This window comes from Schistocerca gregaria, chromosome 5, assembly GCF_023897955.1.
Source record: "Schistocerca gregaria isolate iqSchGreg1 chromosome 5, iqSchGreg1.2, whole genome shotgun sequence".
Taxonomy (NCBI): Eukaryota; Metazoa; Arthropoda; class Insecta; order Orthoptera; family Acrididae; genus Schistocerca; species Schistocerca gregaria.
In genome coordinates, this window is record NC_064924.1 from 437,058,105 (window position 1) to 437,202,283 (window position 144,179).

General features: G+C 42.0%; 1 long non-coding RNA gene across 1 annotated transcript; it reads right to left on the bottom strand.

The window, feature by feature from the left end:
- Window positions 1–2,307: 2,307 nt before the first annotated feature.
- Window positions 2,308–68,231, bottom strand: LOC126273125 (uncharacterized). The gene is made up of 3 exons (XR_007549307.1): window positions 68,149–68,231; window positions 2,772–3,031; window positions 2,308–2,630 (listed from the first exon to the last, which is right to left on the bottom strand). It is a non-coding gene; the product is annotated as an uncharacterized LOC126273125 (long non-coding RNA).
- Window positions 68,232–144,179: the final 75,948 nt, after the last annotated feature.

Below are 144,179 nucleotides of genomic sequence, written 5' to 3' on the forward strand. Positions count from 1 at the left end.
ACAGTGGACGTTACATTTCAGATGTGTTACGGCCCGTGGCTCTACCCTTCATTCGATCCCTGCGAAACCCTACATTTCAGCAGGATAATGTACGACCGCATGTTGCAGGTCCTACACGGGCCTTTCTTGATACATAAAATGTTCGACTGCTGCCCTGACCAGCACATTCTCCAGATCTCTCACCAATTGAAAACGTCTGGTCAATGGTTGCCGAGCAACTGGCTCGTCGCAATACGCCGGTCACTACTCTTGATGAACTGTGGTATCGTGTTGGAGCTGCATGGGCGGCTGTACCTGTACACGCCATCCAAGCTGTTTGACTCAATGCCCAGGCGTATCAAGGCCGTTATTACGGCCAGAGGTGGTTGTTCTGGGTACTGATTTCTCATGATCTTACGCACCCAAATTGCGTGAAAATGTAATCACAAGTCAGTTCTAGTATAATATAGTTGTTCAATGAACACCCGTTTATCATACGCATTTCTTCTTGGTATGCAAATAAATTTTGGTATCCAATCACTGTCTTCCATTGCCTTGGGAGCAGCCTTGTACCAACGTCATCGATCTGGTCAGCATGGTCCTGTTAAGGAAGCTTGCAGCAAACCGTTTAGCTGATGTAGTGTTATTACAATGTTTGCAATGCAATTATGTAAGTCTCCGTCGATCATAACGTGGTAGAATGTGGTAGGCTAGGCTTTCTCGTTTGGCATTTGCATCTGTATTCGTAATATGGAACACCTGGCTAGTATTCCTTATTACCTTGATATATCTCGACTGAACATTCCTCGCTCTCTCCAGCGACTAGATACAGGCAATACATTCCTCCATTCCAGCCACAGACAGTTACGCTCTGTCATTCGGAACCACTAGATAAATAGCTTAAAAACGTTTTGCACCATCTCTACAATGTGAAGATCTGTGGGCCTCGATTCAAAGGGTGCTGGGAATGAAAGAATAATTTTTTTCGTGTCATCAGTATTCTGACTGGTTTGATACGCACCCTATGACTTCCTCTCGTGCGTCAACCGCTTTATCTCAGTGTAGTAGTTACGGTCTCGATTATTTGTCCCATAGATTCCAGTCTTACCTGTTTTTTAAGCAAAAACTACTTTTTCTTACTGCACTGTCTTTTATTACTCCCAGATGCCTTCCATCCTTTACCTTAAGACATCTTCAGTGCTGTATAAAATGATACGGAATTGTTTTCAAATATTGTATTTGTAGACGCTAATATAGTTCATCTGTCTTTTTTTACTTAACTAAGTGACTACTAATAGCTCTTCCTTTTTTTGTTTCCATTCATGTTTCCTCTTATTTGGACACATGCTGGAGGCCGCACTATAACTTCACTAAGGAAGCATAAGCAAGTTTTAATGTTCCGAACTTTTCCGATCAAAATTTTCATATTGTTTGATGTTACTGCTGTGGAGCACTATTAGTCTTCTGTCACTACTTGTAGGTATTTGATCGATAACTGTGAAAGCCGTAGTTGCAGTGCGTTCACTATATGTCTCATCCTACATTGTTAGGTTACGTACATGCTGCCAACCTAACAAAGGATATGCTGGAAACTAACGTCTATACATTTCTCTTATGTTAACCCCTCTCTCTCCCTCCCTCTGTCTCTCTCTTTCCCTCTCTCTCTCAAGAAGGCACGCGCGAATGGGAGCGTGTGTGTGTGTGTGTGTGTGTAAGTTGTTATTCAGTGCCAGTGGTAGATTGTTTAGTATCAGTCTAACAGCTGGAGAGTAGTTGAAACTTTTTGTATTCAGCTGATTTTAGTTTTCGTCTAAATGTTTTGTGGAGAAGTTCATGGACAAATAAGTGGAAAGGGGATGGAGGTATTATTATTATTATTATAATCCTCTGTTGGAATGTTAATCTATTACTTTATCTGTTAGTGTACTTCTGTAGAAAGAATGGGAACATCTAGCAGAAAAAAAATTGTCAACTCGAAAACTTGACTCACATGACAATAACTCTAACCACAACCAACAAAAACAGACACACAAGCTATACACAGTATCTGTGAATCGTACAGACACACAAATAAACAGTAAAGAAAAACAGCTATTACAGATAAGATAAAAATATAATGTAAATTTAGAAAGAGACAAAGATTATTGAGAAAATCTAAATATAGAAGCACAAAGTTTATTGACAAAGGAAGATAGGAGAGGAAACAGCAGTATCAACATTGCATTAACTAGTGAAGTAGTATAAAAAGAAATCTGTAATATAACAATCAACATCAAAATACATCAAGAAGACATAGAAAATGTAATAAAAAACTATCATCATCGCAAATATTGACAACGGGAACACAGTAATACTTATAGAAAAAGAACAATACGATTAAAAAACACAGGAATTCATCTTACAAAATAAAATTACAAAATTAAAACCAGACCCAGCAAACAGATTCCAGACAAAAGCGCAAAGCATACTTAAAAATAGAGGTATAACTCTGGATACCATGGATAAAAGAAAGCTGACACAGCTGAATCCGATTGCACCTGTTGTCCAAAACCAACTAAAGATCCACAGACAGAGTCTTCCCATGAAGCTAGTACTGGATTTCACGAAGTCCCTCACGCACAAGCTTGTAGGACACACAATAAAACTGCAGTCTGAAAATTTAAAAGTAGATGAAAATAGAACCATTAAAAACACCACATAGTTAATACAACAAATGAAAAATATACAAATCATGGTCATAGCAACACTCCTCTCATTTGATACAGAAAGCGTGTATTCCAAGTAACCATTACCAGAAACGTTAGACATCGTAGACGTGATGATGATGAAGTCCCATACTCCTTGAAAGAGCATAGGGGACGATGCGGGAAACCCGCACTGATGTACTAGGCAAGGTCCTAGCGGAGGATGAATGATGATCATGAAGACGACACAACACCCAGTCATCTCGAGGCAGGTAAAAATCCTTGACCCCGCCGGGAATCGAACCCTTGCTTCGGAAGTGAGAACGCTACCGCGAGACCACGAACTGCTGACCACGGTAGACAAAAGCCTGAAAACCCATAATCAACTCTGAGATGAACGCATTAATGAAACAGTCACAATAATAAATCTCATAACAGAAAAGAATTATTTCCGATTCAATAATGAACTTTATTTACAAGAAGGTGGATAGATAAATGAGTCTCCAGTTTCAGAGCCCATAGAAAATATCTCCTATAAAGCATATTGAACTGATTATTTTCACAAAAAGAGCAGCAAAAGAATGTAATGTATTATATTCGTTCAAGCGTATGGATAACATCTTCTGCTTAATAGAGGGACCACAAACAAGAATTGAAAAATTACGTACTGACATCAGCAAGGTACGTAAAAATATAAAATTCACAATTGAAGGAGAACACAATATCTAAATTAACTTTCTGGAAATAAGAATAAAAAAACAAAACAATAAGCATATATTTGAAATCTACCATAAACCCACAGCAACTGAGATTATCATTCCCCAATACTCAAACCACCCTTTCTGACAAAACCAAGCAGCATTTTGACATCTTCTCCACAGATTGAACGCACTGTCACTCAACAAAGAAAACTACCAAAAACCTTGGCATAATAAAACAGATAGTCAAAAACGATGGTTCCAATGGTAACACAGCCACAAAGCTACACGACAAAATTAAAAGTAAAATAAGAGCAGAAAACACAGTCAACAACACAACAGAACTAAACGCTATCACAAACACTCAGTACCACAACAACCATAAAGAATAATCAGGAAAATATAAGAGAATACACAACATTCTACACAATGACTTACAAACACAAACTCACAAATTTAAATCACCAACATTTTCAAAAGACAGGGTAAAAACATAGCATACAGAACAGGCAATTGTGCCTAAAAGTACACCTCAAAAACTGATGAAAGACAGAGCCATACGGCAGAAAGCAGGTGTATATCAATAGCAATACAACCTTTGCGATGGGAGGTACATCGGACAAACAGGCAAAACATTTGATGTCAGATATAAAGAACACACGAGTGTCTGGACGTATGGGACCAACCACACCACACTTGCAGAAAACTTTAGAGAACACAATTACAAACCAGAAAAGGAAAGCCTGTTGAACGATCGATTACAGGTGCCAAACAATCATTGTTTGCACTAGTAGATAAAATAATACATTAACACACCAGCAGAGGACTATTATCATGATAATGATAATACCACCTAATCCTTTTCTACTTGCTTGTCCGTGAACCCCTCCACAAAATATTTAAATCATAACTCATATCAGCTGGAGACCAAAACTTCCTGACAACTGTTACATTCATATTCAACATTCTGCTACTCGCACTGAATAACCACCGACACACAAACACTCACACACACACGAGAGAGAGAGATAAGCATGACAGAAATGAATAGACTTTAGTTTTCAGTAACATGTAAGTACACAAACAAAACAGGATGAGATATCTAGTGAACTCACAGTAGCTACATACTGAAATCAAAATTTTCGATCAAATACCTACAAAAAAAGAAATGGCTCTTAGCACTAAGGAGCTTAATTTCTGAGCTCATCAGTCCCCTAGAACTTAGAACTACTTAATCCTAAGTAACCTAAGGACATCACACTCATCCATGCCCGAGGCAGGATTCCAACCCGCGACAGTAGCGGTCGCGTGATTCCAGACTGTAGCGCCTAGAACCGTTTGGCCACCCTGGCCGGCCAAATACCTACAACTAATGTCAGAAGACTAATAGTGCTCCACAGCAATAAGATCAAACGAAAATAGTGATGAGAAAAGCTCTAAACATGAACACCTGCTTCTGTTTTATAATAAAAGTTACAGTACGACCTCCACCGTGTAACCAGATGAGGAGAAACGTAAATGCCAACAAGAAACGCGAACAACTGTAAGGAATCTCACTTACGTAAAAAGACGAGAAAAAGGTGAAACGCGTTTGGGAGTGATAAAAAACACTGAAGCAAAAAAAAGGTGGCTTTTATTTACAATATATGTCGGGACATATTGTATTCCACTCCGTAATTGAAAACGGAAACCACGTGTACCTCACCCCTCATGGTAATGTACATGTGCTTCAGTGAAAAAGACCAATAAAAAGGTGTTAGCATGTGGACGTAATGTGCTGTTCCAGTCTCTTCTCTACCTAATGTCCGTCACCGTTCCCTTTGGATCCCTACGTAATTCGGTGCTCTCCGATGCACACGATCGAACAGCAGTGGAGTGGTACTCTAGCGTCAACTTTAGGTTACAATATCTCCGGATGTAATTAACATTTTACAGTGCAACAAACGGTGCTGATTACGTATTAGTTTATACGTTCAGGTGTGCTAACAAAACTAACGGCGTTCCATTAAAAAAACGTAGGTTTGTGGTAAAAAAACATACTTCCGTGCATTTTTTAATGGTTGGTAGTAACCAATTACACTAGACCGTCTCCTCACGTTCGGTCTGTGGAACCGATTCGTCAGTATTTGATGTGGCTTACGAAATATATCCAGCGGTAATGTTGGGTGACTCACCCTATATAGTCTCTTTTCCCCACAAATTTTGTCTTGTGCGTATCCGCTAAAGTATTTCAGAAATTACTCGCAGATCCTGCGTAGGACCTACGTCCTTTGTGATGTTATCTGTCCTCTTAAATGTCAACATACTGTTTTAACATCACGTCTTAAACGCTTGGATTCTTTTCTTTTCCAAAAGAAATGACTTAGGAAAATGAAAACGAAAAGGGACTACTTTGACACTTAAATAAAATAAAAGGGTGTGTTCGAAATTGCGTATTTGTGAAAGGAAACTCTGTTAGGTGGTAGTACTCAAAACCGTGTTCTTGCAGCCCCTAGGCTGTAGCATTTACATCTACATAACTGCTTTACACTTAAGTGTTTGGTAGAAGTTGCATAGGAACCATTTCCAGACTATTTCTCTATCGTTCCACTCTTGAATACCACGTGTGTGAAACTGAATCTCGCAGCCAGGGAAAACCTCTTTGTTACACTAATTGCCATTCCATCTGGATTATGATATTCATGATAATCTCTCCCATATTTCGTGATAATACATAACGAGGTTCCATAGTTGAAAGTTTTGCGGCATGGTCTGTCGGTCGAACGCTTCAAAACTCCAGAAGAGGAGGGTTAAGCAAAGTACAGGCAGTTTCTTTGGCAGATTTGTTGCACCCCCTAAGTGTCCTGGAAGCAATATCAGTCCTTTTTAAACCATCCTTACAACATTTTTTTTGTGTTGGTTCCAGTGCAAGCTGATCATAACTGAAATGCCTAGGTATTTAGTTGACTCCAGAAGCTTTAAATTTATTTGGTTCATCGTGTAAGGAAAACGTATTGCATTTGTTTACTACTCATATAGAGGACCTTACACTTTCTCTGTTCGGGTTCTTTCACCGATATCCGCACTATTTTACAATCCAGTTCGGTCTTCTGACGACTGTAAAGCACTCCGTCTTCAGGCTACAAGTGGCTCATCGGGACCATCCGACCGCCGTGTCATCCTCAGCTGAGGATGCGGATAGGAGGGGCGTGTGGTCAGCACACCGGTCTCCCGCTCGTTATGATGGTTTTCTTTGACAGGAGCCGCTGCAGTTCGGTCGAGTAGCTCCTCAATTGACAACACGAGGCTGAGTGCACCCCGAAAAATGGCGACAGCGCATGGCGGCCCGGATAGTCACCCATCCAAGTGCCGGCCACGCCTGGCAGCGCTTAACTTTGGTGATCTAACGGTGTATCCACTGCGGCAAGGCCGTGCCGCTGACGACTGTACGAGACAGTAAAAAGAAGAAATAAAGTCGTCTGAAAATGGTGAAAGGAAGTGCAATCTGGCAAAGTAAAAGTTGTTGTAAGAGGAATGAAAGATTGTAGAAGCATGCGTGGTTCTGGGAAAAGTGGACGCATTGAGCAGAAACTTATACAGACCTCTGGAGAAAAGACAAGTACCTTTATGAATATTAAGATCCCAGATGACAAGCTAATAGCAGCAAAGGAGCAAAGACTTAACGGCGAAACGAATACATACAGGATCTTTAATGTTGTCAATCAGCTGGACTTCTTTTGCTTTTAATTTTATATTAGTGAGTACTATGTTGGGCCATCTGTTGCAAATGAAGATGCAAGACGTGTTTCACCTTCGTTTATTAAACAGTCATCAGTGATCTTAAATAAATGTACATTTTCATTCATAGGAAACACTTTCAGTTTACATGTTCTGCCACTATACATGTAAGTACAAATAGTTCTGACTTACACGCCTTTCATATAATATATTATCTTTTATTATTTACTGTGTATGTTGATATTTCTAAGTGTCCTATTACTGAATTGCTGGTGAGTTGGTTAGTTAGTTAGTAATCAGTTAGATGTTCCATAGACCATTTGAAAGCTTCGTTTATTGAAATGATGCAGAACGGAACAGTTTACAGGATATGCATACTTCATCAATGTTAAAGCAGTAAACATATTTTTAGTCCCACTCCTACAATTACACTTTTTATCTTCTTCTTTCCTTTTTAATAGCTACCCGTTTTTAAGCAGAAATACTTTAATGGCACAAAAAGTGCAGTCCATTAGAGATTACTTTAGCTAGATTTAAAGCTGGCTTTGATACCTGTCAGACATTTCATGCTACTGGGAAAATAATAAAAATAAAAAATTTTCTTGCTGCACATGGAAATGCTAAGCCACTGACAGCTGTAATAATGGATAATAGAAGTCATTGTTCCCTCTTGTGTTTCTAGGTATGGACATAACTGTTCTTCTCAAATTGTGTTAGCTTATTTATGACGAATTTCGTATGTATTGTGACGGCTCAGTTAAAACGTCTAGCTCTGTTGAAGAGGTACCTACGTAACTTCTGTGGCTGAAAGCCACATTTATTTTTACTGCCGTCTTTTGTGCAGTGAATACTTTCTTTGTAAGGAATCATTTATTCGAGAAGAATTATACCGTGTGGCATTATTGATTGGAAGCGTGTAAAATATATCAAGAGATTCATTCGTATGTTTCCAGGACACCAGTCATAAGAAGAGCAAAAGTAGGGGAAGTTTATTGTTTGAGAATCTGAACAATAAGCTCCTTCCAATTCAAGTTTTCATCAATATGTACACCCGAAAATTTGCAGCCTTATACACTATTTACTGACGTCTGCTCTTATGCTACATAAATTCTTGGTTTTGTTATACAGAACTGAATACAAATTTTTTTTTTCTAAATTTAGGGAAAGTCTATTTTTGAAACCATAAATACTTTTTTTGGAAATCATCGTTTGCCTTCTCATCAGCTACTTTGTTTGTAATGTCATTTCTTACACCACTATTATCATCTGTCAAAAGAACGAATTCTGCTTGTTGATTGTTAAGTGGAAGATCTTCACCTGAATAAGGAGTAGGAGTGGACACAAAAGTGAATCCTGAGACTATTTTTGTGATTTCCCCACAGTTACTAAATTATCTTCATTCCTGACGTTGTTTGCATTACGCAGCACAATCTTTCACATTCTGTTTTTTTAATATGATTCAAAACAGCTGTTCAAAATCCTACAGTTCCATAAAACTTGACTTTTCGAAGAGAACAACACGAACTACACAATCAGCGCCTCGTAAAAATCACAAGAAACACCAACTTACTGAATTAATGTTTTTTCTGTTTGATGAGTGAATGTATAAATAGCGTTCTCAGTCGAGAAACCCTTCTGGAAAGCCAACTGTGAAATGATAAGTAGATTGTTTCCACTTGAGTGTAAGACTACCCTTGAGTACAATACTTCTTCGAATGTATCGCAAAACAAGATATCAGTAATGAAATTGGATGTTAATTATTTCAATCTGCCTTGTCGCTTTTCTTATGTAAAGGTTTAACAGTTGCATGTTTTAACCTGTCTGGAAAAATTCTCTATGGCAGGGATGCACTGCATATGCCAATAAGGTATTAAATTGGAAAAAAATTTAAGAATTCTCTTTCAGAGTTCATGAAATCGAGATGAGATTTTGTTTTTTAAAATTTTGATAGCTCTGTTTATTCCAGTGACGGATGTTGCTACTTCTGGTTGCTTAAAGGTTTTCGTAACGTCATTTTAGTGTACTTTCTTGTTTCTACAACTAAGCCATTTAACCTTATTTTTTCTGCTACTTTTAGAAAGTGGTTGTTATAAGTGCTAACAACTTATCGATTACCGATCACAGCGTTGTCATTTAGTTTTGGTGTTTTGGTATCTTGTACACTGACTGGCTGTCGTGAGTCCCCTGTAATAATTTCCCATATAGTTCTAAACGAATTATCTGCATTATTCGTTCCTGTCAGTGAGCAAATTTTGTAGTGTCCCCAGTGCGATAGAGCGTATGTGATTTACTGAGTATGTCATCGCCGGCCTACATTCTTTCCAGCGCCTGCCTAGGTGGCGTGGTGGTGGCGCTACAAAGTTCGGTCTCTTACAGTCTCCGCCAGCAGTCATTTACGTGCCTTAGCCCGAGTGACTTTAGACTGATAGTCCGATTGTCGGCGTGGGTTTAATGGTGTGCCGCAGTGAGATCACGATTCTTCAAGGTGCGTAGTGACAATTTCGACTGGAGTTGCCACGAGTATTTCCGATGTGGCGGTCAATTGCTGCAAAACAGTACTTTCAAAGAGTTAATCTGCGGGTATAGATCCGCGTGTGTCCGGCATCATTTAATGATTTAAGTGATACGACTGAGATATGCTGCAACAAAGACAGTTCCGTTCGGCGCAGGATGTATTCGGCTCTTTGTGCAGCGATATGGCGCCATTTACATTCTGCAGCATGGTGGCCGTCAGCGATTGACACAGGTTTCGAATCAGTCTAAGCGTATTGTACAAATTACTAAGCCGCATCCATAAAGGTAGTATCGTATGTGTTCCATGCATCAGCGAGTTAATGGTAGAACTATAGATTAGTGTTTTGGCCCAGCCAGATTGTGCTAGATACAATAATTGCTAGTTTTCTAATGGTTACATCATCAGTTATATTGTCATGATTTCTGTCACAAGTTGTTCTAAGTCATTATAATTACATGTAAAACAGATCTGTACGCCGAACTATAAGCTAGTTTTACTAATATTATTGAATATGCTTTCAACATTTCTGCTACAGAACTAAAAATGGTTTTAGCACATTGATGTTTTAAGCTTTTGTTTTAAAAGCTTATTGTTGGTCAGAAGCTGTTCAAAAAAGATACATTATAATGAAATCGCTTAACATGAAATAACATCACTAAGGGGCTCCACTACATTACTAACACTAGAATTCCCAATCACCAGTAATCGTGCCCACTGCGAACACCCAGACCTTAGTGGCCGAGAGGCATCTTCTGGAGTAGGGGAAACGACTGCAGCTGGCTCAGCAACATTATCAGCCATAGATAACAACTGATAACTGTATGTCAGACAAATCAGAGACTCCTTTCCATCGTTTTCTGTACTGTCTGCTGTTACCTGGAAGGACCTTCCATTCGACCAAGGGTGTTGGGTGAACTCCAATGCGAGCAGCACCCGGACCGATCTAGCAGTGTACCAATTGGAGGACACTTAAAAAGTCTTGGACGTCACTTCACACCCGACGTCTAGACCCCACACTTATTTCCATTTGTACCGGATTCAACAACTCTAAATTTTTTTCCACAAATACAAAGAATTAGTGATTTTTTATTATTATTTTCTTTTTTTTGCAAAGAATGACACTGTTTGCTACTATATGGATGTTCAAGGTCTAATTTCAAGCACTTTGGTGAAACACAACGGTGGTAAATGGGGATTGTTCATCGACTCATCCAAAACAAGTTTGAAAGCAGTATTTTTACAGAACTGAACAAGTATGTATTACTAGCATTTGGACACCCTACGCACCCGAAAAAGATATATGAAACTATGTCGCTACGTCTTGGAAAAATACGCTATCATGAGTAGGTGTTGTGTACCTGTGGAATTCATGAGAATACGAACAGAGTATGCAAGTGAGACAGCAGAGGTAGGAAGCAACAGTGCATAAAAAAACTGGCCACTCAGAAACAGAATGCAGCCAGGAGATAAAAGTGTCCTTCGTATGCCGTTAATTGACCATGATAAATATCTGATGCTGCCCCTTCACATCAAGCTAGGACTCGTGAAGTATTTCGTGAAGGGACTACACGAGTCAGAGGCTTTTCGGTCACTACAACAAGTTTCAAGAGTTCCTTTATGCGAAAGTGAAAGACTGTCTGTCCATAGGTACACAAGTAAGGAAAATAATTCGTGATATCCACTTGCAAGACTTTCTGAATGACACTAAAAGAAACGTACGGATGGCATTCATATCAGTTGCACCAAATTTCCTTGCAGATTATAAACCTGCTGACCAATTAAATATCGTGAAAAAGTGCATCAGTGCATACATCAGTGGGTACAAATATCTGGGAGATAACATATCCTTCAAAATTCATCTCCTCTTCTTCTTCAAAAACCTTGGTTCAGTCAGTGCCGGACGTAGTGACCGTTTTCCACAAGATATCTCACTCATGATGTCAGGGTCGATGGGGTGCCGCAGTATAAGCTAACAACTGCTGCACCTCGTATTTTCAGTGTGTTTGGGTTTTACATATGTTTCATATCCAAAACTAGGTAACACTGTACATAGTATGTTTATCATGTGACTCAGTCTCACTATAATCCTTTCTAATGCCATGTTCATTAGCACTCCATGTAACAATAACTGTTCTAGGGAAATATTAATGGCTGAAGGAGTTCATTAAAAACACTGTTAATACTAAAAATAGTATGCAAATTTTTAATCAACTTGGTCCACTTGTCCTAGAACAAGTGTTGGACATCAAAGTATCTGCCAATTATTAAAATTTGGTTTTGAGCGTGTTTGTTCCACAGCCTGCCTCGTACCGCCGTTGCGCTGCCTTGAACGTTACGTGTCGTGGACGGAGCCTCCCATGTCGAGGGAGGTACAAGGTGACGCGGAACAGCTCCCGGGCAGTTGGACAAAACCAGCTAACGTGCCAACGTCTGGACAGTCAAAAGATCTCTTCATTGCCAAGGTATTACCCAAACCGTAGAATCATTGTTGATGGTACGGACTTCACTTCGTATTACTCAGTCAAAGAACATCGGATCACTGTAGACAAAATATTTACTGGAGATCCCACAGAGCTAGTGCAATCGATAGGATCTGAGGTCGATTTCATCAGCCTCTAAGAGTGAAAAACAATCAGACAACGCAAAAACGATCATCTGGCGTGCCAACATAGTTGTATTTTCGGCCTTGGTCTCTTGAATGATTTGTAAAAGTAAACAAAACAATTTCGGGTTGTAACAAACGCTCCTCGATATACTCGAAAAGAAAAACAATCAGACAACGCAAAAACGATCATCTGGCGTGCCAACATAGTTGTATTTTCGGCCTTGGTCTCTTGAATGATTTGTAAAAGTAAACAGAACAATTTCGGGTTGTAACAAACGCTCCTCGATATACTCGAAAAGACCAATGAGCCATCGCTTAAAGCAACCATCAGTGTAACGTGTAGCCCAGAAGAAATCTATAAAACTTTGTGTTTCTCTTCCCGTAGTCTCATGAACTCAATAGGCCCATAAATCTTATATTATTTTTTAAAAATATCTGAAAATGATCCTCATACGACACTTCAGATACTGACTAACTTTTATCAACGACACTAACAGTTACGCTGAAATACATATCATAAAGCATTATTTTTCTAATCATCTATATCACTTTCGGAATCAAATGGGCGTAACCCCCCCCCGGCTGAGTTTCTACGGACGGAAGACCACACAGCCTTTATCTTGGGAATTCCCGCGCCACCACTGCCCCTAGATCACTACTCAGATTCTAGTGGAGATGGATTTTACAATTCGTCTGGAAACCACGTATATGGTGTTATTCAGGGACTCGGGCTGGTTTCTTCCGTGTCGTAGTGCTACAAGTGATATTCTTGGCTTTGGGCTAGTATTGCGATCACGCTGATATATTATGTATCAGAAAATTTCGTACTGACTAAAAAAAAAAAAATCGGGCTTCTGCTCTGACAACTTAGTCGTCAATGGGATATTACTGGGTGTTTGACTCTGAACTTCGTTCCTTTCGCCTAACCACACTCTTGGGGAAGTAAATTAATTCAAAATTTTAGACTAGCAGCTCATTCAGATAAAATCAATTACGTTTTCGATTCAAAATGTGAACGCAAAATTTAAATCTGTAGCGTGTCTGTATCTTCCGCAATCTCTCATCATTTGAATGTGTGTAACGTTTACGTATGATCGACCTACCACAGAGAACTACCGTTGCCCATATCCCTGTCTCTCTGCGTTATTGCAATCGACTGCCGCTGTTCATATATGCAGACCTCTGTCCATAGTCCTCTCAAGACCACTGTATTGGCGAAGTTTGCTGCGCCCTTCTTCGGAACAAAGAGAAAGTCGCTAATGCTAAATACATTGGTTGAGTTCCGTAGCTCCGCTGTGGGTCTCACTACTTAACGTCTGGAGACTTGCACCCCAGTTACAGGATTTAGCAGAGCATATTGACTTAAGGCATTCTTGGGTGGATTTCCGTCGGGGCTTCTCGTGGATAGCAGCCTCCAGTAACTTTTCTAATGCATTACATGTCATGAGACTTCCTGGCAGATTAAACCGTGTGCCGCACAGGGACTCACACCTAGGACCTTTGCCTTTCGCAGCAAGTGCTCTACTGACTAAGATACCCACGCAAGACTCACAACCCACTCTCATAGCTTTACTGCCGCTAGCGTCCCATCTTCAAACTTCACAGAAATTCTCCCGCGAAACTTGCAGAACTGGCACTTCTTGATCTTGTGGAAACGGATTATCCCAGCCACGGGGATGTTTCCAGAATGACAGGGAATGAGGAACTTCTTAGGTAGCTTTGTCTGCTGAGAATTATTCACGAAAGGAAATGACAATGGATTCTAGTATCGATCCGATACACAGTTTTAGTCTGCCAGGAAATTTCACATCAGCACACAATTTACTGCGGGGTAAAAATATCATTCTCGATTTTTTGTCTTGTTATCATGTTGCTACGAATAGCAGAAGCATGAAAAGGTAGATACCTGTGGTGTTTCGCTTACAGCAGTTATGCATCGAAAATCATGTGCTAGCTACGTCATTTGTATTTTTAAGTGCATTTGTCGTATCGAGGTGAGATCAGAAGGGTGAACCTCCAGCTCACCTACTCGTAGTCGTCAGACACGTCGGTAGTGCGTGTATATTCAATTAATGTTAGCCGTGGCTTACTGAGTACACGACATAGATAATTTTGTACCTATATTATTTGATGTTCCCAATGCAGTCATGCTTTGAACATACAACAATGGAAAGGATGTGCTGTTTGTCGCTACATCTGTGATATCAGACCACTCATTCTGCACATTCCAGTTCGTTCCTATTTACATAATCTCATTGTTTTTCTTTTATTTAAAACTACATTTCTGATATGTGTACATATGTACTTAAGATAAAAGGCAAACACGTTACAGGATGGCGATTTAGCTGTCGAAGAACATAGTCTCAGATGAACGCTTTAGGGAACTATTCGAGTTCAGTTAATTTCCACAACTGGCCTTTCAATTGCTACACCACGAAGATGACGTGCTACAGACGCGAAATTTAACTGACAGGAAGAAGATGCAATGATATGCAAACGATTAGCTTTTCAGAGCATTCACACGAGGTTGGCACCGGTGGCGATATCTACAACTACTGACACGAGGAAAGTTTCCAACCGATTTCTCATGCACAAACAGCAGTTGACCGGCGTTGCCTGGTGAAACGTTGTTGTGATGCCTCGTTAAAGGAGCAGAAATGCCTACCATCACGTTTCCGACTTTGATAAAGGTCGGATTGTAGCCTATCGCCATTCCGGTTTATCCTATCGCGACATTGCTGCTCGCGTTGGTCGAGAGGTAATTACTGTTAGCAGAATATGGAATCGGTGGGTTCGGGTGGGTAATACGGAACGCCGTGCTGGATCCCAACGGCCTCGTATCACTAGCAGTCAAGATGACAGGAATGTTATCCGCATGGTTGTAACGGATCGTGCAGCCACGTCTCGATCCCTGAATCAATAGAGGGGGACGTTTGCAAGACAACAACCATCTGCACGAACAGGTCGACGACGTTTGCAGCAGCATGGACTGTCAGCTCGGAGACCATGGCTGCAGTTACCGTTGACGCTGCATCAGACAGGAGCGCCTGCGATGGTGTACTCACCGACGAACCTGGGTGCACGAATGGCAAAACGTCATTTTTTCGGATAAATCCAGGTTCTGTTTAGAGCATCCTGATGTTCGCATCCGTGTTTGGCGACATCGCGGTGAACGCACATTGGAAGCGTGTATTCGTCATCGCCATACTGGCGTATCACCAGGCGTGATGGTATAGGGTGCCATTGGTTACACGTGTAGGCCACCTCCTGTTCTCAATGACGTCACTTTGATCAATCGACGTTACATTTCCGATGTGTTACGACCCGTGGCTCTACCCTTCATTCGATCCCTGCGAAACCCTTTATTTCAGCAGGACAGTGCACGACCGCATGTTGCAGATCCTGTACGGGCCTTTCTTGATACAGAAAATGTTCGACTGCTGCCCTGGCCAACACATTCACCAGAACTCTCACCAACTGAAAACATCTGGTCAATGGTGGCCGAGCAACTGGCTCGTCACAATACGCCAGTCACTACTCTTGATGAACTGTTGCATCGTGTTGAAGCTGCATGAGCGGCTCTACCTGTACAAGCCATCCAAGCTCTGACACAACGTCCAGACGTATCAAGGCCGTTATTACAGCCAGAGGTGGTTGTTCTGGGTACGGATTTCTGAGGATCTATGCACCCAAATTGCACCCAAATTGTCCAATGAATACCCGTTTATCATCTGCATTTCTTCTTGTTGTAGCAATCGTAATCGCCAGTAGTGTTAATTACATCCCGTTCAAATAAATTATTATATCAGCTCCTTATACAGAAAAAATATTTCTGTCGCTTAGAAATGAAATGAATTGGCTTTTAGGTGTGTGGATATAGTGTTTGTAAGTAGGGAATTTTTTCGCGAGGTGTTCAGTAAGTTTTGTTTTACTCAGGATTCCAGTACACCATACTACATTCTGGCTACAAAAATGTTTCACTTTTTTTCCAACATAATCTCCATTCAATGCAACGATCTTACGCCACGTCAATGGAAGGGCGTCTGTATGCCTGCATGATACAATTTCACTGGTCGACGTCGGAGCCAACGTCTGTCTGCATAAATAATCCCCCCTCCCCCTCCCACTTATCCACGTAATGTGGACCTCCAGTTGAGCAGCGAGGTGTCTAACTGTGATCCGTCGATCGCCGCGAATGAGAGTGTCCTCACGTCCCAACACTGCATGAGTCGCAGCTGTACGCGGACGCCGGCACGCGGGAGATCTGACAGGTCTGCGTCAAATTCAGTCTCCGCAGACATTCAACAAGCGCTTATGAATGTTTACAACGTTCTGGTTTTCCGCCATAGGAAACTCAGTTACTGCTGTCTACTTGGAACGCATCTCCGCTGCAGTCGCCATTTCGAAGGCTACGTATAGGGCCGCCACCTATCGGAAGTTTGTGAAACTATAGAGGCTAAAATGGGAATATTCTGCGATGTCTCCAACATATTCTGCATTTTTTCAACCGAAATTGGCTAAGAAAAATTTTTGTACAATACTTACTGAACACCAGGCATAGATTCAGTCGGAATGATTCTAATACCCTGATGTCAGACATAGCGCAACTAAGTATTGGCTTCATGCTTAAGACATTTAGGTGTTTTCGATTTAAATAGAGTTGCTTATAGAGGACTGGCCATGGTGAAGCAATAGACTAAATGTACAAATACCGACTGCACACGTAGTGTGGGTGCACACATGCAGGTTACACATGGGATATCAGGTAGTAGCAGAGAATTTCATTTATTAAAAGAAATGCTGCCTGATATTTTCAAAGTCAGGTCGTACATAAAACAGTTTCACATATAATAGTACATTGTTCCATCTTACTAGCAAAATTTTTTTGAGGAATAAAACAGGTGTCATAGCAATGAGTTACGAAGAAATTTAAATTAAATGTAGAAAACCGAGTGTTAAAATAATAATTTTTAGTAATTTAGACGAAGAAAATAGAAAGAGAGGAAAGAGATGATCTACAAATTCCAAAACTTCCCTCCAGTCTATGGCACAGGTCAAAGGAAACAAAATCGTGCGCACAAACCTACAACAGAACAGCACACACACAACATGTAGAATTATTTCTAGATGTAGTAACACATAGAGGGCAGTAGGCATGCACTTTAGAGGTAATATAATACTTAGGCAGTAGAAGGAAATAACCACAGAGTCACTAATGATGTATTAATTCAATAATCTAAGAAGGCATAATTTTGTATGCTACTTCAGGTGACTCAGGCTCAGTGTTTCTGCAGTGACCCTGCCACATGGAACAGCAGCAACACCAACCATCATTTACATATTTTCTTTTTCCTTTTTTTCCCTTGTTAACAGTAAAAGAAAATTTGTAGTTGTAGGAAAGTAGTAACAGCTAGGTTTCAAAATAACGTATTATAAGTGTAGAGTCAGTAGACGTTTTAGAGTAATTCTCCTAGTGGAAACAATGACCAACTCTCTACAGTTGCTCACTGACACCATCGAACAAGGTGAGGGACAATGAAGAGCTCGTCGACGCAGTGAAGACCGGCGACTTGGCTCCGCAATGCTGTCGCCCGGCACGCTCGTTAATTTCCACACGTGTCAAGATCGGATCACGGCGCGCACGAGATTTATTCGCCCGCGTTTCGTAATGCCTCCGTCCGCGGCTATGTCGAGGCGAGATAAGCGGTCGCGGGTATGCGTTCCGAATGTCCTCGCGACGCGATGCACGGCGCCGATAGCTCCGCCGCGCGCGACTCCTTTCGCCTGCAGTCATTTAGCGAGCCGCTGCGGCGGGCGGGCGCGTCTGGTCTCGCTATTACTTATTGGAGGGGGCGCAGGTGCGAGTCGATACCGGCCGCTTCAATTAGAGCTGTTAATTAATACAGCGGCTTCCCCGCTCTGCTCGTTACGCAAACAGCCGAGCTGCCCTCCCGCGTCCGTCATGCGAGCCGGGGCGAGCCGAGCGGGCACGCCCCTTGGAAGGTCTCGCTCTCTCCCGTTCCCTCTCTTCTCCTCTCCTCCCCTGTCCTCTCTCTCTGCCCAGATACAATCGCGCCGGCGCGCACGCTCCACCGCCTATTGCCGGTCTCCGATTAATGACTGCTCCGGCCAATTAGACAGGTTTCGCAGGTGGCTGCCCACCCGTGTTATGAATGGAACCGGCTCGGCACGCTCGCGAATGTATGCGTGCGTCTGTTCGACGTGGGTGTCCTCGCTCCATCAGGCACGGTCGGAGCCACAGGGGCGACCGAACACTGACGAACTTCGTGACTAGTTGTGTAAAATCTGCGTATTATACAACCTGGATTCTCTCGTTCACGTATAAAATCAGAGCAGACGACCTAGCGAGTGCGGTTTAAAAGCTGAACTACTTATTGCGCTGTGCTGCAAGGTCGGTACCTTGCACCCGACTCGCGAGTATATCTTTGGTGCTGTAATGTGTCTTTTTATTTTTTTTATTTGGTATGCGTATTCCATAGATCCGTACATGCGAGTGATTCGCCTGAATGTGGAACGTGTCTCTTTGGTTTTCTTAGACAGAGAAGTCCGGGGTAGTTGGTGGAGAGAGTTTTCTGGTGGTAGCCGTTGAACGAGGTCTCTGGCGGTCCGTTTTGGCTTCGAGGCGCTCCGTACTTAATGAAGGACTCTGTTTGGAGCTCTCTGGGCGAGTAAAGAGCAACAGGGTAAACACGTCCAGGAGGACGTTCCTGTACCGAACTCGCGCTGCGACCAGAAGACGTGCGGCCTGTGGCAATTTCTGTTTCACAGGTCACGCGTTCGGTGATTCTACCTTACAGGCACCACTTCTGTATGTACGATATTGCACTGCCTGTGTTATTCAGATGACGATACACTGCGGCGACCATAGCTGTTATGAAACATACTAAATAAATTCGCGACTGCGAATAATGACGACCATCAGCCGTAGAATCGAATGACGGCAATGAAAATTTTTGGCGGACCGGGACTCGAACACGGAATTCCCGCTTATCGCGAGCGGTCGCCTTACAATTTGGTTATCCGTGCACGACTCAACGGTCAGATTCAAACCTCCCTATGAAGCCAACCGGCAACGGCCTTGCCGCAGTGGATACACCGGTTGCCGTGAGATCACCGAAGTTAAGCGCTGTCGGGCGTGCTAGGCACTTGGATGGGTGACCATCCAGGCTGCCATGCGCTGTTGCCATTTTTCGGGGTGCACTCAGCCTCGCGATGACAATTGTGGAGCTACTAGATCGAATAGTTGCTGCTTCGGTCAAGAATACCATCATATCGACCGGGAGACCTGTGTGCTGACCCCACGCCCCTCCTATCCGCATCCTCCCCTGAGGATGACACGGCAGTCGGATGGTTCCGGTAGGCCACTCGTGGCCTGAAGAAGGAATGCTTTTTTTAATAAGTCGTCAACCATATGTCTACGACCTGTACTCGCACGTGTGTAGATCGTATAGTAGAATACATATGGAGGTTTGAATCGGGCCGTTAAGTCGAGCACGGATAGCCATATGGTGCTGTCATATTAGTTCAGCGTGTTCGGTCAGGGAGGTGGTTGGTCCCTGTAACAAAAAACGTCGTGAAAGGATCAATAACGAGCTTCGACGGATGTCATGTGATATCCGCCACGACCAAATACAACGAAAAGAAAGTAAGGCAATCGCTGGCGATAAGTGTGAAATCCGGGTTCGAGACCCGGTCCGGCACAAATATTCACCGTCGTCACTCCATTCTACGGCTGCTGGCAGTCATTATTTGCAATTGCGAATTCATCTAATATACTTCTGCATGTATTCTGCCCGTTATGACTGGTATTTCTATCTTTTACCGTTTGTAAAGTTTACAATAGCGCGCGTGCGAGCGTGCGTGTGCGTGTGTGTGTGTTTATTTTTTCTTAACTAAGGAATCTTAGACCTGTTTATTAGGATTTTTGGATAAAACTCAAACGTGTCTTGAAAAAGCAACCACATTCTGTTACCTGTCTTGTGAGTTTTAATAGTCCAATTTTATGTTATTTCTAATGAAACAGTGTTCTCTTGATAAAAGCACTTTAATGCAGAATGATTATCTGGTGCTCAATTTGCATTTGTAATAATAATAACTTAGTGGCCTAATATATTTAAAAACGTTTTAAACTAACAATGCTCAGTTCCTCACCACGGTCCAGGCATTCCTAAGGTGTTAAGCCTAGCACGCCCAGTGGTACGGTAGTGCACGCTACACTTATTCGATGCAATGGGAAATCAGCAAGAGAAAGAATCTGGATGCATCCAGTTGCCGCAGTAGTGATAAACCACTGGAGTTAGTCATGTCTTATAAATGTCTAGGAGTAATTAAAAAAATTATTAAAAGAGAGTCCCCACCTCATAGTCTTTTATTAAAAATATGACCGGTTTTGGAATCTAGTAGTAGGTAATCCTCAGACAATGCACTGTAAAGACCAAAATTAAAATTGCTGGTTTACGTAGAGAAGTCAGAAAACTTTAAAAAGAATATACCATGTGATCAAAAAGTCAGTATAAATTTGAAATCTGAATAAATCACGGAATAATGTAGATAGAGAGGTACAAATTGACACATATGATTGGAATGACATGGGGTTTTATTAGCACCGAATAAATACAAAAGTACAAAAAATTTCCGACAGATGGCGCTTCATCTGGTCAGAAAAACGATAATTAGCATAACAAAGTAAGACAAAGCAAAGATGATGTTTTTTACAGGAAATGCTCAATAAGTCCACCATCATTCCTCAACAATAGCTGTTGTCGAGGATTAATGTTGTGAACAGCACTGTAAAGCAGTCCGGAGCTATGGTGAGGCATTGGCGTCGGATGTTGTCTTTCAGCATCCCTAGAGATGTCGGTCGATCACGATACACTTACGACTTCAGGTAACCCCAAAGCCAATAATCACCCGGACTGAAGTCTGTGGACCTGGGAGGCCAATCATGACGAGAGCGGCGGCTGAGCACACGATCATCACCAAACGACACGCGCAATAGATCTTTCACGCGTCTAGCAATATGGGGTGGAGCGCCATCCTACATAAACATGGTACGTTTCAGCAGGTGTTTATCAGCGAGGCGGAGGTGATCCGAGTCTCTAGCATATCGGCGTACCTCTCACCCGTCACGGCAGCAATTACGCTGTCCAGCACCATCTGTCGGACATTTTGTGAACTTTTTTTTTACTAATAAAACCCCATGTCTTTCAAAGCATGTGTGTCAATTTTTACCTCTGTCTACATTATTCCGTGGTTTATTAAGTTTTCAAATTTATACTGATTTTTTGATCATCGCCACACACCCGATCGACGACGACGACGCTTGGAAAAGCTGTGCTGACTCCAGACGCAATACTGCTACTGATGGCTGAGCATCCAAGGGTTAAACAGAATGAAAAAGGGAGTGCATGGGATTCACAACGTTCATGTCAGCTAGTGGGAAGCGATTTACAAGTCGTACCTTAATATTTGAACAGCCTGATGGGTAACGATACATCACTTTTAATTTTTGTCTTTACAGTACATTATCTGAGGATGGCCTATTACAAGGACCGAAATCGGTCATATTTTTAGTAAATAACTATATGATCGCTTTTTACTAATTTTTCTTAACTTATAGACCGATGTTAAATCCCAATAATGTTATCTAAAATCTAGGGGTAATGCTGAAACATTATAAGAAATGAAACGCCATAATTAGGAGCGAATGAAATGGAAGGGATAGGTTTGTTAGGAGTCTTGTGGTAAAATATAACTTATCTTAAAATTATTTCAGTGGAAAAAATATTGATAGCATTTGTTTCGTTTGGTGACCGGTTTCGATCCCGTATAGGATCACATCAGACCATATTTACTCTGTGAAACGCGCAAGACACTTTCTTAGAGGGCAAAGGACATATGAACCACATAAGAATAAGATAATATAGAAGTACGGCTGATATACCCTTCGTGATGGCAGGAGAGGGTTGCGTGGAGCAGCCAGCTCTGCGAAGGCGTGAAGAACGATGCTGAATAAGGTCCAGTCGCCAGTAGTTAAATAGCGAAGGCACGGCTTGTCAGCCCCAGCAGCCAACAGTTTTAGCTCCTGATGATAATGGCAGAGACCGCTATCGAAACTTTGTTTTATTCGAAGATACGCGGCTTGTAAAGAGAGAAGATTTTACTGAAGCGAAAGCTCTGTCCGCTGCCATCGGCATAACGTCATTAATAGCCAATAGTTGTGTGTCGTGATTGCATTCCGCGGAATTCATTTGAAAAATATGTAATTATTGGACGTTTGGTCATAAAACAACGGTTAAGGATGTTTTAAATATTATGTAAAAGACTTGCTTTATAAACAGAAACTGAAAGGAAATTGTTGTCCGACGACATTAGTTCATTTAACATCAGTTGCCCTATGCAGGGACTTTACGCTAGATGTGAGTGTAGCATTGATGGTTGATGGTATGATGACTGGTAAGCAAGGAAACTAAATATGTGTTCCACCACAAAGATTTTGTAGATCGCAGATGGAAGGAAGGACACCAACCGGTAACCAGGGGAACTCTGTGAAAATTGATAGATATCGGCAGTCATAGATGTGGTGCAGTTACCTGAAGGTACGAGGGTTGGAACTTTAATAGTGGCATATATTTATTTACAGCTCGTACAAAATAGATACGTGTTTCGACGTTTTACTGACCTTCAAAGTAGTCACCAGCGTTGTGTATAGCCCGTTGCCAGTGATGTGGGAGTCATAGGATACTCTTAGCAGTGCCACTTGTGTTGACAGTTCGAGCGGCGCGGTCTACTGCCCGACGAATTTGTAGTAGTTCTGAAGCACAGGACGTGAAGTGTTTCCTTCAGTTCAGAAATCGAGTTGAGCTCATGAGGGCTTAAGTCAGGGAAGTGCAGTAGGTGGTATAGCTTTTAGCAGCCTCATCAGTCAAACAAATCAATGACAGCTTGCACTGTATGTGCCTGAGCATTGTACTGCGAAATGATGGTCAGGTCCTTCAGAAAGTGTCATCACTTCTGTCTCTAAGCTGGTTGTATGTTGTGTTCCAAAAATGACTTAAAACCTCGTAAGTTCAACTCGATTTCCAAACTGAAGGAAACATTCACGGTATTCGCTTCAGAACTGCTACAAATTTGTCGGGCAATAGACCGCGCCTTTCGAACTGTCAACACAACTGGCAGTGCTATGAGTATCATACGACTTCAACATCGCTGGCAACGGTTTATACACAATGCTGGAGACTACTTTGAAGATCAGTAAAACTTTGGAACACGTATCTGTTTTGTACGAGTTGTAAATAAATAGCTCCCACTACTAATCTTCGAACATTCGTACATTTAGAAATACATGTGCACGCATGAAAAGTTATCTGGGTGTTATGCTGTTATGTAATGTTATCGTATAAAAAGACAAACCATTGTTTACTTGTAAAACACCAGCGAAAACTTTACAATCTTTTGTGCAGATTAGGGAAGGGAACAAATGTTGTGCAAAGGCGAAAAACACTGAAGAGCCAAAGAAACTGGTACACCTGCCTAATATCGTGTAGGGCTCCCACGAGCACACAGAAGTGCCGCAACATGACGTGTGATGGACATGACTGATGTCTAAAGTGGTGCTAGAGGGAATTGACACCGTGAATCCTGCTGGACTGTCCATAAATCTGAAAGAGATGTCATCTGAGCAACACGTTGCAAGGCATCCCAGATATGTTCAATAATGTTCATGTCTAGGTAGTTTGGTGGCCAGCGGAAGTGTTTAAACCCAGAACAGTGTTCCTGCAGCCACTCTGTGGCAATTCTGGACGTGTAGGGAGTCGCACTCTCCTACGGTAATTGAACAAGTCCGTCGGAAAAAGCAATGGATATGAATGCATGCAGGTGATCAGACAGGATGTTTCCGTACGTGTCACTTGTCAGAATCGTAGCTAGACGTATCGGCGGTCCCATATCACTCCAACTCCTCACATCCCTTACCACTACAGAACCTCTGCTGGCATGCAGGGTCCATGGATTCATGAGATTTCTAAATACCCGCATACGTCCATCCGCTGGATACAATTTAAAACCAAACTCATCCGACCAAACAACGTTTCCCAGTCACCAACAATCCAATGTGGGAGATGACGGGCCCAGGCGAGACGTAAAGCTTTGGTCGTGCAGTCATCAAGGGTTCACTACTGGGCTTTCGGCTCCGAACGCCCATATTTATATTTCGTTGAATGGCTCGCACGCTGACAGCTGTTGATGGTCCAACACTGATATCTACAGCAATCTGCGGAAGGCTTGCACTTCTGTCCCGTTGAACGATTCTCTTCAGTCTTCCTTGGTGCCGTTCTTGCAGGATCTTCTTCTGGCAACAGCGGTGTCGGAGGTTTGATGTTTTAGCGGAATCCTGATATTCACGGTACACTCGTGAAATGGTCGCACGGGAAAATCCCCAATTCATCGCTATCTCGGAGATGCTGTATTCCATATCTCCTCAGTTAAATCTTGATACCCAGTATCTGCTCTAACAACTGCGCCAGACACTTGTTGTCTTATATAGGCGCTGCCGACTGTAGCGCCGTATTCTGCCTGTTTACATATCTCTGTATTTGAATACGCATGTCTGTGAAGCGTGTCGGGAAAGTAAGCCTTGTAACCGTACTATGATGTTTTCCTCTCCCGTCCCTTGTCATCCCCTCCCACCCCGGACCCGTCCCGTCCCACGGCACCCAACCCTCCCCTCCTCCTCCGCCATTCGTCTCGCCTCGTTCAGTCTTGTCTATCATGCCTTACCCACGATGTTGGGACTAAGTTATTTCTGTGTGATAGCTTTCTTTTCAACTATAGTGCACCATACAGATACAAGAACGGAAACATCCACAACTTAAGTTTGGAGAAAAACTGTTACTGATTACCCTCAGCAAAACGCAAAGCCAAAACTACACTACTGGTCATTAAAATTCCTACACCATGAAGATGACGTGCTACAGACACTAAATTTAACCGACAAGAAGAATATGCTGTGGTATTCAAATGATTAGCTTTTCAGAGCAATCACACAAGGTTTGCGCCTGTAGCGACACCTACAACGTGCTGATACGAGGAAAGTTTCCAACCGATTTCTCATACAAAAACAGCAGTTGATCGGCGTTGCCTAGTGAAACGTTGTCGTGATACCTCGTGTAAGGAGGAGAAATGCGTACCATCACGTCTCCGACTTTGATACAGGTCGGATTGTAGCTTATAGCGATTGCGGTTTATCGCATCGCGACATTCTGCTAGAGTCGGTCGAGATCCAATGATGGTTAGCAGAATATGGAATCGGTAGGTTCAGGAGGGTAATACGAAACGCCGTGCTGGATCCCAACGGCCTCGTATCACTAGCAGTCTAAATGATAGGCATCTTATCCGCATGGCTGTAACGGATCGTGCAGCCACGTCTCGATCCCTGAGTGAACAGATGGGGACGTTTGCAAGACAACAACCATCTGCACCAACAGTTCGACGATGTTTCCAGCAGCATGGAATATCAGCTCGGAGACCATGGCTGCGGTTACCGCTGACGCCGCATCACAGACAGGAGCGCCTGCGATGGTGTATTCACCTACGAACCTGGGTGCACGAATGGCAAAATGTCTTTTTTCGGATGAAACCAGGTTCTGCTTACAGCATCATGATGGTTACATCCGTGTTTCACGACATCGCGGTGAACGCACATTGGAAGCGTGTATTCGTCATCGACCTACTAGCGTTTCAGCCGGCGTGATGGTATGGGATGCCATTGGTTACACGTCTCGGTCACCTCTTGTTCTCATTGACGGCACGTTGAACAGTGGACGTTACATTTCAGATGTGTTACGACCCGTGGCTCTACCCTTCGTTAGATCCCTGCGAAACCCTACATTTCAACAGGATAATGCACTACCGCAACTTGCAGGTCCTGTACGGGCCTTGCCACAATATGCCAGTCAATACTCTTGATGAACTGTAGTATCGTGTTGAAGCTGCATGAGCGGCTGTACCTGTACAAGTCATCCAAGCTCTGTTTGACTCAATTTCCAGGCGTATCAAGGCCGTTATTACGGCCAGAGGTGGTTGTTGCAGGTACTGATTTCTCAGGATCTATGCACTCAGATTGCGTGAAAATGTAATCACTTGTCAGTTCGTATAATATATTTGTCCAATGAAGACCTATTTATCACCTGAATTTCTTCTTGGTATAGAAATTTTAATTGGGAGTAATGTATTAATCAGCGAGTAAAATACGTTTTCTTTGAGAAGAAAGAAATAATTATCTAATTCGAAAGAAACTGGCCGCGAAAACCGACGTTCAATGCTGCAGTTCCTGTCCGCCATACTGTTTTACCCCGCAGGTAAGTTTCCTGATTCTAGTACTGTTACTAAAATAAGTCCTGCACTTAAAAAAAACTCCCCTTCGACGCTACGTCCAGCATTACAAACCACAGTCCAGTTTTGCTGAGTGAGTCCTTTGGAGTGTTTATTGCTACCGTATGGTGCCGTTGACTTGGGATTAACGCTGGATAGGCAGCCGCCCCGAGCGGAGGACACACAAGGCGAAAGGCGCGCCTGACGAGTAGCGGGGCGCGGTCAGAGAGCGGTGGTTGCAGGCAGCCAGTCCGCCCCTTCCTTTATTACCCATATTCGAAATACGTCGGCGGCCCCTCTGCTCGGAATTGGTCTTCCGCCCTACATCCGAACAAGAAACTCCTGCCTGACGCTTCGTTTATGGACCGAACGACTGCAGGGGAGAAGGGGGAACCGAGAACTTTGAAGTGCGGCAGCCTCTTTCCGACGTCCCCAATAGCGCTAGTTAAGCATTTGCATACAGTTCGTGTTCCCGATCCACAAATCTCTTTGTTTTCTTTCCTGGCCATTATCAGTCCTAACGGTCACATATCCGAGAATTGCACATTAAGATAAAGTGTCCTACCACTGGCTATTAAGTGACCTCCTTTGAGGGACCACACGGAAATGAGGTTATTAGGTAAACTGGGTGAGTTGAGAAGCAGTGGCGTCGCTGGCGTTCTGTTGTAAGGTCCGATGTTCACGTCTCCGTTTGTGCTCTAATAGTAGCTCGGGTACAATGTAAGTGGCCGGCCGCGGTGGTCTAGCGGTTCTAGGCGCTCAGTCCAGAACCGCGCGACTGCTACTGTCGCAGGTTCGAATCCTGCCTCTGGCATGGATGTGTGTGATGTCCTAAGGTTAGTTAGGTTTAAGTAGTTCCAAGTTCTAGAGGACTGATGACCACAGATGTTAAGTCCCATAGTGCTCAGAGCCATTTGAACCATTTGCACAATGTAAGTGGCAGCTTATTTTCTGTTTCGGGCTCTGATAGAGGTCTTTGCAACATCTCACTACCTTCAAGAGAAGGAAGCAACCTATATCGGCTCGCTGATGGCGACAGAGACATCTCAAAATGGACAACGACTGACAGTGTGTCGGCAGCGGCTTTCATCTGTCCTGATTTATTCCAGAAGGAAGTCACGCGACCCTGCAAAAATCACATCCTGGTTCTTAGAAGGGATATTAACTCAACTCCTATGGAATATGAGTCGAATGTCTTACGTTATCCGCAATTTTGATCTTTATCTACATTTTATGCGCTCCTTTAATGAATTTTCTTTCGCCTGAATGTAACTATTCACGATGTATGGAACGTGTAACTGCCGGCCGGGGTGGCCGAGCGGTTCTAGGCACTACAGTCTAGAACCGCGCAACCGGTACGGTCGCAGGTTCGAATCCTGCCTCGGGCATGGATGTGTGTGATGTCCTTAGGTTAGTTAGGTTTAAGTAGTTCTAAGTTCTAGGGGCCTGATGACCACAGAAGTTCAGTCCCATAGTGCTCAGAGCCATTTGAACCATTTTGAACGGTGTAACTAAGTATTTAGCAGTACATTTAAAGTCAAAACTGGGGACTATGTAGTCGATAAACTGAAGAAATTCAGCTAAATTGAAATCAGAATAATGCGTGAAGCACAATGTTTGGAAACTGCTGTTACGAGGTAGACTCGGAAAAAAATCGTCGATACGTTTTTCTTTTTTTTCCTTTTTTTATTTCTCAGTTTCCATCTCTTACACAGGGGTCATTTATTTTAACTAAATCGCAGTTGCTATAGACAAATAGACATCGTTGCAGATTTATGAACTATGCACTTTCCTACTATACCTGTAGGAAGTATTACTAATTCATAATATTGCTATAGTTTGCACTTCATTTATTTAAAATATTTTCAGTTTCGTGCAGCTAGTTCCAACCACCTATTCAAAAACAATTCTGGAGAAAACTATGAAAATTAGACATATTTAACAGACAGCTTCACTCCTTACCTAACGCAATTAGTGCATACTTATGCTTACCAAACTACAACGAATCTTACTGGTATCCCAAAATATTATATCGGTCACCACAGATTAATGAGTTGGTCACCACAGATTAATGAGAAAGCAGTCTTACAATAACTACTATTTCTGTGACAAGTCTTTTTGTATCATTTTTAATTTTCAGTGCATCACCACAAATTTGTTAATGTCTGATCGTGCTCCTGTGTAAACAAATCTCTAAAGAAAGGAATTTGCTTATTCCTTCGGAACTCCTTATTGATTTCATATACAGCTGCGTAAAACGCACCGCTCAGAAAGGACCTTGACCCCTTTTATTATTTTATTTCGTTCAGTCCACTGCTCTAATGCGGCTCGCCATGGCTACCACTCCGGAGGCAACCTTTTCGCCTCGTTATAGAACTTAGACCAAACCTCAATTATTTGTTGGATATATTTCAGTCTATCCTCCCCTACAGAATTTTGGCTGTACAGTTGCCTTTAGCACCACAAGAGGTATTTTCTGATCTGCCCAGTCGCCTTGTCATTTTCGACTTTTTCCACACCCTTCTGCCTTCTCCGATTTTGGTAACCTCCTTATTTATTATCTTATCTATGCACCCAATTTTCAGCACCCTTTTATACCAGCACATCTCAGTCGTTTCATTCTCCTCTTCACTCTACAGTCTGTCACTTGCCTCCATAGAATTCAGTGTTCCAAACATTTACTATCATACATTTCTTCCTAAAATTAATACCAATATTTCATATTAGTAGACCTTTCTCTGACCGAAAATGCTGTCTTTGACTGTGGTTTTTTGCTTTAAATTTTCTCCTTGGTTAGTCGACCATATGTTAGTTTGCTCGTAAGATAGCAGAATTCATTTCCTTTGCCTACTTCGTGGTCCCCAATTTTGATCTTAAGTTTGTCACTATCTCATTCCTAATAATCCTCCTTACTTTCGCAGTCTTTGGTTTACTCTCAGTGCATACTCCGTATTCAGTAGACAGTTCATTCTATTCAGTACGCCCTATAATTCTTTCTTGCTTTCATTGAGGATGGAAATGTCATCAGCAAATTCTTTCACCGTACATTTTAATCCTACTCCTTGACAATAACAATCCACAATTACTTGCCCAACGAAATACTGAATAAAAATAATTAGAGCCTGCGTTTAGTACATTTTTCCCTTATTTGTTTTGAAATAGACGAGAAGAGAAGGAAATTAAGATCCAATCCGGGAATTAATTCAGGCGCATGTATCCACGAATAGTAGAATTTTAGTTTGAATCGTGGTACAAGAAACCAGATACAGTACATAGCAGTCGCTGCCGATGGATGTTTACCACTTCCTGTCGAGAGCCACCTGCTATTCTTTGCGCTCATCCGGTACTGGCTGCGAGTAACGGAGACGTTCGTCGTTGGAGACAGCCTTGGAAGCACGGGGACTACGTGCAATGTAAATGCAACGCCGACCGAGGCCCGCATATTAAGAAGCTTCGTTACGTCTCCAGCGTTTCGTGTTTTACTCAGTCGAAGGTGGAATTTGTCGCCTAGAGGTTTACTAGAAATGCAGACCTAGGCCCACGAAGAAGAGCATCGAGGTGCTTCGGACATATACTAGTGTGACTGGGGATGTACCAGAGACTAAATTGAACAACGCACGAAATAAGTGCAAAACCTTGTAATGGCAGAACAGCGATCGCTTATTCTCCCCCTTTTTGAGCTCTACCGCTAAATTCTAGGTCAAACAGCAGACCTTTTGGGAGTGCAAACTAGACTGCACTACAGCATTCCTCATTTTCTCTGTCTTGTTTGATGTAGGTGTATAGATAATTCCTACAATAGGCAGTGTATACCATGTCTAGGTAGTACCTGTATATTATATAATTCCAAACAGATATTATGTCTCAGCCTAGTGTCCTCACCAGAAACAAGTTGATCTGTGCTCGATGCATAGTAATAATCGAGCGATAACCGACGCGGCTTGTACCAGTAGCAAAATAAATAAGGCTGCGTGACTACTGCTGTGTTAACCAAAGGACGTTACGGGTATCTAATAAATCCATCGCATCACTAACGAGGGGAAAAACTTTATGAAGAATATAACTAACAGAGCATTCGAAGGTTCTAAAATTCTGCGTGGTGGCTGTTGTCGTGTCTCCCTACCACTTTCGCGCAACGACGCTCTGAGCGTGTTTTTTAGGGAAGTGAATAGTTTGAACATGGGTCCTGTTGCTGGTAAGGAGACGTCAAACCACACATGACATGTTTAGTTCAGAAGAGTTCAGTGAGACTAGCAATGATATAACCAAATACTTAATGATTTCAGCGTCAGCTCCACTGCACTCCATGTAAAATAATCTTAATACTAACTAAACTTAGTGGAAGGGGTACAAGGCTTTCCTATTGTTAGTTAGCCGGTAAAATAACGTCGAAAAAGCAGTTAAGTTTACCACTGGAAATTTTAATTTACTCACAAAACATTGTTTTTTAATTGCACTATTGATAAAAGGAAATGTTTTAATACAGGATGTTAAAAACCAACAGCGTTCAACAAAAATGTGAACGAATATTCTCTGAATGGGTTTCCAAGTTCTCCAATGGATCGAAGGATGACCTATGCCATATCACATCTATAATCTAGGTTTAAACTAAGTTTCACAAAAGAGAAAACTATCAAAATGGTCTACAGTGACCCTCAATTATCTTTAATTACTTGTCTAACTTGTCGTAAATTACAGTGGCTGATGTGGCTTGTCAATAATTATATAACAGAAGAATCACGCGTTTCAGATTTTAACTTACGTAGCAAATGTGAATACCATGCGATTTAATTGACGATCGTTATTAGTATTACGTAAAAAGGGGTATGTAACAGATGAGACTTCTGCAGTTCTGAGTGAAGCCTTATGCGCTGTTATGCGGCATCGTGTGCGTTCATTACCTTGTCGGTGTTTGTCAGGGGGCGGCGAGAAGCACAGCTCCGCTCACCTCGCTGCCTCGCAAGCAACTCTCCCCTAACTTTTTGTTACTACAATTTACCGAAGTTAGTTTAAAAAAAAATTATCTGGCTGTGTTTTCATATGACCAATCAGCGTCTCAATGTTAACCTTAAGCTCCGCCTACAAAAATTCTGTCCATCCAATGAGTAACGTTATACTTTACGTGGTGGGGCAATGCTTTTAAAGTTTGCAACGTAACAGAGACGACTAAAAGTCTCACGCTAAAACTTGCAGCTGGTGTGGCCCTTTTAGTGTTATCGTAAGGTCTATACTGTTCTTCTGGAGGGCTCTATCTTTTCACATGGGCTAGGGGTGGTCCTGTCGGTTACTTTTCGTGGTGGGGCAATGTTTTTAACGTTTGCAACGTAACAGAGACGCGAAAAAGTCTCACGCTAAAAATCGCGGCTGGTGTGGCCCTTTTAGTGTTATCGTAAGATTTATACTTTCTTCTGGAGGGCTCTAGCTTTTAATATGGGCTGGGGGGGGGGGGGGGGGGGGTGGTCCTGCCGGTTAGATGGAGACGTGGGTGTCCGTCCCTTATCGTAGGGCCTTCTAGCTTAACACGGTTCTGCTCTCGGCTTCTGTTCTCGTTTCTCCCCTCGGAACTGCGTCTGTCTCATGGTGGGAAGGTATGACATGCATTTAGGCATTCTTGTGTTAGTCTGTGGTATTCCATTTGCTCACTCGTTACTCGTATTACTTTGGTTAATTTAATGTCACGATTTATTCGGAGCTATGTGACATACCACGGATTTGCTTATCATGTCAGGGTTTTCATGGAAGGTGTTGGATGTGCTTGACACCTTACAAGGTTACAGTTCGAAATATGTGAGTGTAAGAACCTTTGTGAGTCAGCAAAACTGTAGCCATGTTATTCAGCTTGATGTTTAAATATTCTCGGTACTCTCGCTGCATCAAAGCTGGATTAATTTTCGTACACTGCTCTCGTTCAGGAAGTCATGGACTTCTGACACTTTTTATTCTTTACCTTTGAGAAATGAGTATGTGATCAGAATGTATTCCTCTGAAGAACAGGCATAAAATATCATTACAGACGTCTTTCACTTACAATAATATTCCGAATCCCGCGGTGTTCAAATGGTTAAAATGGCTCTAAGCACTATGGGACTTAACATGTGAGATCATTAGCCCCTAGACTTAGTACTACTTAAACCTAACTAACCTAAGGACATCAAACGCATCCATGCCCGAGGCTGGATTCGAACCTGCAACCGCAGTAGCTGCGCGGTTCTGGACTGAAAAGGTAAGGCGAATTTATAACCCATTGCTGAAAATATGAACTGTATTCACAGTTGCGAGTATGGTCAACCGTCAGCTTAATCGTGGAATGATGACTGAAATTTTGTGCCGGACCGGGGCTCGAACCAGGATTTCCCGATTATCGCGAGCGGTCACCTTAGGCTATCCGAACACGTTACACAGCCAGACACAAACTTCCATATGTCGTCAATCTTGTATCTACAACCTGCATTCGTGCATCCACTACGTATAGGATGTTCGGAAATTTCCCTTACGAAATTCTAGGACTTGTAGTGGGGAAATCAGAACCTATGTCCAAAAACGTACCGTTATGTGCTACAGTCGTTTGAAAGAATGTATGATAGGTAAGTATGCAAAAGGGTAATTACGATTTGAGAAGGAGGTGCTGACTGATGTCATTTGACGTCTATCCGACCTCTTTGACATGGTTCGAGCCTCGTTCATGTGTCTGTGAGTTTTAGAGCAAAAAGTTTGAGTACACTTTTGCAAGACACACCGACGCGATCCTTTGAATGACAAAGCTCACGGTAATGGAAGAGCTGCCCGTCGCCATTGTCAAATCGTTCTCCGAATTTACTGATTCCATCGCATATCCTTTTCACCATATTTACGCAACGGCTTCGAGAAAGGGCACTTTTAACGTCAGATGACGTGATTATGGTGCTCCAAGAAGACGCCGCACACTAGAATCTTGAGAGGTCGCACTACATTACGTTGAAGAGAAACTGTGAAACGAGTACACGAGCCAATTCTTTGGCTAACAATGATTGCAATTAACATGGGTTTCAATTCAGAATATTGTCTACTCACTTCCCTCTGTAAGTCCGAGAAGTTTGTAGGGGGAATTTTAGAGCATTCTGCATTCGTCAATGTCGCTTGGACATTTGCACCCACAAAACATTACCACACCCAACACACTGTGCCTCGTCTTCCGAATCCTTCTTCTCGCGCACACGCTTTCTCTATCAGTTCAGTTAATTCGTGCCCTGTCGAAAACTTTCTCAAGCATCTAGGCAAACTCTTTCTCTACACGGTAAGTTCGTAGGAAGCCGAAGATTATGCTTTATTTTCTTCTCCTGACAGACGCTTTCTTAAGTTTTCTTAGCATAAGATATGCTACTTCTTTCTTCGAATGTCTACTAGTTAATAATTTTCAACATAACTTCTTAATTTTTTTAAAAAAAGTCATTCATTTTGTATTTCAGATTCACATCTTTCATGGTATGACTAGGAAGTTGGTCATCTTCAGACATATTGGGTTGCGTAAGCAACCTGCCATGACTTTACAATTACAAAAATCTGAAGATGACCACCTTTGATCGAATCAAGTCATATTGTAGAAAGAAATGTGCAACTGAGACGACCAAATAGAGAAACTAATTTTTTTAAATATCAACGTGGTTGCAAAATTCTCTCTCACGTCGACTATGTTAGCAGTAGTGGTTCCTGGATCACTCAATCGCTAGTCAACCAGGTCTTTGATCATTTCGGCTGCCCTTGTTTCTGTACCTTCAACAAGTCCTCTTGGCTCAACCTGATACGAACCCCATACAGTTGCACTAAGACAATACACAAGTCGCAAGTATGTGCTCTCCTTGAATAACGGTAAAAGACAAGACAGTAAAATAAAGTAAGAGTAAATATCAGTGATCTGGCGCCGACGACTCAATCAGGACCGACCGACCGCCATGTTATCCTCTGCCAATAACGTAATGACATGCAGTATGGAATGGCATGTGGTAAGCACACCGCTCTCGGGTTGCTTGGGCTTCTAACCGCTGCTAATCTGTCGAGTTGCTCCTCATCTGCCCTCACGAGGCTCAGTGGACCCTGCACCTGTCCTTTTCCCAAGAAAACATCACCGAAAGTGCCGGGAATCGAACGGCGGCTTCCCATGGCAGTCAGCCGAGCTGATCACTCAGGCACAGAGGTGAATTACTGTATTTCACTATTAAGCAGAAGTCACTTTATCTACGTCATCATCTTCTCGGTATATGATTTGTTGTATCAGCGTATGAAAAGTAACAATATATACGAGTATTTTAATTTTGCACATAATTTATTATACACTAATTTGATGGCTGGATGGCTTATTTTGGTTATACTCGGAGTATACTGTTAGAGTGAAATAAATGATTACCTGGTACACCTATAAGTTGAATATGACAGTATGTCTCAGTTGCATATGTTGTTAAGCAACTGAACTGGATACACCAATCTGGTAGCGTGTACCACCTCCTTTTCGTTTAGACGCTGGGGGTGATACGGTGTGGCATGGCCTCCAGGAAACAGAAGCGCGGTTGGGATCCACCGCAATCCCTGACGTCGTAGTTACCGAACCGCAACACGCTGATTTTTTTTCAGAATTGGATCAAGGAGCACGGAAAGTCGTTCAACAGTTCCCAGAGGTGCTCAAAAGGACTGTGACAAGGTTGACTACATTGACAAACAAACACAATCACTATGTTTGAGTTTTCTTAAACATTTAGGGACTGTTAGATCTTGTTGAACGGCTGTAGGGTGTTTGCGGTAAACAAATGTACTGCAGGTTCCTGTATCAATCGCTGATCAGAAACAATGGTAGACATATCAGGTGCTACAGTTTACCAAGTGTGAAAGCCCCTTACACGAGAATACCTCCACTATCTGCTTCAGTAGTGCCTGGTTGCAATTGGGATGCAGCCCATCATTCGTTCTTCAACAATATCATGCGTATGCGTAGAAGGGTACAGACGTTTACTGCTGCGACTCGTCGGTCTGAGGGATCTTTTCTCATGCTTTGACCATCCAGTGACCATGTTCATGGTGTTCTCTGTACCTTTCAGGTGCGATGTATAGAGATACGATACGATATGACGGCTTCCTTTAACGAGGAGGTGGTCTTTCGTGTAATAAAAGTTGCTGTCATACAGCAGTAGATAGGGAAATGTAAGCTGTGCTTTGACACGGCAATTCTTAAACGAATACAGAAGGAGCTGTGTCAAAAATTATCAGAACCTTGCAGCAGCTAGTAACCTTTTAGGATGCCGTCTGACATTGCTCTACTTGCATCTATTCTTTGAGTATTGCAAAACACTTTAACAAGAATTGTTAGATGGTGCGGTGGTAGCTTTAGGGAGATATCGTAAACAATTGATACACTTTCAGTTAATTAATATTTCCTTAGACTTTAAGGTTGATTTCCTTTATTTTCCACAATAGAACGAGAAAGGAGATACATACCATTCGATACCTCGACATCATTTATTTTCGGATAACACTCCGAATAAAGGAAGAAATAATTTCCTCAAGATGGCGGGCGAACATTATAACGAGCTTCTTCCAAAAGGTGTTTTCCCTGACGCCAAAGGATACAGCAGTCAGGCAAAATTTTAGCTGGTTGAAGGATGATGCACTGCGTCTGTAAAGGCACTGCTGGCTTCGAATCCCTTCTTCTGAGGCCCAGTTTACCACTGTCAGTGAAAAGTAGTACCCTCGCCATGTTACTATCTGACTTCAGCTTATTTAATAGACCAGGAGGGTCTTCCGGATGTTTGCATGCACTGAGATATTCAATGGTCTGCAGAAGGCAGTCTGTCGCTCATGCTACCGTCTAGTCTCAGTATAGGGCCATATAAACTTTGTAGAATATGTTTCGCCACAGATAGTTACGTCCAATTCAATGTATGTTCCGCTCTCACTTGATAGCGAACTTTCGTCCCAATATACTTGATGTGTACACTTCAGTCATTATCTAGATTTAGATAACCACTGACAACCGGAGACAGTACTAAAAAGGCGAATAACGACGCTTGGTTCCAATACTGTGTATTTTGTTGTCACTTTTGCCGTCTATGCGTTATCATTTAAGTTTCTAAGAGTTGGTGTCTAATAGCACGAGGGGTTGTTTGAAACTATCGTTGTTCATCGTTGTTCACTGAGGCTAATCGCTTCGTATCATTTCATTATATGTAATAATGGAGCCACCCCCTCCCCCACTCACAATTCTTACACATAAGATTTGCTGTCGGATGGCCAACTGGGGCAAGCTTTAACATATGTACAGTATACACCAGTCAGTTCCACTTTCTATCTGCTGATAATTTCTGAAACGGTATAACACCGAACAAACATTGTGAAATCGTATTATTAAAGTGTTCCGTGATTTATGTGATTTTTCTTTTATATGCATTTGTGCGGAATTCCGTAACGAGTATGTATAATTACATAACTAATACTGTTAAACATGAAAGCTCTTAAGTATAATCGTTATGTTGAGTCATTCAGAAGGTAAAAATGGTTCAAAAAGCTCTGAGCACTAGGCGACTTAACTTCTGAGCTCATCAATCGCCAAGAACTTAGAACTAATTTAACATAACTAACCTAAGGACATCACACACATCCATGCTCGAGGCAGCGCTTAGAACCGCACGGCTGTTGCAGCTATATATGCACTAAACGTATTGGCGAATTTTTCGTGTGTTCGTTATAGTTCAACGGGTATAATACTGTATGCATATGGACGTGCAGCAGTGGCGCAAAGACCGATTTGAACTATGCTGATCACACACATTTTTATTAAAAAACATGAAATAAGAATACTTTTCTTTTTTTTCTTTTTTGCATTCAGTGCAGTTCATCTAATGGGCAGCGGTCCATCGTTTTCACGCTTCCTATTCACACACCCTTATAGCAGGCTTCATATTTAGAAAGTACAGAGTCCTTTTTAAACACTTCAGGTAGCAAATGAAATTCATGTGATATATCACAAAACCATTATATAATCTGTGTTGGAAATAGATAATAATCAACTGCCCTCAGACTCTACAGATCTTTACAAAGTTTTTTATATACATCGAGCAACCTAAACATGTTTTACGTTTTTGGCCTAAAGTACATATCAAACACATCGAAACAGTCCTCTTGAGAAGTGAGTCCATAATCTTCAAGTGAATCGAGGTGTACCATTCTGGAGTAATAATTTGCTGCAGAGTGTTTAACATGTCTCTGCTAAAATGATTACGTAAATATTTGACTCCTACAGTTAATCTGTGGCGGAAGCAGCACCAGCGATTTCAGGCCACTATTAGACACATCCGCTCTCACAACGCCAATAATACGCTCACTGACTTCACAAAATGGTTCAAATGGTTCTGAGCACTATGGGACTCAACATCTGAGGTCACCAGTCCCCTAGACTTGGAACTACTGAAACCTAAAGACATCACACACATCCATGCCCGAGGCAGGATTCGAACCTGCGACTGTAGCAGCAGCGCGGTTCCGAACTGGAGCGCCTAGAACCGCACGGCCACCGCGGCCGGCACTGACTTCACACAAATTAGCTGTGACAGTGAACCATCTGATCCTAGCATCAAGGAAAATGACGACGTTGCTCATCGTTATTGTAGAGGTAAACTAACAAATGTTCTCGTTTCGCACTTGTATTTCCCTTTACATGCTTGAAATGTTGCAGCTCTGCAAGCAAAAAAACTAATCTGTACAAGTAGATGATGACAGCTCTATCACTCTGTCATGTGAATGAGAGAACTTCAGTAAGTCATTTCGTATCGTTTAGCTGCTCTCCCTGCAGCAAGAAAGCAGTCAACTAAGTATCAGTACTGATGGACATGAAAGCAGCCAGAAAAAAACAGATATAATTATAAACCTTTCGTTCCCTTACAGATGTGGTGAAATCAGTAGCTGATGCGCAAAAGAAAAAAAAACTTATCTTATATCCAAGCAGTCATATGACTCGCTTAAATAACGGGTCGGATTATGTCCATACGCACTGATGGCGATAGCGACCCAAATGGGATCCATAGAATCAGGCGAATTTCGTCGCCGAGACATCAATATGAGTTCACTATAATGCTACTCAAACCACTGTAGCACGGTTCTGGCCCCGAAACATGGACAATTATACTACTGAAAGATGAAATCGACGTCGGGGAAGTTATCAAGCATGAAGAGATGTTGGTGGTTAACAGCGCCAGCGTGTCTTCGATTACTACCACAGGTCCCATGCAAGCGCACGAGAATGTCTCCCATATTGTAATACCGCTCCCACCATACCGCGCCTATGCTGCATGTTTAGAGCTGCCGTTCACCTCGATGACGGCGTTGTGGAGACGACGACCGACATATTGTAGCAAAAATGTAATTCACCCGAAAGCTTACACTTTTCCATTGATCTAGGATCGAGTCCCAATTGTCTCGTCCCCTCTGCAGTCACAATTAGCGACATCGTTGGAACAACATGTGAACACGCAGGAGTTGTCTACTGCGGAGCTCCATGTTCAATAATTACGATGAGCAGTGCGCTCCAAAACACTTGTGCGTGCACCAGTATTGTGCTCTTTCAGAAGAGGTGCCACATATCACCATCTAACCAATTTTACAAAGGAGACAAGCCTAATCACACGTACTGTGAATAGTCGTGAACGTCCAACCGTTTAGCGCGTAGTGGTAGATTCAGTGTCCTTGTCTCTCTCCGTAAATGCTCACGACAATAGTACCCTAAAAATGGAACCATCTTTGCCGTTTTCGAGATACTCATTCACAGGCTCTTCGTAATTATAATTTGCCCTTTGACAAAGTCGCTTATTTCAATGGATTTCCCCATTTGCAGCCGATGTCTTTCATCCGCCATTTCTGATTGCTCCATTTACATACTTTTGTTACCGCTTCACTTGTCCGCAACGCATCCAACCGGCATGCAACTTCACGGTGGGCAGCGGTCATAATGTTTTGGCTTATCTGTACCTAAGTGTATCCACTAATGTAGGGATGTTAATGTATTACTTTCCAGAGACGAGTGGAACTATCTTAGTGGTAAGTCAACCTATTCTGTGAAAGTGCACAGTCACCGTGAATAGAATTGGACAATCATATAGCTGCTACCTCTGATCAATAAAAGTCTATAACGAGAACGAGTGTACATACTTGGAGGAATCTACCTTGAGAAACTTAATATATGCTAGTCTTGCGATCCAGCTGGCAACCACCTGTCTACAGTTTCTGTGAGAAATTATGGATCAGTTTACTGTAGCCGTTGCTACCCTACCCCCTATTTAAAGAAATGGTTCCTCAACTGTATGACACCTGTTCTTATCAGCCGGTGGAACTATACTCATGGAACTGTGCTAAACATTGGCATGAAGTTACGTTCATATTTAAGTACATTTACATCTCCAACAACATGTAAGAGTTTACAAAAATAAAAATAACAGCACAGAAATTGCTTGTGTATTATTATGAATCACTAAAATCCCCAGTACACTAACATAAGCGCATAGTCGTCACCATGATCATGTCAACGATGCTCTGCCTCGTAAAGAACTTGTACTAACAGATGGGTCCTGCAGTGCTATTGAAAACCTGAGCAGAAAGAAGAATGGTTTGTTACTTCCCGATGACATCCTTACTTTAATTGTGGGAGCTCAGGTTTAAGGAAAACTAATCTAATTCTTGCTCTGTTGACTCATTTTGAAGGGATACGATTCAAGCATATACAAAGGATGCTCCACTCAAACCTTCCTGATTTCAAGGACATAGGAGAGAAAAAGTGTTGTGATTGGCAGGAGGGCCAACACCGTGTTACTAGAGGAGGCCGAAAGGCACGCGTTTTAGCTCACGCAGGCTGGCGTGAGGTCTGGCACAGGACAAGGAAACTAGCATATAGAAACAACGGACGTAGCTGGTGGAATACTTAACTTTAATCCATTAATGACGAACGTCGCTGGACGGTACATGATTCACAATATCAATAGTAACTGATAATGGCGCCTTGCTAGGTCGTAGCAAATGACGTAGCTGAAGGCTATGCTAACTATCGTCTCGGCAAAATGAGAGCGTATTTTGTCAGTGAACCATCGCTAGCAAAGTCGGTTGTACAACTGGGGCTAGTGCTAGGAAGTCTCTCTAGATCTGCCGTGTGGCGGCGCTCGGTCTGCAATCACTGATAATGGCTACACTCGGGTCCGACGTATACTACCCGACCGCGGCCGATTTAAAGGTTACCACCTAGCAAGTGTGTTGTCTGGCGGTGGCACCACAAAAAGCACAGTAGATACGATACTGAAGAATGCACCACATTGTAGAGCATCTCAAAGAATTTATTTTCCCGCGTCGGAAGTGAAGTGAAAATGGCGACTCCACAGCAGCGTGCACAAGCAGTAGTGTGGTTTACAGAAACAAAATCACCGATTACCGTGCAAAGAAATTATCCTCGTGTGTATGAATGTGATCCACCTGATGTGAAATCAGTTAAGGAATGGTATAGGAAGTTTCTGGCAACAGGAAGTGTTCTGCAGCATTCTGACGGTGCATGTTACAGAGTAACAGAAGAGACAGTGGAGGACATCAGACAAACGTTTCTCAGAAGCCCACGTAAGTCATTTCGTCAAGTATCTTGGCAACATGATGTACCTCGATCAACATTGCATCGTGTAGTTCACCAGCGTCTTCGTAGGTGTGTTTACAAAGTGAAAATTGTGCAACATCTGACGCCTTACGGCAAACCACGCCGACAACAATTTGCTGCGGATATGCTGCAGCGTATTGATATGGATGCTAGCTTCCTGGAAAGAAGTTTGTTCTCAGTTGAGGTAACCGTTCACCTAAGGAAGGGTTAATAGCCATAATGTTGGGATTTGGGGTTCGCAAAATCCTCGCGATGGCATAGAACATGTTCGTGACAGCCCTAAACTAAATGTCTGGTGCGGGCTAATGCACGACAGGATTGTTGGGCCGTTCTTCTTTGCGGAACAATCAGTGAATGGGTCAGTGTATCTGGACATGTTGGAGCAGTTTGTGTACCCTCAGATTCAGGTCTTGCAAACAAACATCATTTTTCAACAAGGTGGAGCTCCGCCACATTGTGTAAGTAGGCTGTTTAAGTTTTTTTGTTTGTAACACCACCTCTGTATGAAAATCACTGGCTGTGCTGTGTGCAATCTGTGGCTGGTTGGCATTGTTGTAATATTCGCCATTGTAGCGTTGGGCAGTTGGCTGTTAGCGGCGCGTAGCGTTGCGCAGTTGGAGGTGAGCCGCCAGCAGTTGTGGACGTGGGGTGAGAGATGGCAGAGTTTTGAAAATTGTGAGACTGGGTGTCATGAACTGCTATATATATTTTGACTATTACGGTAAATACATTGTTTGTTCTGTATTAAAATCTTTCATTTGCTAACTATGCCTATTAGTAGTTAGTGCCTTCAATAGTTTGAATCTTTTATTTAGCTGGCAGTAGTGGCGCTCGCTTATTGCAGTAGCTTGAGTAACGAAAATTTTTGTGAGGTAAGTGATTTGTGAAACGTATAGGTTAGTGTTAGTCAGGGCCATTTTTTCGTAGGGATTTTTGGAAGTCAGATTGCGTTGCGCTAAAAATATTGTGTGTCAGTTTAAGCACAGTCTTGTATAATTTTTCTAAGGGGATGTTTCAATTGGTCAATGGCTGTTCGCAAGTTCCTGGATAGGAAATTTCCCAACCTTTGGATCGAACGCGAAGGACCCACTGGCTGGCCACCACGTTCGTCCGACATTACGCCGCTTGATTTCTTCATGTGGGTATTCGTGAAGGACAGTATGTATGCGACCAAGTTGGACGATATTCCTACGTTGCGACATTGTATCACTAATGCAATTGCAACAATAACAGAGGAAATATTACAAAGAACTTGGCAAGAAATTGAATACAGGCTCGATATTCTTCGTGCTACAAATGGTTCACATGTAGAGGTGTATTGACGATAAATAAATAAATTCTTCGAGATGCTCTACAATGTGGAGCATTTTTCATTGTATTCTCCACTGTGGTTTTTTTCCCTGGGTCATTGAAAGCAGGGATGTTTGAGTGGGACACCCTGTGTCTTTTAAAAAAAATACCTGCTGTCAAATGAGATATTACGAGGTACTAATGAAATTACATACCAACTGTTCAGAGAAACCCGTGATATCGCACCACCAGAAGAGATTAAATGCAATACTTTGCTTGTATTCAGAGACGTCATTGTGGAGAACCACGATCAGTAACAGAAATTTGTTATTTGCCCGACATTTAAGAGTGAACGTTTCTTACTTAAGCCAGACGTATTCTTGGATTCTTAAGCAATTAGTTTATGAAAATGAATTTACAAACCCATGCGCAGATTGCTGAAATTACACACAGTTTTTCTGGTTATTGACAAAACCAGAAAACTGAATGACGGGCAGTATACATGAATTCCGAGGAGATCATTGTTATTAAGAAATAGTGTCTTTATATGATACGCAGAGGTCATTTACGGACACATGTTGAGCGTTGTAGCCAACAGAAGGATCATGCACAGAAAGAACATTCGTCTGTATGTGACCACAAAAATTGAGTCTACCAACGAAATTCGTAACTGTCATACAGTGGAAATGGAGCTGTTGGAGAAGGTCATGCAAATTACAACTACAAACGTTCGTGAAATAGAAACATTGGAAGACGTTAACGAAATTCTTACTCACCATATTACAGAAACTCAGGCATTTGGTAGTGCCATGTAAGCGATAATTTTGAAGGTTTATGAAACAGGAGAAACATTCGAAGACATAAAACAAAATTCTAGAGTAAATACTAAGGTGAAAAATTATCATGACGAACGTACTCGAACCCTTCTGTAGTAAATATTAAGGTCAACGAGACTGAAAAAACGTTTCAAATGTACAAAGACATGCTATATCAGAAGCAAGAAATCATGAAGTCAGCTAGGTACGCAGCAACATGACGACAAAATGCAACATCCTTGAGGCACAGAGGGCTACTTGACAGAAATTACGCCTGCAAATGTAGGACAGCTGCAATGAGCTCAAACTGTGCACAGTCATAATAAGATACATAAAATATACAGATTCAGCAGGGTAAAACCTAATATGCTATGCAAGCGGCCTATAACTTTAACAGAGCACACTATTCGGGTTGGTGGTAGAGAATTTGAAAGCAAGCACACTTTACTGAAGCTGGTATTTCTGAGAGCAACGAAACCTAACAAATATTTATGGAAAAACACTCCTGGAAATGGAAAAAAGAACACAATGACACCGGTGTGTCAGACCCAGCATACTTGCTCCGGACACTGCGAGAGGGCTGTACAAGCAATGATCACACGCACGGCACAGCGGACACACCAGGAACCGTGGTGTTGGCCGTCGAATGGCGCTAGCTGCGCAGCATTTGTGCACCGCCGCCGTCAGTGTCAGCCAGTTTGCTCCATCGCAGTCTTTAACACTGGTAGCATGCAGCGACAGCGTGGACGTGAACCGTATGTGCAGTTGACAGACTTTGAGCGAGGGCGTATAGTGGGCATGCGGGAGGCCGGGTGGATGTACCGCCGAATTGCTCAACACGTGGGGCGTGAGGTCTCCACAGTACATCGATGTTGTCGCCATTGGTCGGCGGAAGGTGCACGTGCCCGTCGACCTGGGACCGGACCGCAGCGACGCACGGATGCACGCCAAGACCGTAGGATCCTACGCAGTGCCGTAGGGGACCGCACCGCCACTTCCCAGCAAATTAGGGACACTGTTGCTCCTGGGGTATCGGCGAGGACCATTCGCAACCGTCTCCATGAAGCTGGGCTACGGTCCCGCACACCGTTAGGCCGTCTTCCGCTCATGCCCCAACATCGTGCAGCCCGCCTCCAGTGGTGTCGCGACAGGCGTGAATGGAGAGACGAATGGAGACGTTTCGTCTTCAGCGATGAGAGTCGCTTCTGCCTTGGTGCCAATGATGGTCGTATGTGTGTTTGGCGCCGTGCAGGTTAGCGCCACAATCAGGACTGCATACGACCGAGGCACACAGGGCCAACACCCGGCATCAAGGTATGGGGAGCGATCTCCTACACTGGCCGTACACCTCTGGTGATCGTCGAGGGGACACTGAATAGTGCACGGTACATCCAAACCGTCATCGAACCCATCGTTCTACCATTCCTATACCGGCAAGGGAACTTGCTGTTCCAACAGGACAATGCACGTCTGCATGTATCCCGTGCCACCCAACGTGCTCTAGAAGGTGTAAGTCAACTACCCTGGCCAGCAAGATCTCAGGATCTGTCCCCCATTGAGCATGTTTGGGACTGGATGAAGCGTCGTCTCACGCGGTCTGCACGTCCAGCACGAACGCTGGTCCAACTGAGGCGCCAGGTGGAAATGGCATGGCAAGCCGTTCCACAGGACTACATCCAGCATCTCTACGATCGTCTCCATGGGATAATAGCAGCCTGCATTGCTGCGAAAGGTGGATATACACTGTACTAGTGCCGAAGTTGTGCATGCTCTGTTGCCTGTGTCTATGTGCCTGTAGTTCTGTCAGTGTGATCATGTGATGTATCTGACCCCAGGAATGTGTCAATAAAGTTTCCCCTTCCTGGGGCAATGAATTCACGGTGCTCTTATTTCAATTTCCACGAGTGTATGTATAATAGTATGGAGGGATATTAAATTTGACAGGAGTTCTTAAGGAAGTCAATGGAAAACTCAAGAGCCCAACCAGTGTAAAATACTAGAATATTATTCAACCAGCATAAAGTGTATATATATAGCACCAGTGAAGGGATTGACAGCCAGCGGAAGAAGAATACCAGTCTCTGCCTGGATGTATGTATTATGATGACCAAATGAAAAAAAAAATGGAACAGTTATGACTCCTTAAGCATCAGTGAGTGTGTGAAATATTGTTCACTTAAAAGAAAGTATAGATCAATAACTTCAGAGTTATGGGAAAGATTTGTCATCAAAAAAAAAAAAAATATGGAGACAGTTAATAATCTTTTCATAACGTGAGGCCACAGTCATAATATATTTCTTTTAAGTCATTACATCCATTAGACTGTTTTTTTTTATACGCAGTGTTACATTTACACGATCATGATTTCGGCTTAAGTTCCCATTGTCAAGTGTTTTAATGTTATACAGTGCCTAAGATGGCATACTGTCGTATTTAAAATATACTATTAGGCACTGCAAATAAAAAACAGAAACAGTCTAATGGCGGTACTGACTTTAAAGAGATATGTAGACAGTCGTTCATGAATCACATAAGCTAGCATTCAAAACATTCGTGCATAGATGTGTCATAAGAAAAGATTTGCTTGATTTATGGCAGGTGGATCTCGTTGATATGAGACAGTAATTACAGGTGAATAGAGGCTGCCTCTATTCTATATATATATCAAAGGTTCTAGATTTGTATTAAAAATCTGTATGGAATCTGTCAGTTAAAGCAAAGACTGAGTGTGAGGTTGCATATGTTTCCAAGCAGCTGCTGCAGTCAGGATCAAGCCAATCTCCACATAACCCACAAACCAGTCCCAGTGGCCAATTCTCCGATAAATATTTCAACAGAGTAATGGATTAGTATGGAATGCGTCGTTACTCAAGATTGTCACACGTGAAACCAATTATTGCGGTACGTTTAAAGAGAATTAAAATCACGTATGTGGAAGAAATTCGATCTTCATGGGTTATACTGATGGTTAGATAGTCTTCCACAAGTAATCAATCAGTATAAACACACTCATCACAGAATGATAGAGATACGTATTACTGTTAATTTGCTTCTAAATAAAAGTTTGCATATTAAAATACAGATCCATACAAGCAGAAATATAATGTAGGTTATTTGGTACATTTTTCAAAATACAAGATATCATTCGAAAAAACATATCTACCCTAATGGTCAGTGGAGATATTCTCAGTTTCGAAAGGGCAATATACAAAAACAAGAACTACATCTTTATTATGACAATGAAAGTGAAAGAGCCAGGAGTTCCTACACAGAAGAATTACAGAAAAGCTCAGTACTAGATGTATCTCTCGCAGAGTTTGTCTTAAGATGTAGAAGGAATTGGTCTTCGGTGAAATGGCTCAAATTATTCTCAGTTTCGAAAGGGCAATATACAAAAACAAGAACTACATCTTTATTATGACAATGAAAGTGAAAGAGCCAGGAGTTCCTACACAGAAGAATTACAGAAAAGCTCAGTACTAGATGTATCTCTCGCAGAGTTTGTCTTAAGATGTAGAAGGAATTGGTCTTCGGTGAAATGGCTCAAATTTCCTTTACTGCAAGAGTTAGGCGAATACTTGAGATTTGGTGTACAGTACTGGGCAGAAACGTCAAACAGTGTAGTACCGTGCCACTCATCGTAGGAAGAACATTACAGTCAGAGGTAGCGGTGGTATTCTTGGTAAACTGTCAGCTGAATTGTACCTCCTGGGGTATTTCTTCTGTGAACCTGGATATAAGCTGGGAAAGAGTCTGTCTAATGATGGGAAGGTATTAATTTCCTAGACAAAATGTGCAAGGAGCGTGATATAGCGTCCGTTTGGCAAAATGACACACTGCTGATAGAATTTGAGCTGCTAAAGTTAAAGAAACGCGTTGAAGGAGAGAAACTGGTGTAGATCAGCATGTTTCTGCATTCTCATTTCATAAGACAATGTGTTCCACGCTTAAATTTGGTCCTTTAATTGAATTCCATCGCATTACGAACGCAGCTCGTCATACGCTAAAGAAAAAGAAAATAAACTGGAAAAAACAGTACTCAAGCATTTGTGTTCGCAGCTAAAACCATCGTGAAGCAGCAGGATGGTATAAGATGAAGAAGTCGTGTTAAAACTCCATAGTTCTACCAATACTTAAGACATCTACTGGAACAACCTCTTTCCTGATTCCAGAGCTTGGAAGACTTTAGGCACTCAGCTCGCTGGTGGGTGAAGCTGCGGCTATTGCTCGGACGGTGAAGAACGCAAGATATGCAAAATAGCAGCTGAAGGGGGTAAAGAAATACAATAAAAGGTATGGAATCCATCACAATCGGCAGAGGACTGTATTTAGTGCAGTACAGGCAAGGTCTTGGACTATTTATTAAAAAGAACTCCTTGTTATACTTCCAGATAGATCACTAACTAATATAGATCTGCTTGAATTGGCCAAAAAAGTCAACATACCAAGATTTAGTGCTATGTTTCTGCAGGATGCATTGCCAAAGATGATATGGAAATCTATTAAAGAATGTGGGATTGTGAATTAATATGCCTCTGCCACATCTAGAACCTACCGCGGCGCATATGTTAAGAAGAGAATCCAAAAATTGCATTCTATCTTCACTCATGTGGTGATTTACTGGCACCAAAAGCGTTACACCGTTGTTTCGCTGACAACCACATGTTCTACAATTTTTAGCAGTAACCGGAGATCTGTTCATATCTCTGCGGTCTCTTGTGCCTCATGTTCAAGCGACAAACCTGTAAAATCGGGTGGTAGACAAATCATTGAATCAGTCACTATTTAGATGTCACCCTGACTGTGAAAGGACCTTTGACAGTATTAAATGCGGATTACCTTTCACCCATGGATAGAAGCAGTGGTGAATGGTGTATTACACTGATTGGATTGGAAACGTATTGCAGCATACGTAATTCCACCGAGGGTAACAATAAACTACGTTTAGCACCCAGCAAATTCTGGAAATATTTCCAGGCACGTACAATATCGACTATCTGAATACACTTATAAAGCGGTCTGTAAAGGGTTTTGAGCTACAGGCAAACGGTAATTCGTTTAAAGCGGAAATATAAACCACTAAACATGCAATACACTTTAGCTAGCAAGGTTCAATAGGAAAACTATCACGTTTCAGTCGTGTTTTGCAAAAGAATCCCGATAAATGTATGTGTTGGTACAAGCAATGTATATACAGCAAAACAGTACAATTTGCGTCGAGTGTAATATAGCAACGAATTAGAATCTTAATGGCTGACCGATACACACATTTTCGTATGTTTTTCCTACCGTGCGCCCAGTATATGAAATCATTCAAACGCCAACTAGCCCTATATACTTTGCAGTGAGTGCTCAGGCATTAGATTATGTAGAGGTGAATACTGTGAACGAGGATAGAAATTAAGCGACTTTGGATGTGAGAAAATCGTGGTTCATCTCCTCTTGAAGCAAGCAACAGGAAGCGTGTGAGATACATAAGCACATCACCCAGCCATCAACACATCGTTTCATAGCAGCAGGCAACTTGATAACACCGGAGAATTACACGTTCCTTAAACTGATAAGGACTGAAATCCCGCAATGACGTCTCCACTTGATCTAATGATGCCAATTGACTATGATAACCAAATCATTCAGCAGGAACCTATTCCCTATGAACTGTTTGCTTCAGCTACGTTTACTAACAATGATAGCGTACAGACTCTCATTCAGCACCATGTTACATTAACAATTCCAAGCAATAGTGTCCTGTACCTGGAAGGGAGAGTTTTGAAGAAGGGTGGAATTTCTATGCCATCATCACATCTTAAACGAAAAGCATTCACCTACTTTTCATCAGGAAACTCAATGGAGTCGAAGCCGAGTGCCCTAGGTGTGTTGGTACCACATCTCCACATCAGTCAGCCTTGAATGGTTTACTAAATTTAGGATGGTTCATAACAGATGGATCGATCAACAATCGCTTTACTATGTGCATCCCAGTCAAGATGTTTATGGGTTTCTTTGAGGACGTGAAAGTTAATATGTATGCAAAGTAGGAGCTCATACTAATACGAGCAGCAATGGAAACTAATGTATATATGCAAGCAGCAAAGGGTTATCCTGCAGACAACAAAATTCTGCTTGATAACTCAGATGAAAAATGCTGCACATTCATTTTCAGATGCGGTGAGGCTGAAATTTCTTCAACTGATGAATTCGGATGTTAGACTCTCATTAAGTTTATGGTCATGGGAGCTGTGTGAACCAACTTTCTGCTGACATCATGCGAACAGGCTTGGTCCATTAAAACAATTGTGCAGCTTCAACCACGTCACTACATAATTCTGGCACTGCAGACAGGTAGAAGACGAAATGTAGAAAGATATTTAAGTGTATTTAATAGCTACAATGTAATCAGTGCAGGAGTTTTTCTGAAGTCTGAATTTTTTGCATACGATAACAATTTACATCTGTGCTGGAGTAACGACATGCACAATCCATTATAAGAAATGTTTTCAGTGTTTCACTTTTCTTACTATGAGGAAGGTGAATCTCGAAGTACGCTCAGCCCACAACAATTTAAGGATTTGAACCACTTGTCATGATAGATTGCTCTAAACAAAATGAAAGTACTGAGATGGCTCCCATTAAAATTCGAATTAAATTTAAATTATTAGGTAATTTCTCACAAGGCACTTCTGTGTAGGCATTGTTATTGCATGACTTATGTTCGGTTATGTTCGGTTGAATGGCACTGCCCAACAAACCATATAAAGGTGACATATGTGCGTCGCATGTTATATGACGACGAATCCCCAGAATGCAAACATTGCTGCTAAAGTGCAAGTCTTCATTGACGATCGTGGGCACTTCATGTTTAAAGATGTAGCTTTAATCACATTCACAGATTCAGGATGTATTTTAACGAGTTTCCACACAATCTTGGATTCACCCCATCCGTTCTGAGCAATAAAATGTGCCAAGTCTCGGAGGACAGTAGCGTGATTGACTCGATTCCATCATGGCAAAAGCTAGAATTTAACAGGAATGGGCTACAAGCAAATACTGACATCATTCCAGAACTTTGATCACAGAGGCAGCATCGTGTACGTGAAAGATCATGTGAAGAGTGTCAGAGTACATGAAATTTTCAAGAATGCTTCTACCCAGAATTTGGAGTAATTTAACTGTCTGTCATTTCGACGTCCCTAGCAAGTGTATGGTGATGGAGAACAAGAAAAACATAGTTTTATACATACTTCACATAAAGTGCGAATAGTGGTATAATGGTTGAGCAATAAATAACACTTCTGTAAAAAAACCTCTTGTATTTATTTATATAGTCCTAAACTCGTTTCATTACAGGTCTGTTTGTCATGTACGATTAGTGTTTTTCTTTATTTTTTTAATTTTTTTTAACAAACGATGCCATCGCTCTGCTTTGAGAATTAAAAATATAATTTTATAAGGATCTCCATACTTCACGCAAAACAGAGGTAATGAGTAGCTGCTTGCAGACAATATATTCCGTTTCGTGCATTTCTGTGTGCATTATAATCCCTGTTGTTTAATATGCGAAATTCTTCTTCCTTAGAAAATTAACCAGCTTCCTCTACATTGCTCTTAAGTAAAGAGAGAGAGAGAGAGAGAGAGAGCAGCAACGAGCATGTACAAATATGCTCGGACCTGTCGCAACACTTTATGGATAAATAGTGTTACTGGCAGTGTCGCATGAAAGGGGAGAAGAAGTATGCCGTGATTTGAATTTCTTATCGGCACTCACCGCATGGTATAAGTAGTTTTTAAATAGCACTGTGGAGTGTGACCCCAGTCTCATTCTGTTCCTGACTGCCAGACAGTATAGACGCCGAAAATGAGACGATCATGTAGGAACCGTGACGATGGTGGTGGAAAATGCAGTAGGCACCCACACACATTGGCTAACAGTGATGATAGCAAATCTTTATAATTATTTTCTGATGATAGTGTGATGTCACACATCATGAGTGACTTAAGGGAGAATGACGAAAATAAGCAGACATATTTTTTATAGTGAAGGACTATTTGCTTTGTTTTTTATTCATGATTATTACCTGCTCTTTTTGTTTCATAGATGCATTGTTGCCATAGGATCTCAACCCAGTGGTTGATGATGTGATGAGTCCTTGAAAGGTGATTATTCTACAGTAATATTTTTCTTCCTATTTATGAGAAGTCCTTGTCTCTAGCTGTGCCTAATGAAAATATCGGTGTATTAGCACAACCATCAGCCGCTAATGCCTGGGAATCGACCTTATTCGTTTGGTCGCATTCCCCAGCTGATGATGGGATGTGGTAAACGTATTGGAGCAATGAGGACAATGAACATTTTAACCTAAGTTACCAGAAATTATTGTAATTGTCAATGACTGCATTATATTTTCGTTATTCGTGAATCAGTAGATACTTATCAGTGTCGTTACTTTCTTCTGCTGTGCGGAATATTTTGGAAGGTGGTGGTCTCACAAAGACTTCAACTCAAGCCAGCCTCTCTCACTGGCAGCCACAGCATGAACCGCTAAGTTGGCTGCCATCACCCTTTCCACATCCCGGCACCTCTTACTGGCAGCCGCAACCATCGTCATAACCTGGGCCGTCGAATTTTCTACCTCTCTGCAGCCCAGCCCCTCCAATAGGCAGCCACTCACATTTCTACAGACAGTACCATCCACCTGGCGAAGACTTCCTGCCTGTGTAGCAACGCCATTTGTACACAGCATCACTACTCCGATGTGCTTACCATGGTCTGGGCAGCGATCCCACTCTCTGCCTTAAATCACGATCAACACATTACGGACATACTGTGTCAGCTCTAACAGCAGCAACACTCCCACTCCCACTCTTATGGATCACCAAGCAAGTCCTGAAGCCAAATTGGACTACGCAGTGTTCGCTGTCGCATTTGAGGACAAGATCTCACTGGCCAGAATCGATAATTCGAATGTGGATTATGGATATCCTGCAACTTTCGTTAATGCTTGTCAAGCAGTTTTGTAAAGGGAGGTGCCCGGATACATCAACTATCCGCAACATCTCGTCATTAAGTGCAGAGTAATTCTGTACTGCCATCTGATTTACCCCCTAAAGGAGGATGGTAGTGTTGAGGAGAAGAATATCGTCCAAACTGGGGGGAGAGGGCCCAACTGGCATGATGTCCCAAGGTGAATCCATTGCAGTGTATTTTGGAACTTTCTCTGTGAGGCCATTTTTCCTAGGTGCAGGAAAGGGGGTCCGTAAGACACTCAATTGTGTACTCACGTTTTATTTTGAATCGCACATCTCTTACGCACTTACTGGGTGGGGTGGGAGGGGAGGGAGGGATGGGGGCGGAGTCCAATAACATCCCTCTTCTGAAAGATATATTGCTGAATAAGGCTTCTATTCATATCCATAATACTGGTGAGGGGGATGTACATTGTTTTGCATGATCGCTTCTGGCTAGCGATAGAAATTGTCCTAAACATGTGTAACGCGCAGATTTATATTCATCTGATTTTCGTGCACACTATAATTTTTATGACATCGAGATTCTTGTAAAGCTCCAGGATTTCCAAAGTTTTAGATGTGGAACCCCAATTAGTCGATTCATTTATACATCCTGAAGTAGATAATCCAGAAGAAGAAGACGACCGTGAGCACACTGTGAAGAACAATCTCAAGAATATAGTAGTTAGACCGCTCTCATTTTTCATAATTAACCTGTAAACGACCTAAAAATATAGACGTCTTGCTAATCTGCAAAGGCGATGAGCAACACTTCATGTGAGTCAAAAACATGCTCTACCTACTCTCTTCCCAAAGTATAAATATCATTTTGTTCGGCGTTTTTGCCACAGTTGTCTCAAATAGTTCACAAAGAGTGAATATCTAGAAAGACAACTTCATTGACAGTTCGAGCCAGCAACTGGTGCGTGTGGAAATTCCTACCAAGGAAAAAAGTTCTTTAAGTTAAGAACATCCGCTGTCCCTTCACCGTTTAGTCTATTTCGAGTTCCTCTTGGCACCTGTGGCGCCTTGTGAAAGTGATCCCAGTACCTCACATACCACATTTCCAGAATGACAGATGCATCCCGTACTCAAAGAAAATCATGTCCGAAACAATGCTTTGCTTCTTAGATTTGCTTCGGTTCGTGCACACGTCGCTTCAGGAACTTGTTGAAACGCTGTCTCAGGAGAATTTACATTTCATCAGAGACGGATATCCCGATAATCTAATATTTCAGCTTGTGATACGAATACTGGATTCGCTGAAGAGACTCAACGAAACCACATTGCGTTACATAACTGCAATCTCCAGTAAACTAACAGGCACAGCCGTAAGGACTGCGGAGTTTGAAAATAGGGTGAATATTTGGAGTGAATTAGCTATCTTTGATTTAGGCATGTACGGTAGATTATACACGAATACTAGTGTATTTCTCCTTGTGGATATCTCCATGAAATTCTAGAATGTAAGCCTGGGCACATACTTTCCAGAGTCTGGATTCTACTTCGCTGTATCTGGGTTTTCGTGGGATGCAATGTTAAGAAAGACATGTGTCAACGTCAAACTTTTGAGTGATGTGGATGTCTTGTTCTTCTTTGAAAGAGGGATTTGCAGAGAACTTTGCGAATGTGTGCACAGCGAATCTGGGCAAACAACGCAATGAATGAGTGAGCCGTAGCACAGGTTGTGTGCCAGTTTCAGTTATATCTTTACCTGGATGTAAACAAACTCTGCGAGCAAGCCACGCACAGAAGTCTTCCATTTAGTGGGTTCTCATGGATGTTCAAAGCGAAAATCGACAGAGGAAAAAGATCAAAGATGTAGCTACGGATTCATCTACTGGGTGAAAGGCTACAATTTGTATAAAATAATTAGATACAATGACAAAGATTTCAACATGTCTGGATATGCATTGGTTAATCCTTTTAGTATAACACCACAAAACATAATGGTTATCGGTCTGATGAAAGATGAGGCGAATGGTTCGCATATTGTGGTGTTTGTGGAGTTCAGATCTAACATGAATTCATACCGTATAGATGTAGGCGCCATCCAGTGGTGGGCTAATGGTGGGAAAAGTGTGACCCTAAAGGCTCTCAAAACCGTAGGCTACAAGACATGTCTCCTCAAGAGCTCTGGCGCAGCTCCACACGTGGTGTGCCAGGTAAACTTTGTATCACGAGATCATGAAGTACATACTGTGCTGCAACTGAACGTGGGGTTCTCTCATCATGGCTACAAATAGTTCATTTGTGGGGACGGGCTCAGGAGCCACCCATACTCAGACTTGTCACTAAAGTAATGGTGTGTGTGTGTGTAGGTGCATGCCATTTTATTTGTAAATAGTTGGTGTGCGTTTGTCTGTGTGTGTGTGTGTGTGTGTGTGTGTGTGTGTGTGTGTTCTGACTTAAACGAAAGGTGGTAGGTGTATTTCTACATCCGTAAGATAATATTTATTCAAATTACGAGCCATTCACCTAACAGTGACGTTAGTACTGCCACTACGAGAAGGCAACTCAGCTTTACCTGAAATACACGCTGCAACATTCGTGAGCGTTATTTACGTTTCAGGTTGGACAGTGTGAGTAGATGTTTGTCGAGAATGTCTTAAAAGCAAAGAAAATGCTATTATCGACACCTCTCTGAGTCTGGATAGGATCGTGTAATAAGGCTACGAAAAACCGGATATTCCTTCTGCAATAGTGCAGAAAGACTTGGGAGAAATGCAGCCACTGTACATGATTGCTGGCGACAGAGGTCACAAGGACGTGCGGTTTCCGGAAGACAATGTGGCGTTACCGAGAAGGAAGATCATCGTTATCAGAATATAGTTCTGGCACATCAGACTGCATATGCAACAGCAATTTGAGCAGCAGTTAGCACTACGATGACAGAAAGAGCTGTTACAAATTGTTTACTTCAAGGACAGCTCCGAGCCAAATCCCCTGTTGTGTGCTTACCAATGACCACAAACAATCGCGATTTGCGATTTCAGTGGTGTCAAACGAGAGTTACACTGAAGCGCCAAAGGAATTGGTATAGGCATGTGCATTCAGTTACAGAGATACGTAAACAGGCAGAATACGGCGCTGCGGTCGACAACGCCTTTACAAGACAACAATTGTCAGGCACAGTTGTCATGTCGGTTACTACTCTTACAATGGCAGATTATCGAGAATAAGTGTATGAACGTGGTGTTATAGTCAGAGCACGAGCGAGGGGACACAGCATCCCCCAGATAGCGATGAGGTGGGAATTTTCCGGTAAGACCATTTCACGAGTGTACCGTCAAATCAGGAATCCATTAAAACATCAAATCTCCGACATTGCCGTGGCCGAAAAAAAGATCCTGCAAGAACAGGACCAACGACGACTGAAGAGAATCGTTCAACGTAACAGAAGTGCAACCCTTCAGTAAATCTCAGTACTGGTCCGTCATCAAGTGACAGCGTGCGAACCATTCAACGAAATATCATCAATATGGGCTTTCAGAGCAAGGCCCATGAGTGTACCCTTGATGACTGCACGACAAAAGCTTTATGCCTCACCTGGGCCCGGCAACACTGACATTGGACTGTTGATGACTGGTAATATGTTATCTGGTCGAACGACTCTCGTTTAAAATTGTATCGAGTGGATGGATGTGTATGGGTAAGAATCCACGGACCCTTCATATTAGCAAGGGGATGTTCAAGCTGGTGGAGGCTCTGTAATGGTGTGGGGCGTGTGCAGTTGGAGTGATATGGGTTCCCTGATAGTCCTCACACTACACTGACAAGTGACACGTACGTAAGCATCCTGTTTTATCCCGTGCATCCATTCATGTCCATTGTGAATTCCGTCGGACTTGGGCAATTCCAGCAGAACAATGCGACTCCCCACACGTCCAGAACTGCTACGGAGTGCTTCCAGGAACACTCATCTGAGATTAAACACTTCCGCTGGTCATCATGCTCTCAAAATATGAACATAATTGAGCATATCTAGGTTGCTTTGCGAAGTACTGTACACAAGGCATCTCCATCTCCTCGTACTCTTACGGATTTATGGACAGCCCTGCAGGATGCATGGTGTCAGTTACCTCCAGCACTACTTCAGACATGAGTCGAGTCCATGCCACGTCGTGTTGAGCACTTCTGAGTGTCCGTGGGGCTCTTCAGTGTAATTGGAGGGAAGAGTGAATGTCTGCTGTATTGTATGATGAATGCTGCTTCTCCATCTGTGCCAATGATTGCTGTATATTGAGTAGAGAGAGGCCAGTTGAGTGCCTGCAACCGATCTGTCTGCATGCTAAATACACTAGACCTACATCTCTAGCTATGGTCGGGGGTGCGATTTTGCGTGACAACAGGAGCTTTGACTGCAAAATTGTACGTCTATTTCGTAATTCGACCTGTTGTGCTACGATTCATGAACAGCATTCCAGGGGCTGCTTCCAGCAGGATAACACTTACTCATATATCACTTTCGTAACCAACCATGTTCTGCGGAGTGTCGCCTCTAGAGAGTGTTGACATATTGTCTTCACCCGCTTGATCATCAGATCTGTTTTCACTCGAGTACATATTGGACATCATTCGACAATTCCAGCATCAAACAGCATGAGCTGTCCCTGTATTGGCGACCAAGTATAACAGGCGTGGAACTACATGCCACAAACTGACATCCGGCACCTGTACAACGCACGCTTAGATGCTTGCATACAACGTTCTAGCGGTTACACTGCTTATTAATGTACACATTCGCAATGGTTTGCCTTATGGTTACATTAAAATGTGATCTTGCTTACCTAGACAAATAATTATTTTTTGTTATTTCTTGTGCTGTAATTTTTCCATTATATATATAAAAAAGTTTTTCATCAGCTCGGTTCCGAGAGTTCCAGAATGTGTACATAAAATTGGAATAGAGATCGACATAAACATCATTTCTGCCCTTTCTATTGCTCATGAAAACCACGTTGCATAATGTACCACCATAGAGCGAGACCTTCAGAGATGGTGGTCCAGATTGCTGTACACGTGGGTACCTTTAATACCGAGTAGCACGTCCTCTTGCATTGTCGCATGCCTGTATTTGTCGTGGAATACTAACTACAAGTTCATCAAGGCACTGTTGGTCCCTATTGTTCTACTCTTCAACAGCGATTCGGCGTAGATCCCTCTGGGTGGTTGTTGGGTCACGTCGTCCATAAAAAGCCCTTTTCAATATATCCCAGGCTTTTTAGATAGCGTTCATGTCTGGAGAACATGCTGACCACTTTAGTCGAACGATGTATTTATCCTGAAGGAAGTAATTCACAAGATGTGCACGCAATGAAGGCGAATGCCTCGCCAATATGCTGCCGATGTGGTTGCACTACCGGTTGGGGAATGATATTCACGTATCGTACAGCCGTTACGGCGCCTTCCATGACCACCAGCGGTGTACGTCGGACCCATATAATGCCACCGCAAAAGAACAGGGAACCTCCGCCTTGCTGTACACTGAGTCTAAGGCGTTCAGCCTGACAGGGCTGCCTCCAAACTTGTCTCCGACGAGTGTCTCGTTGAAGGCATATGCGACACCCATCGGTAAAGATAATGTGCTGCCAGTCCTGAGCGGTCCATTCGGCAGGTTGTTGGTCCCATCTGTACCGCGCAGCATGGTGTCGTGATTGCAAACATGGACCTCGCCGTGGACGTTGGGAGTGAAGTTGCCCATCCTGTTGGCTACCGCGCACAGTTTGGGTTGTAAGACGACGTCCTGTGGCTGCACAAAAAGCATTATGCAACATGGTGGCGTTGCTGTCAGGTTTCCTCCGTGCCATAACCCGTAGGTAGCGGTCATCCACTGCAGTAGTAGCTCTTGGGCGTCCTGAGCGAGGCATGTCATCGAGAGTTCCTGTCTCTCTGTATCTCCTCCATGTCCGAACAGCATCGCTTTGTTTCATTCCAAGACGCCTTGACACTTCCTTTGTTGAGAGCCCTTCCTGGCATAAAGTAACAATGCGGACGCGATCGAGCCGCGGTATTGACCGTCTTGGCATGGTCTACTGCAAACAACACGAACCATGTACCTCCCTCCTGCCGGCCGGTGTGGCCGTGCGGTTCTAGGCGCTTCAGTCTGGAACCGCGTGACCGCAGGTTCGAATCCTGCTCGGGCATGGATATGATGTCCTTAGGTTAGTTAGGTTTAAGTAGTTCTAAGTTCTAGGGGACTGATGACCACAGATGTTAAGTCTCATAGTGCTCAGAGCCATGTAACCTCCCTCCTGGTGGACTGACTGGAACTGATCGGCCGTCGGCCCTCTCCTTCTAAAAGGTGCTGTTCATGCATGGGCGGGTTTAGTGACAAACCCTGAACAGTCGAACAAGGGACTGTGTCTGTGATACAATATCCACAGTATATATATATATATATATGTGTGTGTGTGTGTGTGTGTGTGTGTGTGCGCTTGTGTGTGTGTGGGGCGGGGGGGGGGGGGGGGGGTGAGGGATTCTTCCTGCATCAATCATCCTTATCGTTTAATCCTTGTTAAATTCTGATCGCGAGCATGTATCCCAAGAGGCTGCAAGACAAACTACCTGCAGGGCTTAACTTCAGAAACAGCTACACTGCTCGAGGAGTATTATACCCAATTCTCTGAAAACCCATTCAGTGAGGAAACCTCCCAAATAGCTAGATTTGTCCTCTCCTCAATCTCCAAGGCAAAGAAAAGACAGTGGGAGAAACTGATGGAAGACTGTGATATGAGTAGAAATAGTCAAGAGGCGTGGAGGCTTCTAAAACGCTTGATTAATGACCCTTCACAGGCAAATATGCATGCGAATGTCCGAGCTGATCAAATTGCACACCAACTCATACAAAATGGGAAACCACTTTATTCAGCCAGGCCTGGTAAGAAGACATGTGAGAGACGACCTGACCAAGAAACCAATACTCTGCTTCAGCCATTTACCCAGAGTGAGGTGGATCTCGCTCTGAGTAAGTGCAAAAATGGGAAAGCCGCAGGCCTCGATGATATAAGAGTTGAGCAGATAAAGAACTTTCGGCCGATAAGAAAAGCATGGCTGAGAGACCTAATGAACAACTGTGTCCAATCCTGCAAGATTCCTAAAATCTGGAGGAAAGCCAAAGTTGTAGCTATCCGTAAGCCAGGCAAGGACCAAAATGATCTCTCCAATGTCATCTGTATAAACTCCTTGAAAGACTCATACTACACCGACTAAAGGAGAAGCTAGAGACAACATACATCCCATAGCAGGCTGGATTTAGACAGAGAAAGAGCTGCACATGTCAAGTGCTGAAACTATCACAGCACATCGAAGATGGTTTTGAAAGGGAAGAGATCACAGGAGCTGTATTTATAGATCTAACAGCAGCTTATGAAACAGTTAATCATAGAAAACTTCTAATGAAGCTGTACAATGCCACTAGAGACTACCAGATAACCTGTTTCATAAGGAATCTCCTTGAAAATAGAAGATTTTTTGTTGAATTCCAGGGCAAGAGGAGCAGATGAAAATCACAGAAAAACGGATTACCCCAGGGAAGTGTGCTTGCTCCAGCTTTGTTTAACATCTAAACAAATGATCAACCACTACCTGAAGGAACACAGAGCTTAATCTATGCAGATGATTGTGCTATCACCGCCCAAACCCGCTGCTTTGAAACTTTTGAAGAGAATCTGTCCAAAGCATTGAGAGAAATGTCAGCTTACTACAGGGAAAACCAGTTGAGACCAAATCCTGGAAAAACACAACTTGCGCTTTCCATCTTAAAAACCGACAGGCCTGGGAAGAAACATCACTAGAACACTGTACGTATCCCAAATACCTAGGGGTCACCCTTGACCGTGCATTAACATACAAGAGGCATTGCCTAAATACCAAGCAAAGAGTGGCAGCCAGGAACAATATCATCAGAAAGCTAACAGGCACAACGTGGGGAGCACACGCCAACACTGTGAGAACCTCTTCCCTTGCGTTGTGTTACTCTGCCGGAGAATACGCAAGCCCAGTGTGGTTCAATTCTTGCCATACCAAAACAGTAGATGTTGCTGTTAATGATACTTGTCGTATCATCACCGGGTGCCTGAAGCCTACTGCTCTGGATAAACTGTACAGCCTCGCGGGAATTGCACCCCCCGACATCCACCTGGAGGTAGCAACAAAAAGCGAGAAGGAAAAATCAGAAACTAGTGCAGCTCACCCCCTATATGGCTATTAGCCAGCAAACCCACGACTTAAATCCAGAAAGAGCTTCCTCAGATCTACCGAGGCTCTAGTTGCGGCACCACAGCAATGCCGAATCGAACTATGGCGTGCAAGGCTTACCAGTACTGTGGGATGGATTACACCAAGCGAAAGACCACCACCCGGCTACACAGAGAGTTGCAGTACATGGAGATCCCTCAACAGACTACGCTCGGGTGTCACGAAATGTAAGAGCAATCTGACCAAATGGGGTTTCCTAGAGGAGCCGCCACCCTGCGAGTGTGGAGCAACGCAGACGACCTTCCACCTGCTCCAGTGTACCCAATGTCCAGCAACATGCACAACAGAAGACCTGCTACATGCAACGCCAAATAAAATAGAGGTCGCTAACTTCTGGGCGGCAAAAGTGTAAATAATTATCTTGTAAATGTATCTACAAACAACATGTAAATATTGGACATTATTTTATATATTGTAAATGCTTGTCACGAATAAATAAAAAAATCGGTATATCAAAATAAACAAACTTATTGTCTTTTTAAATGGGGGGGAATTACTAAATGAAGAAATACAACAGTATTGTGCAAAAATCCTCACAATTTTTTTACTGTCCATTTTTCACATTTACAGTAATTCAACTTTTTCAAGGAACACATTGACACCGGTGTGTCAGACCCACCATACTTGCTCCGGACACTGCGAGAGGGCTCTACAAGCAATGATCACACGCACGGCACAACGGACATACCAGGAACCGCGGTGTTGGCCGTCGAATGGCGCTAGCTGCGCAGCATTTGTGCATCGCCGCCGTCAGTGTCAGCCAGTTTGCCGTGGCATACGGAGCTCCATCGCAGTCTTTAACACTGGTAGCATGCCGCGACGGCGTGGACGTGAACCGTATGTGCAGTTGACGGACTTTGAGCGAGAGCGTATAGTGGGCATGCGGGAGGCCGGGTGGACGTACCGCCGAATTGCTCAACACGTGGGGCGTGAGGTCTCCACAGTACATCGATGTTGTCGCCAGTGGTCGGCGGAAGGTGCACGTGCCCGTCGACCTGGGACCGGACCGCAGCGACGCACAGATGCACGCCAAGACCGTAGGATCGTACGCAGTGCCGTAGGGGACCGCACCGCCACTTCCCAGCAAATTAGGGACACTGTTGCTCCTGGGATATCGGCGAGGACCATTCTCAACCGTCTCCATGAAGCTGGGCTACGGTCCCGCACATCGTTAGGCCGTCTTCCGCTCACGCCCAAACATCGTGGAGCCCGCCTCCAGTGGTGTCGCGACAGGCGTGAATGGAGGGACGAATGGAGACGTGTCGTCTTCAGCGATGAGAGTCGCTTCTGCCTTGGTGCCAATGATGGTCGTATGCGTGTTTGGCACCGTTCAGGTGAGCGCCACAATCAGGATTGCATACGACCGAGGCACACAGGGCCAACACCCGGCTTCATGGTGTGGGGAGCGATCTCCTACACTGGCCGTACACCTCTGGTGATCGTCGAGGGGACACTGAATAGTGCACGGTACATCCAAACCGTCATCGAACCCATCGTTCTACCATTCCTAGACCGGCAACGGAACTTGCTGTTCCAACAGGACAATGCACGTCCGCATGTATCCCGTGCCACCCAACGTGCTCTAGAAGGTGTAAGTCAACTACCCTGGCCAGCAAGATCTCCGGATCTGTCCCCCATTGAGCATGTTTGGGACTGGATGAAGCGCCGTCTCACGCGGTCTGCACGTCCAGCACGAACGTTGGTCCAACTGAGGCGCCAGGTGGAAATGGCATGACAAGCCGTTCCACAGGACTACATCCAGCATCTCTACTATCGTCTCCATGGGAGAATAGCAGCCTGCATTGCTGCTAAAGGTGGATATACACTGTACTAGTGCCGACGTTGTGCATGCTCTGTTGCCTGTGTCTATGTGCCTGTGGTTCTGTCAGTGTGATCATGTGATGTATCTGACCCCAGGAATGTGTCAATAAAGTTTCCCCTTCCTGGGACAATGAATTCACGGTGTTCTTATTTCAATTTCAGTTTCCAGGAGTATATATATATATATATATATATATATATATATATATATATATATATATATATATATATATATATATATATATCATAAAACTTTTTTTTATATAAGGGGTGGATTATACTCGTCAATCATTTTCTCGTATGTACTCGATCATACGACACAAGTAGTCTGATTCTAACCATGCATAGCATAGCATACTTTAGTACGACTTAAATGCACAGTCTTCTCTACAGCAATGGCAACTTGGAAGTCCCTGTCTGGTGCTAGCAGCACTTTCATATGCTTTGACCCACTTTCTATTAAACTGTACATGTTACTGAAGAGCAGTGTCAGAGTTGTGACTGTAATAGTAGTAGTAGTGACAGTAGCAGCAGTAGACTGTGTTTCGATGCCTCCGCGGCTGGCTTGGGTCGATCGAATGCCAGCAGGTCCGGGATCTCAAATACAGACTGCTGCTGCTATTTCTGCTGCTTCTATGGCTGCTGTTGCTGTTGCTTGAACACCAACAGGTCAGGGAGCTCAGCTGCTAGGCTTTATGCCCCTATGGCTGCTGTTGCTGCCATTGGTGGCTGTGTTGTGTCATGCAGATCTGCAACAACAATAATACAATAACGGAAGTAGAGGAGCGTTCTTGAGAACAGCAGCAGTAATAATAATAATAATAATAATAATAATAATAATAGTAATAGTAATTAAGTACTTACTTTCAAATCCAGTCTTTTCATTCTTCTTATTTTTTCGCAGCTGCTGGGTGCGCTTCATCATGATTACTGCTTGAAGTACTAGAAGCAAGTGCCGCTGCCACTGCTCACCCAGTCGACAGTATGAACAATCACTCCACCCCGATTCCTGGGAGCTGAAGAGCCCATTGATCGAATAGCCCAATATTCAAAGCCCAACATTCAAACGCTATTGCACACCAAGCAGTAGACCAGGGCCCAGGTACTGAAGAGAGGGGGGGAAAGGAAGTGAGAGGACGGTAGACAAACGGCGCAGTTAAGTAAGAGCCCAGTTGCCCATTGCTAACGAGGCCAAAGGTCGAGCTGCAAATTATATGGTTATCTGTGCATCACCTCCTACCGTCATTCCACTTCTCTGACCGATCCTCTTGTGCAGTTTGATAAGGGCTGTACAAGGAAGTGGCAGAACAAAGATTGGAGATACTATTTCGGCTCTGTTCTCGTAAGATTCGAATTCCCATTGGTGAGCTCTGAAACCGCCGTCGCACCAATGAAATGGTATATTTTCTGTCTACAACTTGTCACGTAATGAACACATGTATCCTGTGAGTGCTAAAGATTGACTCGCAAAGCTCTCGAAAATGATAAATCTGCATATTGGTAGATTCACAGACTATCATTTCCAGAAATATGTGATAATTGATTGACGAGTAAAAATCGTTATCGCCGAATTCCGGGAGGGGACAAATGTCCTCTGTTTGGCACTTCCCCCTTCACAGGCCCCTAAGCCATTTGTTGCTAGACCTTGGAGATGGAATACCTCGTGCGTTGGGTACCCTCTATCTTGCACTGTTCAAGAGATACCGCTTGCTTTGTCCACCTTCGAATCATGCGACATTGTACTGATATAGTATTTAGTTCGTCGTAGTGACAGTAAATCTCTCTCTCCTTCTCTATAATACACGTACCTCACAATAAATTGGTCATGAGTGTACATTCACTACCCTGTTATATTGTATACTTTTGGTGTGGCTAGATGTCAGTAGCAACAATGTAATACCAAGACACATGACATACTACTCTGTCAACAGTCCATTCCTGCTGAAATTGTTAGATTACCCTCTTCAGCAGAATTATAGATAAAAACAAAAACAAATTCCAGAAGTTTCTGTCCCATATCGGAACAACGGCCTAATTTATGACAGTACTTTAAAAACATTATTACTTTCAATTTCCCAGACGATTTTGTACTGTATAGACTTTTGGTTTTCGAGAAAAATTCAGTTTCGAAGAAAGCTTGAGATCTGCAAGACCAGCTTTAACTATGAAAACCATTCGATAAGCTTTGCAGGGAACAATTTGTTACATTAACTCTTTGATTTCACGTTACGAAGTAGGAAAGTGATGTCTTAATAAGAAGTATGAAAATAGTAGGTGCATAAGTATCAGAGTGAAAGCTTCCAAATCCTGTTTCGATCTCCATCCTTATTACTTCTCATAATGATTTTTTTGTGTGGAAAATATATTCTCCGTGGTTCGGAATCCACGTTATATTCGAATGCACTTTATGCTGTAGGTTCCCCTATAACTGGCTCAATGAATCAGTTTAAACGTCGGAGAGAAAAGTCAGGACGCAGAATTTCCAATAGGACTGTGGTTAGTGAAGTACGGTGGTGTTTTGACCAATCAGCAGGGTGATGACAGTTTTCTATAAAGTTTTCTTTGTAAACTTAATTTGAAAACGTGAAAATTAAGTGGAAAGTTAATACGGTGAATGAGGAGGTTCCATACACAATACACAAAATCAGTCAGCCGCAGGTGGAAACACGGACTAGAAGAAGGAGCAGAACGATATGTGGTAGTACCAGTGTGAGCCTTGATGACTGCCGTATCTTGACGATCACTCAAGGACATTCGGTGATAATATGAAGTGTGTCATGTTACACCCGAGGAAACTGTGCGAGGTCTGTTGAAGGTCACCCCCAGCACCGCCTGTGCATCTCAGGCAAATGTATGTGGTATATCCAAGAACAGTATTTAGCTTGATACCCCGCCCACACTGGCAGGATACTTGTGTGTGTTACACTCACGGTCAGGACGTAACCTGATACATTGCCCTTGCATCATGGCCAATAGCGTGACAGTTAAGTTGGCGGGCGAATGGGGGACACTGTTTCCTTTTCCTCTCTGAGCCAATGAGAATTCACTACAATGGCGGGAAACTCTTTCCCTATTCTTCTCCTTTTGTTTCTGCTTCAAATACATGAGCCTCGTCATTCGAAGTCTGTTCACCATAGTGAGACCAGGTTTGTTATAGACAATAATAAGAAAATATTTTCTGAGTTATTAATAATTTTCTAAATTTTCACTGTATAGCTCATATACACCAGCCTAATTATTTTGTGCGATGTAGTTAAAGGATCTTGTTCTGTTGAAAATATATATTGCACGAAAAAATTAATACACCTGGGAAATCGACGTCGATTTTGGTCTGATGACAGCCTATACTACCAGGGAGATAGCAGATGAACTGATAACGGTTTCAGTACCATCCGCCAATAGATAGAGTAGGGGCACAGCTACGAGAATGCCATCCGTGTCTATACTTCAAGTGGAAATTTTCACAGCCAGAAGGCTTAGTGTGGCGCAAACGTGTGAGGCAAGGAGGCAACCACGCCACACAGACGCACTCCTGCTTCCAAAAGCCAACTGAGCCAGTTTGAAAGGGATCAAATTGTGGTCCTCCGAGTGGCGGGTTGGTCCTTTTCAGACAGCTTGGACGTGCTGCGTCAGTTGTGAACGATGCTGTTATCAGTGATCACGTGAACATTCTCACACCAATAGCGGAGGTTCTGGATGTCCACACAGCACAGACGCCTACCAGGATCGTCGTATTGTAAGGACAGTAGTGGCAAATCGTACAGCAACCACAGCACAGGTAAGGGGGCTTGTGAGCACACATTTCTCAACACGAAGTGTTGCGGACTATGGACACACACATCTCTAGCACACCATAGCACCGATGGCCACGGCTTGTCCGGTTCCGTCAGAGGATCACTTGCAAGATGGAACGGCGAGCCACGGTCTTCACCGATGAAAGGAGTTTTTTTTTTCTGTATGCAAGTGATGGTCGTCTGCGTATACGACGTAGACCCGGTGAGCGCTGTGTCGTAGAGGGAATTTGCCGAAGACTCACTGGCCACACCAAGGCCTTATGGTCAGGGGAGCAATAACCTACAACACTCGTTCCCCTTTGGTGTTTCTGGAGGGACGCTAACCAACACTCTGTACGTGCAGAATGTTTTTAGACCCCTTCCTTCGACGTTCTTGCAACGAAAAGGCGATGCATTGTTCCAACAGGATAATGCTCGCTCACACGCTGCTCGTGAAACTCAACTTTTTCTGCCAGACTTTCAGCAACAATTTCTGTGGTTGAGTCCAGTCGAGCACGTATGGAAAATGATTGGACTAGAAGTGAGTCATGCGCCTCTTCAACTAATAACTGTTACGGAACTGCGCGATCATGTGGAGCAGGCGTGGCATAACGTACCCAGGACAGTATCAGTCATCTGTACGATCGACTGGATAGCAGAGTGAGCGCCTGTATTGCCACTCTTGGAGGCTACACCAAATGTTCAAATGTTCAAATCTGTGTGAAATCTTAACTGCTAAGGTCATCAGTTCCTAAGCTTACACACTACTTAACCTAAATTATCCTAAAGACAAACACACACACACACACCCATGCCCAAGAAAGGACTCGAACCTCCGCCGGGAACAGCTGTGGAGGCTACACCACTTTTACTAGCATGGGTGTCTCAACATGGGTGTCTCAGCATGGATTGATACCTGGTACCTCAGCTTGTACTATTGATCTGTAAATGTTATCATTTCATGTGCTACATATACACTGTTGCAGTAGTAAATCATAAGGAAATATGAAACCTCCAAAAGTGTGTACCAATTTTCTTCAGGCAGTGTAATAACATTAATATAACAAAGTAACTTATGGTTTATCGACAATAATTGTTCCTCAGGTTACGTTCCATTCAGAAAGATGTTGCACTCAGTGACTGTTATATTGACTTGTAAATTATAGATTGCAGCGGTCAGTCCCCCTTTTTTAATTTTATTGTGCAGATCTAGATTTCGGCTAGAAGCTAGCCATTTTCAATGCATTGAATACTAGTATTCAATGAACTGTGTATCAAGCCCGACCAACAGGCATTACACGCACTGAGGGGAAATGATAGTGCACTGACAACGGCTAGCTTCTAACCGAAATCTAGATCTGCACAAAAAAATTTAAAAACGACTGATGGCTGCAATCTATAATTTACAAGTAATTGTTCCTATTTCGTTAACAATTTCTTTCTATATTTATGAACAATACTTTTTTACAGGTTGAGTGTAAAAACTGTGAAGGAAGCCACAGGTTGGAATATATCTCATAAACAATTGAGAATGTTGGGTGTTAGAGCTACCTTGCGATCATGACGATGGCGCAAAAGAGGAAGTGGTGGTGGGCCACGTCAAAACCGTTTCTAATGATGACCAAAAATGTTTGTAGCAGCACGCTCTGCGAGGAAGACAGCGACTGGCTCAGCTAATGTGAGACGGAGCGAACTGACCGGCAAAAGTAAAGCATCGCGATAGTCGTTCAGCTGGCGGCCGGCCTGCAAGGATCGGGGCGAGACGAGGAGCCAATCCCGGCGCTTGCGTCAGCTACCACCGCCACACACAACCTGCAGCCGCGGCGGTGCATACCGGCCGGGCCGGCTGTTAAAGGCGATGCACGGACGCGAGCGCACTTTATGTAAAGCGCGGACCGCATTGTAATAACATATATAGGTAGGGCGGCGCGGCGCGGCGCGGTACGTACCGGCTGGGCACTCAGGTTCAAGGTGAGGACGGCGGAGGGCAGCGCTCGCCACCGGCCAGCGGCCACCGCGCGAGCCGTGAGTTAGTGGCGAGCCGGGCGATTGAAATAGAGCCGCGGCGGCGCGCCGACGACGGATTTTACGCTGCTCGCGGGCCGCGGCCGTCTCGGGCGTAAATCTCAGCGGCGCTGCGCGATCCTCCTCGGCCGGCCGGCTCCCACGCGGAGCGCGCAGCACGAGCGCAGTCGGCCGCGCCTCGCCAGCACTGCTCCGAGGCGAGAGGCGTCGCGAGTAACGGGCTGCCTCGCCCTGCCTGCAGCGTTGAACTACGATAGCAGGCTTAAGCCGTCGGCACACGATACGTGCTTTCCGACGTCAACGATGAGCCTGCCGAGTTAAACGTGCTGCTGAACGCTCAGAAACGATGCGACTTGTACATATGGTTCGTGTGCCTCGACGTGGTATATGCAATCGCAGCGCTCTCCAGCGGCAGTTGTCGGCTATCTGGCTCACAAATCACACTGTTTACGAAAAAATGGTTCAAATAGCTCTGAGCAATATGGGACTTAACATCTGAGGTCATTAGAACTTAGAACTACCTAAACCTAACTAACCTTAGGACATCACACACGTCCACGTCCGAGGCAGGATTCGAATCTGCGATCGTAGCGGTCGTGCGTTCCAGACTGAAGGGCCTAGAACCGCTCGTCCTTTCGAAAAGGACGGGCGTTAACTGCCTACGGTAGCTGAATGAAAACGCATATTTCCTCCTTTGTCCATATGCTTATCATAAGATAGGATAAGGCTTTAGGATAGACTGCAGCGTAACCAAGTTACTGGCCATCCCAGTGCCAGGGGAATGCCCACTGGGATTAGCTCAGTGGGCCAGGCCAACATTCATCAGGTTTATAGAGCACTGGCCCACTTGTAACGGTGCAGGTAGCATAAGTTTCTTCGTAGATTAAGGAGAATAAGGAACCACATAGTGGTAAGAACCTAATTAAGATTACCTGTAATTTAGAACCGAGAGCTGCATTTTTATATATGATAATATGACCCACTAATGTAGTTGGGTAGTGGGTTAATATGTGTAATGTAATGAATTGAATAAAGAATTTAAAAAAATAACAAATATGCATATCATGTTGTTCTGTCTGCAGTGTAGTTGAATAAAAACTTCAATATCCATATACTTGTTATAAGGAAAAAAGGTAAGTGCATATACAGTCAATGAGGGCATCGGCTTATGAAACTTTGATTACAAATAGTGAGCTACGAATATACAATAGTTGTCTACATAACGCAGGAGAGTACATTATTCTTACGTTTTGGTAAAACTCCAACACGGTAGAACAATCTTTACAACACGTGAAATACAAAACTTAAATCAAGAAAAAATATCTTACTGCAACTAGTGCAAGCTGTCTTGGAGAAGAAACCAGTCGAACACTTCTCAGAAAGAGCTCATTTATATTCACGTAACATCAAATATTATAGGGGATACTTACATCAGACCAATAAGGAAGCATAAGAACGCATTAAAAACCGCGAAGATTAGAAAAAAGTATTTGGATCTAGCAACACATTACCTCTTTCCTTACAATTCTTACAATTCTGCTTGTGTACTCTTCACATTATCAAGCTCACAAACGAGCTACCACCGTGCTTTGCATACTACAGTCGGCCGAAAGTTTTAATCGTACATCCGTCATCAACTGAAAATTGTAGCAAATTATACGTAGAACAGCACGTTTTAGATTGATCCTCAATATGCCGTTGCCTTGAATCGCTATACTTTTATGATATGCAAGTTAAATTACTTTTTTAGTCACCAATATGACATTTCCCATTGTTTTATAACAACAAATCGTAAAGTTAACTACTAGAGCCTCGAATTGGTGATGCTTAGGAACGGCATATATATATATTTGGGCTTCAGTTGAAAGCCATTACTGCGTCTCGTGGCTCTTTAAGGAGAGAGATGGCGTCCGTGTGACGTAGGTGGCGTTCTCACATTTCATTGATCTACGCTCAAACGCACCTTCAGAGTAGCTCATATGCTATATAATGCTTTGCACATTCGGAAAGGCCTGGAGCGTGCTTTTCCCACGCTACGACGTCAGAAACTCCTCACACTCAACTCTCACCGTTCCATTGCACAGTCCGGGTTTCGACGATTTTAAGCTGACGGGACGTATACAAATAGTCTTCAACTGACAGCTGAGTAGAAGCCCATATGTATATACGACGTTTCTAAACAACAGAAAATTGACGATTTCTCAAAACCCGTCCTCAATTGTATGACTGGCTTTAATAAATTTACGGGAAATGTCATATTGGTGGAATTATTGTTACTTGCGTATTAGGAAAGAATGCCGTTTTAAGGCAACGGCACGCTGATTATCCACAGACGTTCTGTATTTTTGGTACGTTTGTTACAGTTAAATGTTATGTAATAACATATCTAGAACTAAGGCTTGCAGGACACGTTAAGAAGCAAACTATGGCTACAGAACCTTCGTGTTCGGTATAGCGCAATGACTGTGCCAATGACTTGTCATTTAGTTCGTGGTGTGTTCCTCTTTCGCACCTTAGTGGATCCGCAAGATTTCAACCTTTGCGTCTTCTAATATGTCCCGATACTTTTTTTATTAGCTTCGTGAAAGTATATTCTATAATATTCATTGTTATGTTAATATAAGTGCCATCTTTCTGAGGAGTGAGTTTTTTCCATTGATTTAATCTACAACACAGCTCACACTGCTTTCAGTAAGATATTGTGTATTTTTTTGTAAACAACAGATATACTGTATGAATTAGTCAATCAGTTATATATCACACTTAAGTGTCAGGTGGCTGGTTCGTAAAACAATTTTCACTCTGTCTCTCTACCGTCCTACTGACGACAACTGGCGGGAAAAAGGAACGTATGAATTTTTCTGTGCAAGCTCTGATTTCTCTAATCTTATTACAATGATCATTTAGACAGGTGTCAATAAAATATTTTCGCTTTCGAGGAGGACGATGAAATATCGTGAAAAGTTCTCGCCACAACGAAAAACGCTTTTGTTTTTATTAAAATAACGAAATCACGAAACTTGCACAGGACTTTGTTTTTACTTAAACGGCGATCAGTTTCGGACCTTTGGCCATTATCACGCCATCCACGTAAGCGCTACCACGATTTGTGTGCGCTATCCATATTGTTCGAGTGACTAAGTTCAAGATACCGAGCATGTTGTCACATTCGGGAAGACGACGGTGCAAACCCGCGTCCGGTCATCCTGATTAAGGTTTTCCGCAATTTCCTTAAATCGCTGTATGTGAATGCCGGCATGGTTCTTTTGAAATGGCAGAGCAGATTTCCTTCCCCATCCTTCCCTAACAGTAGCTTTTGCTTCTTCTTTTATGACCGCGTTGTCGACGAGTCGTTAAACATCAATGTTCTCCTCCTCCTTCAAGTGCAAAATACTATTTGCATATGGCAGTCAAGTGCTGGGTGAGCACTGACAGTCGTTACATTCGCACGTAATGATAGCACTTACTCGATGGCCTGACAATGGACTAAGGTCCGAAACTGGTCGCCATTTAAATAAAACTTCTGAGGAACTCTGGCCACTTCGCAGTTTCATTGATTCATAGTAAGTTGCTGCCTATTTCCTTCCAGTATATTGTAAGCAAGCCTTTGTCTTAATGATTGCCATCTCAACTCGGGTATCATATCTGCTACACTCTCTGCCCTCTTTTGTGGTAATATAAAACGAGTTGCCCGTCTCTGAACTTTTTAGATGTCACCCGTCAACCCTATTTTGTAAGCATCCCACACCGCACACCAATACCATAGCAGGGGAAGGACAAGCGTAGTGTAGGCTGTCTCGTTAGTGGATTCCTTGCATCTTCAAAGTATGCTGCCAATAAAACGCCTTTCCCACAACATTGTCTATGTGATCGTCGCTTTTTAATTCGTAACTGCTGTCACTAGGTATTTAGTTGAATCGACAGCCTTTAGACTTGTGTGATTTGTAGTGCGTACGCATGTGGATGATCCCACACTCTTCATTAATTAAGTCAATTGCCACTTTTCGTCTCGTCTAAATCATTTGCAATTGGTTTTTATCATCTTGTTCTTCTTTTTGTCTTGGCGATCTGAAGACCACTTTAATTCTAGTCAGCTTCGTTTCTTCTAGCCTTTATTCTTGCCCAGTATGTTTTCTTTCTCATACTTTGATACTTTCATTGTCGTTCGTTCCACGATTATTTTTCTCTGCAAGTAATTCTGTCCTGGAAACCGGTGACAACACAAATGTTTGATTTGAAGGCCACCTTGCTGTAATCTCAGTTCTTCCAGACCCCTTTCCTGGATCTAGCGTACTTTGGTTTTCTTGTTCACAAGAAACGTTTTATTTGACATATCATCCTCTCTTGGTCCCCTTTATAAGTGAAAATTTTTGGTGAGGGCTCCTGTCACTGTTATTGATATAGGATTAACAGCGAATTTAGTGTTACCAGTCACATATGATTACGTCAATGACGTGTTACAGAGATTTAAACCTCCATCGCAAGGTAGGCTTGTGTGGGTTAACATGACACTTGTCCGTCGCGTTGCGACTTAGGGGTTTGCTGTGCCATTTTTCATCAGAAGACGACAAAAGCGGAACACTACTTTCGTATTTGGCTCATAGTTTCATGGACGTCTTGGAGTGAGAGACTGGTCCATTCTAAGAATGTTTTCGAAGAATATGCTCCTTTTCGTGATGTTGTCTGAGATTCTCTGTATCTGAATATACAGTTCTGGTCTACTCATCATCTGTATTGACTGTCTCCTACTCTTCAAGGTCTCAATATCCTCCTGAAAATAATTCATTGTTCAAGCTCTAGCGTCTTAAATAATGGTGCCATTACGAAGTTCTTCGTGCTGGCTACAATGCTTCAGGGTGTATCTTTGGCATCGATCGAAGGGCTCTTATTTTGTAGATTTTCAAAGATTGTTGCACTCTGAATTCATCTTGATTATTCTATCTCTCGTTACTCGTTTTTTTTAACAGACCTGTTTTCTGTTGATCCTCCTAGGTATTTAGATATTACCGCCTTCTGAATTTTCTCCTCTTCAGCCGTTCGTCTCTGCAGTACAGTGGTGTGATTGTGCGCCTTTCTAACGATTCCGACAATATCAGCGTAACGCCTGCGAATGCCAGGCAGTCTACCCGTGTTGCTTTTCGCATGCAGCCCAGTCATGTTCTATACACTCCTTTCATTTCTCTTCACCATTGCCAGATCAGCTAATGAAAGGCATAGTTAAAAAACCAAGGGGAGGATCCATTTCCCCGTATGACTCTGGTTTCGATCTTGAATGACTGAAAACATACCTCTGAACTTGCCCTTTGATTTCGAGTTCCTTGAGGTCTGTCTACCTAGTTCACCTATTATCTATCCAATATCATGTCCTCCAGAGTTTGAAGCAGGGTCCAATATTTTTACTTTTCTTCATTCGTGGTTTCCTCTTCTTTTTCTTTCCAAAATTTTACCCAATATCGCTTGTTGCGGTGTAGCTGCACCTATTTTTAAAGATTTGCTGGTATTACTCCATTGACTAAGCAATGAGAAGAAGTTGCCATAGTCTGCTGTTTTCCATTGCAGCAGCAAACAAGTGCAAATACAGATATGCTACACAGTACTTCAATTCCACTCTTATAGTGAAGTGCTGAAACAGTGTTCCGGCGTGGGAAAGCGGCGCACGTGCGACCGAGATAGGTGTACGTCTGAATGAGACCACGAGACCACTACTGGCACTATCAGATCTATAAAAAAAACTTAAAGTAAAAGACTTTTAATCCCTAAAATGCAAATTTTCTATCAGGACTGAAGTTCGATAACTAGCGTCTGTTGCCGTTTGCAACCATCTTCAGATCTTTCAAATGTGAAAAGGCGGTCAACAGGCGTTGGAAGGTATGACTAGCTGCAGTCATCCAACAAAATGCAACAGTAAATACCAAAATAATAACAGTACATAGTTGAAAGCATCATCGTGAGCAAGTCATGTTATAGGCCGTAATCTCACAGGGTGAGGATAATACAAGAAAATGTCCAGTAACATGAGTGAAAGTTGGAGCTAAAGCTCATTATTTGCAATATACATTACCACGAGGATTACAAAAAACTGTCAGGTGTTCCTTGCCTGGTTTACACAAGAATGATACTGCGTGGCGCATAAAGTAGTCAACAGTATCAAATGTGTGCATGTTGAAAGACAATACGAAAACGCTTAGCGCCCACCAGCTTGAGAACGCACGTCGAAACGTGTACTTCGCGACTAATAAAGATTATACTACATTTAATTTTCTTACTCATTGCAACTGTGTGTCTCACGTGTTTTTTAAATGCTAATATTACACGAATAACGTAACTGAATTACTTTTTTGGAGTCATTTACATCAATTTACATTCAAATATTATTTCTAATAAAATTCCTTTGTCACCCTTTTTCCCATTTAGACTGCACTCAGCAGATGGAATACAGTAACTTGACGTGGGACTTAGGTCTACTATAAGGGGCGGTCATATGGAAATGAGACAGATGAAGAAAAACTTTCATGCCTGTGTACTTACTTCCGACGAAGAAGTGCACACATTTTTCCATGAAGCTATGACCATCTTGTCTCATAGTGCGACAAAGGTATTAACAATTATGGTCATTAATTTTGAAATAAGCAGTTTACTTACTTTTTTCCCCAGCCTCGTTTTTATTTGACTACTCTTTACATTGTCCTCCTGCGTTTGGAAGAACCTTTCGATACTTCTTATGCACTTTATATGAACAAGAGTGGCAATCATTATGTATATTACTTTTCGAATATCTCTGCATGCTTTTCAGCAGAAAAAGTAGTTTCTGATTTTGACGCAGCTGACAGAGACCAAGAAATTTATTCTCTGTAAAATGAATTATTTGATGCCATGCACCCGTCAGTTACTATAAAAGATCGGGTCCAGGCGCCACTGGACTGCATGGGGATGTAAATCAAATTCTTTCACACATCATTATTCTTTTTGTCGTATTTGGTGTGACTGCTCATAGTCAGTTAAATTCAGTTGTCAGTTGTCTCTTTTATGCTCGTTGTAAACTATTGAATAAAAAGGTAAGTGTTCACCGTCCTGGTAATTTTTTGCAAACTCTTTCCTGTCAGATCGCGTTGCTAAGTGCAATGTTAGGTCTTAACATTGCGTTCAACGGAGTATGTTTCTTAATTTTGTACGTATCCAGACTTACCTTAATAGGTAACCCTTATTTAAAACCTAGCATGAATATTGCTTCATCTGGTGGTTTCTTTTAGAATATGTTCTCTTTCTAAGCAACCGGTCCTCGTTAGCCTTCTCAAAAGCCGCATTTGCATCGCTTCTCAGTGTTCTCTGTTTGTCACCAACAGTATCCATATCTGATAGTCATATTGGTGATCATTCTAGATCATATTGGTGATCATTCTAGATCAGCGTCCTGAGAAGTTACTTTTTCTGTAGTAGATGATTTTTTCATTGTGAGTTTTCGTCTCTAAATGAGAACATGTTTTGCTGTTGCAGTTTTTCCTCTGATTCCCTTGGAGTATCTGACGTATTAAGTTTTTAAGAGACGTTAACAATAAAATTTATTATCTTTTGCACTTAATATCTTTCAACTATTATATCAGATGTTAGTCTCATATTTTATTTGCTTGTTGCTATAATAATGGGATTTCAGTTTTAATGTCATTATTCGAAATTTTAACAGTGTATTATAAAAATGTTTTCTACTGTCATTTATTACTAAAAATGAATATTTACTAGTCAGGACAACATGACTGAGGGTAAAACTGTGTAGTGGAAGCCAACACAAAAACACTACATTTCCTATGTACAGTAATGATGGAGAATAATTTTGACACTATTGTTCGTGTAACTTGTGGCCGGAATAAGAGTAAGGTGGCATAGGGCGACAACACACACATGGAATATATTAAATTAGTTTTTATGTAAGACATTTTGACAAAAACCAGTTACTGAAATGCTGCTTCTGCATTTATTGTATTGCTGTCAGTTATTTGGAATGGTTAAACTGTTTGCCCTCATGCAAGAAGTAACGTTAGGCTTGTACTTGTAAATGGATGCAAATAATACACAAGTAACCTAAGCTTTCTGTTCTAGTTTAAAGTTGCCTTACGTCACTGGTCTTGCCTTTGTCCTGTTCACATAGTGGGTTGCATTTGTGTTATGTACATTGAAAGCTAACTGACATCTTAATTATTCATTTAAACTAAAAAATGAATAACTAATATAGGCGCACCTTATTGCAGTCTATGCGACAGCTAACCCCTCGCTAGCGCAACTGTAAAACCGACTCTTGTTCTTAGAAGACTTTCCAGGTAAGTTCTGTAACGAGGTTTTATCTGAGTATTTGATGAGACCTGATCTTTAATCTGCCCTGACAGCGCTGTTGGATTTAGCATTAGTCTGTTAATGATTACTGACCTAAAATTCTGAGAAACCACTTGATAATGGTATTACCCGTGGCATTGGTGAGTGACATTTATCAGGTGCAATATAATTAAAAGGGGCAAGGAATCATAGCGTGGCCCGTCGCGAACTGAAAGCTTACATAAGGATGTGGTTGTGGGGAAAAGCAAACGAAGATTCAGAGGAACATGCACATAGAAACACGATTTTTTAACAACTTGCTCTTTTTTTATATAAAAGCAGACATACTTTAACCAAGAACGAAATTCAAATTAAGATAAAGGAAACTGATAACTTCACGGGATGCATAGAATTAAGATCCCAAAGAACCTAACTTGTTATTGAATGACAGAGGCTTTAGTATTCAGCATGATAATACCTGTCACTAGACTGTGTGGATATTCTGATTCACATAAACACATAACTAAAACTCATCCACAAAGAGTTACATTCCGTTATCAGTCAGAAAAGCCAGGCAAAGTAAAAGACTTACTTCGGCTAACTGTGACTTTAGAAATATTAAGTCATCCTCCATTAATCTAGTCCCCTGCTATCCTTATAATGAATGGCTTAGGCCAGTAGCATATAGTGATCTCACCAACAGTTTGCAGCAACTCAAAGATAAACAGCAACCGACGAGTTCGTGGCTCAGCAGAATCAAGATTAGACACTAGAGTAAATGGACCATACGACGCCAAGAACAAAGTGAATTCTCGTGGCAAGCGTCTGATTGGTCGCTGCCAAGAAGGGAGTCTCCCACGAGGCATTTCAAACGACTGGCTACTTGACAAACCAAAGAGTTATGCACAACACTGCACCATTGATACCAGCAAATGTATGCGCATGCTTCTTTGGATGAGAGATGACAGCATCATGTTAATTTATTAACGAATGGTTCAAGGCGAAAAGCAGACACAATTTAATTTGTTTTGTTATTTTCACAGACAGAAATAAACCAAGACTTTTATTTATTGTCTTCTATGTGAAGCAGAATACTAATTCTCATTCCAAGCTGTCACAACAAGCAACTGAAATGTAACACCGATGCTACTATTTTATTATCCAACTGGTTCCATTCCTCAAAAAAATGGCCAATATTTTATGCTTATAGAGAGCTTTTCAGATATCATAAAGTCAAAATACTTACAATAGTGTTAAAAATTAGAAGTATCTAATAAAGATAGTCTGTAAACTACGTAACGTTTTTGCTATTGTTCATTGCTCTAAGTTGAAATCACCAAAAACAAGTAATTACTTTATTCCCTACAGCAATATCTGTATTTGCTAATTCCTTAGCTAGAACGTTCAGAAATGGAGTAAGTTCATTCTTTCAGTCTCCAGCTTTACTAGTTCCACCAAAGATCCAATGGTTATAAAAGATACACGGTTTAAATAAAATATGTCCATACAACATTACTGGATATTTGATTTTTTACTCTAGGTTATTTTTAATTCATAAATTGTTATTAGCCTTTCGTGATTTCTTAAGACATCTCTTCCATTTATGCATTAATTTAACTGACATAGTGTGGCACTTCATAAAGTAAATTACTAATTTTATTGATTATGATCTGGGTTACAGATTAGTAGTATTATAGAATCTAAAAACCATTGTTTCAGGTAGTGTATTCATCCAGTAACTACCACTACATTGATGGAACCGTAAAACCCTGATATCTTAACAGCTAACTTTTGCAGAAAGATTCAATGCCACAGCATTTCTGTGATCTGAATAGCCACTGCAGTGTTACATTTCAGCTCACTTTCCTGCGGTTTTTCCCAACAAAAGAACTCTTTTGCAGTCTCCTGATGATGGTGTTAAGAGTAATGCATAATATTTATAATGTTATCTAATGTTTTTATTTACTGGGTTCAAATATGGTAATGGAAAATTTTGAAATGTGCATTTGCAAATTTTTCACCTTGTTCAAATACTACTGAAAAATGATTTTTATGAGTATTCATATGACTAAATGAACAGAAAGTAACTTCCACATGTTGCTGCTATCAAACGTTGGGTGACAATCTTGTTATTGTGAGTAGGTTGTTAGTATTGTTCTGACTTGCATCTCAATATTCACTACCTGTATGTTTGCAATAAATTAAGCATATAGAAGAGATATATGTTTACAGTGGGCTGTTTTCTGCTAAACAACCAGTCCAAAAATTCCAGAAAGAGAGCAGCTAAATATATTATTCAGGTCTTAATAATAGACAGTAGAGACATTTGAGTTGCTTGTTCTTGTTGCATCATAAGAAACTTTATACATTATTCCCACAGTTGTAAATGGAGACACATGTATCTATTTTACAAACTGCTGTTAGTCTTATTTTAAAAAATTTCTTTTGGAAGTGTCACCTGTAGTTACAAGAACACATTTTATTATAGTCTAATTACAATGTGTGCTACATCAAGTAATAAGACTGTAAGTTGATTTAGTATTATTCGCACTGAAGTGGACGTGTCCTACAATATCTTGAATATTGTACACATCATTTAAAAAAATAATAAAAAAAACGAAATGCACATAAAGAGAATAAAGCCATAAATTAATAAATTAATTGAAAGATAATGTCACTATTGAGAAAAACCAGCAGTGACATTTAGCATATTGGGCAGACTCTCCAGTGTTCCATGTATTGCATTGTAATTGCTTTTCTATACAAATTATTAAAAATATGTTTTAATTAAAATAACTAAAATAATGTATTGCAGATTATATTTGATATTTGAAAATTATTATAATTGAAAATTATTACAATATAGCAAATTTATGTATAATTGAATAGATGTTTCATTAGGTTTAAAATAGATTTGTTAGTTAATGGTAAATTTATTGGAGCCTGTGAAACATTTAAGGAAATATAACAGCATATATTTACTTCAACAGGAACACAAATATTGACTATATTTTTCGGAAAATAACATCTTTGTAATTAAAAAGGTAGTAATCATATGTTCTATCATAAGATTTTATTTACAGAAAATACTAAGGATGTGCTTAAGTAAAAGACTGCAAGAACAAAAACCAAAATGAACAATGAACATTTCTCAACAATGATGATTTTAAGTAAATTACTTTGCTCTCTTCAGTACTTGTCATCTATCATACTTATAAATAAGACTTTTAACATGTGTAATATTTTGACAGATTTCCTTCTGAAAGATAGTTTAATCTACATTTGTAACATTTGCAGTAGAGTCCCTACTATAAATTTCAGTAAAAATATATAATCAGCCATATAGAGTAACAAACAGGTATGTACAATAATAAACAATTTGCAATAACACATCTTGTGTACACTTATTATGGATGTAAATTCGTAAGCAGACACATTATTTTAAATATGTCTCTGAGGTACAAAGAATAGTGTTCTGATTTTTGAGGTGGTTACTGTAACAAGGATAATTGTAAACATAAAGTAAGGATTTAACGACAAATGATTTGAAGTTTGGAAGTTTGAAATAATTTACAGAAATTACTATTAGATTGTAGTTGTTGATTTGCTTATCCTGTGCAATCATTAACTGACACTTAATTATTATTGAATATAGGGGAAATTGCTTTCAACATTCAACTGCTACCAAATATGTCTATTCTACAATCAGTTTTGGAACACTGAAGACTTCTCTTTTCAAGTAAGGTGACATAATAGTAAAACATCAAAATTTAGGAGGAAAATGTTTAAAATTCTCGCCTGGCGATTCAGATTTTGATATATTGTGATTTCTCTAAATCGTTCAAGTTGAATGGCAGGAGGGTTCCTATAAGTATACGAGGGAATTGCCAGTTTCCTTCCAGTTTCTTACACAGTCTCTAGCTTGTGTTATATTCCTGAAGACTTCATTGTCTAATATGTGGAATATGCCTTGACAGTTTATGGGTATCACAGCAGGTATCTGGCTATAGACTAATTTTAAGCACATTCTGCTCAGTAAGGTGAAGTTAAATCACTGCAATCTACAGTATGAATCAACGAAAATGTCCTGAAATTGCTGTTTATCAGTTAAGAAAGTTCAAATACTTAAACATATGCAGGATGTGAAGTGACCTATGTTTAACACATGTACATTTGACAGACGTCTGAGGAGCAGAGAAAGTCTGCTAACAAATGGGTTATACTAATCTCAAGGGGAGCTACAGTGACGAGGAAGACTGGAGGTAAACTGAAAGTTCACTGTGTGTGAAGTTCCATTGCGAGTGGGCATTTGAAAACAATATTTCGCTGATGTAACATAAATATATGATGTCGCGATTTATGTCATGGCTGACGCAGATTATTGTTAAATTAATATAGTTTGAATAGTGAACAGAAATACATATTCCACAGACAAAAACAGTATGTCAGTTAAAGCTAATTTAAGAAAACAATAAGTATAATGACATTATGTCACAATAAACCAGTATAAGAATCTCTAAATCGTAACTCCGCTCAAATGTAATAGTTAATTAAGCGTAAAGTTAATGATGACTGTCCTAGAACAATAATATTCAAATAAATTCCAGTAAAATATTAAAAATACTACAAGAAAGCTGGTAAAATTCTATTTCTGACAGTTGTGAAACATTTGCTGCACAAATGAATTTTTAGGGCTTGATGCTCTAGCAGTAAAGTGCGTGCCTATAAACCGAAATGCCACAGCGTCGAACCCTGGTACGACCAAGGATTTTTCAGTGCTGTTTAACCAAGCATTCACCTCTCAAGGACGTGAAGATGCACCAGATACCAAATGTGCTTTGTAATTCCATATGAAACTGTAGGTCCCCCTTTCCTCAGTTGGATAACTGGGGTGAGTAGGGACACCAGAAACAGAAATGGTGTCGAACTGAAAGCCTTGCACGAGACCATCCAGCCATAAGAAATTACCGTTATTATTATTTAATACAGCCTTTTCTACATCTGCTTCTGTATACAAACTCCGCAAGCGACAGTACGGTGGATCTCTGAGGGTACCTCGTAAGACTACTAGTCATCTCCTTTAATATTTCACTCGTGAACAGAGTCATGCTTCCGTACTGTTTTGAATCCCTCGTATCTTATCTTCGTGGTCCTTCCGCGATATGTTATATTGGTGGTGATAGAACCGTTCTACAGTCAGTTTCAAATACCGATTCTCTACGTTTTCTCAGTACTGCTCCACGAAAAAAACGTCCCTTCTCTCCAGGGATTCGCACTTCAATTCCCAAAGCATGTTTTTAATACTTTCGTGCACTTCGAACCTACCAGTAACAAATGTAGCAGCCTGCCTCTGAACTGCTTTGATGTCATCCTATAGTCCGAACAGGTGCAGATACCGAACACTTGAGCAGTACTGAAAAATAGTTGCACTAGCGTTCTACGTGCGGTCTCCATTGCAGATGAACCACACTTTCCTAAAATTCTCTGAGTAAACCGAAGAGGAGAATTTGTCTTCTCTAAGACAATCCTTAATGCTCGGTCCATTCCATATGGCTTTGCAACGTTACGCCCTGCGATTTCATCCGCATTGACTTTCATTTTTTGACATTTTGATTTAGCTGCTATTCATCACAGCAACGAGAAATTTTGCTTAAGTCATTTTGTATCTTCCTACAGTCACCCAATTTCGATCCTCCCTAACCCCACATCATCATCAGCAAACAACTGCCGTTTGCTGTCCATTCTGTCTGACCAGATAATTTATGTCTATAGGAAATAATCGCGGCTGTTACACTTGACAATTTGCAGCAACGTCATGTTGTCATTAGCGAGGGCAGACGCATTAGTGGAAGATATTTTGAGGCCTATGAGGAGGTGATACACACAGTGAAGCACTGCCTCCACGTCTAGGACAAGGATTGGTACCGACGCAGCACACACGCCCTGGTTTCGCACTGGAGGAAGGCCACAGAACGAGATGAAGATTATGCGGAAAAATAGGGTGAGTAGATAAAAGATATAAAACATCATTCTCTCGTGTTTGGATTCTCATTATGTTGTGTAAAGAATTGTTGAAGAAAAAAATTGTGGTGCATTACACGCTCGTAGTTTTACGAACAATACGTACAATGCAAACCTTTTGTTAGTTTTACGACGTCTGACTGAAAGCTGTAAAATGGATACAGTCATACTGATCTTGGTCAGTATATTGTATGCGGTGAACCAGGTAAGATCAGTAATGGAACAGAATCCAGCAGATGTACGCCGTATCAGTAAATCGGAATGGCAAGACGCTCACAGATGGTAATAGTACTCTTGAATGGCCCTCCTCTGAACGCCTTTTTTGTTTTGATGCCCATAAATGGTGTTCCTCTTCATGTTTTGCTTAGTTGGTGAGGATGGTCTTCATGTTTGATTTGTCCTTTATCTTGTGTTTCCTGACCATTGAGTTAGCAGGCCTGGTCATCTGTTACTGGTATTTCGTGTAAGTCTGTGTCCAAGTGCCTGGAAGTGACGGTTTTTGGATTGCTGCGACTTTTCATGAGAACATCCCTGAAGGAAGGGGCGTTACCTACCAGAGCACGGCGGGCATTTACTCTTCCCACGTAGTCTTCGCTCGGCTGTGGTGTGCGAGCGAGAGGGTGAATTTACTTCACACAGCTTGGTGAAAGTTGCCGAAGATTGCCGCACGACTGACAGTATCTCACCTAATGACACAGTCGCCTGCGCGGCTTTTGTAGCCCAGTAGGTATCACGCGGACTCGCATAGGCCACAACGTAGCAGCACGCGCAGACTTGATTTTCTTCCCTACTCTCTCATCACGACATTGTCCGTCCCCCGGTAGCTGAGTGGCCAGCGCAACAAAATGTCAATCCTAATGGCCCGGGTTCGATTACCAGCTGGGTCGGAGATTTTCTCCGCCCAGGGACTGGGTGTTGTGTTGTCCTAGTTATCATCATTTCATCCCCATCGAAGAGCCAGTCGCCGAAGTGGCGTCAGATCGAAAGACTTGCACTCGGCGAACGGTTTCCCCGACGGGAGGCCCCAGTCACACCACATTTTTATCACGATATTTTTGCACTTGGTCTCCTGTTGACCGTTGTCGGAAGCACGCGCTGATTTTCTAGTAAACAAGTACAGTGAGGACTTACGGAAACGAATGGCACCGTGAATGATTTCAAGACAGTTGTGCGTATACTATCTAATGCATCAGTGTGCCTTGTAAAATATCATAATGAAAGTTCGCCAAAAGCCGAGAGAATGCCCTCTCTTTCAGGACCAACAATACTGTGGGCAACTAATACACCTTGAGTTGCACTGTTTCCTTGTTGTTGTGGTTGTGGTCTCCAGTCCTGAGACTGGTTTGATGCAGTTCTCCATGCTATTCTATCCAGTGCAAGCTTCCTCTTCTCCCAGTACGTACTGCAACCTACATCCTGCTAAATCTGCTTAGTGTATTCATCTCTTGGTCTCCCTCTACGATTTTTACCCTCCACGCTGCCCTCCAATACTAAATTTGTGATCCCTTGATGCCTCAGAACATGTCCCACCAACCGATCCCTTCTTCTAGTCTAGTTGTGCCACAAACTCATCTTCTCTCCAATTCTATTCAATACATCATTAGTTTTGTGATCTACCCATCTAATCTTCAGCATTCTTCTGTACCACTCATTTCGAAAGCTTCTATTCTCTTCTTGTCCAAACTATTTTCGTCCATGCTTCACTTCCACACATGGCTACACTCCATACAAATACTCTCAGAAACGACTCCCTCACACTTAAATCTATACTCGATGTTAACAAATTTCTCTTCTTCAGAAACGCTTTCCTTGCCATTACCAGTCTACTTCGACCATCATATTTTGCTCCTTCACTACTTTAAAGTTCTCATTCTCTAATCTAATTCCCTCAGCATCACCCGACGTAATTCGACTACATTCCATTATCCTTGTTTTATATTTGTTGATGTTCATCTTATATCCTCCTTTCAAGACACTGTCCATTCCCTTCAACTGCTCTTCCAAGTACTTTGCTGTTTCCTTAGCCATGTCGAATATGACATGTCTGCTTTGTCGGATTCGCGGATGTTCTCCCGCTGAATCGAAATGCTTTCGTATCGAGCGGACAGCGAGTTACGTGGAACGAGTGCCGATCACTCGGCTTTGCCATGCGTGAGCAGTGCTCTTCCATTGACCTTCCTCTTCTAGAAGAACGAGAATAACTGCTGGCCTTCCATGATCGGTCTCTCCTCATCCGAGCGCCCCCTTCCGCAGCTGGGAGAGAATCTGGATCGGTGGGGGTCCGTGCTGCAGAGATACATGACGGTCAGCGCGACCTGGCCGTGGGTTGCCGGAGGGCCCCGCGGCGCCCCGCGCCTTCAGCCGTCAGCTGGCCCACGCACGCCCGGCCTGGAGGCCGACAATGGACTTCCGGGCGGCGGCTGCCAGCTGCCGCGGCCTCGCCACGCCTCGCACCGCCCGCGTGTGCCACGCATCCCAGATTTGGGCGCCGCACAGTAGAGGGCCAGCTACACTCGCTGCATCTAAAACATAGCTGAATGAGGAGAGGAAGAACTCTGTGGAGCCGAACCACTCTCGAGGGGTCTGCACCCCGCACCTCATGCCAATACCAAGCGCCTCTCATACTGAATGGTTCAAATGGCTCTCAGCACTATGGGACTTAACTTCTAAGGTCATCAGTCCCCTAGAACTTAGAAGTACTTAAACCTAACTAGCCTACGGACATCACACACATTCATGCCCGAGGCAGGATTCGAAGCTGCGACCGTAGGGTCCTGCGGTTCCAGACTGTAACGCCTAAAACCGCACGGCCACCCCGGATGGCCATACTGAATTGACAAACATTTGAGAGGTAAGTATGTTTTTCAATTACATCTACGTCTATACCTTGCAAACCGCTATGAAATACGTGGCATATTTATTAAGGCTACTTTCCATTCTATTCAATTGCTGCATGGGGGAAGAAATGTTGTTTAAAGTGACTTTGTCAATTACAAATGTTTTTCTTAAATGCCTGCGACACTGGAAACAGTAGGTATGCTTATAAATAACTTTTCTGTTACCAGTCACGATTTTCTATGGTTATATTTTACGCGACACGTTTCAGGAAAAGTTTCCCATTTTCAAGTATGTATTTCATTGTACTATTCCATTTTTACGTGGTGTTTCCGATTTGTGACGTTCTTTATTTTGTTGACTTTACTGCAATATACAAAAAAACTCCCTCGCCCCATGAACCATGGACCTTGCCGTTGGTGGGGAGGCTTGCGTGTCTCAGTGATAGAGATAACAATACCGTAGGTGCAACCACAATGGAGGCGTATCTGTTGAGGAGCCAGACAAACGTGTAGTTCCTGAAGAGGGGCAGCAGCCTTTTCAGTAGTTGCGGGGGAAACAGTCTGGATGATAGACTGACCTGGCCTTGTAACATTAACCAAAACGGCCTTGCTGTGCTGGTACTGCGAACTGCTGAAAGCAGGGGAAACTACAGTCGTAATTTTTCCCGAGGGCATGCAGCTTTACTGTATGATTGAATGATGATGGCGTCCTCTTGGGTAAAATATTCCGGAGATAAATAGTCACCCATTCGAATCTCCGGGTGGGGACGACTCAAGGGGACGTCGTTATCAGGAGAAAGAGAACTGGCGTTCCACATATCGGAGCGTGGAATGTCAGATCCCTTAATCGAGCAGGTAGGTGAGAAAATTTAAAAAGGGAAACTGGTAGGTTAAAGTTAGATATAGTGGGAATTGGTGAAGTTCGGTGGCAGGAGTAACAAGACTTCTGGTCAGGTGAATACAGGGCTATAAATACAACATAAAATAGGAGTAATGCAGGAGTAATCCAAGAGTAATGAAAAAAATTAGGAGCACGTATCATCTACTACGAACAGCTTAGTAAACGCATTATCGTAGCCAAGATAGACACGAAACTCACATCCACCACAGTAGTACAAGTTCATATCTCAACTAGCTCCGCAGATGATGAAGGGGTTGAAGAAATGTATGATGAGATAAAAGAAATTATTCAGATAGTGCAGGGAAACGAAAATTTGTTAGTCATGGGGGACTTGAATTCGTTAGTAGGAAAATGGAGAGAATAAAAGTAGTAGGTGAATGAAAGAAGAAGCCGCTTGGTAGTACACAGAGTACATTAAAGCCTACACACAGACCATTAGGGACAGCTACAAACATACGTAATAAAGGACACTCCTTTAACGTTCTCTGTGTACCGGGTGTTGGCTTCAAATGTCTCTGAGCGCTATGGGACTTAACATCTGAGGCCATCAGTCCCCGAGAACTTAGAACTACTCAAACCTAACTAACCTAAGGACATCACACACACCCATGCCCGAAGCACGATTCTAACCTGCGACCGTAGCGGTTGCACGGTTCCAGACTGAAGCGCCTAGAGCCGCTCGGCCACAGTGGCCGGTGTACCGGGTGTTGAACAGGTACACAGGATACATTAAAGCCTCCACACACACAACATCAACATTAGCTATACACATACATAATACAGGACACCAATTTGCAAAAGTAGGACAAAATGTCGAAGTACTCCACTGGCTAAATGAAGGGTATTATTACAGTATTTATTATTAGGGATTTATTAAAGGAACTGAAGACATATACACATTACAGGAAATATGAAGAAAAATTACTAGATGAAAAATTTTAAATTGAAGCTGTGAATTTCTTCAGATGCTTCGACCAATACGCTAAAAATAAGGTAATAACACATAGAAATAAGCACCATTGTAAAATAGATATAAGCAATTTATGTATTGTTACGATAAAAACCTTATGTACAAAAGCAAATCTGTCAAGGACCTACAGAATTATCTCTGTCATTTACATCTGAAACATCTTTATAATTGTTTGTGTATGTAAATTATTCTCGATGTATACTGTGCACTGAAAGTTGTGAGTGACGGTTAACACGTGTGAGACTCTGCACTAACAGTCCATAAGAAAATTGTATGAACAAGTTCATACAATTTCGACACTGGCTAAATATAAAAATGGATAACTGACTAAAAATTGTTGGTATTTTTATATACTGCAGAAAAGTGAACAAAATAAAGCGGAACCTCACACATCAAAAACATTACGTAAAAATAGCACAAAACTAAGAAATACATACTAGAAACTGGGAATAATTTCCTGAAACGATCGTGTACAATATGAACAAAGAAAATCGTGAGTGGCAGCAAAAAAGTTATTCATGAACAAACCGATTGTTTAAACACCTCTGTTCGTGCTATGATTAATTTTGTCCTCGCGATTCCTATTCTAACAAATATATATGGGGTTGTAGTAAATTAATTACTTACAAGCTGTGAAACCAGGCGGTGACCAGGTATTTATTTATAGCTGTGCATCCATACCTGTGCCACTCAGTTTCTAGCCTTGTGCTTGATTTTATGACGCCATACCTCCTGAACTATGTGTGGTACATTGACATAATATTATATCAGCGGCATATGCGGACAATGCCTGAGAAATTTGCTGCGGAAATAGTCAGCATCAAAGAAGTTACAAATTTAAACGCCAAGCATGATACTGTAGTTTTTGATGCATTTCATTGTTAATGACGTGACGTCTCCTGAACTGTGTATCGTACAATGATATAATTTTGAACTTACATTTAGTGGTATATATGCTTGCCGTCTGTAAAATGCGTCGCGAATGCAGTTAGTAGTAAAGAAGTAATAAATTATAACCCCATGTCTCACGCGGTATTTTACTGCATGAAGAGCGAAAAGGAGATAAGTGATAAATATTTTTAAATTTCATCATTTTATACTGGCTGTGAGCGAGAAAATGTTTAGTAGAAGCTTGAAATTTTATATAAAGTTTATTGCAACTCACTAAGTGCTGTAATTCTCAAATAGGCTTCTTTTTGGCACCCACACCCACAGCCACTATTGCCTGACAGTAAGGTATTACGTGTGCCAAGATTGATTGAAATCCGGTCCTGTGGTTTATGAGGAAATGTGTAACATTCACTCCCACACGCACACACTAGCACATACACATACATACACACTCACACACACACACACACACACACACACACACACGCGCGCGCGCGCGCGCGCGCGTGCGCGCGCGCTCGCGCACTCGCTCACACACACAAACATATGCATATATACATACATACATCCACTTCTATAATGTTTGTGATTTCTTTAGTCATCGAGGGATCATCTTAGAGAGATAATGAATCAGTCAATACAATATAATGAAAACAAGTATCTCAAAACTACACATACACACAGATATACATATGCTTGTACGAAGATAGGACAGGTGGTCAACCGTGGCCTCGATAAGGGAGCCCTCCCAACATTTGCCTGAAATGATTTAGGAAAAGCTTGAACAGCACTGAATCACCCTAATAGGAAGTCAGTGTCTTAATAACTGCATTACCTCATTTCCAGATGCCTCACTTAAAGCTAGCTCAATAAAAAAGTGTTTAGTAGACTTTCATAGGACAGTTGGTGTTTATTTTCAAGCATCTGTAAATTCAGGCTTTCGTGTACCTCTGTGACAATCTCTCACTCGTTGAATAATTTCTGCTGGTCTTTTTTTTGTGTACTTTCAGTATCTGCTATTTGGTGCTAGTTCTAAACATGTGAGAAATTTGTGGGATGGGCTGCAGGAATATTTTCTTGATTTATTCAATTCTTGCAGCACCCTAAGATCTAGTCGAAATCTACCTTTCACTTCGCTTACGACACATCCTGTATGACGATTTTATTTCATTTTCCAACGTACTCTTACATTCAAGTATTTGTATGACTTATTCCAATTGTGACTCATTTGTACTCTGCTCCATTTGTGAAATGTAGAGTTTTACGTTTCTGAACATTTAAAGCGAATTGCAAATGTTTCCTTCACTTTAAAGTCTTCCAAGGCTCTGACTCCATTTTTATGCCACTTTTTTCTGACATACTAAGTAACAGATAACTGCATCATCAGCGAAAAGGCAGAGGTTTCTATTAATAGTGTCTCATAAGTCATTAAAATATATAATTAGCAAAAAGTGTCCCAACACTCTTCGTGTGGAACGCCTCAACTAATTTCTATATCTGTCGATGACTCTCCTTCCAGGGTCACGTTGCATACTCTCTACCAAGAAAGAAGAAAATTTAGTTTGATACCCTATGTAATTGTACTCATTTTACCAAGATTTCAAGCCCCCCTTGATGTTCTTCCGTGATTACGATTTAAAAACTGGTTTGTTTTGAAAATCAACCTTATGCAAAACAATTAGTTTATTTTTATGTTGAGCCAGACATGTTTCGACACCTAATAGCCGTCTTCTGTGGGTCAAATTTTTATTTCTTAAAATAACATCGCTAAATGTATTTCATTATTATACATCAGTTTTGTTCTCTTTTTTTTTTTTTAATAGCATGTTATCTGAAAAAACTTTCGTCATTTTGCGTGTCTCTGGTGTCTCGATCAACTGCAGAAAACGAAGAAAAAGAGTGCAAAGCTGGTGTATAATAATGCAGTCGTTTAGCGATGTAATTTTAAGAAACAAAAATTTGACCAACAGAAGTTGCCACATGTGTTGAAACATGTCTGGGTAAAGAAACTAATTGTGTTTATATAAGGCTAATTTTCAAAACAACCCGTGTAATTGTATTTTAGTTATAAAGCGCTGATGAACTACTTAGTTAAATGCATTTCACGAGTCTAGAAATATCAGCCCTTTCTGAATGCTTTTGTCTATGGTTTCAGGATATCGTGTTAGAAAAGAGCGAGTTGTGTTTGAAATGATCGACGCTTCTGGAATCCATGTTGGTTGGTATGGATAAAATCATTTTGTTCGTCATACCTCATTACGTTTGAGTTGACAATGTAGTCTAGGACTGTACAACAGACGGACTAGGAAAATATTGCTTAAAGGCAATCAAAAAGCTTCCGATCGAAGATCGTCCAGTCCAGGATCGGTATGCCAAGAAGGTAAAATCGCTGTCACCGCTGAAACAATCATCTTACAATAAGAGATAAATACTAATAAATCGATATAACTATAAGTTTATCTTCTTCTTTCGTTTCACCCTCTTTGGGGTACGCTGGATCAATCATTTCTTTGTGCGTTGTTCTTTCCTTAGGGCCCAGTATTTCTTCATTCTTTCTGATCTTCTTCTCCTCTCTTCTTCCGAGATGAAGGGTTTGGACTTTTGTGTGGATTTGTCTTGGAACCTTATGTTTTCATCTTTAGTAATTAATTTAGCAGTTCGATCAGAAGTGAATTTTCTGAAATCTTTAATTCCATTAGGTCTTTCTCAGTTCCTTTAAACCAGTTGGGCTTCGTTTTTCGGTTACAGAAGAAGTCAAAGATTTGTTTAGTTAATCTGTTGGAATTCATTCTGAGAAGATGACCATAAAAATTTATTCTCTTTTTTCGCATAGAATCTGAAAGTTTTTCAATTTTCATGCATAGAGTTTCATTTTTGATGTGTATAATCTTATTGTCTTGAAAGTTTGGCCCAATGATTTTTATTAAAATTTTTCTTTCCTTTACCTCAAGTTTCTCTATTTGGCCTTTGAAACTTATGTTAAGTGTTTCTGCTGTATACAGTGCTTGTGGCTTAATCACTGTCTTGTAATGTGTAATTTGGGACCCCCATGAAAGGGATTTTTTGTTGTGTGTATTTTTTGTTAGTTGGGAGGCCAATTCAAGTTTATTGTTTGTGGATTCCATTGCTTTGCTTTCTCCAGCATTCCAACTAATCCATTCTCCGAGATATTTGAATTCTTTTACTATTTCAATCTTCTGTTCTTGAATTTTGAGGTATTTACATGAGTGCTTGATGTTTGTCAATATCTTAGTTTCTTCAATGAAGATGTGAAGACAAATTCTAGCTGCTTGTTTCTTTAGTTCAAGGATTTGCTCCCGTGCTTCGTCCATTGTTTCAGCAAACAGGGCCATATCATCTGCAAAAGCAATGCAATTTATTTAAGGTTCCTCTTTTTGCACCCCAGTCTTATACCACTCTTAATATTTGTGTTCCATTCTCTGACTACTTTCTCAAGCGCACAATTGAACAGCAACGGCGAGAGCCCATCGCCCTGTCGCACTCCCGTTTTTATTTCAAAGGGTTCCGATAGTTCGCCCATAAATTTACCTTTTGAAAATGTATTTGTAAGGGTCGCTTTTATAGTATTAGTTGTTTTCTTGTCCATACCCATTTCTTCCAGGACTGACAACAGAGATTCTCTATCAATCGAATCATGTGCTTTTTTGAAATCAATGAAATTACGTATGTCTTTGCCCTTGATTTTTGGTATGCCATAATGTTTTTGAGGTTTAGTATTTGTTCCGAACATGATCTGCCCTTTCTAAAACCTCTCTGGTATTCCCTGATTTGCGGATCCAATTGCGGCTCTGCCCTGTTCAAGAGGACCTTGGAAATAATCTTGTACGTTATATCCAGCAGTGATATTCCTCTGTAATTGTTGGGGTCTGTCTTCAAACCTTTCTTGTGGATAGGGTGGATGAGAGCTGTTCTCCATTCTGCGGGGATCTCTTCTTCTTTCCAGATTTGATCGAAAACGCACTTTAGGGATGTAACTGCATTTTTGTCAGCCTTTTTCCATAGTTCGGTCACTATTTGATTTTCTCCGTACTCCTTGTTGTTTTTAAGTTCTGAAATGACCTTCTGTAGTTCTTCAGTCTTCGGTGGCTCTGAATCCGGCTTCTCACGTTTGTTTGGGATGGATTCAAATTTTTCAAGGATGGGTTCACAATTCAAGAGTTTCTCAAAGTAGCCCGCTAGTATTTTGCAGTTTTCCATGTTGTTGTGAGCGATGGTCCCATTTACATCTCGAAATTGGAGGGTGGGTGCTTTGTATCTTGATAACCTTTGTTTGAAAGTTCTGTAAAAGCTTCTCGTGTTGTTTTTAGCAAATTCTTCTTCAATTTGGAGGAGAGTTTTGTTTTCATGTGTCTTCTTAATCCTTTGTATATTTTTATCTACCAGTTTTCTAACTGTAATGAAATTCAGTCTACTTTCTTCTGTTTTCTGTGACTGCCAATTTTGCTATGCCTGTTATCTTGTTTCAATGAGGGAATCACATTCCAGCGACAACCAGGCATGTTTTTTGCTTTTTTTGTTAGGTGCTATCCGTTCAGCTGTAGTAATAAGATTTTCCTTGATATCCTCTCAGCTTTGTGTCTGAATGGTTTCTGTTGCTTTTGTGAATTTATCTGATTTTAATATCTTTTCTGTGCTATACTTCCGACCCTTAATTTGTTTCATGCTGCATTTCCTGTTCGGGATGACTTTGAACTTAATTTTAGAAAGGTAGTGGTCTGAATCCAAGTTTGCACCCCTGAGTACTCTTACATTCATGATTTCTCTGCTGGAAATCTTCTTGATTGCCACATGATCAAGTTGAAATTCCCCAAGGCTAGGATTTGGGGATACCCATGTCTTTTTTCTTCGTTGTAGTTTCTTGAAACCTGTGGATTTAAAAATTAAACTGTGTGCTTGGCGAAGTTCTATTAGTCTCACACCATTTCTGTTTGTTCTCTTGTGTGCAGGATAGTTTCCAACTATTTTCTTATATCTTTTTTCTTTACCAATCTGTGCATTAAAATCTCCAAGAAGAATGATGATGTTTTTATCTGGAATTTTCTGAATAATGTCATCTAGATTATTCCAAAAGGCCTCCACTTTTTCTTTGTTTTTCCTGTTATCCGCGTTTATAGGGGCATGTGCATTGATAATTGTGCAGATTTTGTTTGTGCTTGTGAATGTAAGACTTGAGATTCTTTCTGATTGTAAATCAAAGCCAACTATTGAGTTCAAGATTTGTTTGTTGATTATAAAAGCTGTCCCAAGATGTGGTACATTTTTCATTACTCTCGGTCCCACTTTCCCTTTGTATATACTAAAACCTTTGGAATCGAAGGTATCTGTATCCATGTATCGTGTTTCTTGAATGGCTGTTATGAGTACGTTGTGGTTCTTTAGCGTATCTGTTAGATGTTTTAGTTTTCTGGTTTTCAACAATGAGTTTGCATTGAAAGTTGCTAGGTACGTTGATTGCCTATGTTGAAATCTGGATGAGATTCCAAGACACTCCGACTTGTCTTTGTGAAATGTTGCAGATTCCCCAGAATCCGAATGTCTGCTGACGTACTGGCGTACGGTGGATCGTCCACCTAGGGTAAAATAGTTTACATCACACACTTCCATGATTGATGAAAGTTATTTTGGGTGTGGCCCAAAGGCCACAAAATATACAACCAAGACTTTGAGTCCTGGACTTAGTTCTTCCGCTCTCTCCGCCGTTGGGAATCAGAACTTCCTCTTCCGCCTTTGAGACCGTTGACCAGTTTTCACCTAGTAACCCTATGCAGGGGCCCTTACAGGGTGCTACCATCCGGAGCCAGATGGACCCAGGTCTTTTAACGAGGTGTTACTCCTCCCCCTCCTCCTTCCTCATCACTTGCAAAATGAGGCCCCGGACTTGGGACCGGCAGTGGTGGAGTTTATAAGTTTATCATTACAGTAATCTCCGTTTTCTTACATTCGTCGCAAGGCTGCAGCTCCTGTGCTTCGCAGTTGAAATTCTGTATTCAGTAAAGGTTTCTGGCTATGATGGTAGCGATTTGGTGAGCCCAATTATGTACTTTCAGATTCATGAAAGTAAGTAAATGTTTAATGCCAGATCTGCCGGCTTCTTGCACTGAACATGGCGCACCATTCCGCAACGGTGGTCTTCGACAGACGTGCTGCCCCATCAAGTGGATGTCTGCTGGTGTTTGTCCCACGGTGGCCAAGAACAGAACAACAGCACGTTGGTCCTCTCTGGACGCTTTAGGCAGTAACTTCGTATCGGCAATAGCCAATACGAGTATAAGGGTTCTTTGCTTCTTGTAAACAACTTTCCTGGGAGGGCAACCATTGATCAAAGATATTGTGAATATTAATGCAAAACACTCAGCACTCAATAACCATTCAATTTATCATCAATATTATAGTAATTTAAAAAGTCAGGAATGAAGAGGTCTCCAGAATGAAATTTTCACTATGCACCGGAGTGTGCGCTGATTTGAAACTTCCTGGCAGATTGAAACTGTGTGCCGGACCGAGACTCGAACTCGGGATCTTTGCCTTTCGGGGGCAAGTGCTCTACCACTGAGCTACCCAAGCACGACTCACGCCCCGTCCTCACAGCTCTACGTCTGGCAGTACCTCGCAGGAGAGCTTCTCTAAGGTTTCATTCTAGAAACTTCGCTACAGTTTACGGTTCCCCGTTTACTGCACGCGTGTCGGATAGATACGAACGCCACAGTAATCCATTGGCCACAGATTGGTGCTTATACACCCGCAGCGGAGACACACTACGTTACTTGTGCCCCCAAACAGAAACGTTTTGATCGCCCCTTATACGCTGTTTTTGTGGGTTACTTCGGCTCTCTTTTAGACGGTGTTATCGTGCGTCCTCCGACTGCAACAACTGCCCGTTGTTGTTTGTTAAAAGAATCCACGGTTTACTGTGGTTAAAACAACGGGCCTAACTCAGCTTGAAAGTATATAAAGAATCTGTTAGTTACCACTACTGACCCTGGAGAATTGTTCAGTTTTAGCGATTTCCACGATTTGTGAATCAGTCACCAGTCTTTTTCATGCGTAAGGCTCTGTAGACACTAGAGACGTATCTTTTTGATCCTTTCTACTCATCAGTGATGTTTACAGCTCACATCGAAGTTACTGCTGGGTGTGATAAGTGTGGATTTCCAAATTAAGTATTTTTCTGTAAATTACATCTTCTACAATGATCATTGATCATTAAAAATCATTACTGGTTGCAGTGCATATATGTAACCTCCGCTGCAACAAAATCACGGAAAATCAGTCTACCAACAGAAATAACGGAGAAACTGTCATCTCGCGACCAATATTTTCTATTGTGCTTATCTACAAGAACAGTGGGCACTTAACATAATAGTTCAAGGTGCGCTCATATCACACCTTTTTTTTCCATTTGTCTGACAGAGAAGTAGCACCCTTATCCCCAGCCTAATGTACCACTTGAGAGATCTGTGTGTTTCTATTTAAAGTTATAATTAACTGATGTGCGGTGGAGTGAACGTAACTAAAATTTATTCGTCCTGCTGGCCTTCTAATTCGTGGGTAATGCATGGAAAAACTTTAGCCTGTACTATTCAGTTTACACCTCAGATCATATAACTCTACTGATCTGATCTTCCTCGGATATATAGTCTTCACGGTGGATGCTCATTCTAGACATTTCGTAATGCAAAACGTCATACATGGTTTACGACAGGTGATGGTGCCAGTATTTTTCTATAAGTAATAACCGTTACTTGAAGTACAATAACTACACTGAAATTAAACTGAACTGAGCGGCGAAAGAGCGGAATGGCTGTGAGTTAGGACAGGAAAGCTCTATAATGGATTGTAAAAGATTCTAAAAGCACATGAGTACCATGACACAGAATGCGTGTCCTTCAGACTTGTATTAGAAAACATACAGGAGCAACATGATTACGTACAGCCATTGACGACGAAACTTAGTAGAAACTTAGAGATGCTTTCATCTATCAGTGCAATGCGACCGTTTGAAAAAAAAAAAATAGTAACATTACGATTGATATAGCGTGAGTTGAAAATTTTCACTTACGAGGACTGTTCGGAAAGTAAGGACCGACTGGTTGCAAATTGGAAACCATTGTGAAAATCAAAACTATTTTATTTGCAACAGTTAGCTACACATTCCAGCTACTTCCCTACATAGTCGCCGCTCCGGGTTAGACTTTTGCCGTAGCATTGTACCAATTTTTCTGTACCCTCGTCATAGAAGGAAGCCACTTGTGGTTCCTGCCAATTCTCTACGCAGGTCTACAGTTCGTTGTCTGTGCCAGAACGTTGTCATCATAGCCAGCTGTTCATGTGAGCAGAGATGAAACTCAGGCAGAGTCAATTACGGACTCTATTGTGGGTGATGAAACACTTTCGATCGAAAACGCTGCAGGAGCATCTTCAATGCCCCTTCAGAGTGAGGCCAAGAACTGTCTTCTAGAAGTAAAATTATATTACGTGTGCTGCTAAGGTCAGGCACTGTCCAATACATCTGTGCGAAGCTTCATCGGCTTTTCACTATGGTTTCCATTAGCACCCCGTCGGACCTTACTTTTCTAATAGCCCTCCTAAAATATGGTAAAAGCACTAAACACGGAAGTCGAGCCGGCTGGGGTGGCCGAGCGGTTCTAGGCGCTACAGTCTGGAACCGCGCGACCGCTACGGTCGCAGGTTCGAATCCTGCCTCGGGCATGGGTGTGTGTGATACCCTTAGGTTAGTCAGGTTTAAGTAGTTGTAAGTTCTAGGGGACTGATGTCCTCAAAATTTAAGTCCCATACTGCTCAGAGCCATTTGAACCATGGAAATCAAGATAGTCGTTACCTAACAGTTTCCCTTACATAGCAAAGAGATATGAATTCGCTGTTCCTGCAGTATTAGTCATGTACGAATGCAAGGGATTACGGCGATAGATGAAAGCGAAATTTATTCAACCTTCCAGGAGTGTCAAGTGATTAAATAGCAAAAAACTTTGGGACGGGAACTCCTCGTTCAATTTTAAATGGGGACATAACATAACATGATTTTAATGAGATGTATATGTTAGATTTTACGTCGGTGGCATAGCAGTGTATAAAAGAGAATCGAACATAATCGGTAAATGATTCCTCTTGCATACACCTTCGGCATATGTGAGAGGTGTTCAATAAGGAATGCTATTTTTTTTTTTTTTTTTTTTGCCAATTTTGGTTGGAAGAATGCGGAATTCGTTGTGGGACTTCGCGGATTGTCGAGATGTTCCGATATGTGATGGCGCTATAAGCGGACCGCTACCACTAAGTTTCTTTTGGCAGAAAACCATAGCATCGCAGACATTCATATGTGCTTGTAGACGGTCTACGAAGACTTGTCATTTGACGAAAACATGGTGACTCGTTGAAGAGGCTTCTGTCATCTTCGCAACAAGGCCGCTGAACAAGCGGACACTCTCATTCGATGTTATCGACGGATCAAAAACATCACACTGCTCACCTGGACGTCTCTATTGGGAGAACTGACGCACTCGTCCACCAATTGGGGTACTCGAAAGTTTGTGCCCGGAAGGTTCCACGCCGCCTAACAGAAGATCGTAAGGAGCAACGAAGGATCATCTGTGCGGAACTGCTTGCACGGTACGAGGCTGATCGTGACAATTTTTTGTCTAACATCTCACAGGCGATGAAACATGGATTGATCACTTCAAACCGGAAACAAAATGGCAATCCATGCACCACTTCTCCTTCAAATAAAAAGTTCAAAGCCACATCCTTAGCCGGTAAAGTCTTCTGGAACTCTGAGGGGATTATTCTGTTCGATGTCCTCCTTTACGGTGCTGCGATCAACTCTGAAATGTGCTGCGCTATGACACGTTAAGCCGAAGACAGTCGGCTTTCGGACGTGTTCACGTGCGGACGTCTCCGCGCGCCGGACAGCGCACCGCAGTTGTTTACTTCCGCGTCGCTGTATTTTGTGTTTTGTAACGCCCATTACTACTGCACCTCATGGTGCACTGTTACCACCGAGCGACACTTAAAGTAACATTCCAAGCCGAATATGCATGACCACGCGCTTATGAATTTGAACAATTGATTCACGAAGAGCTAAATCTGGACCTCCAGGAAGTAACAGACATCCACTTCTCTATCACTGGCAGTATCGTTTATATTAAGATGACGAAAGAGGAAGCTTGTGCTGAGATAGTTCGACAACATGCACACGGACTCAAGTTCAAGCGTGCTGATGGGCATATTGGAGATGTAGATCACGCTGGTTTCGAGTCTTCGAACTTTTCGGGTCTTCGAGCTCCCCTTCGAAATGCCAAAAGACTTGGTCGTCGATGCTTTCCGACCCTACGGCAATGTTGAGGGGCACATCGGAGAAAAATGGCAGATGTTCACGAGATACCTCATGTTGAACAGAGTCCGCCAAATCAAAATCGAACTCTCCAAACATGTACCATCCTATCTGCTGATAGGCGGCGTGCGAGCCATCGTTATGTATGATGGCCAGCAGCGGACGTTTGGCTGTTGCGGACGAGAGGGCCATGTTCGGTCAGACTGTCTCCGCCGAAGTTCGCTCCAGGTCCCGAGCAGTGACGCAGCTCCCAAAATGACGGTCACTTCTTTACCAGATAGATACGCCACAGCCGTACGCAGCCCCAATGCGTCACTTCAGGAAGCGACTGTTCTCCCTCACCACCCCCCCCCCCCCACCCCCATGCACTCCCCACTGGAAATCTGGAAATGACGGTGCTGTCACGACCTCACCGATACCACCTCATCCGACAGCTACTACTCCACCAACTCTGCACAGCTCGATGACGAGCCCGTCCGCTACGATGTACATCGATGCGAGTGCGGTGACTACCTATGCTTTTCCTTTGACGGGCGCGACCTCGGACATTGAACGTCCACATTCTGATACAAAACAGCACCTCCGAAAGCAACGGTCGGCCCGAAAATGGAAGAAGAGAAGTGAAACACCATCCGACGACACACTCCTTCATGTGGCACCACATGCAGTGGAGCGGATACAAGACAGTGATCTAGCTTCGCTTGCCCTGCCAACAAAACTGGCCGCTCCTGATGTCCCATCTGAGGAACGATCCCACCGGACAACAATGGATTCCACGGAGGATAAGTCCCTGGATCCCCGCTACAGCAGCGTCACCACCTCGCAATTGATGAGTGCGGCAGTAGCTTGACACCTGTTCCAGTCTCCTGGGCTGATGATGTCGACGATGGAGCAGATCGCGATGGTGACCCTCCCGCCAGGCAGTACCCCTTGGAGGTGCCTGAAAGACCCTCCACCAAGTGATTGCGGCTACAGTGACTGTGAAAGATGTTACACGCCGGCCGGACATTTCTGTCGGAACAATTGTGCCAACTACACGTCACAAATCTCCCATGTTTCTGACAACGGTAGTGGAGTCGCCATTCTTCTCCGTTCGTGACTCCCTGCTGAAGATGTAGTGTACTTTCCTAATGCTAGAGGGATGGCTCTCACGCCGTTCGTCGTCAGCATCCTCAATGTATATGAGCCTTTCGTTTCCAGTAGACGTCGTGACCGACACTCCTCCTTAGCTGACGAGGTAACGCCGCTCTTTGAGGGCCCCCTGGACGAAATGGTCCTCGGTGGCGAATTCAGCTCCACACAAGGGCCTGCTGACCAACTTCCACGTCATTCCCCATGTGCAACCCTCTCCGAAATCAGCGACCGACTGACTTCAGCTTCTTGACACATGGGCAAAGGTTCATGGTACCCATGCAGGTTTGACATACTATACGGCGCATTCGTCCAGTCGCCCAGACCGTATTAGCCTCACACGCTCACTTGCAGCCAACACTCGAAATGTTGAAGTATGGCCTCTGGCTTTTTCTGACCACGACGCCTACATCTGCGATGTCGTCCTCGCCCGCTAACAAGTGTGGCACTGCCACGGCCTGTGGCCTGTTTCCCACCCGACTGTCCCTGACTGTCGACGGATCGGTGAGGGTGCGTGGGCCCTCTGTCGTCGACGTCGTCCAGCACACACATCCATCTTATCCTGGTGACTCCTATGCGCGAAACCAGCTGATGGGATAAGGGAAAGACTTGAAAGCCTTGCAAGCGAGCACCATGGGCTTTTGTTATGCGGTGCTTCATGACTGCACTTCAATAGCATTCTGTCCTGTCCATCAGACGATATTGCACCGTGCTAAAGTGTAGATAACTACACTCATGCGAAGACGCTTGGAAGGAATCCTTGTCAGATCCTGTACATGTAACCCTATGCCTCACGAAACGCCATCGACATACCAACTCCTCACAGAAAGCCGACGTCGTCGTCGAGCTCTCATCCACGACCTCACCGATGCAGAAGGATGACGATACACTACGCAGTGCGCCATTGGTCACGCTTTCTGTTCTCATTTCCGCCGACTGTACGCTGCCGTTCCACATCCCCCGACAATAATTGAGGAGGTAGCAGCACTGACTGTCAACACCATGCCAGGGGATGTTGTTCAAGAACCTCAGGAACAAGTCATCTCTGATGAAGTCCTAGATGCACTCAGAGTGGGAGCTTCCAACAAGTTCCTTGGACCTGAAGGCCTCCCCCTCGACTTTTACAAGTGTTTTAGTTATCTTTTGGTACCTAGTTGGACGTCCATGTGTTTTGAACTGATGTCATTCAGGGTTCGATTCCCGGCGGTGTCAGGGATTTTCTCGGCCTCGTGATGACTGGGTGTTGTGTGCTGTCTTTAGGTTAGTTAGGTTTAAGCAGTTCTAAGTTCTAGTGGACTGATGACCATAGAAGTTAAGTCCCATAGTGCTCAGAGCCATTTGAACCATTTTGATTTCATCCAAGACGGCGATCCCAGCCACTTCCTTGACTGGGTCATCGTGCTGGTCCGTAAGCCACATGGACGACGACGGATTTGTGATTACCGGCCCACCACTCTACTCAAAAGTGACATGAAAATTTTTACCCGTTTGTTGGCCTCACGACTGAAGAATGCAGCAAGATACGTCATCTCCTTTGACCAGACTTCACTGGGCGGTGACAACAACATCCATACGGCCCGTGGCCGTTACAGAGACACGACAGCGTTCTCGCGGTCGCAACATTTACCTGGCGCACTAGCATCGCTTGATTTCACTCAGGCATTCGACCGTTTCTACCATACCTTCCTGAAATCTGTCCTCCAACACACGTGCTTTTTGGCTCGTATAGGAACATTGGTAATACGGCTCTTGAGTGGGGCGACTTCCAAAATACTCTGTAATGGTCGCCTCACTGCGCCTCTAGCGATCGAGCGCTGTGTCCGACAGGGTTGCCCACTTTCCACGATGATGTACGCTTTGGCATTAGAGCCCCTACTCAAAGGGCTTTGCCAACGCTTGGTGGGCATGACATTGCATGGGCACCGCTTTCGTTGTACAGCCTATGCTCACAATCTAGTGCACTACCTCTGCAATGAAGACGATGTTCACGCGGCTCTGATGTGGGTGGCGACATATTGTGAGGCATCGAGCACTTCCGTTAACATTTCCAAATCGAAGTTTCTGCTCTTTGGTGAACGTATTCCTGAGAAATATGAGTGTGGCCACCAGCGTCCGCTGTTTGAGCATTGATTTTATGAATGACCTCCGTCGTTCAGCGGCGACCAACAGTAGTCGTCTCCTCCAAACGATCAGGGCTGGCCCATGCGGCACAACTGTTCCCGGTTCCGATTACCCTGGCTGGTCGTATGTTGATGGCGATGGGATCCTTTGTCTTTACAGGAATGTTATTTAAAGTTCGATATTCCTCCCTTACCCTCCTGCGAGAGCGTGGTGGACTGGGGCTTATTCCATGTGCCAGACAGAGTTACAGCACATTTTGTTACCTCGCAACTGAAAATTTGTCGTCGCTGCCCCACGAGCCTGACCAGACTGCTTTTGCACGAATACTTGCCAGTCTGCATGTAAGCCCCAGAAATGTTATGAGACATTCCACGCACCTTTTATCAGTTTCGGCACTTCTTTCTTGAATTAAGTCACACCCTGCACTCCTTATCCCTTCCAGGTATACTCCAGACAAAGGCTGTACATTACAAATGTGTCGAACCACCAATCCCATCGAACACAAGTTTCCCTGGATCATATGGCGCAGTGTGTGGAAGGCGGTGCTTGTTGGTTATCTCGCCCCCCAGCGTTCAGACCACCTGATATACCACCAATGGCAAACAGGTCAACCAGTTTCGTTTGCACCGCATCCGCCTCGCTGACGCATCACTCTGTGTTAACTGTGGTGTGGAGGACACAGGCCCACATCGATTCTCGTGTGGTCCGTGTTGGTTATATCTCCCCCAGCGTTCAGACCACCTGGTATACCACCAAGGGCAAACAGGTCAACCAGTTTCGTTTGCACCGCATCCGCCTCGGTGACACACCCCTCTGTGTTAACTGTGGTGTGATGGACATAGACGCACATCGATTCTCATGTGGTCCGTCGTCTGACGTCTCGCGCAGCGTATCTCGGTTTTCCTCAACATACACCTGCTCAGATCACTTTCCTCACGCTTTTATTCCCGAAAGTGATTCATTACCTCGCAACAAAAACTAACGCTATGTATTGGATACGTTGTCATAGGGTCCACTACCCTTTTGGCCCCGATGAGAAATCCGACGTACCTTGAAGATCGACACTGTGCATTGGTTCGCAACCCCAGATACAAGCAGTTCTTTGGTAATTTTCTACGGAGCGCCTTACATCTGAAATGAGGTTCTGATGCTTTTTTGCTGACATGATGTTCTGAACGCACTACAAACGGAATCTCCATTAAAATTTCGAGAACGCACTTTTGGATGTTCCCCCAATCGGAAGGCGCTAGCGACTCCTGGAATTCTAGTACATAGTCTAAAATAACGGAAAAAATTAATAAATAAAAAGAATAAAAAATAGAAAATAAAAATAAACAAAATAAATAATTAAATCAAAGAAAATATAGTTATACATACAAAAAACGCAATAAACAAAAAATGCAATAAAATAAACAAAAAAGCAAAAGCCGTACACAACTACCTTCATTTTCATCGCTACCGTCTATGTTCTTGCCCCCTACTTTATTCCTTTCTCACAACCTTGCAGTAATAGGTTAGTTGTTTTGGGATAGTCGTAGATAGGTGCCAACGCTTGAAGAGGTGTATTTTATATTTCTTGTTAGGAAACAAGTAGCGGTGGTAAGTAGAGATGTTTTTGTACTTTCCCTTTCCTGTCCAAGGGCGAAAAAATAATAAAAAGGGCGGTTAAGGCAATCGATGTAGAGAAGTGGGAAAAAAAAATCCTCACCCGATAGCTTATGGACATTTAACCGCTTCACTCTGTAGGAAGCTGGGTAAAATTTTACCAGAATCGGTGTTCTTATTTAGTATATTCCACCACTCTCTACGAATCTGTTTGAAATTCACCTCAATGTAATTACACTACTACCCACCACTTTCGATTTTCGTTAAAATATATCTCGTAACGTTTAATAAAACGATTTCTGGCCCAGTATCTCGACAGACGGTAAAAGCTACAAGCCTTGGAAGCAAAGGTAAATGTTCACAGTTTGCAAGATAATACTTGCAGGAAATGCAGCTTCTCGTTCGGTTTATGTGAAGTGTGAGACATCCATATTAGAAGGGAGGGTTTTGTTTTGTTATACGCAGCGATATTGCTCCCCTTGGTTTATGGGAATAGTTGAACTGGGTCCTAACAGTGTCACTGATTTGATTCTTGACTTTTTTGTGTTACTCGTGAGGGTAGAGATTGTTCTTCTGGTTGCCGACTTATTATTATTTAAAAAAACCTGTCACTACTGCACAGCTATTTCATGTACTACATCAGTCATCCCGGAGCGACGAACGCCACCCAGAAGTTATTCATATTCATTGTTAATGGCCCAGTTTCTTTCAAAATCGTTTCAATGTTCTGTTCATGAACGGTAGCTTGGCAATAGTCCACTGCATTTATCGAGTAACGTCATCAAAAAATGTCTACATAACACGAAGATAAAAATGCTACGTGAGTACGAACAATTCTTTAAATTTTTCTAAGGTTCAAAAGGTGGATTGGAAACATAGATAATAAATAGCAATAACAATGAGACTCTGATTAGAATTCTAGATTTGGTGCATGAAACAATTCGAAGAATGGAAAGACACCTGAAAACAATACAAGATGAATTTTCAAAACGGGAAATTACTTCTACACATAGGAAAACAAATCAGTGAACCAGAGAATGCACGAGACTGGAAACCAGAATTATTATTAATGGAAATAAAAGGATGGTCGGCAGGAGACGTAGCCGAAGGTACGTGTGCCTGATGGACCAAGGAAGCCTCTTGTTGGGATCGGTTGTATTTCGAAGCCCTAACAATGATTTTTACATCATGTGTCCATAGACTTGACACGGAACATTAGTCACGACCTACGTGACGAACGTAGCCACAACTCTACAATTCTTTTTTTTTTTTTACTCATTACTATATGAACAACTTGCTATCAGGCAATCAGTGTCTCTCGGATGATATTTCGGGAGACACCCAATCCTAATTGTATTGTATTGTATCTTGCATTAGAGGTGTTTGCCACATTCAGCATATGACAAAGATGTTAACATTTATTTTCGGTTAGATAGTAACCTCCTGTCGTTTCCTAGACGGTACGTGCAAATCTGAGTGATATTTATAACAGTGAGATGTGAATGTGTGAGCTGAGCGTTTCTGTTTTTATGGATTGTTACTTGAATATAATTAAGGGATTGGTTAAAATGGTGTCGTTGGGTACCCTGTTTTTCTCTAATAACGCCAAGATAGCCATGAACTCAATTCGTCATTAATAGTGTTCATTCCATAATCCCATCTTTTTTGCAGAGACATTTGTGATTTAATGCATTACGTTGACGTACTGCCTAATTATCCTTTCTTATTGCTCTTATGAGGCAATGTAGATGTTTTCTGGTCACTAGGTTGCAATTTGGGTACCTTAAATTCGAACTCTTTCGCACTAGCGTGAGCAAGTGAAGCGGCATATCGGCGCGTCACCAGAAAATGCTGCACACTCTCAGTCATTCTTTCTAGGATTCGGGTAGCTTAAAAAATATTATTCACTTTGCGAGATTAACGTCTGCTGTAAATCTGTTGCAGTAATCGTGATGCAAAACGGTAATATAAATAAGCTGACGGCAAATAAGCGGGATGCAGTGCATCAGTCGCCAAATACTTGTATGTTTGCGAACGGTACTGAGCCGTGAAAGTTATGCGGCGAGGGCCGAAGGGGGTCCTAAGTTTATTGCGTATCTCGTTGCGCCAGGGACGGGTGGACGCCCGCGATCAGCACTGCGTGCAACTCGTAATGCAGAGACCGGTTTGCGAATTCATTTTGCTCGCAACCAGGCGTCCGCCCTGTAAATCGTGGCGCAGTTGTACGCCGCCTAGTGAAGCTGTTCGCTTATTTATGGCCGCTAAACGACTTTATTCCTTTGTCAACCACGCGGGACATGCTGTTAGGTGTCCCCGGTGCTTTATGCCCGAAGGCGTTTTGATTTTATCTCCGCAACGGTCTTTAATCCCACTTCTTCGTGTCCCCTCGCATTGCTCTTTTCGTGGCGAGCGGTGCTGTTCGCAGGTCAGCACCAACGTCTCGGTGCTAGGGTGTTGTTATATTACGGCTGGACGCGGCCAGCAGACTCGGAGCTTTATGTCTTGCAGGTGCCATGAAACAGTCGCTGCTGCATCGGCGGTGTAGTAAAAGAAACAGATGCATAGTAACACTCGGCTACCATTTTGTCACACTTGTTGTCAACCTATATTGTACCACAGGTTACAGGGAGTCCCATCAGTTTTAGGTCGAAATTATTCAAGTTTTAGAGGAACCTCAAATCGATACTTCGAAATAAGGAACTGATGTCCAGAAATGAGTATTTAGTCTCTTGTTTACTTAAACAACTCGAAGACACAAAAGCCCTACTGACCCTAGTTTTACACACCGAGGAGCCAAAGAAACTGGTACACCTGCCTAATATCGTGTAGAACCCCGTTGAGCACCAGGAAATGCCGCAACACGACATCGCGCGGAATCGACTAAAGTCTGAAGTTGTGCTAGAGGAAACTGACACCATGAATCCTGCAGGGCTGTCCATAAATTCGTAAGAGTACGAGGGGGTGGAGATCTATTCCGAACAGCACGTTTCAAGGAGCCCCTGATATTCTCAATAACGTTCATGTCTGGGTACTTTGGTGTCCAGCGGAAGTGTTTAAACTCAGAAGAATGTTCCTGGAGCCACTCTGAAGCAATTCTCGACGTTTGTGGTGTCGCATTGCCCTGCTAGAATTGCCCAGTGCACAGTGGATATGAATGGATGCAGGTGATCAGACGTGTCACCCGTCAGAGTCGTATCTAGACGCCTCAAGGGTCCCATATGACACCATCTGCACACGTCCCACGGCATTACAGAGCCTCCACCAGTTTGAACGTCTACGGATTCATGGGGTTGTCTCTATGCCCGTACACCTCCATCCACACGATACAACCTGAAACTAGACTCGTCCGATCAGGCAACCCGTTACCAGTCATCAACAGTCCAATGTCAGTCTTGACGGGCCCAGGCGAAGCATAAAGCTTCGTGTCGTGGAATCATAAAGGGTACACGAGTGTGCCTTTGGCTCCAAAAGCCCATATCGATGATGTTTCATTGAATGGTTCGTATGCTGATACTTGTTGATGGTCTTTCACTGAAATCTGCAGCAATTTGTGGACGGTTTGCACTTACGTCACCTTGAACAGTTCAGTCGTGTTGGTCCCGTTCTTGCAGAATCTTTTTCCGGCCCCAGCGTTGTCCGAAATATGATGTTTTACCAGATTCCTGTAATTCACGGTACATTAGTGAAATAGTCGTACCGGAAAATCCCCACTTCGTCGTTATCTCGGAGACGCTGTGTCCCACCGCTCGCGCGTCGGCAATAGCATAACGTTCAAACTCACTTAAATCTTGGTATCCCGCCACTGTAGCAGCAGTAACCGATCTAACGTCTGCGCTAGATACTTGTCTTATATAGGCGTTCCCGACCGCAGTGCCGTATTCTGCCTGTTTATAGATATCTGTATTTGAAAACGCTTACCTATATCAGTTTCTTTGGCACTTCAGCGTATCACATAATAAGCTAACTCAGATAAAACCATATTTGCTGTAATTGTAGATTTATAAAAGAGTTTTAATGAACATGGATGGACTGTGGTGTTATTGTAGCCTTCAGTCAGAAGAGTGGCTCAAGCAGCTCTTCACGCTACACTATACAGTACAAGCCGTTTCATCTCCGATTAACAACTGCAGTCCTCATTCAATCCAACTTGCTTACTGTACTCAAATCTTTGTCTCCGTCTGCAGTTTCTACCTCTCCTCGAAACGTGACTCCAGCACTAAATTCGACGATACTCTGTCATTTCAGAATGTGGCATATCAACCGATCCCTCTTTTAGTCAAGTTATGTCACAAATTTCTTTTCTTTCCAATTCTGTTCTGCATAACCTCATTAGTTACGCGATCTACCCACGAAATATTCAGCCTCTTTCTGTACCATCACATTTAAAAAGCTTGAATTCTCTTAATGAACTGCCTTTGAGGCGTCTTGTCACGGTCCGCACGGATCTCCCCGTCGGAGGTTCGAGTTCTCCCTCCGGCATAAATGTGTGTCGTCCTTATCGTAAGTTAGATTAAATAGTGTGTATGATTAGGAACCGGTGAACTCAGCAGTTTGGTCCCATAAGACCTTTCCACATATTTCCAAAGTTTTTTCTTAATGAACTGCTTAAGCGTCCACATCTCACTTCCGTATGAGGCTACACTTCAGTTAAAAGGTTTGAGAAAAGACTAACACTTAAATTTATAATCAGTGTTAGCAAATTTCTTTTCTTCAAAAAACCTTTATCTGGCAGTTGCCATTCTGCGTTTTATATCCTCTCTACGTCAGGCATCATTTTACTGCCCAAATACCACAAACCATCTACTCCTTTTAGTTTCTCATTTACTATTGTAATTACTTCGGCATTACCTCATTTAGTTGGATCATTCCATTACCCCCCTTTGCCGATCTAAATGTTCATCTTAAATTCTACTCACAAGACAACGTCTATTCCGTTGAGCTGCACTTCCAGATCTGACACAATTACAACGTAGTCGCAAAAACTAGAACTTTTTACTTCTTCTCCCTGAACGTTAATTCTCTTTCCTAATACGTCCTTCCGTTTCTTCTCAGCTTCCTCAATGTACAGATAGAAAAAAAGCTGATGATAGCCTACAACCCTGTCTCTCTCCCTACTCAGCCACTGCTTCCATTTCATGTCCTTCGGCTCTTCTATCTACCGTCTGGCTTCGGTTCAAGTTGCAATTAACATTTCTTACCCTGTAAAGTACCTCTGCTACCCTTACAAATTTAAAGAGAGCAATCCATTCAACATTGTCGAAAGCTTTGTTCCAAAGCTACAGATACAATAAATGTATGTTTGCCTTTTCCTAATGTCTCTTCTAAGATAAGTCGTAGCCTCAGCACTGCGCCGCATGTTCCAACATTTGTCCTGAACCCAAACTGATCTTCTCCGCGGTCTGCTGCTACCAGTTTTTTCCATTCCTCTGTAAATAATTCGTGTCACTATTTTACATGCATGGCCAATAAACTGGTAGCCGGCTAATATTTACACATGTTTGCTACTGCTTCTTTTTCTTGATGAGTGAGGCTGTTTCCCTGGTCTCATATTTGCACATTAGGTGCAATAATTTAGTCATGACTTGCTCTCCCGAGAATATCAGGACCTCTGAGCGAATGTCGTTCACTTGGGAGACTTTGTTTCGAATTAAGTCCTTCAATGCTCCGTCAGTTTTTTTTATCTCCCACCGTAGCTTCGTCTACTTACTCTCCCCTTTCTATAATGTCACCTTCACCATCATTTTTCTTGCATATCCCCTCTATATATTCCTTCCACCAATCATCCTTCCTTCTTTGCTAAGTACTGGTTTTCCATCGGAGCTTTTAATATCCATACAACTGCTTCTCTTTTCTCTAAAGACCTCTTTAATTTTTCTGTAGGTGGTATCTATGTTTCCTCTAAGGATACATGTTTCTGTATATTTACGTTTATCCTCAAATCACTCTTACTTAGCCATTTTGTACATCCCATGAATCTCATTTTTAGACTTTTCTATTCCGTTTTGATTACTTCATTTGCTGCAATTTTTATATTTTCTCCTCTTAACAGCTGAACTCAATATCCCCTGTGATATTCAAGGATTTCTACTACGCCTTGTCTTGTTAGCTACTTCATCCTCTGTTGCCTTCACAATTTCATCTCTCAAAGTTACTCACTTGTCTTCTACTATATTCCTTTTCCTAGTTTGGGTCATTGGTTGCCCGATGGTCCCTTTGGAGCTGTCAGGAATCTCAGGTTCTTTTAACTTATCCTGATCAAATTTCCTTAATTTTTCTAATTTTGTATGAATTTTTCACTTATTCTACAGTCCGTAACCAATAAATTACGGTCAGAGTCCACTTTTGCCTTTGGAAACGTCTTAATTTAAAAACTAGTTCTGAAATCCCTGTGTTACATTTATATAAATAATATGAAACCTTCCAGTATCACCAGGTCTTACTCACTTACGTACTCCTATCCCAAGATTCTTAAACAGAAAGTTGGCTTGATTAAGTTGTGCTCTATGCAAAATTCTACTAGGCGGCTTCTTCTTGAATTTCTTTTCCGCACTCCACGTTCTCCTACTAGTTTTTCTCCTCTTTCTCTTCCTACTACCAAATTCCAGTCACAATTTACAGTTAAGTTTTCCTGTTCCCTAACTATATGAGAAATTTCTTTCATCTCTAGCGCTATATCCTTTCCGAGGAAAACAACAGAAGACGAATCGATGGCTTTGTACTGAAGGTAGATGGAGAGACAGAGCTAGAGGACAAATGAAAGTCTATGCAACCAGGCATGACTGTGGAAAGATAGATGCCTTCTACAGGAAAATTAGAAAGGCCCTTGGAGATAAGATAAGCACCTGTACAAAATATTAAGAGTAAAGACAGCAAGACAGCTGAGATGAAAAACCATAACTAACCAAAGGAGAGGAAACTGAAGGAAATAAGTAAGGACTCGACCGACAAATAGTTGAAACAAACTTGAGAACAGTATCATAGAAAGAGAAGAAGTAGTAGTTGAAGATGAGGTAGGAGATACGATATAGTGAGAAGAATCTTACAGATCACTAGAAGAGCTAAATACAAAGTAGGCCTCTGAAGTACACGACATTTGTCAGAGATCTTGAGATCCTTGCGAGACCCATGGGTGACAAAAACTGTTCCACTTGGACTGCAAGATGTCTGAGACAAAAGAAAAGCTTCGGGCTTGAAGAAGAATGTAATAAATCCAATTCTAAAGAAAGTAGATGCTGATGGTCCTGAATATTACCTAACTATCAGTTTAACATTTCTAGTTTGCAAAATACTCACACAGGTTATTTACAGAAGAGGGCAAAAACTGTTTAAAGCCTCACTTGTGAAAGATCAGTTTGGATTGCGGAACACGCGAAGTAAATCTGACTGTACTAAATATCTTAGAAAATACATAAAAGAAAAGGCAAACGTCCAATGATAGCCTGTAGATTTGGAGAAAACTTTTGACAGTACTCAATGGTCTGCGATGTGAAATTTTGAAGGCAGCAGAGATAAAATACAGGGAGCAAAAAAGACATCTGCAAACTATACTGAAACCAGGCGGACGAGGTGGGGGATTTGAAAGTGAAACAGTGGTTGAGGAGTGATGTAAGACAGGATTTCAGGCTTTTTCTTATGTTATGTAACATGAACATTCAGCGAACAGTGAAGGAAACTAAGAAGAAATTTGGAAACGGAACTGTAGTTCAGGCAGAAGAAATAAACATTGTCGTTTTTGTGGATTAAGAAGCCGCTTCAGGTCACAACAGGTTTCATGCATCTGACAACCACATTATAAGGCGACATTTGTATGACAATGAATCATGAAAGAGTAACAGTCCCTAAAATAAGGAAAATGTGACACCTTTTAGAACCGGTAAAACAGAAAAACTGTACTCACGTAACTAAACTGTAAGAAGTAAGCAGACCGGGACATGGAACCCAATATTCGTTGTCAGGCCATATTAATAAACCGTTAAATGACATTACGTCAATGAATCAAAATCACTCAACGTAGGGGTCCAAGACCAAAATGGTCGTTGGAGACCAAGCAAATTGCTTCACGGTACTCCATTGGTAATGAAAACTTTGTAAAGACCTAATGAGGGGCTAGATTAAGGAAATGAGGTGGAACCTGCGGCGAAGTGGTGCAATAGCCCAGAAAATCGGGCAATATGTGTCGAGCAAGTGGCTTATTAACGGAAAGGAGAGGTAAATGCAACATTCAGAACAACCCCAATTAATGCGCATTCCCGGAACCCGGGACGCGACCGTTTTCTGTGACATAGTGGCACCACGAAAGTAATCAGCATGTCCGTAGAGGGTTAACAACGAATGCTGGGTACCATGTTCCCGGCTATTTAACACTTACATCTGTACAATGTTTCTATTTTACAGGTTTTAAAAGATTTCTAAAATTTTTCATATTAGCGGTTAATTTAGGGTCTGTTACTTTTCAGGATGTGGTTTTCAGTGCCACAAAACCGTTTCTGATCTGGTAATATAAATATTACATACAGCTGAAGTGGCTTTAATCCAGAAGGTGGTTAGTCGCACTTTTTGTTGCCTGGTCTCCAAAGTATTCGGCAAAAACTTTGAAGGCATGCATTTCAAACAACGCATAAAAATATTTATCTAGAACTGTAGAAACATTACAATTAATTACGTATTGTTTCTCGAGGTATCGCCACCTTTGAGGATGCAGATACATAGGCAGCTTACAGACTCGTGCCCCATACACATTTCTCACTGAACCGTCTGAAATACTCATTTCTGAGCATTGGGTCCTGAAACAGCAGTGGATGCTCCACAGTGTGAGTATTTTCACGTAAACATTTTCTGGCACATTGCATATTTAATAGCAATGACTATTTTAAAATTAGCATATCCGTTTATTAAACATACCCTTCAACCACTTTTCTTGGAAGAATTACAGTCATCATACGTGTTTTCGCGTATCAAGCCCTGCTCAATATCAGACAATTCGCTCACCTTGAATGCATGTGACACGTTAATGTTTCACTAGAAACTGCAGTGTATTACCTTCATTCGTGGATAGATCAGAGGATCAACAGTGTGTTTCAAAATGTTTGGGCAATTTCAAATTTGAGTAACGTGCGCCAACAAGATACAGCGACGGCGACGCCGTCTACTAGTAGAGCGCAGTGCCAAGTTCCATCCCATATACTGATAAGCAATCATGTCGTACGGGTCGAAGCGACATCGTGAGTTCGCAGTGGAGTGCCATTTTCGCTACGGTGGATTTTTGACGTGTACGTTCAACGTGTTTTCGTAAGCTTTTCGAGACTCATCTGTGATATTCAATTCCTGTTCGTGGTACAATATTGAATTGGATAAGAAACTTGCTTTCAACTGTCAGTGCATCGAATCGAGAGTCAGTTGGCTCTCGGAACACCATCCGACCTCTCGAAATCATCGTACTTGTAAGTAGCAGTTTACAGGTTCAAAAAAATGGTTCAAATTGCTCTGAGCACTATGGGACTTAACTTCTGAGGTCATCAGTCACCTAGAACTTATAACTACTCAAACCTAGTTAACCTAAGCACATCACACACATCCATGCCCGAGGCATGATTCGAACCTGCGACCGTAGCGGCCACGCGGTTCCAGACTGTAGCGCCTAGAACCGCTTGGACACCCCGGCCGACGCAGTTTACAGGCAAGCCCTCGATGTTCGTTACGAAAACTTAATTCCAGCTACCCGGCGCGAAATACTTTACATCCAACAAGGCCTTGCAAGTTCTCTGTGGAGCGTTTCGTGCCGAGAGTGTACTCCGACGGGCCGAAAAGCTTGAAACAGTTAAAAGATCGCATTCGCGACGAATTTTAGAAAATTCCTCGAGCAGTTACGAAAGATACGATCATAAAATGAGTAAAACGTGTCGAGCACCTTGTAGTCACGATAGGTTGTCATTTTTCTGATGTAGTATTTTATAAGTAAATTTGAATAAATGTTGTACGTTGTATAAAAGGTCCCCCTTTGTCTTCTCATCAGATTGTACTTTATTCAAATTTCAAGTCGTCAAAAAACTGTAAAACACCCTATATGTGGCGATGGAAAATGCTTGAAGTATCCTCATTTTCGAGCAAAGTAGATAAATAAACTAAATAAATTAAAAAATTGAAGGTAAATACCGTCTTTTCCCGCTCAGAACATTTTCATTGCCTTTTTATCTGTCCAGTTAATTGTAATTATCCTTCGATAAATAATTCTTCAAATGCTTCCAGTTTCTTCTAAACATTACACATGATCTTCGTTTTTTATTTATATATTGCTATGCTCTCGACATAAAACTTGAGAAACTTCTAGCTTTCATTCATGTCAGTGTATAACAACGAAAGACTTTAGTGACGAAAGTTATTTCACCACCATTAATCTAACTCTGATCTCACTCACTTTTTTCAATCAGGTATTTCTGCGTGAAAGAAAAATTCGTTCACTTCATCTGGTACTTCCGAATTCCTTCTTATAACATTAACGCAGTCACCGTTTTCTTTGCCGTTATTCTTTCTCACTTCTGTCAATCTATATTTCATCCTTCACCTGCACTTGTGCTCATTATGATGTAATTTCGTTCGGCGGGTTTTAGCATATTTGACGAGATCTGAGTCCATTGACTGAGGACGTTTTCATCATTATCTCTTCCTTCTGTAGCCCGTGTCTAACAATTTTTCTTTCACATCTACCTTCATATCTTCGATGTTAAAGCAACTGCCGATAAACTGTAACCCTGCTTTACGTTTTCCTTAATACAAACGTGACTTTCCACTTTGAATCCTAACACCATTTTTATTACACAGAGGGACATCTGCTCCCTTTAGTCTGCACCTCTAATGTCCTCTCAAATGGTTCAAATGTCTCTAAGCACTATAGGACTAACATCTGAGGTCATCAGTCCCCTAGACTTAGAACTACTTAAACCTAACTAACTTAAGGACGTCACACACATGCATGCCCGAGACAAGATTCGGACCTGCGATCGTAGCACCAGCGCAGTTCCGGACTGAAGCGCCTAGAACCGCTCGGCCACAACGTCCGGCTTGTCTTCTCATTGTTGTGTATTTATGTTTAGATGTCACAGGCAACTTAAACCAAGGCTCCCGAAAATTTTGTCCTCTGATCCCAGCGTAAGATTATCATACGCGTAGGAAGCAGGTCCTCGCGTGGTGTCCGCCTCGTGGTGTTGTCTAGGGCGGGCGCCACCCACTCTCGATGGTGCCGCGTCCGTGACATTAGCCAAACAGGTACCGCCGCGCCGTCACGTCAAGGCGACAGCGGCCGACCGCCTGCGACGCGGGAAAACCGGGGAAGCTGTTCATTTACAGTCGTTTGTATGTGCGTCCGCAGCTGTGTTTAGTCACGAAAGAAACACTTAAGGACCAGATTTGCGGCGCGCAGGTTCCGCCAGTCTTTCGTAAACAGGCAGCCCAAGAGGTGACGGGGTTTCATATCAAAAAATATCATAGTTCTTCTTGATTCTGGCAGCTGCTCTTCTCGTGGCTTTCGCCGATTACATCTCCCATTTACGTAGGGGCGTGCAAGGAACGAAGGAAAGAAGAATGGAAGGTCAGAATTTTGCGTCCTGGTGACATTGAGGCAAAGCAGAGGTGAGCAGATATTGTTAAGAGTTCCTACTAGTGCTTTCCGTTTACCTCCATTGCGACAGTAAGGAAAACGAGGAAACTGGAGGCTGCGTGGAGCAAATGGAGGTGAACGAAGTTTGACAGAGTCTGAGCGAGTCAGTGGATGCAGAACAAATAATGTGTATATGCAGACTAAAGCGGCAAATGAAAATTTGTACCAAGGCCTGGATTCGAATCCGGGTCTGTTGCTCACAAGGCAGATGCGCCAATCACTACGCCACCCTGGCACAGTGGATCTGCACAACTACATAGACTATCCCAGTATGCTACCCCCCCCCCCCCCCCCCAATCTGAATTTCCGTTATACATCGCCCCCCTTGGTATTCTTCCTAAACTCGAACACCATTGCAGAGGGTCTCCAACTGTATTGGAATAGCGCTTCAGCATCGAACGAAATGGAAATCTTGCCTGAAACTCGGGCATAGGTGCTTTAATTAAATGAAATTATATGATTCCAAGGACCTTTCAAGTCTCAAACATCTATGCACACTGAAGCGATAAATAAAGACGTGTGATAGGGTAGTTCGTGCTAATGTGCAAAGCCGCTGCACCAGGGTGACATACTGATTAGCGTATCTCCGTATTGAGCAAGAGACCCAGGATGTAAACCCATCCTTGGTACAAATTTTCATTCGTCCCTTCAGTGTGCTTATATACGTCATAGTCTTCAACAGTCTCTGGAACCATACTTTCATTTGGTTAGGGACTTATACCTGCATTTCAGGCAAAATTCCCCAGGTCGCTCGATATTGAAGTGCTATTCCAATACAGCTGGGGATGTCCTGCAATCCTGTTCGAGCTTAAGGGGAAACCCGCAGAGGCTGCTGTGTGAATGGGAATTTGGACTGAAGAAGGAGGCGTGTTAGGATTGTCCGTGAAGTTGTGCGAAACACCTGTGGTAGTGTTGAATAGAGGTTCAGGAATCCGCATAGCGTGCAGGAGACGTGGCTTCGATTCTTGCTCTTGGTAGAAATTTTTATTCGACACATCAGTCTGCATGTAAAGGCACTACGTCATATATGTTTGAGACATGAGAACGTCTATGGAAGCATGTAGTTTCATTAGCTTTATCAATCCGTAGATCTTTTTTTACAAGGATATAGGACAAGTCAAAGCATTTACTAGTTTAGATCAATTTAAAATAATTAAAAAAATGTTTACAGACTTCTAGTTAGAGACAATAATTAGATTTACTTCTTGTATAAAATGCTTTTTTTACAAATAGCATACTAAACAATGTAATGCCACTCTTCACTCATAACTCACTCTCGGTCACTGCACACAGTATAACACACATTGTTTCATAACACTTCATTCACTACACACACACACACACACACACACACACACACACACACACACAGTGGTGATCTCTGATCCATTTTCTGTACCGCAAATTTCCATTTGCTATCCTGAAAAACTGAGTCAGCATCACTCCAATATGAGTGATATGTTGAGCTCAGAAAGAGGAAGAGGTGCTAGAATTGTGCTACGCGTAGCTTGGGGATACGTATTTCTAGAAAGAAAAAAAGAAGGAAAAGAAGTGAAGGTGTTATGTCGAATGTTGGATGTTTTTTAATAATTATTGATTTGTATAATATTTTTTTATCAAACCACTACTCTATCTAAGTAATCCTTCAATGTATAAAATGTATTGCATAACAGGTACGTTTTAGCTGTCTTTTTAAATAAGTGTATTTTTGCAATTTCTTTAATCTATTTTGGTAATTCCAGGTACAGTTTTATTCCTTGATAGAAAATGCTGTTTTGAGCTTTATGTATTTTTTCTTGGTAAATATAAGTTGAGTTTATCTCTTGTTGCATGGTAATGTACAGAGCTGCTTTTGCAGTAGCTTTCAATATTATTTTTGATGTGTACAACTGACTGGTAAATGTATTCACATGGAACAGTTAAAATCTCCAATGTTTTCAACAGATGAGTTCGACTTGTATTCTTTTATTATTCATATGGCTCTTTTCTGGAGTTTGAAAATTGTGTTAATATTTTGTGCATTTGTTTCGGAAAAAAGAATGCCATGACTAAGAATTGAGTGTACACGTGAATATAATATGTAACTAAAAGACACTGCATGTTACACACTGATGATAAAATTGTAAGAGCATCACATGCTGAGGACAGTCTGTTTGCAAATACCTTTGTACTGAGAGAGATTTCTATTCTTTGTACCGTATCTGTTAGGTACGATCGAAACCAGTCATTAGCTAACCCTCTTATACCTAGTGCTTCCAATTTATTTAATAGAATCTTGTGGTAGACTGTATCAAACACATTAGAAAGATCCAGAAATATGCCTGTAACACACTCATCTTTATGAAGATGGCTGACTCGGTATTTTGGTCACTTCGGAAACCAAACTGTGATTCCCTTACAAGATTGTATTTATCAGGTAATTCATTAATCTTTCTTTCGTAATAGCTTCTATTATTTTTGAAAATGGTGACAGCAGGGAAATGGGCCGGCAATTTTCTATGTCTTCTGCATCACCATTCTTGAGCAAAAGTACAATTCTTGCCTGTTTTAACTGCTCAGGAAATGTCAATGATGTGAAGGATTCATTTATTATATTTGTTAAGGGGCCTTGTATAATCCCTGTGCATTGTTTCAGTACACACATTGGTGCTTCATCTAAGCCTACTGACTCCTTATTTTTTAGTTTTTCAATAGTTTTATTGAGTTCAATCTCTGTGGTTGGAAGTAACATCATTGTATTAAGTGCAACATTATTTACAGGTATTATATTTGTTTTGGGTAATTTTTGCTGTAACTTCTCTGGAAGACTTGAAAAATGCTCGTTTACATAGTTTGCTAAATGTTGTGGATCATATTTATTACCTTAGCCCCCTCCCTTAGCAGAATGTTGTTATGAGTTTGTTTGCCTCTCCCAGTTTCCTTTTTTATAACATCCCAGACTGCTCTGCTTTTATTCCCTGCACTATATATTATTTTTCCATTAACCGACTTTTTGCAGCAGTAAGCACCTTCCTATAGATCTTTTTGTATCTATGATAGAAATTTAAGAATTCTGGATCATTGCGAATCTTTTTCATGGAACTGAGGTGTTTAAGGGTTTGGGAAGACTTCTTAATACCTGCTGTTAGCCACCTGTTTTTGTGAGATGTTGATACAGGTATGCATACTTTCGGAAATGCCTTTTCAAAGTTCAATTCAAAGTTTAATTGGAAGGTAAATGATTTTCCATCCAGCGCACCACTGTATGTCATCCTAATGGGGCGACGAGGAAATGAAATGAGGCAAGCATTCGAATAAAGAGGTCGGACGTTTTTCAAACTGCATATTTCTGTATACTTGAGTTTCTGTTCAGAGAAGCAGGGACGTTGAAGTAATGTTCGCACATAATTCACCTCAGAGGCTCGACACAAATAACTGGACCGAATAATACGGCCGGTATAAAGTGTATGTAGAATCGTTTGATTTTTAAAATTTACCACTTATGTATCTAACAAAATTCTTTTTTCTTGTAAGAAACAGAGATATACATTTCGATACTCTCAATTCACTTTAGTGGTTAGTAACGTGTGTAGAGTAATTATCAATTCCCTGGCACGGAAATATCAGGCTGGAGGCTTGTTAATACTGGAGTGAGGATAGACTGACTGTAATTTCTATCTCAGTCCTGACTATATAAGACTCTAGACACATATCAGAGGGGTACAAACTGATCACATAAGAGACTGAAAGCATCGACAGCGGTTACAAAAGGTTAAGGGAAATGGTATCACTTAAATGTGCATATACTGAATACGAGGACCGTACATATTGTTCAGAACCTGAAATCACGGCAGAAAATGAGGTTCAAAACATTGATTGGCACTTAACGAGGAAGAGGCATTACTCAAAAGACAGCAAATAGGAAACAGTTATTAAGTGGGGGCAAAGGGCCATTATACTAGAGGCTAAATGGGACATCTGGACTGGGTATACTGCGGGGGCATGACATAGAGATAAATTAGAGAGTGCAACTGACCCCTTGAGAAGCGACAATGTCTGAAGGATTTGAGATAGGGGTGATGGAGGTTTGCCATGCCTTTTTATCATAAGGCGATTTGCAACATCCTGCAACCTGCTACTATGCAAAGCAGTTGCTCTTGCCGCGTTAAACCAGTGGGGCTTTAGCACAGGTGTTATTACGCATTTCTGCCCACAGTAATGAAAATTAAAGTTGTAATGAGACTCTAGTCAGAATTTTCCAGAAACCGGGTGTGATACTCGTTGGCGTCTTGCTAGTGTGCTGTCTAAATGCGACGACTGATGTCAAAGCGGGGGCTGAGGTGGCCATGTTATGGAGTTTTAAGAAATTAGACTGACCACACCTCACTGACATTCCAACCTCAAAAAATAGTCCTCCTGCCCACTGCTAAGGACAACAGTGATGTGGTTCTAACTGCTGGGACGCAGCAAACAGACTTCATCTCGCAAAGGATTTCCATCTACCGTGACAAAAATTAAAGAAGGGCAGACGTTTTTCTCTTTGAGAAGAAGGATTCGTTCAAATATTTAGCACAATATAATGGTTGTGACCATTTTTGTGAAACCAGTTACATGTCACGGCGACCAAGACCTGAAATCTGATTTCGGGACACTGCTCTCCAGTACGTAAAGAATCATTGTGTCCTTCTTCTCTGATTTTTCTTACATTTGTTAATCTGCGTATTACGTTATGCAGACGTCGAAACAAATATCCTTTTATCTAGAGGAAGTCGAAGGCTGCGAATGAAATGACCCGAAACCTTCGTCTCTGGAAAGATCTATTTTCGGTTAACTCTAACAACGATGTCAATATAAGAGGGGCTTTGCTGAAGTACATACTAAAGATTCTAAATTAGCAGGTGGGTAAATGGTTTTGTTTTTTTGTCTGTAAAATTTCAGTTATGCCGTTGGTATCTTTAACTAAATTTGAGCACCCCATCATTCCAAAAATAATAGCTGTTTTAGCTAGCAGTCCAGTATTCTAATAAGATAGTCTTGAAATAAAACTCCTTCTTCACCAAAATGCTAGCGAGTAGCCTTAGTATCATTGATATTAGCAGATTACGTTTTACCTGTATAATGTACCTCCAGTAAAGTAAGGTCGTTTGACATGAATGGCTGGGAGACCCGAAGAACGGGTTCAGCCGCCTAATTGGAAAGCTTTTCCCTACTGCTCGTACCTGCAGGCACCTTCGCTTTGCGAAGTATGACAGCTGCGAGTGTAAGTGTATCCGTTAAGTAAAATGGATGAGTGTGTGTAGTGTGGTGTCATGATTGTGATATGAGATAAGGGAGAGGGCGAAACCCAGTGCCGGCAGATGGCCTGCTCTTCTCAAAGAATACCAAGGGGGCCCCCATACTTAACGTCCCCATATGACGACGGATCACCGTCACCAATGTAGCAGGCCCTCACTTCATGAGACACTGTGGAGAGGCTTGGAACTGAATCCATAACTCGCAAAGACAGGTACTCAGCGACTTTAAGCAGTCACTCCCCATGTACCCTTTGTAGTAAAGGCAAAGGAGAAAATTGTCAACAGTGCACGGCGTACTCTGGCGGTCATCTATCCACGTAATGTCCACGCTCGCTGTTTAATTTCGGTTACGTGACGGGGAACGGTGTATCTGTCTTCTTATCTCCTTTTCTTACCAATAAAAGGGGGGGAGGGGGGGGGAGGTCAAAGTAGGCAGTGGTCGCAACCCGAGGCTTGGAAACGATGTCCCGTTCTCCCCCCGCAGAACTGAGAAAAGTGAAGGGTATTGGATCCAAGAAGGCCAATATGTATCAAGGAAAAGGAGAAAACATTTTTTTGTGGTACCGCTACCAATGTGGTACCAAACTTCGTACTATGACATGCCTCATAATACCGAGGGGAATGTAAATGAAAGTCTGTCCTCGTCGGCTGCCACACAGATAGAGAAACAAAAGAGGTCCTCTCATTATGACGTGAGGACGCTCCATACTGCTACTGGATGCGGAATTATAGATGCGTGTCTTTTCGCAGCAATGTGGTCGCTGTTGGTGGTTCCGTCCAAAGAAAAAGGTGCCGTGGATGACCTTGCCACTGCCGTTGACAACGCAACAGGTTTGATTAATACTTTCCACATACCACGAATGATCATTGAGAATTTCTGAGCGTGAGGAATTTTACAATAATCATTGATCCATTACCGTATATCAGTCATTACAATGAAAAAATGCTGAGGTTTATTTCTCTTTGCACGCTAAGTGGTGTCAATTCTGTACCTTTCCTTCGTATCACGCCAACATCCTTTCCTTCTATTTCTGAAGTACTTATGTTGAAAAGTAAGAGTTCTTATATGATGTATCATCATTTATTAAACACATGTGGACATTTTCTGCCAGTAGATCGCGAAACTCCTAGGTCAGCGCGCTAGGTACACGAATCTACTGCGATCACTCCATTAGGCGGCCTGAGTTTAGCAGCTCCAGTGTTTTTCCCTGGTGTATAGTGTCATGACTCGTTAACGTATTGTCCGTGTATTTTGCGTTTTGTAACTCTGTCATACCCAATTACTAGTCTGTTACCACTACTACGTTCTCTGTGTGACTATTTGTGTCAAGGCATTTCACCATACCTTTACTTCTTTAGTATGCGTTTATTATAGAAATATTTTTCTGTCTCCAACTGGAAGTGCTTTTCGTACAAACTATTCCCCAATAGCTCTTTTACATTTTCGGTTAACTAATTTACTGTTATTAGGGCCTGCTTAAGGACGTTCCTCCTTTAGTTTCAAGATATTGATTAGGCTATTTATTGTGACCTTTTCATTTGAATTTTACTTATACTTTTGATAGTGATCAGCCCCCTCTCACCGCTTCAGTCTGGAACCGCGCGACCGCCACGGTCTCAGGTTCGAATCCTGTCTCCGGTATGGATGTGTGTGATGTCCTTATGTTAGTTAGGTTTAAGTAGTTCTACGTTCTAGGGGACTGATGACCTCAGATGTTAAACCCCATAGTGCTCAGAGCCATTTGAAGAATTTGAAGCCCCATCTCCTCGTCCTCCCGCCGACCACAAAAATTGCACGCGTGTGTATGCTCTGCAGATACGTCAATCTCCCGTAGAAACTAAGAAATTTCGAAGACATCTGTTAATTATATATATATTTTTTTCGACAGACCCTAAAGTCACCCAATAGGCTAAGTGAAAAATGCTGCAAAGTAGAAAGGACTTATACTTCACAAAACCACGTAGGAAGCGATCACTTCTGATTATGCTGAGTGGTGAAGATCTTCTTCAGTAAAGTCTCGGCTGCGCTGATTACGGTTCATCGCCTCTTTTCGACCTTTACGTTGACCTGCATAGATGGTGATCCAACACGTTTTGGTAAATATCCTAATGCTTTAATGCGCAACCTATTTACGCCGGAAAATAATTACTCCCAATTTTGGCCACAAATGCAAATCTGACACTGTGAATGTAAAAAATTCGTGCAGAATTATTTATATATGTAAAGGATTACGTGGGACACATGGGCAGAGGTGGTCAAACAAGTGAGAAAGGCACAATGCTGATTCTATTATTAACTGCTATTTACACAGTTTGTTCAGTATCAGCATCTGAGACTTCGACGAGATGGGGCATCCGTAAAACGACATGATCTACAGTTGCTCGCAGCAGTTCCGGTGGAATGTGATGCACGTTCCTGTGTAGTGACCTTCAGATTAGGTAGAGGCCGCCTTCTTTTAGATATTCCCAGGGCCAAGATTCACATAGATTCAGATTAAGCGATCTAGCAGTCTATGTAGTTGGAAAAGTTTTTAAGACAACACGTTCACAGAAGGGTGAGCGACATGAAGCGGTGCCCCATTTCGCATGAAAACAGCGGCTTCCACACATTTGTAGTCTTCCAAAGCAGAGAGCACATGCTGTACAAGTTGGTCTCGAAAACGCGCAGACGTTACGGTGGTCACGACAGGCCCTCTGGGTATATTCTCTTCAACGAGAAACGGGCCGAGATAAGGACTCTTCGCGCACAACATTCTGTTTAACATTATTCAAAATTGGGTAGTTATATGTATTCATTGCACGCTGTAGTGTTAAATGTATCTCGTCACTCCATAAAACTTTGCCCGGCCACATGTCATCAGCTTCGATCCGTGCCAGAAAGCGAAGAGCGAAGTCAGAACGTTGCTGCTGTGATGAGGTTTCAGTAGCCGCACCGTCTATATCTTGTTCGGGTAGCAGACCGCGGAATGTTCCATACTGTTGACCAAAGGACAGACAAGTCTCGTGTCTGCATGAACACTAGAGCTACTTGAGGCACGTTCTGCATGGTCTCTTACAGAAGCAACCAACTCATTAATAACTCCCACCAGGATAGGGCTCCTTCCTGTTCCAGTTGACCACACCATGCTCACCCGTGTTTTCGAATTTCATTACTTTATTTAAACTATTTAATGACATCGAAACTCTCCTCAAACATTTTAGTCTACGACACTCTATCGATGCAGCACTGTAATTGCTGACGTTCACATAAAACAGTTCCAAAAAGAACGCAATGTCTCTCTTCTTGGTAGCTATATTGTTCAATAGCTATATTGTTCACTCACTTTGTGGCTTGTCAGACGACAGCGTGGATGTCATTCAGCCATACAAACAGAGTACAGTGCCAGATTAGCACTTGATTGTCATACTTGCAACAATTTTTTTCTTTCGTAAATCTTTCCTGCATCGACAAATTATGTTACCTACATAGCTCACACTAGACTCCGTGAGTAGCTTCACTCCAATTACAACCATCCCATCTCTTGTGTATGATTAACCGATCAATAAGTTTCATTCTGACTTTAAGGAAGATTATATATTTTCAAAACAGTATATCTTAAACTATAATTGTCATCACTTGAGTAAAGTGTAAAACACGAATAAACAGAAGAGGCCGCAGTAGAAGACAAAAAATTTAATCATAGGGTAAGCTACATATCTCTAGGTTCAAACACATGTATGAAAAAGGCAAGGATAGCTCCAAATTAGAACAGATACAGATCCAAGGTAGTGAAGTAGCGGGAAGGGCAAACGGATTTCGGCTAGCTGAAAGAGTAACGGTAATGTGTACCGTATCTTTAAAGTACGTCCCATTTACATCAGTATCGTGCGATCTAGACATGAGTGCCGCTCAGATTTGTACATGACGTCCACCTGAAGAAGGAACTCTGAGATTTGATGATGGATCTGTAGTCGGTTATTACCATTATATGTTAGTGAAATTTCCGTGCTAATCACGGGTAAATGATGAACTTCTAGGGAAAAAAGAGTGATATGCATTTACAGACATCCTACACAACATGTACACTACCTTCAGCATAGATTTGGTATCAGGACATTACGAGAAACGTACTGAAAGTAGATAAGAGCCCACACAAACCCATAATGTTTTACTAATCGCTGGGTTCCTCAGTGGAAAACGAGTTGCATTGAATATTAGTAATACTCAATAAGTTATCGCTGCTGTCTTCCCTTTCACTCTAGAATGCTGAATATTTTTTAATCCATCTGTAACAGAATGCCCATAGTGTCACGTACAGTTTTTAGTAATGGGGGTGCTGTAAAATTGTGACCCTGTTTATTAAATTAATTCCGTCGAACGTGAATTATTGAGTCAATAACTTCCGAAAGCACTCTTTCATTTCATTAATTTTTTCCCGTTAATTTCTCCGAACCACACGTGTGCGATTGCGCACGCTTCCATTCACCGCGAACAGAGCGAATGCCCAACAGAGCGTTTTCACATCCCTTTTGGAGTAATTATACGGTAATAAATTTAATTAAATGAATCCATTAACATCAAGAACACATTTATGCGTCGCAAAAGCGGAGTTCACTGTGAAAAATTCAACTGATATTAAATAAACACAGCGGAGGTAACCGGTGCGCATGGCTCTGTCCATTAAATCTTTTTATAGCAAACTCTGCACGTAGAGTACTTTATACTGCCAGGGAGACACGTTTTTAAATTTACCATTTCATATGCCATGGTTTCAGTGCAGTGTTCCAGGGCCGTAAATACTACCTGAAGTACACGCAGTAGTAACACTCTCATCATGTTTTCTCATTTAAAGACGTTCACTCACTAAATTTAGACTACAAACATCAACCGGAAAATAAGTCCCAGAAAATTTAAATCAAAGAAGACAAAGAACTCATAAATAGGAACAAAAATTATGTTAATTGTACGGTGAATGCAAATGTAGACTTTTAATTATATTGAACGATATTGGCCCACTGAGTTACTTATTTTGGCACTATCACTAGTGTAGAATTTCCTGATTCATTCTCTCCTGGTATTTAACTGTTTAAGGGCTGATGAAAGCATTTGTCCTTAAACTGTCATCATGCAAACGTGTTGTGATTCTTTTCTCTTTTGTCACATTCATCTCAGACAAGCACCAAACTTGCACGCATCACTCTTCGTTGTGATTATTCCCACGCCCTGAATTTAACACTCGTACCACCTGCTAGCGACAGCACCAGTCTGTCCTCGAAACGTTCACTTATCACGCTGTTTCGTATCAGGTTAAAAATGCTCGGCTTATTATAGAAAAATACCAATCATCATTTGTAAAAGCTAACACATTTTAACAACAGATGGTTATGCGTAACCGAAACGATTCTTGGCAATGTTAAAAAGGTGCCCTTGCCATGAAATATTTCTCTAATTTATCAACAGGAAGTACTTCTTCGTAAAGCTACAATACCGCCTCCCAATTAATGATACTTTGAGTAACTTTTCCCTGAGTAATTCACAGATTTGATTGCGAGTCCTCGCTAGACTTAGAAAAAAAAGAAGGAAAAAAAGATACTTGGACTTTACTAAAATGAATAACGATCAAAATTGTCGGTTAAGACACTGGAATCAGATTTAAGACAGTTTGGAAAAAGAAACCGTTTATTCTAACAGTACTGAATAAACAGAAAGTTAGTAGAACGAGACGAACTCTTAGAGAGCTAAATTAATTTTGATAGTGACAAGATTTATAAAACTGCTTACGTGGAAACCATCTGAAAAAGTGAAAAATAAAAAAAAATAGTGCAATGAATGTTTTTAAGTGTTGTGCTACATCAATGTGCGATACCCTTCACACGAAAGAAAATGAATGAACATCTGACCAATATATCTGTAAGAGCCCAGGGTAGACCGCTAGGGAAACACGGTAACGACGCCATAATAACGAGTAAGAAAATCAGGAAGGTTCTGTCACTGCGTATCTCAAGTAGTAATAAAAATTGACAAATAGTATAGCGTACAGGCAACATACACAGGAATAAAATCATACTACAGCAGAAAATTAACGTCAAACTGAATGACCGTTAACAAGATGGGTTGTCATACACTTCAGCCAAATCCTTGCAACAACTACAAAAGAACGATAAAAATCAAATATCAAATTTTGCATTTAAAATAAAAGCGAAATCTTGTTCCCTTCAGTAACCGCTCTGGGCAGTGGGATAATCCTGCAGCTTTCAACCATTAACTGTGTCGTCTCATTAACATAAATAACCTTCAATATAACGAGTTAAAAGATTACTGTTGCTACGTCAGGTAGCTAATTTAATACTGAAATTACGCGTTTTAATAATGTCGGCCTATTTAAGTCGTGCTTCCTTGAGTACAGAACGTCCTTGCGAAATTATTAAAGTGCAAACCAGGTAGCAAACTGTATCTGAATTTCTAATTCTTATGCCTTTCAGACGACTGCACTGAGGTTCCTTGTAGCACATCCCGACACTGCTCTCCAAGATTTTTTTTTTTTTTTTGGTCATCAGTCTACTGGCTGGTTTGATGCGGCCCGCCACGAATTCCTTTCCTGTGCTAACCTCTTCATCTCAAAGTAGCACTTGCAACCTACGTCCTCAATTATTTGCTTGACGTATTCCAATCTCTGTCTTCCTCTACAGTTTTTGCCCTCTACAGATCCCTCTAGTACCATGGAAGTCATTCCCTCATGTCTTAGCAGATGTCTTATCATCCTGTCCCTTCTCATTATCAGTGTTTTCCACATATTCCTTTCCTCACCGATTCTGCGTAGAACCTCCTCATTCCTTACCTTATCAGTCCACCTAACTTTCAACATTCGTCTACAGCACCACATCTCAAATGCTTCGATTCTCTTCTGTTACGGTTTTCCCACAGTCCATGTTTCACTACCATACAATGCTGTACTCCAGACGTACATCCTCAGAAATTTCTTCCTTAAATTAAGGCCGGTATTTGATATTAGTAGACTACTCTTCGCCAGAAGTGCCTTTTTTTGCCATAGCGAGTCTGCTTTTGATGTCCTCCTTGCTCCGTCCGTCATTGGTTATTTTACTGCCTAGGTAGCAGAATTCCTTAACTTCATTGACTTCGTGACCATCAATCCTGATGTTAAGTTTCTCGCTGTTCTCATTTCCACTACTTCTCATTACCTTCGTCTTTCTCCGATTTACTCTCAAACCATACTGTGTACTCATTAGATTGTTCATTCCGTTCAGCAGATCATTTAATTCTTCTTCACTTTCACTCAGGATAGCAATGTCATCAGCGAATCGTATCATTGATATCCTTTCACCTTGTATTTTAATTCCACTCCTGAACCTTTCTTTTATTTCCGTCATTGCTTCCTCGATGTACAGATTGAAGAGTAGGGGCGAAAAGCTACAGCCTTGTCTTACACCCTTCTTAATACGAGCACTTCGTTCTTGATCGTCCACTCTTATTATTCCCTCTTGGTTGTTGTACATATTGTATATGACCCGTCTCTCCCTATAGTTTACCTCTATTTTTTTCAGAATCTTAAAGAGCTTGCAACATTTTATATTGTCGAATGCTTTTTCCAGGTCGACAAATACTATGAACGTGTCTTGATTTTTCTTTAGCCTTGCTTCCATTATTAGCCGTAACGTCAGAATTGCCTCTCTCATGCCTTTACTCCTAAAGCCAAACTGATCGTCACCTAGAGCATTCTCAATTTTCTTTTCCATTCTTCCGTATAGTATTCTTGCAAGCAGCTTCGATGCATGAGCTGTTAAGCTGATTGTGCGATAATTCTCGCACTTTTCAGCTCTTGCCGTCTTCGGAATTGTGTGGATGATGCTTTTCCGAAACTCAGATGGTATGTTGCCAGACTCATATATTCTACATACCAACGTGAATAGTCGTTTTGTTGCCACTTCCCCTAATGATTTTAAAAATTCTGATGGAATGTTATCTATCCCTTCGGCTTTATTTGACCGTAAGTCCTCCAAAGCTCTTTTAAATTCCGATTCTAATACTGGATCCACTATCTCTTCTAAATCGACTCCTGTTTCTTCTTCTATCACATCAGACAAATCTTCACCCTCATAGAGGCTTTCAATGTATTCTTTCCACCTATCTGCTCTCTCCTCTGCATTTAACAGTGGAATTCCCGTTGCACTCTTAATGTTACCACCGTTGCTTTTAATGTCACCAAAGGCTGGGCTGTTTTGACTTTCCTGTGTGCTGAGTCTGTCCTTCCGACAATCATATCTTTTTCGGTGTCTTCACATTTTTCCTGCAGCCATTTCGTCTTAGCTTCTCTGCACTTCCTATTTATTTCATTCCTCAGCGACTTGTATTCCTGTATTCCTGATTTTCCCGGAACATGTTTGTACTTCCTCCTTTCATCAATCAACTGAAGTATTTCTTCTGTTACCCATGGTTTCTTCGCAGCTACCTTCTTTGTACTTATGTTTTCCCTCCGAACTTCTGTGATGGCCCTTTTTAGAGACGTCCATTCCTCATCAACTGTGTTGCCTACTGCGCTATTCCTTATTGCTGTATCTATAGCGTCTGAGAACTTCAAACGTATCTCGTAATTCCTTAGAACTTCCGTATCCCACTTCTTAGCGTATTGATTCTTCCTGACTAATGTCTTGAACTTCAGCCTACTCTTCATCACTACTACACTCCTCGAATTGGAAAAAAGAACACATTGACACCGGTGTGTCAGACCCACCATACTTGCTCCGGACACTGCGAGAGGGCTGTACAAGCAATGATCACACGCACGGCACAGCGGACACACCAGGAACCGCGGTGTTGGCCGTCGAATGGCGCTAGCTGCGCAGCATTTGTGCACCGCCGCCGTCAGTGTCAGCCAGTTTGCCGTGGCATACGGAGCTCCATCGCAGTCTTTAACACTGGTAGCATGCCGCGACAGCGTGGACGTGAACCGTATGTGCAGGTGACGGACTTTGAGCGAGGGCATATAGTGGGCATGCGGGAGGCCGGGTGGACGTACCGCCGAATTGCTCAACACGTGGGGCGTGAGGTCTCCACAGTACATCGATGTTGTCGCCAGTGGTCGGCGGAAGGTGCACGTGCCCGTCGGCCTGGGACCGGACCGCAGCGATGCACGGATGCACGACAAGACTGTAGGATCCTACGCAGTGCCGTAGGGGACCGCACCGCCACTTCCCAGCAAATTAGGGACACTGTTGCTCTTGGGGTATCGGCGAGGACCATTCGCAACCGTCTCCATGAAGCTGGGCTACGGTCCCGCACACCGTTAGGCCATCTTCCGCTCACGCCCCAACATCGTGCAGCCCGCCTCCAGTGGTGTCGCGACAGGCGTGAATGGAGGGACGAATGGAGACGTGTCGTCTTCAGCGATGAGAGTCGCTTCTGCCTTGGTGCCAATGATGGTCGTATGCGTGTTTGGCGCCGTGCACGTGAGCGCCACAATCAGGACTGCATACGACCGAGGCACACAGGGCCAACACCCGGCATCATGGTGTGGGGAGCGATCTCCTACACTGGCCGTAGACCTCTGGTGATCGTCGAGGGGACACTGAATAGTGCACGGTACATCCAAACCGTCATCGAACCCATCGTTCTACCATTCCTAGACCGGCAAGGGAACTTGCTGTTCCAACAGGACAATGCACGTCCGCATGTATCCCGTGCCACCCAACATGCTCTAGAAGGTGTAAGTCAACTATCCTGGCCAGCAAGATCTCCGGATCTGTCCCCCATTGAGCATGTTCGGGACTGGATGAAGCGTCGTCTCACGCGGTCTGCACGTCCAGTACGAACGCTGGTCCAACTGAGGCGTCAGGTGGAAATGGCATGACAAGCCGTTCCACAGGACTACATCCAGCATCTCTACGATCGTCTCCATGGGAGAATAGCAGCCTGCATTGCTGCGAAAGGTGGATATACACTGTACTAGTGGCGACATTGTGCATGCTCTGTTGCCTGTGTCTATGTGCCTGTGGTTCTGTCAGTGTGATCATGTGATGTATCTGACCCCAGGAATGTGTCAATAAAGTTTCTCCTTCCTGGGACAATGAATTAACGGTGTTCTTATTTCAATTTCCAGGACTGTATATTGTGATCTGAGTCTATACCTGCTCCTGGATACGCCTTACAACCCAGTATCTGATTTCGGAATCTCTGTCTGACCATGATGTAATCTAATTGAAATCTTCCCGTATCTCCCGGCCTTTTCCAAGTATACCTCCTCCTCTTGTGATTCTTGAACAGGGTATTCGCTATTACTAGCTGAAACTTGTTACAGAACTCAATTAGTCTTTCTCCTCTTTGATTCCTTGTCCCAAGCCCATATTCTCCTGTAACCTTTTCTTCCACTCCTTCCCCTACAACTGTATTCCAGTCGCCCATGACTATTAGATTTTCGTCCCCCTTTACATACTGCATTAACCTTTCAATATCCTCATACACTTTCTCTATCCGTTCATCTTCAGCTTGCGACGTCGGCATGTATACCTGAACTATCGTTGTCGGTGTTGGTCTGCTGTCGATTCTGATTAGAACAACCCGGTCACTGAACTGTTCACAGTAACACACCCTCTGCCCTACCTTCCTATTCATAACGAATCCTACTCCTGTTATACCATTTTCTGTTGCTGTTGATATTACTCGATACACATCTGACCAGAAATCCTTGTCTTCCTTCCACTTCACTTCACTGACCCCTACTATATCTAGCTTGAGCCTTTGCAATTCCCTTTTCAGATTTTCTAGTTTCACTACCACGTTCCAGCTTCTGACATTCCACGCCCCGACTCGTAAAACATTATCCTTTCGTTGATTATTCAATCTTTTTCTCATGGTAACCTCCCCCGTGGCAGTCCCCTCCCGGAGAGCCGAATGGGGGACTATTCCGGAATCTTTTGCCAATGGAGAGCTCATCATGACACTTCTTCAACTAAAGGCCACATGTCCTGTGGATACACGTTACGTGTTTAATGCAGTGGTTTCCATTGCCTTTTGCATCCTCATGTCGTTGATCATTGCTGATTCTTCCGCCTTCAGGGGCCATTTCCCACCCCTAGGACAAGAGAGTGCCCTGAACCTCTATCCGCTCCTCCGTCCTCTTTGACAAGGCCGTTGGCAGAATGAGGCTGACTTCTTATGCCGGAAATCTTCGGCCGCCAATGCTGATTATTTATCAAAATTTAGGCAGTGGCGGGGATCGAACCCTGGACCGAAGACGTTTTGATTATGAGTCAAAGACGCTACCCCGAGCTTTTCGACAGTTTTTATGATGTCTTTTTCATTTTACACCATCTTGTGTTTTTCGTCTTTACCATCTAACTGCATTCAATGGCTTCTGTAATCGGTTCTGCGTAATTTAGTCTTCATCTGCAATAATTGTTTTCTCATAAGAACTTAACATACGTAACTACTTACGGCCATATGGTGTTTGAGGTGAAGCATCTCTAACCTTCAGCCGTAAATGTGCAACTGTAAACCCTAATCGGTTTATTTTATAACAAGCGTTATCACAACGGCTAGGAGTAAAATAAAACGAGAAATATGTGTGTTGTATACACAGACAAATGAAAAACGTTAATATTTATTAAGGAGAGGTAATCGCCTACCTAAAAAGATGCACAGTGAAAAGTGAAAACGACATTAACATCAAATAGTGCGCGATTGTACGTTCTCTGCAAACAAATGTCATGATCAAGTGCATACAGGCGATAAGACTGACTTCACTGCGATCTATACAAGTAGTGTCATGCATAGAAGGTAACAACAAGGTACATATTGTCAGTAAAATACCAAAGACGTGTAATGAAAGAAAATTAAATCAAGGGAACCTCTGTCGTCACTAACCAACGGCCCTATTTGAAGATCAGATGTTGACAGCAGTTATATATAAGAAAAACTATGTGCAAAACATCATCGTGTATCAGTGTCACAACAATCTTTAGCCTAATCATAGTGGTATACAATAGACAAAAATAATTTGTGATTAAAGAGGAAATAAATAATATAAGTAGGTAATAATTTCCTATTTTATAATTTTAATGATAAGCATCGTTACATAATGAAGTTTTTACTTTCGTAAATTAATTGTCTGTAGCACAAGAGTTTTTATGTGACAGTAACGAGAAGTGAACCAAGTTAAGTCCGGTGAGATATACAAAGATGACACAAAACCCATTTTGCATTATCCTAATGAGTAAACACTGAAAACTTCGAGTATATAAACAACAGGTACTGTAAGTACAGAAATATTAATAATGGGTACCAAAGAAGAACCCAAACCATACCCCAGGTTACAGTCATATATTAACACAGGAGGTAGATAGCTTAAACAATATTAGTGTGGTAGGAGGGATACGCAATAAACATACACCAGTTGGTGATTGCTATCTCTATCTCTACTAACATTGGCAATGTATTATTACCACAAAGATACAGAAGTGCCACAGCATCCATAAATGTGACTGAAATCCTTCGTTTGCTTAACACTAATATATCAGTCAGTAGCTACGTAGGTTATGCAGTCATATCTGCCTAATATGAACTAGTAGAAACAAATACAATTTACACCCTGAGGATAATAAATATTTATACAAGAGCTGTACCATGTGGAACATGATATATAGGTGATCAACAGCATGATGAGAGGAAATACATGATTATACACAAATAGTGTTCTGACTACAAGCGTAAAAGTAAAAAGACACGGCAACATATGTGTATATGTTGACAAATGTGAGCTACAAGAAACACCGAAGTAATAAAGTAAAATATTCACTAGAAATGAAAATACAAAACATGTAATATCCTTTAAGATGAAGCATTCAGCAGTTTCATTGCTTTTAAAACATCACAATAGCATATCAATAAGGCACAATAAAATAGAAGATATCCATATTATACAGAAACAATTACTGTAATGTATACTGTAGTAAACATGTCTACATAAATCTAGTTGCAGAACATGGTGTGTGAGCTAGGCTCCTGTGATAAGCAAGAACTGGTTAACTGCAAATACTACATGTGTGCATAATTCTTTCCAAACCTCAAGCAAAGTAGTACTATAAAGCAAAAGTAGCAAAAACAAAAAACACATTAAAGGGACAAGCTATGGTAATGTCAAAAAGAGAACTAATAAAATTAGATAAATTCGTAGGAGAAGTATGAAGAGAGTCATCCTGCATGCTGCACTTTTATTCATAACATATTTTTGTTTATTCATTGTATTCAGGAAATACATTAATATTTTGAAAAATCTTGACCTCTTCCAGCAGGTTCATGTAATGGCCTTTATTTATTTTATTAGTAAGTTTCAAGTTACGTTCTGTAGGTCTCATTGTATGGTTACATGGTTTAAGATGTCTACTCAGAGCTGAAGAACTTGAATACTGAAGATGTTCCTGAAACCTTACTTTTAAGTGCCTGTTTGACCAATGTAGAATTTACTATAAAATCCATGATTTATCCTACACACTTTCAATTTTTTGGGTGCAAACTTTCTATTTGATTTCTTTTCAGTGGAAGTTTTAATCTTATTTTTAGTTTGAAACACAACTGAAATATTACTTTTCTTGTAACTGTGATAAATCTGGTCAGATATCTTACCAAAGTGGGGGAAGCTTATCAACTTATTATGTTTTATTACATTAATTCTGGATAGGGTAATAATCATATTATTTTTGATATTCTTCATTTTCACTTTCTTTTCTAGTGAATTATCTACTTGTGAGACTTACATATTTATATATTTCAATGAGTCTAATTCAATGTTGAATTGATTTTCACTCATATGTATCTTCTGGGCTCTATCTGTTACTACATTGAAGTGTGAGTACTTGTATTGGAGTGGATAATATGAAGTATTGTGACTAAATACATCTGTGTTCGTAGGTTTCCTGAATATTCTATTTTCGATAGACGCACAGAAGTCTAGGAAATTAAATTTATTCTCAGAACATATCCCCACTGTAAACTTTAAATTAGGTTGCATACTGTTAAACAATGTAAATAAATCTTGAATGTCTTCATGATTGACATTGAATTAAACTAGTCTATGATCCATGTCCCTTTTGTAATACAATTATTTAACTAATTCATACCCACTTTTTATAATGTTACATTCAGTGAGGTCCATGACAATATCAGCACGTGTACCTGTCAAGCAACAGCCCATTGCTAAACCATTAGCTTGCTGCTAAAATAAATGATTAAATGAGAAACAATTATATGACAAAACAATGTTAAGGCCCTCAATAGCCCAAATGTCTCTGGGGTTGTTCAACATTTAAGTAGAGTTAATTGGGTTGAAGTTTCAGCTGACCTGTACGAAATATTTTGTAACATTACGTTGTCAGTTGATATTAATCAAGAAAGCGTTTCAGGCAACAGAAAGCACTGCGTCTTCAGACCGCAAGCGGCCCATCGGGACCATCCGACCACCGTATCGTCCACAGGTGAGGATGCGGGTAGGAGGGGCGTGTGGTCAGCACACTTCTCTCCCGGTAGTTATGATGGTTTTCTTAGACCAGAGCGGCTACTATTCGGTCGAGTAGCGCCTCAATTGGCATCACGAGGCTGAGTGCACCCCGAAAAATGGCAACAGCGCATGGCGGATGGATGGTCACCCATCAAAGTGCCGGCACGCCCGACAGCGCTTAACTTCGGTGATCTCACGGGATCCGGTGTATCCACAGTGGCAAGGCCGTTGCCCCAGGCGACCGAGATCGTATTATAAGTACCTAACTGAGTTCGAAGGATGTCATGAAGTAGAACTACAAGAAGCTTGATGATCTTCCTACGATATTGCAGAAAGACTAGACAGGAATGTATTCACTGCACATGACTGCTGGCATCGGTGGTCACGAAACTGTACAGTCGCAAGAAGACTGGGCTCCCAACGTTCACGTAGCACTACGGAGAGCGAAGACCCTCGTGTTCGGCGTACGGTTCTGGTGAATCGAACTTCATCTGCAGCAGCAACCTGGGCATCAGCTGTCACCAGTGGGACACAACCAACTGTTACAAATTGTTTATGTGAAGGACGGCTCCGAGCCAGACGACCTGGAGCAACCATCGCCGTTTGCGACTTCAGTGATGCAAAGTGAGAACTCACTGGAGGGTTGGGTGGAGGCCTCTTTTGTTTTATGATGAAATATGGTTCTGCCCCGATGCCTGCGATGGCCGTGTATTGATTAGAATGAAGCCTGTTGAGGGCCTGCAACTAACGTTTCTTCGTGACAGACACACCGGAATTACACATGGAATTCTGGTGAGGTGTGCGATTTTGTATGACAGCAGGAACGCTGAGGAAACTGAAGAAACTGCAAAAAGGTGGGACTTTAAGGAGATGGGACCTGCATAAACTGAAAGAACCAGAGGTTGTACAGAATTTCAGGGAGAGTACAAGGGAACAATTGACAGTAATGGGGGAAAAATACAGTAGAAGAAGAATGGGTAGTTTTGAGGGATGAAATAGTAAAGGCAGTTGAGGATGAAATAGGTAAAAAGACGAGGGCTAGTAGAAACCCTTGGGTAACAGAAGAAATATTGAATTTAATAGATGAAAGGAGAAAATATAAAAATGCAGTAAATGAAGCAGGCAAAAAGGAATACAAACGTCTTAAAAATTAGATCGACCGGAAGTTCAAAATGGCTAAGCAAGAATGATTAGAGGACAAATGTCGGGATGTAGAGGCTTATCTCACTAGGGGTAAGATAGATACTGCCTACAGGAAAATTAAAGAGACCTTTGGAGAAAGGAGGACCACTTGCATGAATATCAAGAGCTTTGACGGAAACCCAGTTCTAAGCAAAGAAGGGAGAGCAGAAAGGCGGAAGGAGTATATAGAGAGTCTATACGAGAGCGACGTATTTGAGGACAATATTATGGAAATGGAAGAGGATGTAGATGAAGATGAAATGGGAGATGTGATACTACGTAAAGGGTTTGACAGAGCACTGAAAGACCTGAGTCGAAACAAGGCCCCAGAGTAGACAATGTTCCATTAGAACTGCTGACAGCCTTGGGAGAGCCAGTACTGACAAAACTCTACCATCTGGTGATCAAGATGTATGAGACAGGCGAAATACCCTCACACTTCAAGAAGAATATAATAATTCCAATCCCAAAGAAAGCAAAGGTTGACAGATGTGAAAATTATCGAACTATCAGTTTAATAAGTCACAGATGCAAAATACTAACGTGAATTCTTTACAGACGAATGGAAAAACTGATAGAAGCCGACCTCGGGGAAGATCAGTTTGGATTCCGTAGAAATGTTGGAACACGTGAGGCCATACTGACCTTACGACTTATCTTAGAAGAAAGATTAAGGAAAGGAAAATCTACGTTTCCAGCATTTGTAGACTTGAAGAAAGCTTTTGACAATGTTGGTTGGAATACTCTCTTTCAAATTCTGAATGTGGCAGGGGTAAAATACAGAGAGCGAAAGGCTATTTACAATTTGTACAGAAACCAGATGGCAGTTATAAGAGTCGAGGGGTATGAAAGGTAAGCAGTGGTTGGGAAGGGAGTGAGACAGGTTTGTAGCCTCTGCCCAATGTTATTCAATCTGTATACTAAGCAAGCAATAAAGGAAACAAAAGAAAAGTTCGGAGTAGGTATTAAAATCCATGGAGAATAGATAAAAACTTTGAGGTTCGCCGATGACATTGTAATTTTGTCAGAGACAGCAAAGAACTTGGAAGAACAGCTGAACGGAATGTGTGTCTTGAAAGAAGGGTACAAGATGAACACCAACAAAAGAAAAACGAGGATAATGGAATGTACTCGAATTAAGTCGGGTGATGCTGAGTGAATTAGATTAGGAAATGAGACACTTAAAGCAGTAAAGGAAATTTGCTATTTGGGGAGCAAAATAACTGACGATGGTCGAAGTAGAGAGGATATAAAATGTAGACTGGCAATGGCAAGGAAAGCGTTTCTGAAGAAGAAAAATTTGTTAACATCAAGTATAGATTTAAATGTCAGGAAGTCGTTTCTGAAAGTATTTGTATGGAGTGTAGCCATGTATGGAAGTGAAACGTGGACGATAAATAGTTTAGACAAGAAGAGGATAGAAGCTTTCGATATGTGTTGTTACAGAAGAATGCTGGAGATTAGATGGGTAGATCGCATAACTAATGAGGAGGTATTCAATAGAATTGGGGAGAAGGGGAGTTTGTGGCACAACTTGACTAGAAGAAGGGATCGGTTGGTAAGACATGTTCTGAGACATCGAGGGATCACCAACTTAGTATTGGAGGGCAGCGTGGAGGGTAAAAATAGTCGAGGGAGACAAAGAGAGGAATACACTAACCAGATTCAGAAGGATATAGGTTGTAGTAGGTACTGGGAGATGAAGAAGCTTGCACAGGATAGAGTAGAATGGAGAGCTGTATCAAACCATTCTCAGGACTGAAGACCACAACAACAACAACAGGAACACACTTTGGGTTATCCCACGCACCTTGATTTCAAAACTGTACGTCAGACTGGTGATTCGACCAGTCTTGGTGCCATCCATGAAGTGAATTCCAGGGGATGTTTCCCACCAGGATAACGCTCACCCAAATACCGCTGTTGCCAACATGCTCTACATACTCTACAGAGTGTCGACTTGTTGCCTTGGTCTGCTCAGTTACGAGATCGGTCTCCACTCGTGTACGTATAGGACATCATCAGATGACAACTCCAGCGCCGTGCATTAACTGTCTCTGTGTTGACGGACAAGTGCAACAAGCATGGAACCTCATTCCACAAACTTACAAACTGCACATCTACAACACTATGTATACACTTTTGCATGCTTGTATTCGACAGAGTGGCGACTTTCTCGAGCTTACGCTGACTTGAGATCATGCAATGTTAGTTATATATGTTACCGAGACAAATATATTACCAAAATGTCATCATTCTGCATTAATTACTTTTTTGCGATTTTATTACTTCATTGTATTTCAGAGTGATATTTGTGAATATCCCAGACCGACATATGGTTCCTGAAGAGGAATTCATCATTTCGGCAGATACTGCGGCGTATCTGAAAGCAAGAGTTAATTACAGGCATAATGCTCCTCAAGACAGATACTGCCACTGCATGGTTTAATGATGTCATCCATTTGGGCAAAATAGTCCAGAGAAGAAATTCTTCGCCCTTCGTTTTACTGGAGGGAACTGCTCAGGGCGGTGTACTATAGCTTTTAACGAGGCGATCCGTGGACTATTACATCTCTTATTCAAATGAATGTCGGTGACAGTGGTTATGCAGAGCAGCAGAGAATTTCACAGTAGACTGATGAGTAAAGAGTCATCAAACCAGAACTCGGACGGTAGACTACAACAGTAATTAATGGTTTATGATTGATAAGTAGATTAAATAACTTGTACTCCTTACACATGCGACCTGACCTTTTGATTGCAGAATCTGAGACACACAAGCAGCCAGGCCGGGGCTGAAACTGCTGTGAGCATAGCTGTGTTGCGGTTTGGAACTACTGTATTTATGTGTCAGAATGAGATTTTCACTCTGCGGCAGAGTGTGCGCTGATATGAAACTTCCTGGCAGATTAAAACTGTGTGCCCGATCGAGACTCGAACTCGGGACCTTTGCCTTTCGCGGGCAAGTGCTCTACCAACTGAGCTACCGAAGCACGACTCACGCCCGGTACTGACAGTTTCACTTCTGGCAGTATCTCGTCTCCTACCTTCCAACCAAACTTTACAGAAGCTCTCCTGCGAACCTTGCAGAACTGGCACTCCTGAAAGAAAGGATATTGCGGAGACATGGCTTAGCCACAGCCTGGGGGATGTTTCCAGAATGAGATTTTCGCTCTGCAGCGGAGTGTGCGCTGATATGAAACTTCCTAGCAGATTAAAACTGTGTGCCCGACCGAGACTATAACTCGGGACCTTTGCCTTTGGCGGGCAAGTGTCTTTCCAAACTGTTCTGGCCCTAACAGTGTTCCATGGACAGAGTTAATCGGAGGCCACACTGTCACGGACAGGTAGCTTAGTTTTCCGGCCCGGTAAATGAAAAGTGGGAGAAGTGTCAGAGAGAATTGAGGTCACGACTTTGCACATCCGGTGCGCCCATCCATTTCTGCGTCCGCATCTTATTGCATTAAGTCTTAGCACAGAAAAAATATAACATCAGGTCAGATATTGTATTGTTGTCGGAAGTAGGGTGAAAAATTCGAAGACACTTAACAAGGTCTTAGGTTTCATTACAAAGTTAGGAAGAAATTGGGATATAGGTCCATCTGCGAAATATTCAGTTAAAAAAACTGTTACATATATTGAATGAATATCAGGCAGAACAGGAAATCACCCTTTCCTTAAAATAAAAGCAATTCCATGGAATTCAGTCCACGCACAGTTTCGTAAACAATCATATTCACGTTCCACTGAGGCTGTAGACCCCTACCGAGGTATAGAGAAGTTGACAAATGACATCATATTTCAAGATTATTGTGGATTACTTTAATGGAAGACATAACAACTTTTCTTCATTGAGAAACTATAGACACGATAGTAGAAACGACAGGGGTCATAAATTAAGCAAACTTCCCGAGAACAAAGTGTTGATCCATCATATGTTCTTCCAAAAGAAAATAAATAAATGTTATAATTGTGAGCAACCAAACGGAGTTAACAGTGAAACTTACCGTATATAATGTAACAATAAGGAACTGTACTGCAAACGTTTTAAATATGGAATCGATTCTGATGTTTCAGTTAGTAAAGAATTAAATAGTCTAGGTTTGGAAAAAACATATCTAGAACTATCACGATCCGACGTGCTAATCAAGCATTTATATCATCGTTCTTCTTACATTTACTATGTGCTTCGTCCTTTCTCAGTGCTGTACTGAGTAGTACACGGCTGTTTCCGCGTCTCGTGGAGAAGATAGCAATTAAGCTGAAGTTATTAATACGTTTAGACCTTGCTGATCCCTACTGAACTTCACTGGGATATTTTATTAAAATTTTTATCCTCAATACAGTTAGCGTTAGATAAACGGGAAAACTTAATTATCACAGTAGGCCTACTGAAGTAGGCACGTTCGGAACAATGTGATAACCATCAGAAATTTAGTCTGAAAAGTTAGAATTCCAAAGCGTTGACCATAATGATATATACAAACACAGATATAGAAACTTAAGACTTCGTGGACGGAGACCAGTCAGCTTTCAGGAAGGTGGGATATCCCATAGACGAAAAAATACGCTTAGGATTAGAACTCAACCTAAAGAAAAAACAGTATATCATCCTATGATTTGCCTTCGGCAAGGAACTAGTATTTCGCAATCGTTGGGAGACTGTGGCTGAAGTACGTAAATAGAATGAGCAATTAAAAATAATAAACGTGGCGGTTCAAGAAAGACAAGCTCCAGTTTAGAAGAGTATTGGGCTTGGTTGCAATGTACGATGAGTAAGTAGTGAATGAAAGTTTCGGAAGAGGAACGAGAGTGCAAAGGGAACAAATAACAACGCTTGGGTTTGCAGACGATACAACCTTTGTCTTAGGGTGTACGGAACACTTAAAAATCCTCTTGAAAGGAATAGAAAGAACATATAGAAGAGAATATTGGTGAAGGATAAAGGAAACTGAAAAGTAGGAGTCAAAGTAGCAGAAAGGAAAACACCGAGTTTCGTAACATTAGATTTATGAGAAAATTAAAAGAATTCTCATATGTAGGAAGAATGGTAACGCATGTTGGATGAAGTAAGAAAGGTGTCAATAAAAATGCTCTACTGGTGGCAGCTATTGATATGGTAGCGCAGCGTAAGCGCCTGAAAATACACATCTGGAGCAAAACGTTATATGGAGTTGAAACGCAAATCATCGGGAAACTAGAGAAGAAGAAACTACAAGCAATTGAAATGTGGTGTTATCAATGGAAAGAATAAAGTGGACATAATAAATGAACGAACACTGAAAGAATAGGGGAGAAAATAAATCTATGAAGAACGAAAGCACAGCTCAATGGGAAGTCCACTGTGGCATTACAGGAGTATTTAACTGGCTCTGGGAGAGCAGTAGCGCAGAAATTAATTGCAAGTAAAGTATCTTGAGCCTTCAGCCATAGATGTGCAACTTCGTTTCTTAAACGGTTTCATTTATTACATGTGTCATCACTGGAGGACTAGAAGTAAAATAAAACGAAAATTATATTTAGTATACACTGTCAAATAAAGAGCATAAATATTATGTGTATGAAGAGTGAGTACAAATCTGTCAGTGAAAAATCAAAACGACGTTAACGTCAAACAGGACGTCATCATGTGTTCTATACAAATAAATGTCACGAAGAAGTGCATACAAACAATAAAACTGACTTTAACGCAATTCATACAGGTAGCGTCGCGGATAAAGATAATAACCAGATATGTATTGTCACTGTAACACAAAAGATGGGATAATGAAAGAATATCACAAGCAATGAAACTTCTATCGTCACACACCAACGTACTGTTTATCACTGTTTATCAGGTCAAAGGTTAGCAGCAGTTATAAATAACAACAAAAATGGCGTCAAAATATCGATGTATATTAGCATCGAAATAATTATTAGCCTAAACATAGTGGCATCCGATAACATGTTACTATTATCAAAATATACAGCAATGATCTGTAATTAGAACATCACAAGAAAGTGATAAATTCCTACGTCATTTTTTATGGACAACACCTGGTACTGTATAAGGAAACATTACGGTCATGTTTCTACTCCAGTAATAAAACTTTTTTATACTCATTAGGCACTGTCAGTATCGTAAAAGTAACAGTAACCAGAAGTGAAAAAAGGCATGGCAGTAAATGAACTTGTTGAGCATAAAGTTACTATTGACATGCGACTGTGTGTGAAATATGAGAAGGAGATATAAGCAACGTAAGAGGATTGATACAGAGACGTGATGAACTCAATGTGAGGAATGAAACTAAATGAGTAAAGATGACGAGGAGTTTCTGTTTCAGCAGACTTCCAATTGTACACATGTAAATAGCAGTTTGTAAGTAGTGTATAAGCAAGTGCCACACTAGGTAGTCTTTAAGCTCTAAACACTGAATTGCCCTACGAAGAAGAACGTACGAAGCTGAAGAGGGTATCACTAACGTACTCACCATTTAAACGGAAATTACCAGAGAATTACTTGTTTATTCAAAAGGAATTTATGAATTTGAACAGTAGCATTAGATATAAGATTTACCCATTACTTAAAATTGTAGTTTATTGTGTTTTTATATCTCCTTCTTTTGTTATGTAATGCCAAGTGACACGTTTTAGTATGGAAGACAAATTTACTTTTGACCCAGTAATGAGTATTCACATAGTGTACATGACCACGAATAGATGGTTTCATGAATCACTAGTCCAAAGCAATAAGTCATCTGTCATCTGTTAGAGAATTCGATTTTGACATTTTAGTAACGGGAGTGAGATGAGCGGTTTGGCTTTTTTGGGTTAACCATTTGGTTTTGCTGCAGATTTTGGTCTTTACTCGGAGAGCGTTTTGTAGTCCCGAAATTTTCGGAAAATAGAGGTTTGAGCATTGATATGCAAATCTGGCTCACACAACAAGCAAAATACATGAAACCTTACATTTGTGTTATCGTCTGTAAGTTCAAGCCAAAGATCTCTATCGTCTACTTCGCCAGTTGTACTAAAAGAGAAAAGTAAACGTATTTTAAAAACATTGTGTAAAGGGAACGGTAATATAGAATTTGTACCTTAATGTAAATGTGGGGGCAGAATATTTCATTGTTTGTCTGACTAGAAAATGGACGTGCAATAGTGACAGAAGTGATCACGCGAGCAGAACAGGCATAAACATGACACAAATTGTAAAGAAATGTTGTTAATGCTCCTGTTTTCGAAAGAGAGAGAACGGACACTCTGATGAGTGTAAATATATTACGTCTTTACGGGTGACTGTGTAAGATATGAATACATGTCCAAAATACTCATTAGTCACTTACCTCTTCGTGAAGCTGACATTTAAAAGGACTAGTGTATTATTCATTAAAAAAGCAGAGAACTAGAGGATGAGATCAGCAAGCAGCGTACGACTTAAAGTTTGTTGCGAAAATTCGAGCTGCCGCCACGGAAGGAATTTAGCTGCAGAGAGGATGGTCGTGCATCAATGTAAGCTACGTTGGTCTGACTGTTTTCAGGAATGAAGCGTGTTTTGACGAACTGAGGAAAGTGTACTATTCAGCTAATGAAAGTTATAGGGCACTAAAAGTGCATATAACCCGTGATTGGCAGAGAGGATGGGTGGATTAGCAGACCAGGCATGCAAGGACAATAACAATTAAAGACTGAAAAATTATCTCCTATACCGCAATAAAAGTTGAATTTGTCAATCATGAACAACACGATTACTTAAGAGTAAACCTTTCTTCAACCGAAAACTAGCCAAATACTTTTATGAGAACCGACAATTGTCACTGATATGTAATTGTATGTGAGGAGACATTTTTGTAAGTAATAGCGGCACGTAAAGAAATTCTGATACTGTCGTGCGATTTTTCATGTCCAATGATCGGTACAATCTGAAGCCAACCCAGATGCGGTTACTGCGGGTAATCTGCCGACATCTGTAGCTTCTGACAGCCTCTGCAAGATACATCACGACCACCGGATATCCTGACGGCCTGCCTACTTCACGCATTCCTGGCGGCACCCGACAGAGCCAACTTCTCTACTCGTTGGACAGACGCTGATACAAAATTAATAAACGAAAACCATTACAAAATTCTCAACAAAAGAAATAGTCCATATTCAATTTATTATGCAAAAAAAATCTAAAATTATCCGATGAAAGAACATTTGATGTAATCTGATGCTTAAATTTTCCCGAAA